Raw genomic sequence first — 144,179 nt, 5'->3', positions numbered from 1 at the left:
CCACTACTACTACTACAACAGTTACTACTTCCACTACCACTACTATTACTTCCAATACTTCCACTACTACTACTACTACTAATAATAATAATAATAATAATAATACTAATACTACTTCCAATACTACTTTTACTACTACTACTACTACTACTACCATTACTATTACTACTACTTCCAATACTACTACTACTACTACTTCCAATACTACTACTACTTCCAAAACTACTACTTTCAATACTACTAATACTAATACTACTACTACTACTACTACTACTACAACAGCGACTACTTTCAATACTACTAATACTACCACTATTACTACTTCCAATGCTACTACTACTACTACAACAACAGCTACTACTAATACTACCACAACAGCAACTACTTTCAATACTACTAATACTACCACTATTACTACTACTACTACTACAGCTACCACCAGTACTACCACTACTACTAATAATACTATTACTATTACTACTTCCAATACTACTACTACAACAACAACAGCTACTACTTTCAATAATACTACTACTACTAATACTACCACTACTACTACTACTACTACTACTTCCAATGCTACTACTACTACAACAACAGCTACTACTTCTACAGCTACTACTAATACTACCACTACTTCTACTACTACAACAGCAACTACTTTCAATACTACTAATACTACCACTATTACTACTACTACTACTACAGCTACCACTAATACTACCACTACTACTAATAATACTACTACTATTACTACTTCCAATACTACTACTACAACAACAACAGCTACTACTTTCAATAATACTACTACTACTAATACTACCACTACTACTACTACTACTACTACTTCCAATGCTACTACTACTACAACAACAGCTACTACTTCTACAGCTACTACTAATACTACCACTACTTCTACTACTACAACAGCAACTACTTTCAATACTACTAATACTACCACTATTACTACTACTACTACTACAGCTACCACTAATACTACCACTACTACTAATAATACTACTACTATTACTACTTCCAATACTACTACTACAACAACAACAGCTACTACTTTCAATAATACTACTACTACTAATACTACCACTACTACTACTACTACTACTACTACTTCTACTTCTACACAGGAAGTTCCATTCCTGGTATTGATAATCCCATCAGACCAGCCAACAGGCAACGGGCATGGTCCCTGCTCACAACACATTACCTTTTCAATTTCAATTGTTTTATTTATTTATTCATTAACTTTGTTAACACATCCAACAACATTATACACATAAATCATGAATAAACACAAAGGCGGCATTATTGTTCATTTACACACACAACCACACACACTACTCCATCAGGCGTTAGGTTGCAGGTATCCTGTCCACAGCTTCCCTTCTGAAATACGGCAGGCAGCTTCTGTATGTGGTACCACCTGCCCAGGTACTGCAGGAACAACACAGGCTACAACACCACATCAGATGGTGAGCTGGTCATGGGTGCACCTCAGCCACGCTCAAGGTCCTAAACGATATCTTAACCGCCATCGATAAGAAACATTACTGTGCAGCCGTATTCATTGATCTGGCCAAGGCTTTCGACTCTGTCAACCACCACATCCTCATCGGCAGACTCGACAGCCTTGGTTTCTCAAATGATTGCCTCGCCTGGTTCACCAACTACTTCTCTGATAGAGTTCAGTGTGTCAAATCGGAGGGTCTGCTGTCCGGACCTCTGGCAGTCTCTATGGGGGTGCCACAGGGTTCAATTCTTGGACCGACTCTCTTCTCTGTATACATCAATGAGGTCGCTCTTGCTGCTGGTGAGTCTCTGATCCACCTCTACGCAGACGACACCATTCTGTATACTTCCGGCCCTTCTTTGGACACTGTGTTAACAACCCTCCAGGCAAGCTTCAATGCCATACAACTCTCCTTCCGTGGCCTCCAATTGCTCTTAAATACAAGTAAAACTAAATGCATGCCCTTCAACCGATCGCTACCTGCACCTACCCGCCTGTCCAACATCACTACTCTGGACGGCTCTGACTTAGAATACGTGGACAACTACAAATACTTAGGTGTCTGGTTAGACTGTAAACTCTCCTTCCAGACCCATATCAAACATCTCCAATCCAAAGTTAAATCTAGAATTGGCTTCCTATTTCGCAACAAAGCATCCTTCACTCATGCTGCCAAACATACCCTTGTAAAATTGACCATCCTACCAATCCTCGACTTTGGCGATGTCATTTACAAAATAGCCTCCAATACCCTACTCAACAAATTGGATGCAGTCTATGACAGTGCAATCCGTTTTGTCACCAAAGCCCCATATACTACCCACCATTGCGACCTGTACGCTCTCGTTGGCTGGCCCTCGCTTCATACTCGTCGCCAAACCCACTGGCTCCATGTCATCTACTAGACCCTGCTAGGTAAAGTCCCCCCTTATCTCAGCTCGCTGGTCACCATAGCATCTCCCACCTGTAGCACACGCTCCAGCAGGTATATCTCTCTAGTCACCCCCAAAACCAATTCTTTCTTTGGCCGCCTCTCCTTCCAGTTCTCTGCTGCCAATGACTGGAACGAACTACAAAAATCTCTTAAATTGGAAACACTTATCTCCCTCACTAGCTTTAAGCACCAACTGTCAGAGCATCTTACAGATTACTGCACCTGTACATAGCCCACCTATAATTTAGCCCAAACAACTACCTCTTTCCCAGCTGTATTTAATTTATTTATTTATTTTGCTCCTTTGCACCCCATTATTTTTATTTCTACTTTGCACATTCTTCCATTGCAAAACTACCATTCCAGTGTTTTACTTGCTATATTGTATTTACTTTGCCACCATGGCCTTTTTTGCCTTTACCTCCCTTCTCACCTAATTTGCTCACATTGTATATAGACTTGTTTTTTTTTTACTGTATTATTGACTGTATGTTTGTTTTACTCCATGTGTAACTCTGTGTCGTTGTATGTGTCGAACTGCTTTGCTTTATCTTGGCCAGGTCGCAATTGTAAATGAGAACTTGTTCTCAACTTGCTTACCTGGTTAAATAAAGGTGAAATAAAAAAAATAAATAAAGATCAGCCTCGGTCTCAGCAGAAATCTTTTTTCAACATTCACTAACACTTTACTTGAAGGGGGTATAGACGGTAGTATAAAGGTATTGATGACACTTATGTAATCTTGACGTAAAAAAGGGCTATAAATGTATACATCAATATACAAACATAGATATGTATAATACATTATAATGCAGTTGTGAAGATGTTTAAAACTTGTCATAATCATTACATTTTCAGTTATGTAGCTATGTTACAATCCAAATAAAATGTTATTAGTCACATGCGCCGAATACGACTGGTGTACCTTACAGTGAAATGCTTACTTATTAGACCCAAATCAACAATTCAGTTTAAAAAAAATCCAGATAAGAATAAGAAATAAAAGTAACAATGAATTAAAGAGCAGCAGTAAAATAACAATAGCGAGACTATATACAGGGGGGCACCGGTACAGAGTCAATGTGCAGGGGCACCGGTTAGTTGAGGTAATATGTACATGTAAGTAGAGTTATTAAAGTGACTATGCCTAGATGATAACAACAGAAAGTAGCAGAGGGGGAGGGGGCAATGCAAATAGTCTGGGGAGCCATTTGACAAGATGTTCAAGAGTCTTATGGCTTGAGGGTAGAAGCCTCTTGGACCTAGACTTGGCGCTCTGGTACCACTTGCCGTGCGGTAGCAGAGAGAACCGTCTATGATTAGGGTGGCTGGAGTCTTGACAATTTTTAGGGCCTTCCTCTGACACCAGCTGGTAAAGAGGTCCTGGATGGCAGGAAGCTTGGCCCCAGTGATGTACTGGGCCGGTCGCACTACCCTCTGTAGTGCCTTGCGGTCGGAGGCCAAGCAGTTGCCATACCAGGCAGTGATGCAACCAGCCAGCTCTCGATGTTGCAGCTGTAGAACCTTTTGAGGATCTGAGGACCCATGCCAAATCTTTTCAGTCTCCTGAGGGGGAATAGGTTTTATCGTGCCCTCTTCACGACTGTCTTGGTGTGCTTGGACCATGTTAGTTTGTTGGTGATGTGGACACCAAGGAACTTGAAGCTCTCAACCTGCTCCACTGCAGCCCCGTCGATGAGAATGGGGGTGTGCTCTGTCCTTTTTTTCCTGTAGTCCACAATCATCTCATTTGTCTTTATCCCATTGAGGGAAAGGTTGTTGTCCTGGCACCACTCGGCCAGGTCTCTGACCTCCTCCCTATAGTCTGTCTCATCGTTGTCGGTGATCAGGCTTACAACTGTTGTGTCATCGGCAAACTTAATGATGGTGTTGGAATCGTGCCTGGCCGTGCAGTCATGAGTGAACAGGGAGTAATTGGATACCTCACCATATGGTGAACTGAGGAATATCTGGTCTTAACTAACATAACTAATTACTGTCAAATGTATGTTGATTCATATCAGTAGTATTGGCAAGTACTGGGAAATCATAATTTGTCATATTTGTTATACTTTATTTTATTGTCTCTTATTTGCATAGTTTATGTGATTTTCTAAAAAAAAAATACAAAGTATTCGTTTTTTATAAATACACCCCATGTATTTTGACAATTTTACTGACAATAATTGACTAATAATTTAACTTAAACCCAACCAACATTTAGTATGAAGCTCCTATACGGTACCTGTAATCACACAGCTCCACCGTGTAATGTGAAACAGTTGTCAGTTACATGGATGTAGAACTTGCATAATTATGATTGATAGCCTTATACAACCACTAGACTGTTACGTGCTGTCACGTGCTCACGTGGCAGAACCCAGTGTGTAACACAGCTGTGTACACACGGGGGGGGTCATTGTAAATAAGAATTTGTTCTTAACTGACTTGCCTAGTTAAATAAAGGTTAAATACATTAAAAAATACATTAAAAATAGAAACATTTAAGGCCAATACCTAAGAAATAAAGTCCTTCATGGTTTATAGCTGTGTTTTACCATATTATCATGGAATTTCTAACATAAGATACTATTTACTGCTATTAGTTTTGTATTCACACCTGTCATGACATAAAAACAATGTGATATTGCATGATAAAATAGTAATTACACAATAACCTATGGAATTCCTTGGTATTCATTCGAACAATGACCACTTGGAACCATTTTGTACCATGCAAGAAGGAACCAATTGTGTTGAGTTATGATAAATACGATTTGTAGGTTTGTAAAGGTGGTAACAACCAAAAAAATATGAATATCCTAAGCCACAAACCTCCATGTCATGATAAGCAAAACCTTCTCTGTGGATTCGTTATAAACGGACAGATCAAAATCTAATTAAATTGTATTTGTCACATACACATGGTTAGCAGATGTTAATGCGAGTGTAGCGAAATGCTTGTGCTTCTAGTTCCGACTATGCAGTAATATCTAACAAGTCATCTAACCTAACAATTTCACAACAACGTCCTTATACACACAAGTGTAAAGGGATGAAGAATATGTACATAAAGATATATGAATTAGTGATGGTACAGAACGGCATAGGCAAGATGCAGCAGATGGTATAGAGTACAGTATATACATATGCGATGAGTAATGTAGGGTATGAAAACATTATATAAAGTGGCATTGTTTAAAGTGGCTAGTGATACATTTAATTACATCAAGATGGCAAGATGCATTAGATGGTATAGAGTACAGTATATACATATGAGATGAGTAATGTAGGGTATGTAAAAAATATTTGGCATTGTGGCATTGTTTAAAGTGACTAGTGATACATTTATTACATACATTTTTCCATTATTAAAGTGGCTAGAGTTGAGTCAGTATGTTGGCAGCAGCCACTCAATGTTAACAGTCTGATGGCCTTGAGATAGAAGCTATTTTTCAGTCTCTCTGTCTCCACTTTGATTCACCTGTACTGACCTCGCCTTCTGGATGATAGCGGGGTGAACAGGCAGTGGCTCGGGTGGTTGTTGTCCTTGATGATCATTTTGGCCTTCGTGTGACATCGGGTGCTGTAGTTGTCCTGGAGGGCAGGTAGTTTGCCCCCGGTGATGCGTTGTGCAGACCTCACTACCCTCTGATGGAGAGCCTTATGGTTGTGGGCGAAGCAGTTGCCGTACCAGGCGGTGATACAGCCCGACAGGATGCTCTCGATTGTGCATCTACAGTATAAACGTTTGTGAGTGTTTTTGGTGACAAGCTGAACTTCTTCAGCCTCCTGAGGTTGAAGAATCTTTAACCTTTATTTAACTAGGCAAGTCAGTTAAAAAACAAATTCTTATTTACAATGACGGCCTACTCCAGCCAACCCTGGACGATGCTGGGCCAATTGTGCACCGCCCTATGGGACTCCCAATCACAGCCGGATGTGATACAGCCTGGATTCGAACCATGGACTATAGTGACGCCTCCTGCACTGAGAATGCAGTGCCTTAGACCGCTGGTTCACCAAAAATAAAAAGTGTCAAGGGGAAGCCCGATTGGATTTGGTTTCACTCCTATCACATCTCTTCAAGAGAAATACATAATTGACAGAAACAACTTTGTCGCATCTCTTGTGTGGTTGTCCTCTGGTGGCTAGGTAGCTAAAATTGGCCTTTTCCTAAAAAAAGAGATAGGATTTATGGAGATAGGGATTTGGGCTTGTGGTTTTACTGAATTCTCCGTACTGGCCAATGATTATAAAGGTCGATTCTGATCCAACCATAAATTCATACACATTGTGGCCCTGGACTGAGAGGATGGATGTTCAGTATGAAGCTTGATGTAGTAGGCTACTGTTAACTAGCTGGCTAATCGCTAACTTTGCCCATGAATCGAAGTTAGGCTAGCGAGCAAGCATTTTAGCCAGGTAGCCTAGGACAACAAAAACTAAAAGCGTGTACAGTATGACAGAGTCATAGAATGTTTCACCAACATGAAAGAGAGGAGGATGGCATTGGCATTTCTCTACATGTAGGGTGAGTCAGCCTGGTGAGTCCTGTGCCTGCTCCCAGAGCCAGGCCTCCTGTGTGTCTCTCCACTCCAGAGACGGCCTCCAGTCCGGGGCCCGCAACGAGCGTGCCCAGTCCGGGGTCGGCGGCGAGGGTCCCCACACCAGAGGTGCCACCAAAGTGGGGGGAGCCAGAGGCGGAAGGGGGTCTACGTCCTGCACCAGAGCCGTCGCCGTAAAGGAAGCCCACCCGGACCCTCCCCTTTAGAGTCAGGTTTTGCGGCCGGAGTCCGCACCTTTCGGGGGGTACTGTCACACCTTGACCATAGAGAGGCTTTTATTCTCTATTTTGGTTTGGCCAGGGTGTGACTAGGGTGGGCATTCTAGTTTCTTTATTTCTATGTTTTCTATTTCTTTGTGTTTGGCCGGTTGTGGTTCTCAATCAGAGGCAGCTGTCTATCGTTGTCTCTGATTGGGAACCATACTCAGGCAGCCTTTTTCCCACCTGTGTTTTGTGGGTAGTTCTTTTCTGTTTTGTGTTTCTGCACCAGACAGAACTGTTTCGTTTTGTTCCACTTTGTTATTTTGTTTCAGTGTTCAGTTTGAATAAATGATCATGAACACGTACCACGCTGCGCTTTGGTCCTCTTCTTCAGACGAGCGTAACATTAGTAAATTTACAAAATAAAAAAAATATGGAAATATCACATTTACATAAGTATTCAGACCCTTTACTCAGTATCTAATTTATTTATAAAGCCCTTCGTACATCAGCTGTTATCTCAAAGTGCTGTTAAGAAACCCAGCCTAAAACTACAAACAGCAAGCAATGCAGGTGTAGAAGCACGGTGGCTAGGAAAAACTCCCTAGAAAGGCCAAAACCTAGGAAGAAACCTAGAGAGGAACCAGGCTATGAGGGGTGGCCAGTCCTCTTCTGGCTGTGCCGGGTGGAGATTATAACAGAACATGGCCAAGATGTTCAAATGTTCATAGATGACCAGCATGGTCAAATAATAATAATCACAGTGGTTGTCGAGGGTGCAACAGGTCAGCACCTCAGGAGTAAATGTCAGTTGGCTTTTCATAGCTGATCATTGAGAGTATCTCTACCGCTCCTGCTGTCTCTAGAGAGTTGAAAACAGCAGGTCTAGGACAGGTAGCACGTCCGGTGAACAGGTCAGGATTCCATAGCAGCAGGCAGAACAGTTGAAACCTTAGCAGCAGCACGGCCAGGTGGACTAGGGACAGCAAGGAGTCATCATGCCAGGTAGTCTTGAGGCATGGTCCTAGGGCTCAAGTCCTCCGAGAGAGAGAAAGAAAGAAAGAGAGAATTAGAGAGAGCATACAGGAAAAATACTCTAGATATAACAGACTGACCCTAGCCCCCCGACATAAACTACTGCAGCATAAATACTGGAGGCTGAGACAGGAGGGGTCAGGAGACACTGTGGCCCCATCCGATGACACCCCCGGACAGGGCCAAATATGTAGGATATAACCCCACCCACTTTGCCAAAGCATAGCCCCACACCACTAGAGGGATATCTTCAACCACCAACTTACCATCATGAGACAAGGCCGGCTATAGCCCACAAAGATCTCCGCCACGGCACAACCCAAGGGGGGGGGGGGGAGACTCAACCCACTCAAGTGACACACCCCTCCTAGGGACGGCATGGAAGAGCACCAGTAAGCCAGTGACTCAGCCCCTTCAACTTTGTCGAAGCACCTTTGGCAGCGATTAGTCTTCTTGAGTCTTCTTGGGTATGACGCTACAAGCTTGGCACACCTGTATGTGGGTAGTTTCTCCCATTCTTCTCTGCAGATCCTCTCAAGCTCTGTCAGGTTGGATGAGTGCACAGCTATTTTCAGGTCTCTCCAGAGATGTTCGATCGGGTTCAAGTCCGGGCTCTGGCTGTGCCACTCAAGGACATTCAGAGATTTGTCCAGAAGCCTTCGCCCCAGTCTGAGGTCCTGAGCACTCTGGAGCAGGTTTTCATCAAGGATCTCTCTGTATTTTGCTCCGTTCATATTTCCCTCAATCCTGACTAGTCTCCCAGTCCCTGCATCTGAAAAGCATCCCCACAGCATGATGCTGCCACCACCATGCTTCACTGTAGTGATGGTGGCAGGTTTCCTCCAGACGTAACGCTTGGCATAAGAAGTCAAGTTACACTTCTACCTGTGTAGAAACACACTGTGTATTAACATGTTATTACTTAGTACTTTGGTAGAGCATGGCGCTTGCAATGGCAGGATTGTGTGGGTTTGATTCCCGCCAGGGTCACCAACACGGAAAATGGATGCAACTGTAAGTCGGTTTGAATGCATCTTGCATCTGCAAAATGGTGTGTTATTTCACTTGTGTAACAACCGAAACCACTAACATGTCAGTCACTAGCAGAGTCAGACAGGAGTTTGTTTCCTCAAGGTCCATTTGAACAGGTGCCATACTCCCAACGCTAAGACAAACACTAGCACACACACTCTCAATTCTGGAATTCTGAGAACAACCCGTCATGAAAGCGATGTGTCAGCCGCATAACTAATGAGTTTGACATATAAATAGGCATCTATAACCCACTGAACATCACTGAAACAGGTTGATCTTCTGAACAAGTGCAGGTAAATGGGACCCATTCCCCCTGTTTGTCTCTCTCTCTCTCTCTGATGCTTTAAGCTCTGCGATTTCACATTGCCTGAAGAATGACGCTGTGCACACTGTAGGTCTGTAGTTGTTAGGCACAATGCATTGCATTCGTAACGTACTTCTAAGATAAAATGTACGTATCTTGACCACCAGTGTCTAGGATAATTGTTTACACAGTATGTTGTTCTGTTTCCTAAAGGGTTTGATATTAATTCATCACTGTATACTTGAAGTCAATTTGCATTGTCCTCCAACGGAGTTGGTGAAAATGTCTCTACTTTTCTGCCTGTGTGTCTGTTCCTACCCAGGACCCAAGATGCAGACTCTACAGGTTCTCTCTCTGACTCTGCTGTCTATTCTGGCCGCTAACGCCCAAACTTTACGCCCTGGAAAATGCCCCCAACCTCCTGTCCAAGCTAACTTCGACGCCGCCAGGGTGACTATACCTAACTTGTATTACTGTATTTGAAGTTGCTCTTATGCTTGTGCAGTAGCATTGTAATTAATTGAGTGATAACATGGAATTGCATGTATTCATGTGTAGTAACAGTGTCATTACTTGCGTGACAATGTATTCCACAGCAGGTTGCTGAGGGGAGAAAAGCTCATAATAATGTCCGGAACGGAGCAAATGGAATGGCATCAAACACATAGAAACCATGGAAACCATAGAAACCATGGAAACCATAGAAACCATGTGTTTGATACCATTCCACCAGTTCTGCTCCAGCCATTATCACGCGCCCGTCCTCCCCAATTAAGGTGCTACCAACCTCCTATGTTGCATTCATAAATTGTTACCTATTCATTTAGGCGGCAGGGTAGCCTAGTGGTTAGAGCGTTGGACTAGTAACTGGAAGGTTGCAAGTTCAAACCCCCGAGCTGACAAGGTACAAATCTGTTGTTCTGCCCCTGAACAGGCAGTTAACCTACTGTTCCTAGGCTGTCGTTGAAAATAAGAATTTGTTCTTAACTGACTTGCCTAGTAAAAAAAATGGTTTTGTCATTACATAGTAATGCGTTTGAGCATTTGTGTTATTACACAAGTGGAAGAGAGATTGTTCCTATTTCCACTTTAATAAAAAAGAAACACTGAATACAATGTTATTACATCATTACTACACAGGTATACAGCAACCTGTATCTACTTTAAGTGTGACCAAAGTCGCCTTCGATCAAACCACTGGCATGTTGTGAGCTGCAGGTATGGATAACGCCATGGCATGTCAAAGTCAGGAGGAGTAGGGTAAAGTTGCCCCAAGATGCTGATCTTGGGTCAGTTTTGCAACCATTCCCAACAAATGGTTAAGTTTAGGATTGGGTCAGGGGAAGCTGATCCTAGATCTGTAACATAGAGGAAACTTAACCCCTGAGCTCTAAGCCATACCGTAGCATCACATTGTCATATAACCTTTGACCTTTGTCTTTGACAACAGTATCTGGGCAAGTGGTACGAGATCAAGAAGCTCCCTGCCGTCTTCCAGAAGGGCGAGTGTACCACAGCTACCTACTCTCTGGAGAGCCCCGGAGTCGTTGGTGTGCTCAACAGGGAGCTGCTGTATGTACATTAAAGAGATCAAGTTAAAAAGTACATTTATTTGTAATTTTTTTTTTACATTCAACTGAGACTCAGCGATATGACATTCCTACGAGCAGCAATGCAGATGTAGATGAGTGCAATGCAAGATGATGCACTCGTAGAGTATCACAGAGTACCTGTGCATGTGCACGGGTGCGTTTCCATAGCTACGACGTGATAGCTGCCTGATCTGAAGCCACAGAGAACTTTTGCCTCGTGCTATTAGTTATTGTTGGAAATCATGCATCGCTGACTTCACCGTTAAAGATTGAGATACAAAATTCAATGTTTGTATCTCAATCCAGGAGAGCAGACTACCTTTTATTAACCCAAGTCTAAGCCTCCTATTCGATCAAGTACATGTGATGGAAAACCGCGCTGTAAGTTTAGTCAGAATGTTAAGGACAGGTGGGATGTGATGTCATTATCCAATGAAAATGTTGCAGCTTACGTGGTGCTGAGTTGGTTAACAAGGTTAACACCTCAGCTATAGCATAAACATTCCCAGTGAATGTGCAAGTGCTGTTTTCCTTTATCTGCCATTGATTGAGTTGGGACCCATGAGTTAGCAGGCCTCATAAAACGCCATTGTTGAATGTGTTTAACCTCTAACCTCTCTCTCCCTTTTTTTTTCTCTCAGTGCTGATAACACTGTCAGTGCTATTACTGGCTATGCTAAGGCCAAGGACCCCTCTGAGCCCGCCAAGCTGGAAGTCACCTTCTTCGAGGGTAAACACACGTCAAGTCTAATATACTTGTCTCAACATTCTCGTGAGGTAGACCTAAATAAGTCTATTTGACTTCTTAAGTGGTCTGTTTCTGACCCATGTCTAATCTGACCCTGTATGTGGTATGTATAGCGTTATGTAGTGGGCAGTGTAGTGTTAGCGCACAGTTAGGCAAACATATTGACAGGATACACTTCCACACTCCATCCCCCAGGGGGCAGCAGCAACCTTGTCCAAATGCTGAGCCTTGTTGATAAGCACATCAGGTGCTGCCAATGAAGGTGATGGTCAGTCAGAGTAGCAGCTGGTAAGCTGTAAGGCTGCTTGGTTTGTTTTGGTGGCCATGAGGCCTTTCGTTTGTTTTTGTCTTTAGTTTGGGGCATGCCTTTTTGTATTTTTCCTTTTTGTACATATTCCTGTTTCGTCATCATCTAAACAAATGATAGTGTACTTGGATGACCAAGAGGAAAGACTGGGCTGTACCTGGACCAAGGTAAGGTTGCTGTCTCCCTGAGCACATGTACATTTAACGCCAAGGCACATACACAGATCTGTCACAGAAATGTACACATTCAGGTTACAGACCATGTAACTAGGCCTAGGACTCCTAGACAGAGCGACTGCAACAATATCCTTAGGCTAGTTATGGGTTTCGTAACAATATTTATATTCATATGGACCTCTGTAGAAAAATGTAAAATTATAATCCATGTATTTATTTGAATTATTCTCATAAATAAACTACTAAATGTATTTGAATATGTTTTCCTCTCCTGCAGACTCTCCCCCCGGCAACTATTGGGTTCTGTCCACTGACTACGAGGGCCACTCTGTGGTCTACGGCTGCACCGACATCCTGGGCACCTTCCATGCTGACTTTGCCTGGATCCTGAGCAGAGAGTCCACCCTGTCTGAGGAGAAACTGGAGGAGCTGTACCACGTGTTCACCTCCAATGGCATCGACATCGACGTGATGACCGTCACCAACCAGAGCCCAGAGCTGTGCGCCGACATGCCTCTGTGGGCCTAAGAGACCTGCTTCAGTCTACAACATACGTATGATTTGCATTCATAGCATGGCTTGCACATAGACTGCTGTACAATGTCCAATGGTTGATACCTGCATGGTTGTTCTGTGTTTGGTCTGTATATGTTAACCTATGAGGAAATGCAATAAAATTATACTAGAAACATTTATCTGGTGTGAATGTCTACTTTTTCTGACTAGTATTTATAATGATTCCAATCACCTCGCAATTCAGTGAGGTGACTGTATAAAATGGAAGCTTTTGTCACATTCAGCAAGCAAATGTATGATTTCAAAAAGAGAGGAACCAGTCCAATGATGCAACAAAGGCATAAAAAAAACATTCTCTGTCACCTTATATGACAATATTGCTACCATGTGCATTCCATATTGTCACACAAGTAAATAGGTATTTAGAGTGGAGTTTCCTACTGTGAATTCACATGCTCAGTACAGTATATATATATTTTTCTAAACTGATTTTCTGTGAAGCACTAGATGGCACTATGACCGTGGCGGAATTCAGACTCTGTGCCCTCCTCCCTGACGCCTGCACATGCTCCCACCATTATCTCTTGTCCTGTCATACTTGGTTACACGACTAACACGTGTGGGGGCCCTTGTTTGTACTGTTATCATATTACAAGTTAAGTAAATATGTTACTTATATGTATTTATATGCAATATGTTATGTACAGTAATAGTACTAGTTAAGTACTGTGATGTGTCCAAACGATGCCTGTTACTTCAGGATTCGGCTCCTAAATATAAAAGTGATTGCTTGTGCTGTATTTATTCTGTTGAAAAATTGTTTAAAAAAAATATATCTAATAATTACAGTGAAATTTGAATGCATTATTGTTTACCTCTTGAAGCATTATAGAGGCTTAGCTCTGTTATTGGACAGCCCTGTCGTGAGCCTTTATCTCATGCTGTCCAGTCTCTGGGAACAAACCATGGAATTTATAGCTAGAGCTCTTTATAAGGCTAAACCCACTTCACAGTGACTACATAATACAGGGTGCAACCAAGCCGAACAGAAATCCCAGCTTACACCAGGGAGATTCTTAAATTAGCGGGTTTAGCTAAGTATCTTAATACTTTGTTTACTTAATTCCTAAGTCTTTTATTAGTGAGTTCCTCTTCTTTTTTGGGGATGAAGTGAGCATTCCCCTCACAATATGGTTGTCTGGTTTGACAGCCCCTCCCCCCAGGCAGACAGAAAGAAACCGTTCACAAACGGTTATCTTTCTGGTTCAACAGCCTCATGTGGAGTCTTCTCAGGGTCCAGGCCACTCTTTTTATATTTTCAAAGTATTGCCACAAAAGGCAAAGACCTGCACTCCTATAGATGTCGTAAAGAGAGATATATCAAATTCTACCAAAACAATGGAAATGCCACTCACGTGTCCCCTCCCCCTTTCAGGAAAGATTCAGAATCTTCTCATTGCCCCCATGAAAATTAGTCTGCATTTAGGCCAGAGTTTCCCAAAGTCAGGGGGGCACGTTTTGTTTTTGCCCCTAGCACAACACAGCTGATTCAAATAATTAACTAATCATCCAGCTTTGATTATTTGAATCAGCTGTGTAGTGTTAGGGGTAATAAACCAAAATGTACACCTCTTGGGGTCCCCAGGACCGAGTTTGGGAAACACTGATTTAGGCTATTGTTTGTATGTGTTTCACAGCAGGCTGCTGATTGGAGGCTCACAATAACATCCTGGAACAGAGCGAATGGAATCGGATCAAACACATGGCAACCATGTTTTTGATGTATTTGATACCATTCCACTAATTACGCTCCAGCCATTACCACGAGTCGGTCCTCCCTAATTTAGGTTCCACCAACATCCGGTGATATGTATTTCACATTTTTGGGGGGTAAAAGCCAGAGTGTAATTCTATACTATCTTATTATATATATATATATATTTTTTTTATCCCAGCCACCGTCCCCACAGGAGGGCTTTTGCTTTTTGGTAGGCCGTCATTGTAAATAAGAATTTGTTCTTAACTGACTTGCCTAGTTAAATAAAGGTTAAAAAAAACATATATATTTTTTAAATGTTTGTATGGATGTCAACCCAATACATGTTCACGTCATTGTTACTAACCAACTGCATTACAGTTAAAAAACGGATTTAACTACCACCACCGATTTCTAGCTTCAACGAATGGGAGTTAGTATTTAGCAGACAATTGTTCTAACCCTGAAAATGACAATATCTAAATATTATTCTGCGAAAACAGCCAAATATATCCAAATTGTCACGCCTTGGTCATAATGTTTTGGGTTTTCGTTATATATTTTGGTCAGGCCAGGGTGTGACATGGGTTATGTGTTGTGTTCGTATTGGGGTTTTATAGGATTTGGGATTGTGAATGATTAGGGGTGTGTCTAGTTAGGCTTGGCTGCCTGAGGCGGTTCTCAATCAGAGTCAGGTGATACTCGTTGTCTCGGATTGGGAACCATATTTAGGTAGCCTGAGTTTCACTTTGTATTTTGTGGGTGATTGTTCCTGTCTCTGTGTAGTGTTCACCAGATAGGCTGTATTAGGTTTCACGGTCCGTTTGTTGTTTTGTTTATTCAGTTATTTCATGTATCGTCATTTCATTCATTAAAGACATGAGTAACCACCACGCTGCATTTCGGTCCTCTCTTTCGATAAAACGAAGAACGCCGTTACACAAATAGGATTTTAATAACCACATTGTGGGCCTGTTAGAACACCAAAATCATGACAGATTTGACGAATATCCACTCTGTGAGATCAGATTTTTTGAGTTTGCACCAATGCCAGCGTCCTTGTTCTTTCCCCACGTTCTGCATTCCAGTGATCTCATTGGTCCCCCAACGATGAAATCAGAGCGGAATATGGATCTGTATCCATCCGTTCGCTAGTCACACACGATATCTCATACACCACTGGCCCGATTTTGACGAAACTCGGGTGAATGATGCATCTTGTCATATAGATCTGCTATTTACGAAATTGTACTGATTGGCCCAGGGGAGGGGGGCTATAGTAATCAACTGAAATTCCAAACTTTGAACAAGCATCTCTCCTGTCCCTTTTGAGCTATATATGGCTCTCTTCACAAGTAACACGGGTGGCAGGTAGCCTAATGGTTAGAGCAGGTAGCCTAGTGGTTAGAGCAGAGAGCAGGTAGCCTAGTGGTTAGAGCAGGTAGCCTAGTGGTTAGAGCAGGTAGCCTAATGGTTAGAGCAGGTAGCCTAGTGGTTAGAGCAGGTAGCCTAATGGTTAGAGCAGGTAGCCTAGTGGTTAGAGCAGGTAGCCTAGTGGTTAGAGCAGGTAGCCTAGTAGTTAGAGCAGGTAGCCTAATGGTTAGAGCAGGTAGCCTAGTGGTTAGAGCAGGTAGCCTAGTGGTTAGAGCAGGTAGCCTAGTGGTTAGAGCAGGTAGCCTAATGGTTAGAGCAGGTAGCCTAGTGGTTAGAGCAGGTAGCCTAATGGTTAGAGCAAGTAGCCTAGTGGTTAGAGCAGGTAGCCTAGTGGTTAGAGCAGGTAGCCTAGTGGTTAGAGCAGGTAGCCTAATGGTTAGAGCAGGTAGCCTAGTGGTTAGAGCAGGTAGCCTAATGGTTAGAGCAGGTAGCCTAGTGGTTAGAGCAGGTAGCCTAGTGGTTAGAGCAGGTAGCCTAATGGTTAGAGCAGGTAGCCTAGTGGTTAGAGCAGGTAGCCTAATGGTTAGAGCAGGTAGCCTAGTGGTTAGAGCAGGTAGCCTAGTGGTTAGAGCAGGTAGCCTAGTGGTTAGAGCAGGTAGCCTAGTGGTTAGCGCAGGTAGCCTAATGGTTAGAGCAGGTAGCCTAGTGGTTAGAGCAGGTAGCCTAGTGGTTAGAGCAGGTAGCCTAGTGGTTAGAGCAGGTAGCCTAGTGGTTAGCGCAGGTAGCCTAGTGGTTAGAGCAGGTAGCCTAGTGGTTAGAGCAGGTAGCCTAGTGGTTAGAGCAGGTAGCCTAGTGGTTAGAGCAGGTATCCTAGTGGTTAGAGCAGGTAGCCTAATGGTTAGAGCAGGTAGCCTAGTGGTTAGAGCAGGTAGCCTAGTGGTTAGAGCAGGTAGCCTAGTGGTTAGAGCAGGTAGCCTAGTGGTTAGAGCAGGTAGCCTAGTGGTTAGCGCAGGCAGCCTAATGGTTAGAGCAGGTAGCCTAGTGGTTAGAGCAGGTAGCCTAGTGGTTAGAGCAGGTAGCCTAGTGGTTAGAGCAGGTAGCCTAGTGGTTAGAGCAGGTAGCCTAATGGTTAGAGCAGGTAGCCTAGTGGTTAGAGCAGGTAACCTAGTGGTTAGAGCAGGTAGCCTAGTGGTTAGAGCAGGTAGCCTAGTGGTTAGCGCAGGTAGCCTAATGGTTAGAGCAGGTAGCCTAGTGGTTAGAGCAGGTAGCCTAGTGGTTAGAGCAGGTAGCCTAGTGTTTAGCGCAGGTAGCCTAGTGGTTAGAGCAGGTAGCAGAGCAGGTAGCCTAGTGGTTAGAGCAGGTAGCCTAGTGGTTAGAGCAGGTAGCCTAATGGTTAGAGCAGGTAGCCTAGTGGTTAGAGCAGGTAGCCTAATGGTTAGAGCAGGTAGCCTAGTGGTTAGAGCAGGTAGCCTAGTGGTTAGAGCAGGTAGCCTAGTGGTTAGAGCAGGTAGCCTAGTGGTTAGCGCAGGTAGCCTAATGGTTAGAGCAGGTAGCCTAATGGTTAGAGGAGGTAGCCTAGTGGTTAGAGCAGGTAGCCTAATGGTTAGAGCAGGTAGCCTAGTGGTTAGAGCAGGTAGCCTAGTGGTTAGAGCAGGTAGCCTAGTGGTTAGAGCAGGTAGCCTAGTGGTTAGAGCAGGTAGCCTAATGGTTAGAGCAGGTAGCCTAGTGGTTAGAGCAGGTAGCCTAGTGGTTAGAGCAGGTAGCCTAGTGGTTAGAGCAGGTAGCCTAGTGGTTAGCGCAGGTAGCCTAATGGTTAGAGCAGGTAGCCTAGTGGTTAGAGCAGGTAGCCTAATGGTTAGAGCAAGTAGCCTAGTGGTTAGAGCAGGTAGCCTAGTGGTTAGAGCAGGTAGCCTAGTGGTTAGAGCAGGTAGCCTAATGGTTAGAGCAGGTAGCCTAGTGGTTAGAGCAGGTAGCCTAATGGTTAGAGCAGGTAGCCTAGTGGTTAGAGCAGAGAGCAGGTAGCCTAGTGGTTAGAGCAGGTAGCCTAGTGGTTAGAGCAGGTAGCCTAATGGTTAGAGCAGGTAGCCTAGTGGTTAGAGCAGGTAGCCTAATGGTTAGAGCAGGTAGCCTAGTGGTTAGAGCAGGTAGCCTAGTGGTTAGAGCAGGTAGCCTAGTAGTTAGAGCAGGTAGCCTAATGGTTAGAGCAGGTAGCCTAGTGGTTAGAGCAGGTAGCCTAGTGGTTAGAGCAGGTAGCCTAGTGGTTAGAGCAGGTAGCCTAATGGTTAGAGCAGGTAGCCTAGTGGTTAGAGCAGGTAGCCTAATGGTTAGAGCAAGTAGCCTAGTGGTTAGAGCAGGTAGCCTAGTGGTTAGAGCAGGTAGCCTAGTGGTTAGAGCAGGTAGCCTAATGGTTAGAGCAGGTAGCCTAGTGGTTAGAGCAGGTAGCCTAATGGTTAGAGCAGGTAGCCTAGTGGTTAGAGCAGGTAGCCTAGTGGTTAGAGCAGGTAGCCTAGTGGTTAGAGCAGGTAGCCTAGTGGTTAGCGCAGGTAGCCTAATGGTTAGAGCAGGTAGCCTAGTGGTTAGAGCAGGTAGCCTAGTGGTTAGAGCAGGTAGCCTAGTGGTTAGAGCAGGTAGCCTAGTGGTTAGCGCAGGTAGCCTAGTGGTTAGAGCAGGTAGCCTAGTGGTTAGAGCAGGTAGCCTAGTGGTTAGAGCAGGTAGCCTAGTGGTTAGAGCAGGTATCCTAGTGGTTAGAGCAGGTAGCCTAATGGTTAGAGCAGGTAGCCTAGTGGTTAGAGCAGGTAGCCTAGTGGTTAGAGCAGGTAGCCTAGTGGTTAGAGCAGGTAGCCTAGTGGTTAGAGCAGGTAGCCTAGTGGTTAGCGCAGGCAGCCTAATGGTTAGAGCAGGTAGCCTAGTGGTTAGAGCAGGTAGCCTAGTGGTTAGAGCAGGTAGCCTAGTGGTTAGAGCAGGTAGCCTAGTGGTTAGAGCAGGTAGCCTAGTGGTTAGAGCAGGTAGCCTAGTGTTTAGCGCAGGTAGCCTAGTGGTTAGAGCAGGTAGCAGAGCAGGTAGCCTAGTGGTTAGAGCAGGTAGCCTAGTGGTTAGAGCAGGTAGCCTAATGGTTAGAGCAGGTAGCCTAGTGGTTAGAGCAGGTAGCCTAATGGTTAGAGCAGGTAGCCTAGTGGTTAGAGCAGGTAGCCTAGTGGTTAGAGCAGGTAGCCTAGTGGTTAGAGCAGGTAGCCTAGTGGTTAGCGCAGATAGCCTAATGGTTAGAGCAGGTAGCCTAATGGTTAGAGGAGGTAGCCTAGTGGTTAGAGCAGGTAGCCTAATGGTTAGAGCAGGTAGCCTAGTGGTTAGAGCAGGTAGCCTAGTGGTTAGAGCAGGTAGCCTAGTGGTTAGAGCAGGTAGCCTAGTGGTTAGAGCAGGTAGCCTAATGGTTAGAGCAGGTAGCCTAGTGGTTAGAGCAGGTAGCCTAGTGGTTAGAGCAGGTAGCCTAGTGGTTAGAGCAGGTAGCCTAGTGGTTAGCGCAGGTAGCCTAATGGTTAGAGCAGGTAGCCTAGTGGTTAGAGCAGGTAGCCTAATGGTTAGAGCAAGTAGCCTAGTGGTTAGAGCAGGTAGCCTAGTGGTTAGAGCAGGTAGCCTAGTGGTTAGAGCAGGTAGCCTAATGGTTAGAGCAGGTAGCCTAGTGGTTAGAGCAGGTAGCCTAATGGTTAGAGCAGGTAGCCTAGTGGTTAGAGCAGGTAGCCTAGTGGTTAGAGCAGGTAGCCTAATGGTTAGAGCAGGTAGCCTAGTGGTTAGAGCAGGTAGCCTAATGGTTAGAGCAGGTAGCCTAGTGGTTAGAGCAGGTAGCCTAGTGGTTAGAGCAGGTAGCCTAGTGGTTAGAGCAGGTAGCCTAGTGGTTAGCGCAGGTAGCCTAATGGTTAGAGCAGGTAGCCTAGTGGTTAGAGCAGGTAGCCTAGTGGTTAGAGCAGGTAGCCTAGTGGTTAGAGCAGGTAGCCTAGTGGTTAGCGCAGGTAGCCTAGTGGTTAGAGCAGGTAGCCTAGTGGTTAGAGCAGGTAGCCTAGTGGTTAGAGCAGGTAGCCTAGTGGTTAGAGCAGGTATCCTAGTGGTTAGAGCAGGTAGCCTAATGGTTAGAGCAGGTAGCCTAGTGGTTAGAGCAGGTAGCCTAATGGTTAGAGCAGGTAGCCTAGTGGTTAGAGCAGGTAATGGCCCTAGTGGTTAGAGCAGGTAGCCTAGTGGTTAGAGCAGGTAGCCTAGTGGTTAGACAGAGCAGGTAGCCTAGTGGTTAGAGCAGGTAGCCTAATGGTTAGAGCAGGTAGCCTAGTGGTTAGAGCAGGTAGCCTAGTGGTTAGAGCAGGTAGCCTAGTGGTTAGAGCAGGTAGCCTAGTGGTTAGCGCAGGTAGCCTAATGGTTAGAGCAGGTAGCCTAGTGGTTAGAGCAGGTAGCCTAGTGGTTAGAGCAGGTAGCCTAGTGTTTAGCGCAGGTAGCCTAGTGGTTAGAGCAGGTAGCAGAGCAGGTAGCCTAGTGGTTAGAGCAGGTAGCCTAGTGGTTAGAGCAGGTAGCCTAATGGTTAGAGCAGGTAGCCTAGTGGTTAGAGCAGGTAGCCTAATGGTTAGAGCAGGTAGCCTAGTGGTTAGAGCAGGTAGCCTAGTGGTTAGAGCAGGTAGCCTAGTGGTTAGAGCAGGTAGCCTAGTGGTTAGCGCAGGTAGCCTAATGGTTAGAGCAGGTAGCCTAATGGTTAGAGGAGGTAGCCTAGTGGTTAGAGCAGGTAGCCTAATGGTTAGAGCAGGTAGCCTAGTGGTTAGAGCAGGTAGCCTAGTGGTTAGAGCAGGTAGCCTAGTGGTTAGACTAGAGCAGGTAGCCTAGTGGTTAGAGCAGGTAGCCTAATGGTTAGAGCAGGTAGCCTAGTGGTTAGAGCAGGTAGCCTAGTGGTTAGAGCAGGTAGCCTAGTGGTTAGAGCAGGTAGCCTAGTGGTTAGCGCAGGTAGCCTAATGGTTAGAGCAGGTAGCCTAGTGGTTAGAGCAGGTAGCCTAGTGGTTAGAGCAGGTAGCCTAGTGGTTAGAGCAGGTAGCCTAATGGTTAGAGCAGGTAGCCTAGTGGTTAGAGCAGGTAGCCTAATGGTTAGAGCAGGTAGCCTAGTGGTTAGAGCAGGTAGCCTAGTGGTTAGAGCAGGTAGCCTAGTGGTTAGCGCAGGTAGCCTAATGGTTAGAGCAGGTAGCCTAATGGTTAGAGCAGGTAGCCTAGTGGTTAGAGCAGGTAGCCTAGTGGTTAGAGCAGGTAGCCTAGTGGTTAGCGCAGGTAGCCTAGTGGTTAGAGCAGGTAGCCTAGTGGTTAGACCAGGTAGCCTAGTGGTTAGAGCAGGTAGCCTAGTGGTTAGAGCAGGTATCCTAATGGTTAGAGCAGGTAGCCTAGTGGTTAGAGCAGGTAGCCTAGTGGTTAGAGCAGGTAGCCTAGTGGTTAGAGCAGGTAGCCTAGTGGTTAGAGCAGGTAGCCTAGTGGTTAGCGCAGGTAGCCTAATGGTTAGAGCAGGTAGCCTAATGGTTAGAGCAGGTAGCCTAGTGGTTAGAGCAGGTAGCCTAGTGGTTAGAGCAGGTAGCCTAGTGGTTAGAGCAGGTAGCCTAATGGTTAGAGCAGGTAGCCTAGTGGTTAGAGCAGGTAGCCTAGTGGTTAGAGCAGGTAGCCTAATGGTTAGAGCAGGTAGCCTAGTGGTTAGAGCAGGTAGCCTAGTGGTTGTGGTTAGAGCAGGTAGCCTAATGGTTAGAGCAGGTAGCCTAGTGGTTAGAGCAGGTAGCCTAGTGGTTAGAGCAGGTAGCCTAATGGTTAGAGCAGGTAGCCTAGTGGTTAGAGCAGGTAGCCTAGTGGTTAGAGCAGGTAGCCTAGATGTTAGAGCAGGTAGCCTAGTGGTTAGAGCAGGTAGCCTAGTGGTTAGAGCAGGTAGCCTAGTGGTTAGCGCGTTGGACTAGTAATTGAGAGGTTGTAAGTTCAAATCCCCGAGCTGACAAGGTAAAAATCTGTTGTTTGGCCCCTGAACAAGGCACTTAACCCACTGTGATGTCACTGAAAATATGAATTAGTTCTTAATTAACTGACTAGTAAAATAAAACACATTTCCCATAAGCTCTGTCCATTCAAACAGTGAACAACAAACAGTGAACAACATCTATGGGCCCTGTTATTCCATGCAGTTGACATAAAATGTGATTGTTGTCTCATTAAGAAGGCCTCCTAATTGTCCCTGTAATTTCTAAGCAAACAGCTGGAGGCAGGGCTTTCTCCTATAGAGCTCCATTTTTATGGAATAGTCTGCCTACCCATGTGAGAGACGCAAACTCAGTCTCAACCATTAAGTCTTTACTGAAGACTCATCTCTTCAGTGGGTCATATGATTGAGTGTAGTCTGGCCCAGGAGTGTGAAGGTGAACGGAAAGGCTCTGGAGCAACGAACCGCCCTTGCTGTCTCTGCCTGGCCGGTTCCCCTCTTTCCACTGGGATTCTCTGCCTCTAACCCTATTACAGGGGCTGAGTCACTGGCTTACTAGGGCTCTTTCATACCGTCCCTAGGATGGGTGCATCACTTGAGTGGGTTGAGTCACTGATGTGATCTTCCTGTCTGGGTTGCCCCCCCCCCCCCCCCCCCTTGGGTTGTGCTGTGGCGGAGATCTTTGTGGGCTATACTCGGCCTTGTCTCAGGATGGTAAGTTGGTGGTTGAAGATATCCCTCTAGTGGTGTGGGGGCTGTGCTTTGGCAAAGTGGGTGGGGTTATATCCTTCCTGTTTGGCCCTGTCCGGGGGTATCATCGGATGGGGCCACAGTGTCTCCTGACCCCTCCTGTCTCAGCCTCCAGTATTTATGCTGCAGTAGTTTATGTGTCGGGGGGCTAGGGTCAGTTTGTTATATCTGGAGTACTTCTCCTGTCCTATCCGGTGTCCTGTGTGAATTTAAGTATGCTCTCTCTAATTCTCTCTTTCTTTCTCTCTTTCTTTCTCTCTCTCGGGGGACCTGAGCCCTAGGACCATGCCTCAGGACTACCGGGCATGATGACTCCTTGCTGTCCACAGTCCACCTGGCCGTGCTGCTGCTCCAGTTTCAACTGTTCTACCTGTGATTATTATTATTTGACCATGCTGGTCATTTATGAACATTTGAACATCTTGGCCATGTTCTGTTATAATCTCTACCCGGCACAGCCAGAAGAGGACTGGCCACCCCACATAGCCTGGTTCCTCTCTAGGTTTCTTCCTAGGTTTTGGCCTTTCTAGGGAGTTTTTCCTAGCCACCGTGCTTCTACACCTGCATTGCTTGCTGTTTGGGGTTTTAGGCTGGGTTTCTGTACAGCACTTTGAGATATCAGCTGATGTACGAAGGGCTATATAAATAAATGTGATTTGATTTGATTAATCCATAATAATTGTCACTGATTGGCCCAAGTTGGGGCACTGCATAATTTGTGGGGGATGACATGTTTGCTGTTGACTTAGTACTCCCCTCTTTAGATACATTGGGGCAAAAAAGTATTTAGTCAGCCACCAATTGTGCAAGTTCTCTCACTTAAAAAGATGAGAGAGGCCTGTAATTTTCATCATAGGTACACTTCAACTATGACAGACAAAATTAGAAAAAAATACCAGAAAACCACATTGTAGGATTTTTTATTAATTTATTTGCAAATTATGGTGGAAAATAAGTATTTGGTCACCTACAAACAAGCAAGATTTCTGGCTCTGACAGACCTGTAACTTCTTCTTTAAGAGGCTCCTCTGTCCTCCACTCGTTACCTTTATTAATGGCACCTTTTTGAACTTGTTATCAGTATAAACGACACCTGTCCACAACCTCAAACAGTCACACTCCAAACTCCACTATGGCCAAGACCAAAGAGCTGTCAAAGGACACCAGAAACAATTAATTAACAGGTGACATCAATAAGGGATCATAGCTTTCAGCTGGATTCACCTGGTCAGTGTATGTCATGGAATTTCCAGGTGTTCCTAATGTTTAGTACACTCAGTGTAAGCACTCTGCCCATTAGAATCTCTGCAAATTAGACTTTTTGGGGGAACAGATTTTTGTTGATAAAATGCTGCTACTCTTCCTTCCTATATGATTTGATGACACTACATAAAGGCCTGGTCTTTTGTCAAGAAAATTTGCACAATGATAGGTCACTCCAAGGTCACTCCGATTGACCAAATGTGGTTATGGCGTGCTTGGCCCCCGCAATTGCTGCTTGCAGCTATATATTTTTTTATAACCTATATTCCAAGAGGGGGCTCTGCATCGTTCGTGGGGAACGACATGTTTACTGTTTCCTTGTTATCGTTGTATTCCTGTTTAAGAAAGTTTGGAATTTTGGAATGTTCAACATTTCAAATCCATGGAAAATTCTTCAGTCAACTGACAGTTGATACAAGTCTCAAAATGACAGTCTGTAAAACCTGGAGGATTTACAACAGCGTAACGATTTACAACAGCGTAACGATCCTGAGTACACTTAACCCTGCGGGAGCCTCATGCTCACACCTAAACTGGATAGAGAGAGCGAGAGAGACTGTCCACCACTGTCCCCCATGCAATAACACCCTTAGTTAGCAGAAACACCCTACCCCCCACAATACTGCACACCTAGCTGTAGACTAATCCTACTTTATCCCTCCAGGATAAAAAAAAAAACATAATTTGAGGAACTGCACCAAGGGCCTCTGCTGTAAGCGGCTGGTGAGCACAAACTGTCAGATTAAGACGTCTGAGAGGATGATCCTGGTCACACATTTAGCAGGATTTTATTTCCTACCAAATGACCAGCTTGGATATTTGGCCAGTGTCCCTGTATGGAACTACAGAGAGTCTTAATAAACAAACCCAGACACCTCGTCAAAACAAAAACAAACAAAAAAAACATGGTTGTTCTTCCCACATAACACAGTTCACAAGGCCAACCTTCCCTGTACTGTAGTGGTAGTGGTTACCTTATAAGGCCTCCCCTTTTTCTGCCATCGGAAAAAGGGAGCTAAAGCATTTAGGTGTCTTAACCGCGGCCTAAAGTGCTAACAAGGGCTTAGTGAGGTAAATGTTGAAAGAGGTTTAGCCTCCCAACGCTTAATGCAGGACTCTCCTGGGAGTAATTACTGTGAAGCGCCTGGTCCGGCCGGTGCGTAGTTGGATGAGGAGATCACCCCAATGTCAGGAAATAGGGGAGGGGGGGTGCTTAACTCGGGAGATAAAGCCAGGCTAATAGAGTTGAGGCAAAGCGGTATTTAACGTTTTTTTTGGGGTTAAGGCCGTTAGTTAGCCGTTAGCTGCTGACACAGAACAGGGGTGTGGCTGATTGGCTGGTCACCACTTATCAGAGGTGTCAAGCTAGGCTGCTATACCAAGGCCCTGAGGAATCCATCAGCATCATATTCTGTGAACTCCTGACCTGAAGATACAGTGTAGCTTTAAGGTTTTTTATTTCGTTTAACTTCTCGTTCTGTCTACTCCGTTGGGACAAGTCAGTCACAAGCTGTTCTCATTGGCAGGAACTTGAAGGTGAGTCAAATTAACTTACCTCTGTCCTCTCCCCCTCACTCTCTCTCTCTGTTACTCTTCAACCTTCTTCTCCCTATTCCCACTCTCTCATTCATTCTTCATTCCGTGCGTTTCAAAAGCTGAACACTAAAATAAGATGTTATTAAATTGAATAATGCAAAGAGCACAGATCTGTAAAAAAATATATATATATACAGTGGAACTCCTTAGAATTTGCTGAAGGTTCATTTAAAAAAGTTATTTGACGATTTCCGTTTAGTAAACTTCACAATTTATGTGAAGCACATGATGGAAATGTGAGCTGCAGTATTTGGAACATATGTTGGATGATGTGATTTCCTATCTAATTTAAATATTATGTTTATTTTGCTCACACCCATTGGTTCATCCACACTGAACAAATAGTGTATGTTAATTATATATATATATAACAGTTATATTGCAGTTATATATATATATATATAATTACCGTTATATATATATATTATATCTACGTATACTCTACATATTTTAAATTGTATGTATTCACCAAATACACACTGTGAAATGCATTTTACAGTAGTTGCAATCAATCAATTTGTATTCACAAAAGTTGTTCCTTAAAGAGATAGTTCAGTGATTTATTCAAATTCGGGGTCAAAAAATGTTTTGCTAATTTGAGCATTTGTTGACTATGTTTAGTCTAACTGTGGATAACTCCCTCCCCAAAAAGTGTGGATTGCAGTCACTCCTTGTCTATAGACAGGGTTGGGAAGGTTACTCATATCATCTTTTTCATTAAAGGCTAAACTGATCCTAGTTCAGCACCAGGGTTGGGTAGGTTTCTCATCTTATTCATTAGGATCTTAAAGGCTAAACTGATCCTAGTTCAGCACCAGGGTTGGGTAGGTTTTTCATCTTATTCATTAGGATCTTAAAGGCTAAACTGATCCTAGTTCAGCACCAGGGTTGGATAGGTTACTTTCTAAATGTTATCCGTTTCAGTTACCCGTCTAAAATTATAATCAGTAATATAACTTTTGGATTACCCAAACTCAGCAACCTAATCTTTTTACTTTCATTTACTTTTTGGATTACTTTCCTCGTTAGAACAAGACAAAAAAGGATCTATCAAACGCATTTGGTGTGTCATCATAGTGGTCTATGATTGGTGGTCATCATTTGGTGTGTCATCATAGTGGTCTCTGATTGGTGGTCATCATTTGGTGTGTCATCATAGTGGTCTCTGACTTGTGATCAGACTCGCTTAGGTAGGAACAAACTTAAACTTGCGTCTTTTTTTCAATGCTGATTGTCATTGAGAAAATGGAAAGGTGTCATAATGTTTTTTTTTCTCTCTCTCAAACATCATTTCTGAATTTAAAAGTAATCAGACAACTAATCCATTTGTTTTTCAAAAGTATTTGTAATCTGATTACAATATTTTTGTTTGTAGCGTAACTGATTAGTAACGAGGTTTTTGTATCCAGATAACATGTCATTCTTTACTCCCCAACCCGGTCTATAGTCTACTTTCAGGGTAAGGAAATAAATATAAAAATATGTAAAATACTCTAGATGAACTATCCCTTTAACTTTTTGTCTGTTGAGTTATTTTACTTTATTTATGTAAAATATTTAGGTAATGATGCCGTGAACTATGCAGTTGTAGGTAACACGGACAGTTAAAAACAAATATATATATATTTACATTTTTTTTTAAACTTTACCTCTCAAACCTGGTCTGTACTCACATGTGCTCATCTAATTAAATCAAAATCGAATTAAAATATCAACCTCATCGATATCTAAACCTCGGGTTCATTCAAACATGCTAACAACGTGTTGATGGTCTCAGCAAAAGTATGTCTAGCATTTGTTTGTCACTTAAGGGGATTATAACGTTCCAGACGATGCTTCTGTCTTGTCTGATATGACCTCCCCAAATGCAAGGCTTCATGTAAGTCGTCAGCAATTTTCCTTTAATTCATTCTTGTAATGAGATTAGCCCGGGCAGCCGCAAATCCAGGCACCCGGAGCTCTAGTCTTAGATACAGGCTTCCACTTGTCACATGCAGGCCAAAACTCCAGTTCCTGTGTGCAAACATGTCAGATCAAATCTCACTGTTCGAAAACCTCAAGTTTTTAAGGTTTTTAAAAATGTACATGTTTATCCAAATGAATGGCATTACTTTAGTGGCTTGATTTCAAATGTACCATAGAATCAGCTACAGTAGGAGCTTAGTTAGTAAGTCAGTTAGTGAGGATTGATTAACTGGGTGTCATTTAGTCTAATGTTTAGGACTCCATCTAAAGGTCATCTATTACATTTTGGAGGTGACGATAATAGTTCAATATTTGAGTTAACTATCCCTTCAAAATACGCAATGTGGTCATTTGATTGACTTTAGTATATTCCGTAACACTTTACTTGACACCCAGCATCATAACATGTTATGACCCATATATTTACACCTGTTGTGACATATATTGTGTTATTTTATGGCTGGTTATGACACCTACATAAGACTGTCAAAACCCCCACAAAACCTACCACACAAGGCAAAACATTCCATTACACCATAGCCTACGTGTCAACAGTATGTTTATGTTTTATCATTTTTGGGAGAAACAACCCATATTAAATGATTGTTGTAATTGCGCACACATTGATATCAGGCATACATCCACCGTAATGCTCTGTTGCTGATGACTGGGATGAATGCAGGAGCAGATTTCAGGAGCAGGACAAGACACCCTCTTTTTGACTCATGACTGATATATATATATATATTTTACCTTTATTTAACTAAGCAAGTCAGTTAAGAACAAATTCTTATAAGGCCCTTACTTGATAGGCCTATCTGGCTTATACAGTGGGGCAAAAAAGGATTTAGTCAGCCACCAATTGTGCAAGTTCTCCCACTTAAAAAGATGAGAGAGGCCTGTAATTTTCATCATAGGTACACTTCAACTGTTCAAACAGGTGCCATTAATACAGGTAACGAGTGGAGGACAGAGGAGCCTCTTAAAGAAGAAGTTACAGGTCTGTCAGAGCCAGAAATCTTGCTTGTTTGTAGGTGACCAAATACTTATTTTCCACCATAATTTGCAAATAAATTCATAAAAAATCCCACAATGTGATTTTCTGGATTTCTTTTTCTCATTTTGTCTGTCATAGTTGAAGTGTACCTATGATGAAAATTACAGGCCTCTCTCATCTTTTTAAGTGGGAGAACTTGCACAATTGGTGGCTGACTAAATACTTTTTAGCCCCTTGGTATGATTATGATGGTCATAAAGGGTATTTTCTTAGTCTAAGTAAAGTGACACAGGATGGTCATAATGCTTCAAGACAATGTCATAAGGTGAATTTCTACAAGTTATTTAAAATATGATTAATTACAACATACAATAAAGGATTTATGAAACAAACTTTCAAATGAAAGAAAACTTCTAGGCAAGAAAAAATTATTGACAAAATATGAGTTTAGACACTCTTGTCAGTGTCATAACCAGCCATAAAATAACACAATATATGTCACAACAGGTGTAAATATATGGGTCATGACAGGTTATGACCATATTATGACAAGTTAAGTCAGTTGTTATGACATGGTTATGACACGTTAAGTCAGTTGTTATGACATATTATGACATGGTTATGACACGTTAAGTCAGTTGTTATGACATATTATGACATGGTTATGACACGTTAAGTCAGTTGTTATGACATATTATGACATGGTTATGACACGTTAAGTCAGTTGTTATGACATATTATGACATGGTTATGACACGTTAAGTCAGTTGTTATGACATATTATGACATGGTTATGACACGTTAAGTCAGTTGTTATGACATATTATGACATGGTTATGACACGTTAAGTCAGTTGTTATGACATAGTATGACATGGTTATGGTCGTGTCCTAACGTGTTTTGACACTGGGTGTCAAGTGAAGTGTTACCATTTACATTGTGTGGAGAAGAGCCTATTCAACCCATCGAAAAAATATGACAAATAAATATTAGTGAATGGAATGACACGCTCATTTAACAGACCGTTTCATACAAGGCGACTTACAGCACCCTCAACAGACAGTAATAACGACACATATACTCACTATGTGACCCATGTTGGAATCAAACCCACAACCCTGGTGTCTCTGCTGCCACCAAACTCTAACAAACTGAGCCATTTGTATTGGTATTGGTATTGTATAAGGACCCCCATTAGCCACTGCAAAAGCATCAGCTACTCTTCCTGGGGTCCACATGAACATGACATCATACATAGTACGGAACATTATTAGTCAAGCACTGAAATGCATCATTTCAAAACGTTACATATCAGTACATACACACAATATCTAGGTCTAATACATAGTGCAGTGCAATTTCAAAACAAGAAATATAAAATGGCTGTGTCTCTTCACAGCCCACTTTGTGCAGTTAGTTGTTCTTTTATCTGATTTTTGAAACTGGTTTTATCACTAGCTTGAGTTACCTGTGGTGACAGAGAGTTCCATGTAGTCATGAGTTTCCCAGGCTCTGTTCTGGACCTGGGGACTGTGAAGAGACCTCTGGTTGCATGTCTATTGTTGTACAGATGCGTGTCTGAACTGTGTGCCAGCTGCTTGAACAAACAGTTCGTTACCTTCAACACATTAATACCTCGCATAAAGACCAATAGTGATACAGTCAATGTCTCCTCAACTTTGAGCCAGGAGAGACTGACATGCATGGTACTGACACTTTCCCTCCGTGTACATCTAAGTGCAATACGTGCTGCTTTGTTCTGGACCAACTGATTGGCTGATTCTGGACCAACTAACAGGCTGATTGGTCGGCTGTTTGAACCATTTCAAGGGTGCTCTGCTATTCTTGGGTAGCGGAATGACCTTTGCCCCCCTCCACATCTGAGAGCACACATCGTCTTCTAGGCTTAAATTGTATTCCGCTACCAACCTCAGCAATGTACCATCCAGGTTGTCGGTACCAGGTCCTTATTTATAGATAGCAACAATTGTTTCACCTCTTCCACACCCACTTTGTAGAACTCAAAACTACAGTGCTTGTCTTTCATTGTTTGGTCCATTGTGCATGAAATATGAAGGCTCAGAATTTGTTGTTTGACCAACAAATATTTTTCACATCTTTAACATTGGAGTCATTGTAAAAAAAACTTGTATATAATATTAATTATAATCGTTTAAACACAATTTTAGGTCCAGTCTTTGGAACATTGTTTTTTCTAGTTAAGGCAGGGTAGCCTAGTGGTTAGAGCGTTGGACTAGCAACTGGAAAGTTGCAAGTTCAAACCCCTGAGCTGACAAGTTACAAATCTGTCGTTCTGCCCCTGAACAGGCAGTTAACCCACTGTTCCTAGGCCGTCATTGTAAATAAGAATTTGTTCTTAACTGACTAGCCTAGTTAAATAAAGGTAAAATTAAAATAAAATTAAAAATGATCGCTACATCTGATGGGTGTGGATACTGCTCTAGAGCAGATTTCTGTAACGTTAGTAAAGATGTGATCAATACACGTGGATGATTTAGTTCCTGTTCTGTTTGTAAATACCCTGGTGGGTTGACTGATAACCTGAACCAGATTACAACAGGCGTTTTACTGAATTTTACAGTAGTTGCTCAGCTGTATGGCAAGTCCTAGTGTGCTGCAATAGGGGCCAGGCCTCTCTGGCTTCCCTCGGACTCTTCTTGGTTCAAGTTCATACAAGCCTTACTCTTCCTGTAAAAGATTAATTACTGAGTACAAGCTGTTTTTCCAGCTGAACGCTATACCTCAAAGACTAGTGTCCCCTCTTCTGACTGGTAGTTCAGTGATAATAGTAGGGATAGGCTTGAATGTACAGTAGTCTGTTGTTTTCGTAGCGTTGGTTTGGTCACTAACCGGGTGAGTTTTCATTTATTTATACACGCATAGACATACTTATACTCATAGACATACTCACTTTACCGCTACCTACGTGTACAAATGACCTCGACTAACCGGTACCCCCGCACATTGACTCGGTACCGGTACCCCCTGTATATAGCCTCGTTATTGTTATTGGTACTTTTTTAAAACTTTAGTTTATTTCGTAAATATTTTCTTAACTCTATTTTCTTATAAATGCATTGTTGGGTTAAGTAAGCATTTCACGGTAAGGTCTACTACACCTGTTGTATTCGGCTCATGTGACAAATAAAATGTGATTTAATTTATACTGACATTCACACAGGCAAAATGACACTATGATGCAATAGATTTTTCCTTACACTCACATTATGGAGACATTTTACACGCAAACTCTTAGTACACAATATACTGTACTCAACACAGACCCCCCCCTCCCACCCCCAAAAAAACACTTATGTAAATTTACATTCAGGCTACCTGAGGAGGACAGATAAAACCTTGAGCCGTCCATGTATTAATCCACTATGGTGTGTATGTCATATTTTTAAATGTTCTCTCTTCTTACCTCTATCCGTCCCTTTTGTATATTTGCTGAATTTAATAGATGAAAGATAAAAGGTTGTGTGGAGAGTGACATTGGTAGCAGGGACCAGGGTGACCATGCTTGCGTGTGGCGCCACATATTTCCCCATAAACCAATTTCCCTCCACCAGATTTATCCCCCAAGGTGTTTTCAGGACATCTCAAGGGGCTGATGGAGGCTAATAAGATTATCACTCAAGGTGTATTGTCTGGTGTGCTTACAGGCAAGGTTTGCTGAGGTAAAACTCCTAAACGCCCGGATTACCTCCAACACATCCCTTTAAAGTGCTGTATAGTCAGGATTTAGCTAATCGGATAGTGGGGGGAGGGAGGGCCAGGTTGGAAGACACACGGGTCAGCAGATGTTCTCGGGGCCTGGCAGACTGGATGGGACTAACAGGAGGATTAGATGGGTCTGTGAGGGAACTTTAGGGGACTGTGGGGTAGTATGGTACACCACTGACTGGGGATAAAGGCTGCTAACGGTTAGGGTTGGCTGGATCTTATGGGGGGGATTATTTAGGCAAGTATATTTTGTCAGGGGTGTGTTGTCATAGGTTACCCCATAGGTGTATCTAGACACACACACACACATGCATGCACACACACACACCATAAAGGAGAGATACCCAGTCATTTCAGTAACGCCATGACCACAGTTATTTCAGAGCCACCTCTGACATAATATTTTCCTGTAGTATGGGTTAAAAAAGTCCATTTTTTTATGGATATAAATCTACAGCCCATACTGGTCCTGGATTAAAGCACTTGTCTGTTCAGTGTTATATTTATTCATTAGATGCTAATCAGAGGTGTCTAAGTCAATCAGGTGTAATGACAAGCTGCAATGATATGCGCTATGTGTGTGTGTGTGTGTGTGTGTGTGTGTGTGTGTGTGTGTGTGTGTGTGTGTGTGTGTGTGTGTGTGTGTGTGTGTGTGTGTGTGTGTGTGTGTGTGTGTGTGTTTGTGTGTGTGTGTGTGTAAAATTGTGATAATTAAAAGGATTGTTGTTGTAGCAGAGAGAAAGAGGTATATGGAGGCAGAAAATGTTCCAATGTTCCTTTCTGCTCTGAGGTGAATCTAGAGTCTAGACAGTATTCCTCAATCCTCAATATAGCTTTGGTTGCTCCACCGAAACTTCATTGTCAACTTTTGACAACAGTTTCTTTTTTTATATCTCAATGTCATCAGTCTTGTCTCTCTCTCTCTCTCTCTCCCTTAACAGACCATTGATGAAAACATGCTTAGCAACGATTAGCAATCCTCACATGCCTATTAAGTGTACTAGTTATGGTAGTATTGTAACGTAAGGGTTGATTGATGGACAGTACACACGTGATCACTGACGAGTAGTAGCCTAATCTTTTCTGAGTCCTGAGGACTTATGTTGCATCCCTCTTGGGCTATAACTTAGTTAATTGGGCTAACACGGTCTTGAGTCACACCAACCACCCATGTTTGATATCTATCTGTTCAGTTACATCAGCACACAGTAACTGTGTGCCATCATTTTAATCATAGAGGGCCTTTCAATGTATAGGTCATGGTTCCCTCCTAGTGGTGAAATATGAAAATGACAAGCAATTTAAAGAAGGTTGCTAAAAGGGGACTTAACTAAGACTAATTAACACTAATCTGCTCAACACCACTTTACCTTTTTTTATACTGGGCAAGTGCAGTCTTTCCTGGACCAGGTATATGTAAGCAAGGTTCCTTCCTTCTTAAAGGACCAATTAGATTAAAACAAGTACTTGAAAACAGACTAAATCACTGTTAGCTAACCATCTGAGGGACCAATCAGCAATATCCCAGGGACCAATGCTGATCCACGGGCCACAGGTTGACAAACACTGGTCTTAAATACTAATCTCCTCATCTCGGTTCCACAGAGAGGCAGTTTCCTAGAGATCAGAGGTCAGGCCATGACCCCGAGAGAGCAGCTGAGAAAGATGTCAGCGATGGGGGAGCAGGGGGCTCTGGATGAGAAACACTGGTACCGCCTGGTCAATGGCATGTCTGCTGGAGGTAAGGCTGATCCACCTGGCTTGAATCTGCATGTCTCTCCGTTAGCCTGCTGAGTTAAAGTCCTAGGTATTAGCTCATTCATCCTTGCCTAGAAAATTCCCTCAACCTAACCAAGAGCATTCATACTCCTCCATACCTTAGAACCAGGAGCTTTTCACTGACCTACGTAATTGCTGGGGCCCAGAACTTTACCTGATCAGGTCACATAGTCAGTGGAAACTTTGGGCCCTAGTTTTGTATCGACTTCTAAGTGGCGTGACACATCCACCATCGAAGGCTAGGTATTTCAGAAGGCTAGGTATTTCAGAAGGTTAGGTATTTCAGAAGGCTAGGTATTTCAGAAGGTTAGGTATTTCAGAAGGCTAGGTATTTCAGAAGGTTAGGTATTTCAGAAGGTTAGGTATTTCAGAAGGTTAGGTATTTCAGAAGGCTAGGTATTTCAAAGGTTAGGTATTTCAGAAGGTTAGGTATTTCAGAAGGCTAGGTATTTCAGAAGGCTAGGTATTTCAGAAGGCTAGGTATTTCAGAAGGCTAGGTATTTCAGAAGGTTAGGTATTTCAGAAGGTTAGGTATTTCAGAAGGCTAGGTATTTCAGAAGGCTAGGTATTTCAGAAGGTTAGGTATTTCAGAAGGTTAGGTATTTCAGAAGGCTAGGTATTTCAGAAGGTTAGGTATTTCAGAAGGTTAGGTATTTCAGAAGGTTAGGTATTTCAGAAGGCTAGGTATTTCAGAAGGTTAGGTATTTCAGAAGGTTAGGTATTTCAGAAGGTTAGGTATTTCAGAAGGTTAGTTATTTCAGAAGGCTAGGTATTTCAGAAGGTTAGGTATTTCAGAAGGTTAGGTATTTCAGAAGGTTAGGTATTTCAGAAGGTTAGGTATTTCAGAAGGCTAGGTATTTCAGAAGGTTAGGTATTTCAGAAGGTTAGGTATTTCAGAAGGTTAGGTATTTCAGAAGGTTAGGTATTTCAGAAGGTTAGGTATTTCAGAAGGCTAGGTATTTCAGAAGGCTAGGTATTTCAGAAGGCTAGGTATTTCACTAGTCCTGCATGTTGGAGCTCGAAGCCTAAGATTTTCACTGTACCCTGCAATCACACCTGCAACCCTGTACATGTGACTATTAAACACTCTGAATCTGAATCGTGTTGCGCTGTGTTTCGTCGCAGAGCTACGTCAGCGGCAGGAGATGATGATGAGAAACCAGATGACCATGACTCCTCAGATCCTGGCCCAGGGACAGCAGAGGTTACAGGGGGTGCCCACCCAGTTTGAGCCCCGCTTCATGGAAAGAGAGCTAGCTCCTCCCTCTGAGATGGTATCTTCTGAGGTCAGGCAGATGCACATGGGGGGTCACCTCGGTCCGCCCATGCCCCCACACCCTGGTATACCTGGCAGGGGCTTCCCTGGAGCTGGCTATAGCTTCATGCCCTCAGAGCCCATGGAGACAGTTGCCCGGCGACAGGAGCTCATCCACAAGCAGAACATCGCCAGGTACGGTCTGACATTGATCTGCAACTGCATGTTACAGGACATGTCAAAGTACACGTCATGGACTCTAGGGCTTTCATAGCCCTCCCTTCTACGGGCCCCTTCAACTTAATACCGAGAGCCTGTTTCATGCACTACATTACAGAACAGTTGGCAGATATGATTTGATTAAATACAGAGCCCATACACAGAGCCCATGTGACCTACAAATGTGTATTGTTATATATATATATATATATATGTAGTGTTCGGTTATGTCTGATTGGTGTGTTGTTACATCTGATTGGTGTGTTGTTACGTCTGATTGGTGTGTTGTTACGTCTGATTGGTGTGTTGTTACGTCTGATTGGTGTGTTGTTACATCTGATTGGTGTGTTGTTATGTCTGATTGGTGTATTGTTACGTCTGATTGGTGCTGGTTATGTCTAACTGGTGTGTGTTGTTATGTCTGATTGGTGTGTTGTTATGTCTAACTGGTGTGTGTTGTTATGTCTGATTGGTGTGTTGTTACGTCTGATTGGTGTGTTGTTACGTCTGATTGGTGTGTTGTTACGTCTGATTGGTGCTGGTTATGTCTAACTGGTGTGTGTTGTTATGTCTGATTGGTGTGTTGTTACGTCTGATTGGTGTGTTGTTACGTCTGATTGGTGCTGGTTATGTCTAACTGGTGTGTGTTGTTATGTCTGATTGGTGTGTTGTTATGTCTGATTGGTGTATTGTTACGTCTGATTGGTGCTGGTTATGTCTAACTGGTGTGTGTTGTTATGTCTGATTGGTGTGTTGTTATGTCTGATTGGTGTGTTGTTACATCTGATTGGTGTGTTGTTATGTCTGATTGGTGTATTGTTATGTCTGATTGGTGTGTTGTTATGTCTGATTGGTGTGTTGTTATGTCTGATTGGTGTATTGTTACATCTGATTGGTGTGTTGTTATGTCTGATTGGTGTGTTGTTATGTCTGATTGGTGTGTTGTTATGTCTGATTGGTGCTGGTTATGTCTAACTGGTGTGTGTTGTTATGTCTGATTGGTGTGTTGTTATGTCTGATTGGTGTATTGTTACATCTGATTGGTGTGTTGTTATGTCTGATTGGTGTGTTGTTACGTCTGATTGGTGTGTTGTGATGTCTAACTGGTGTGTGTTGTTATGTCTGATTGGTGTGTTACGTCTGATTGGTGCTGGTTATGTCTAACTAGTGTGTGTTGTTACGTCTGATTGGTGCTGGTTATGTCTAACTGGTGTGTGTTGTTATGTCTGATTGGTGTGTTGTTACATCTGATTGGTGTGTTGTGATGTCTAACTGGTGTGTGTTGTTATGTCTGATTGGTGTGTTGTTACATCTGATTGGTGTGTTGTGATGTCTGATTGGTGTGTTGTTATGTCTGATTGGTGTGTTGTTATGTCTGATTGGTGTGTTGTTACGTCTGATTGGTGTATTGTTATATCTGATTGGTGTGTTGTTATGTCTGATTGGTGTGTTGTTACGTCTGATTGGTGTATTGTTATATCTGATTGGTGTGTTGTTATGTCTGATTGGTGTGTTGTTACGTCTGATTGGTGTGTTGTGATGTCTGATTGGTGTGTTGTTATGTCTGATTGGTGTGTTGTGATGTCTGATTGGTGTGTTGTTATGTCTGATTGGTGTGTTGTTATGTCTGATTGGTGTGTTGTTACCTCTGATTGGTGTGTTGTTATGTCTGATTGGTTTGTATTGGTTGTTTTTTCAGGATGGAGATGAATGCCATCCTCCATCAGAAGGAGATGGAGAACGCACATCAGAAGGGTCTGATGGGTATGGAGGCACCCATGATGTACCAGTCCAATGCCATGGCGTTCCGAGGGCGCCAACGCCTCCCAGACGGCCACGACGTCTTCGTCCACCGCACCACCCTGGAGGAAATGCAGGCCAACAGCCTCCTGATGTCCTCCAGCCCCTATCCACCAATCAGCACGCTGCAGAGGGAGAGGAGCCGCAGGGTCGGTCGCAGGGCAACTAATCACAAGAGCACAGAGAGCCACGCGTCGGGCCCGAAGGGCCAATCGGAAGACAAGAGCGTGGAGCAGAGTCCCGGCGGTGCCTCGGGAGAGGAGAAAGAGGCGGAGGGGAAAATGGACATGGGAGGGGAGGCGGCCAGCAAACAACATCAAACCAAAATGGACGCACAGCTCTCGGCGGGCAGCAGGAAGAGCTACAAGGAGGAGGAGCAGGGCCTGCGCAAGGCCTGCATAAACAGTCAAGATGGCTGCCCTGACGTTACCAACTGCAACAGTGGCACCAGCGACAAAGACATGCCTGGCCAATGCTCTGCGTTCCAGTATCCCTCCGCCAGTGGGCCTATCCCAGGCATGCCGTACATGTTCCCTCATGGTGGGTCTACTTTCTACAGTCTTATTTTGATCAAAACTCTCAGGGGTTTGTGCTGCTGTCTTTGATTTGATTTGTATCATTTATTTGACCAAGGGATAGATGTGAGCCGTGTGTGTGTTGTTTTGATCAGGGCACCCCAATCTCTTTCTCAACGGAGAAGATATGTCCTCTATCCAAGACCTCAGGAAGTGGACAGTGGACGACGTGTACAACTTCATCAACAACATACCCAGCTGCTCTGAATATGCTCAGGTTGGTGTCTTTTCCTGGTCATCATCAAAACAGTAGAGTGAATTCCTGCTTACAAAAATCAATAACAACAGAATTCAAATCTGCCAGGACTGTCACCGTTGTTTCTTAACAGTTTGCACCCTCCCCCGAGACAGTCCCACTTTGCAGGTTTGAATTCTGTTGTTGGTGATTTTTGTAAACAGAAAGTTGCCTCGCTGTATATAGTGTCATACTGCTGCACCTGCCTTAAAGGATGTTCTTCTAACCGGTTAAACGTTCCTGTATCCCTCCTCCTCATATTACCTGATTATTCCCTGCAGACGTTCAAGGACCACGTGATAGATGGGGAAACGTTGCCGCTCCTGACAGAAGAACATCTACTGGACACCATGGGACTGAAGCTGGGCCCTGCACTCAAGATACGATCACAGGTAGACAAACCATCAAACAAATTCGGACAGCAGACCAAAAGATTTTCAAGTGCTGTCTATTTAATTTTCAATGGGATTAAATATTTTGCAAACCATTTTCGGGGGAAAAAAAGTATTGATGCACATAGTTTCAGCACATTGTTTATTATAATACCTTTTGGTATCTCTATCTCTGTCCCACCCAGGTGTCTCGACGGCTAGGCAGCATGTTTTATATGATGAACCTCCCGCTCGCCGCTGCCGCCGCTCTGCAGGCTGCCCCTGAGAAGGCAGGAGGAGGCCGATCGTCAGAGATCAGCTCCCCTGTTAACTGTAACAGTGTGGAGATGATGGGCAGCCCATGCACCAGAGACCCAGAGGGCCTGAAACCAACCGACTCCCTCCCAGAGATTGACAACCCCTCTCCCCCGTTGGCCAGCAGTGGAACTGCCTGAGGCATCAGTGTGTGGGAGAAGAGTCGTCAGCCAGTGGCTCAGATCCAAGTCGACCACTAGCCCCTACCACATACATATAGACACATACCCTCTAAGGACTTCATGTAGATTTTTAAGCATTGGATGGGTATAAGTGATATAGTAACAGCTGCATCTTGCCCTCTGATTGGCTAGATGGAATTGTTGCTGTGTTGGATACACCTGTCCAACTTTCAGAAGTGCACAGGGAGTAGGAAATAGGGTTCGATTAGGAATTCAGCAAGCGTTTCAGCCCAAAGAGCTGCTTTTAAGCTGCTAACCATTTCCGTCAGGCAATGGTGTTCAGTTTTCTAGTGTGTGCCCTGCAGTGTTTAAACTGCTAGGTGTATGATGGCATTTTTGTATGTATTTAGTTACAGTTGAAATGTTTGGTACTGTTTTTCCACCATGTTTCAGATTCAAGATGGAGGCATTAAACCCCAAGCCGTTAGAAATATAGATGGCTTGATGAAGAATGGGAAGAACACTGAATATACACATGACCTCTGTGTTTGGGGAGAAAATAAACTGTATTATGTAAATATTAATGCATTTATTGTGTTTTTGTAGCATAATGCTTTCCAATGAATATGTGTGATATTATCAGTTTTAATGAATATAAATGATTGATTTTAACGTCACAATGTAGCCTATCAAATCACAGTTTTTTAAAATAAGTTTTCTATGTTTTCTGGTTCAGTTTTGAAACATTTGTAATGTAGTAATGTACACTGAACATCAATCATATAAATAATTTATATGTCGATAGCTACACTTTATCTGAATTTGTACAGTTGGCACTCATTCAGTTTATCTGCATTCAGGGGCGGACTGGGACCAGAAATCGGCCCTGGCATTTCTAAAACACAGGCCTATTTTTTACCTTGAGGCCCCCCGATTATTAGCCAGATAATGATCAAGTTAGACAGGCCCACTGGGCACTTTTTTTTATCAGCCCATCTGCCCGAAATGCCAGAGGGCCAGTCCACCTGTGTACATTAGAATGAACACCCTTGACCCATTAGAGCACATTAGAATGAACACACTTTGCCCATTAGAGCACATTAGAATGAACACCCGTGACCCATTAGAGCACATTAGAATGAACACACTTTGCCCATTAGAGCACATTAGAATGAACACCCTTGACCCATTAGAGCACATTAGAATGAACACCCTTGACCCATTAGAGCACATTAGAATGAACACACTTTGCCCATTAGAGCACATTAGAATGAACACCCTTGACCCATTAGAGCACATTAGAATGAACACCCTTTACCCATTAGAGCACATTAGAATGAACACCCTTGACCCATTAGAGCACATTAGAATGAACACCCTTTGCCCATTAGAGCACATTAGAATGAACACCCTTGGCCCATTAGAGCACATTAGAATGAACACCCTTGGCCCATTAGAGCACATTAGAATGAACACCCTTGGCCCATTAGAGCACATTAGAATGAACACCCTTGGCCCATTAGAGCACATTAGAATGAACACCCTTGGCCCATTAGAGCACATTAGAATGAACACCCTTGGCCCATTAGAGCACATTAGAATGAACACACTTTGACCCCGTCGTTTGAGATACCGTGGTGGTAAAGGCTATTTCAAATTCAAATCACAGTTTTTTAAAATAAGTTTTCTATGTTTTCTGGTTCAGTTTTGAAACATTTGTAATGTAGTAATGTACACTGAACATCAATCATATAAATAATTTATATGTCGATAGCTACACTTTATCTGAATTTGTACAGTTGGCACTCATTCAGTTTATCTGCATTCAGGGGCGGACTGGGACCAGAAATCGGCCCTGGCATTTCTAAAACACAGGCCTATTTTTTACCTTGAGGCCCCCCGATTATTAGCCAGATAATGATCAAGTTAGACAGGCCCACTGGGCACTTTTTTTTATCAGCCCATCTGCCCGAAATGCCAGAGGGCCAGTCTATTTCAAATTCAAATCACATGCTTTGATACTAACAGAAGCCAAATATAATTACCATAAGATAACATTATTATTACAAGGTGATTCATTCGATATGATATCTCGAAGAAGGGTCTCTTGTTGAAGAAACTCACCTTTCAAGATAGAAAAGGGGTATTTGGAATGGTCCATGCTACCCGGGATCCTAGGGACGTCCCTACCCCATTGAAGTTTACATTTTAAAATGGTTAATGGTTAAATGGTTAAAAAGGTTTACAGTTAAGGTTAGGCTACGGTTAGGATTTAAGGTTTTACAACCCTTGCCTTTTGGCTGATCCATTTGTGGTTTCAGGTGTGGGGGAAACCGAGTTGGGTGCTGTGGAATCAGTGAGGGTAACCAGAAGTTGTCTTGTGATAATTGTTTGTGTTTCTGCTGGTCAGAAGGAGCAGGTGCTCCATGTTAAATGAATGGAGGCACCGAGATGTGATTTTGCTCTCAAGAAAAGGGCGCCATTGAAAGGAGTGATTACTGGGGCAGCGGTAAAGGTGAAAGATGACCAACTGAAGGGAAGATTCCCGGTGTTTGTGATGCTCGTCGTTTGGTGCGACACAGACAGGGTGGCGTGAGTGGTGGAACAGAAGAGTCATTGTCTGTTCTTTTGAGTTTTGATGTTGAGTTTTAGCCTGACAAATTGATGTTAGGATATATAAGTTATCCTGTACGAGCTTTTGTGCCGAATACATTACGTTGTTACAGGTGTCAGGCTTATGGACATGTGGCAGCAGTGTGTAGGAGGGAGGTTCCTAGGTGTGATACATGTGCAGAAGGGCATGAGACAAATGAATGTGTAGCATTGGGGAAAGTAGTGGTATGTGTTAATTGTAGATGTGCCCATGGGGCTGGGGATCAGAAATGTCCGATGCGAGAGAGGCAGGTTGAGGTTTCCAGGGTCAGAGTAGTGCAAAAGTTGTCATATGCTGAAGCAGTGAAGAAAGTAGAGTAAGATGAGTCATGGGGGAGGGATCCTGAGGGGAGTGGTGTGACTAGTAGAGCTGTCCCAGTACCGAGGGATAAACCAGCAAGTGATATCTACACTACCGTTCAAAAGGTTGGGGTCATTTAGATCTGTCCCAGTACCGAGGGATAAACCAGCAAGTGATATCTACACTACCGTTCAAAAGGTTGGGGTCATTTAGATCTGTCCCAGTACCGAGGGATAAACCAGCAAGTGATATCTACACTACCGTTCAAAAGGTTGGGGTCATTTAGATCTGTCCCAGTACCGAGGGATAAACCAGCAAGTGATATCTACACTACCGTTCAAAAGGTTGGGGTCATTTAGATCTGTCCCAGTACCGAGGGATAAACCAGCAAGTGATATCTACACTACCGTTCAAAAGGTTGGGGTCATTTAGATCTGTCCCAGTACCGAGGGATAAACCAGCAAGTGATATCTACACTACCGTTCAAAAGGTTGGGGTCATTTAGATCTGTCCCAGTACCGAGGGATAAACCAGCAAGTGATATCTACACTACCGTTCAAAAGGTTGGGGTCATTTAGATCTGTCCCAGTACCGAGGGATAAACCAGCAAGTGATATCTACACTACCGTTCAAAAGGTTGGGGTCATTTAGATCTGTCCCAGTACCGAGGATAAACCAGCAAGTGATATCTACACTACCGTTCAAAAGGTTGGGGTCATTTAGATCTGTCCCAGTACCGAGGGATAAACCAGCAAGTGATATCTACACTACCGTTCAAAAGGTTGGGGTCATTTAGATCTGTCCCAGTACCGAGGGATAAACCAGCAAGTGATATCTACACTACCGTTCAAAAGGTTGGGGTCATTTAGAAATGTCCCTGTTTTTGAAAGAAAAGCACACGTTTTGTCCGTTTAAAATAACATCAAATTGATCAGAAATACATTGTAGACATGTTTAATGTCGTAAATGACTATTGTAGCTGGAAGCGGTAGATCTTTAATGAAAAATCTACATAGGCGTACAGAGGCCTGCTGTGCTGATTAATGAAGCAATTAAAACTGGCCTTCTTTAGACTATCTGGAGCATCAGCATTTGTGGGTTCGATTACAGGCTCAAAATGGACAGAAACAAACCACTTTCTTCTGAAACTCGTCAGTCTATTCTTGTTCTGAGAAATGAAAGCTATTCCATGCGGGAACTTGCCAAGAAACTGAAGATCTCATACAATGCTGTGTACTACTCCCTTCACAGAACAGCTCAAACTGGCTCTAACTGGAATAGAAAGAGGAGTGGGAGGCCCCGGTGCACAACTGAGCAAGAGGACAAGTATATTAGAGTGTCTAGTTTGAGGAAAACACGCCTCACAAGTCCTCAACTGGCAGCTTCATTAAACAGTACCCGCAAAACACCAGTCTCCACGTCAACACTGAAGAGGCGACTCCGGGATGCTGGCCTTCTAGGCAGAGTTGCAAAGAAAAAGACAGATCTCAGACTGACTAATAAAAAGAAAGACTAAGATGGGCAATAGAACACAGACACTGGACAGAGAAACTTTTTTACAGCATCCCAGAGTCGCCTCTTCACTGTTGACGTTGAGACTGGTGTTTTGCGAGTACTATTTAATGAAGCTGCAAGTTGAGGACTTGTGAGGCATCTGTGGGGTGGAGGTGTGGATGAGAGGAGGGATGATAGTGGTAGTGAACTATTATAATCTGTGTCAAGTATTGGACATAGAAGAGTTGGAGAGAGTGGTGGGCCAGGATAGAAGTAAGGTCAGGTGGTGTGGGGATTTTAATGCCCACAACACGCTCTGGGGGGACGGATGGGGGGATGGATGGATCAAAATGGCCAAGTGATGGAACATCTGATAGAAGTTAAAGATCTGGTGTACCTGAATGATGGCCAAGGGACCAGGATTGATGTAGACACAGGGAAAGAGTCTGCCTTGCACCTCACTCTGGTATCTAGTGTGATGACAGGAATCTGTTAGTGGGAGTTATGGGAGGAGTTGACAGTAGGGAGTGATCATTACTCATAGTATGCACAGATGGCCAGAGGGAGGAGGAGGTGTCAGTGGATGGAGTAGGCAGGTGGGTGTTTGAAAGGGCAAAGTGGGATCAGTTTCAGGAGCTGAGTGAGCAGGTGATGGCTCGGGTGGATATGAGAGGGGAAGTGGATAGTATGAATAACTGGCTGAGAACAGCTTTAGTGGGGGCAGCTACTGAGGTGATACTTAGGAGTTCAGGGAAGAGGAGGAGGAGGAAAGCAGTCCCGTGGTGGACAGAGGAGTGTGGGGAAATGGTGAGGAGTAGGAACAGGGAATTTAGAGTACTGAAAAGGACACATAACTTCAAACATCTGAGCAGGCCCAGGCTCTGGTGAGGAGAACTATACGTCAGGTAAAGAGGTCATGTTGGCGTCGGTTCTGTGACACCAGTGGGAGAAGCCCGAGGGATGATTCATAGAATGAGTGGGGTCAGAAGGGAGTGGGATTATCCAGTGTTGACAAGTGGGAAGGATGTGGCAGTAACAGATGAGGAGAAGGCAGAGATAATGGCCAAAGCGTTAGTCCAAGTGCGTTGCTCAGCAAATAGGTCAGAGGAGGGGCAGAGGGAATGAGAGAGGAGCATCTTGGAGTGCTGGATAGGGGGGAGGACGTAAAGGATGTGTTGAATACACCATTTACCATGGCAGAGGTGAAAATGGCAATAGGTAAGGCTGGGTTAACTTCACCTGGGAAAGATGAGGTGTGCTATATTATGTTGGCCCATTTTAGTAATGAGGCACTGGATAAGCTATTGGTGTTGTACAACAGAGTGTGGGAGGAGTGGAAACTACCAGGCAGCTGGAAGGAAGCAGGGGGCATTTTGCTCTCGCGATATTCCCCGTACGTACTACGTGATTACACGTCAAAGGAGCTGTGTTGGAGAATCATGGCGGAGCGCAGGAGGCATAAGAAACGGATCCAGGTAAAATCATTTTAACGCTAACTGGAAGAAGATCGTTTTTGCTTGGATGTATTACAGAGAGTTTATTTTCAAGATTGAAATATTTCCCGCAACAGACTAGTTTTCTAGTATGGTAATGTTGCTAGCGATTCGAAGCTGTTGATAATAGGCGAAAAGCTGTGCTAGCAGCTAACGACTGAAATATTTAATTTTGCAGGAAGTAATTTTGCATAACATTTATCTGTAACACGAATATTTCAAATAGCAATACCTAGCTATTTCAGAACATTACCTAGCTAGTTAGCGAACGTTACCGGATAATACAACATTTTGCTGAAGAGGAGGTGGATATTAGGTAGGTCACGTTACAGTAACATTAGGTATGTACAATTTGCTAGTTAGCCAGGATATCTCAGAAACCAGGTAGAGAAAGCTAGCGCAAACCCGTAGCCAACTAGCTTTGCTACCAGCTACTAACAAAACTCGCCAGCTAACGTTACCATCACAATGATAGGAAAGCAAGTTGCGGTTTCATGGCGGGCAACCAGATGTGAAGCCAATACTTGTTTTGGAATATATAAATAGCTAACTAATGTTACTGTTTGTAAGTCGCTCTGGATAAGAGCGTCTGCTAAATGACTTAAATGTAAATGTTTTGGCAAGCCACATGTCACTGATGCGCAAGCACATCCTCATTAATTGATGTTTGATGGCCACACGAGAATAGTCTTAATTTAAAACTACGTTGACGTGGTGCATTTGATCATTGTACAAATTGCAATAGTTTTGCAAGTAATGCTGGACTAGTTTTCTTTGGGGTAAGTCCCTCTCAGTTGTTTGAGACAAACTCCGGGTGGGTATAATTTGTGTTACGTTCCAACAGGAATCTGTTCCAAAAAACTTCGTAAATAACAAGTTTGCCAATAAACAACTCATACAAAGTTGTATAGCGGTAGAATAAGATACCGGGTAGGGAGTGGGCTACTTTGTTTTCACTCACCACGTTTATTCCGAAAAATGTCTCCGGTAGCCTATGGACAAACATTAAGAATAAGCTACGTGGTGAGTTGATGCCTATTCGGCATCTAGTTAGTTGAATTGATCATGCAAATTTGTATGCGTTGTATGTTGACAACCTTGTACTTTACCAAGTTTTTGGAACCGATTCCTTTTGGAAAATTCCGCAAATTATACCCACCCTCAAAGTTATGCCAACACACGAAATGCAACTCGACAACCTGATGACAATAACATACCTTACTGTAGTGTAATGGAAGTTAATCGAATCGATTACACACAATTCAGGCCTTCTGGTCATTGTCAAATTACGCAACAGGTTCACATCACCTTGACATGCATCAACAACAGCTGATAGGCTGTCAGTGGTAAACAATGGCCTAATATTCCATATGTCCTTCTCCTGGCTGCAGGAACAGGGTATGTTATTATGCAATAGTTGAAATTACATCTATTCCTTTATATCCAGTTTGCTCTCTTTTTATTCTCTCGAGCTCTGTCTCATGAGATGGTAAGGGAAAAACACATGTTTTGAATAACTGATTACTATGTTGCTTTATTACTATGATGAGTGATGTGAACTTTCGGTGAGCATAAACATTGAACAAAACACTACCCAGGTTTGATTGCTGGCAGTGGCTATGCTATCCTCATCAACTATTTGACTGTAACCAGATTTGGACTTTAATTTTATTTGGCCACGACGTGGGCAGCTGAGAGAGGGGGCAGCTGTGCCTGAAAGCGTAGGGACTATCAAGACAACGTTGTGAAACGAGGAGATAATCGACTGCCTGATATTTCCAAGAAGAACACAGGTTTTAGTTTGCCTATTGCGTAATGCTTTTGCTATGGTGGGCCCTACTTAACAGAACTGTCTTTCATAGGGGAAACGAGGGTGGCTTAAGTCCCTCTCCTCATATTCATAGGATAGGCTCAGGTAAAGACGGGAGTTTTTCCATTTAGTGGGGCCTCGTGTGTCTGTATTTTGTGACTGTTGATGCCCATACCTGAACCAAACCCCTGTTTCTAAGCCCTCCTTGCTTCATCATGTACTGTATAGCGCGAAGCCAGCAAGCTGGGCCAGAGGCAGCAGCAGGCAGGACTGAATCTCATTGTGCTGATGCTCTCTCATTCCCCTCCATGTTAGCAGGCAGTACTGGCTTCAGTGTCGGACCAGGGCCATATTCAGTCAGTAGGCATGGAGCAGGAGATTATGAAACTGAGCAAAATGGAGGGGGGTGCGAGGGAATTGACCAATGATAGTGTGTTCGTTGTCTGTAATGTCCAAAACAAGAACTACAGTCCCATATATCACGATAATACGACTATTTCTGGATTTCCCAGTGAAATAGCCTGTTACATCATTCCATTTTGTTGACTTTATAAATGCTTCTTTAGAAATCATATGAAATGCTTCAATTCATGAATGTCATTCAACACCACGTGGTCATATGCTGGATGGCAGCCCCCCTCCCCCCAATTCTAACCTTAACCATTAGTAGGGAAAATGCTAAACTGGCCCAAGATAAGAGTCTAGTTGCAACTTCACCCTAATCCATTTGTCATTTGTAGCTCAGTTTGTAGAGTATGGTGCCCCTGTAACCCAGTTAGTGGTAGAGCATGGTGCCCCTGTAACCCAGTTAGTGGTAGAGCATGGTGCCCCTGTAGCTCAGTTGGTGGTAGAGCATGGTGCTCCTGTAGCTCAGTTGGTAGAGCATGGTTCCCCGGTAGCTCAGTTGGTAGAGCATGGTGCCCCGGTAGCTCAGTTGGTAGAGCATGGTGCCCCGGTAGCTCAGTTGGTAGAGCATGGTGCCCCTGTAGCTCAGTTGGTAGAGCATGGTGCCCCTGTAGCTCAGTTGGTAGAGCATGGTGCCCCTGTAGCTCAGTTGGTAGAGCATGGTTCCCACGTAGCTCAGTTGGTAGAGCATGGTGCCCCTGTAGCTCAGATGGTGGTAGAGCATGGTGCCCCTGTAGCTCAGATGGTGGTAGAGCATGGTGCCCCTGTAGCTCAGATGGTGGTAGAGCATGGTGCCCCTGTAGCTCAGATGGTGGTAGAGCATGGTGCCCCTGTAGCTCAGATGGTGGTAGAGCATGGTGCCCCTGTAGCTCAGTTGGTGGTAGAGGATGGTGCCCCTGTAGCTCAGTTGGTGGTAGAGGATGGTGCCCCTGTAGCTCAGTTGGTGGTAGAGGATGGTGCCCCGGTAGCTCAGTTGGTGGTAGAGGATGGTGCCCCGGTAGCTCAGTTGGTAGAGCATGGTGCCCCTGTAGCTCAGTTGGTAGAGCATGGTGCCCCTGTAGCTCAGTTGGTAGAGCATGGTGCCCCTGTAGCTCAGTTGGTAGAGCATGGTGCCCCTGTAGCTCAGTTGGTAGAGCATGGTGCCCCTGTAGCTCAGATGGTGGTAGAGCATGGTGCCCCTGTAGCTCAGATGGTGGTAGAGCATGGTGCCCCTGTAGCTCAGTTGGTGGTAGAGCATGGTGCCCCTGTAGCTCAGTTGGTGGTAGAGCATGGTGCCCCTGTAGCTCAGATGGCGGTAGAGCATGGTGCCCCTGTAGCTCAGTTGGCGGTAGAGCATGGTGCCCCTGTAGCTCAGTTGGCGGTAGAGCATGGTGCCCCTGTAGCTCAGTTGGTGGTAGAGCATGGTACCCCTGTAGCTCAGTTGGTGGTAGAGCATGGTGCCCCTGTAGCTCAGATGGTGGTAGAGCATGGTGCCCCTGTAGCTCAGTTGGTGGTAGAGCATGGTGCCCCTGTAGCTCAGATGGTGGTAGAGCATGGTGCCCCTGTAGCTCAGGTGGTGGTAGAGCATGGTGCCCCTGTAGCTCAGGTGGTGGTAGAGCATGGTGCTTGAAACGCCAGGGTATTTGGTTTGATTCCTGGGACTACCCATGCGTATAATATATGCACGCAAGTCTCTTTGGATAAAAGCATCTGCTAAATGACATAAAGGGGCAGGAGCAGCAGAAAACGTGTCGCAGCAGAAGAGTAAGTATTGACAGTATTCAACTCAACATGGCATTGTAGCACACAGACTTTAATTTCCCTTTTTCCTCACTGTGTAGGAGGTGAGTGAGCCCACCAAGGAGGAGAAGGCGGTGGCCAAGTACCTCCGCTTCAACTGCCCCACCAAGTCCACCAACATGATGGGCCACCGGGTGGACTACTTCATCGGTCAGTGCTCCGTTCATACGCTCTCGTTCGTTCACTCATTTAGGACATTGATTCTCCAACCAGTCAGCGGCAGTTGGTGCCTGTCCCCACAGCATTTGATCTTTCAGTACTAGCACACAAAGTGCTTAAATTAGTCAACTATCATCAAGCTGTGACTAGGCCTAGTTGAATCAGGTTTGTACTGTTGGGATTAGAGGTCGACCGAATATGATTTTTCGATACTGATTATTGGAGGACCAAAAAAAGCTGATACCAATTAATCGGCCCATTTAAAAACATTTATATATATATCAGCAATAATCAGTATCGAAAAATCATATTCGGTCGACCCCCTAATATATATTTTTTTTAGGTCGACCAATTCATCGGAATGGCCGATTTTAATTAGGGCTGATTTCAAGTTTTCATAACAAATCGGAAATCTGTATTTCTAGGAACGGTGGGTTAACTGCCTTGTTCAGGGGCAGAACGACAGGTTTTCACCTTGTCAGCTCGGGGATTCAGTCTTGCAGCCTTACAGTTAACTAGTCCAACGCTCTAACCACCTGATTCCATTGCACTCCACGAGGAGCCTGCCTGTTACGCGAATGCAGTAAGCCAAGTTAAGTTGTAGCTAGCATTAAACTTATCTAAAAAATCAATCAATCATTATCACTAGTTAACTACACATGGTTGATGATATTACTAGTTTATCTGGCCTGCCCTGCATTGCAGATAATCGATGCGGTGCGTATTCGCGAAAAAGCTCCAACGTGTACCTAACCCTAAACATCAATGCCTTTCTTTAAATCCATAAACAGAAGTATATATTTTTAAATCTGCATATTTAGCTAAAAGTTATACAGGTTAGCAGGCAATATTAACCAGGTGAAATTGTTACTTCTCTTGCGTTCATTGCCCGCAGAGTTAGGGTATATGCACCAGTTTGGGCGCCTAATTTTCCAGAATTTTACGTAATTATGACATAACATTGAAGGTTGTGCAATGTAACAGGAATATCTAGACTGATGGATGCCACCCATTAGATACAATACGGAACGGTTCCATATTTCACTGAAAGAATAAACGTCTTGTTTTCGAGATGATAGTTTCCGGACTCGAACATATTTCTGTGTGTTATGTTATAATTAAGTCTATGATTTGATATTTGATCGAGCAGTCTGACTGAGCGATGGTAGGTATCAGCAGGCTCGTAAGCATTCATTCAATCAGCACTTTTGTGTGTTTTGCCAGCAGCTCTTTGCTGTGCTTCAAGCATTGTGCTGTTTATGACTTCAAGCCCATCAACTCCCGAGATTAGGCTGGTGTAACCGATGTGAAATGGCTAGCTAGTTAGCGGGGTGCGCGCTAAAGGCATTTCAAACGTCACTCGCTCTGAGACTTGGAGTAGTTATTCCCCTTGCTCTGCATGGGTAACGCTGCTTCGAGGGTGGCTGTTGTCGATGTGTTCCTGGTTCGAGCCCAGGTAGGGGCGAGGAGAGGGACGGAAGCTATACTATTACACTGGCAATACTAAAGTGCCTATAAGAACATCCAATAGTCAAAGGTATATGAAATAGTCCTATAATAAGGAGCCACCAGCTTTCAAATGTTCTCATGTTCTGAGCAAGGAACTTAAACTTTAGCTTTCTTACATGGCACATATTGCACTTTTACTTTCTTCTCCAACACCTTTTTTGCATTATTTAAACCAAATTGAACATGTTTCATTATTTATTTGAGGCTAAATTGATTTGATTGATGTATTATATTAAGTTAAAATAAGTTTTCATTCCGTATTGTTGTAATTGTCATTATTACAAATACATTTTTAAAAATCTGCCGATTAATCGGTATCGGCTTTTTTGGGTCCTCCAATAATCGGTATCGGCGTTGAAAAATCATAATCGGTCGACCTCTAATATATATATATATTTGTAATAATGACAATTACAACAATACTGAATGAACAATGAATACTATTATTTTAACTTAATATAATACATCAATATAATCAATTTAGTCTCAAATATTAATGAAACATGTTCAATTTTGTTTAAATAATGCAAAAACAGAGGCCTCCCGGGTGGCGCAGTGGTTAAGGGCGTTCGCGCCCAGGCTCTGGGTTCGCACCCAGGCTCTGTTGTAACCGGCCGCGACCGGAGGTCCGTGGGGCGACGCACAATTGGCCCAGCGTCGTCCGGGTTAGGGATGGGTTGGCCGGTAGGGATATCCTTGTCTCATCGCGCACCAATGACTCCTGTGGCGGGTCGGGCGCAGTGCGCGCTAACCAAGGTTGCCAGGTGCACAGTGTTTCCTCCGGCACATTAGTGCGGCTGGCTTCCGGGTTGGATGCTCGCTGTGTTAAGAAGCAGTGCGGTTTGGTTGGATTGTGTATCGGAGGACGCATGACTTTCAACCTTCGTCTCTCCCGAGCCCGTACGGGAGTTGCAGCGATGAGACAAGATAGCGACTAAACAATTGGATGCCACAAAATTGGGGAGAAAACGGGGTAAAATTCCAAACTAAACATAAAAAATAATGCAAAAACAAAGTGTGGGAGAAGAAAGTAAAAGTGCAATATGTGCCATGTAAGAAAGCTAATGTTTAAGTTCCTTGCTCAGAACATATGAAAGCTGGTGGTTCCTTTTAACATGAGTCTTCAATATTCCCAGGTAAGAAGTTTTAGGTTGTAGTTATTATAGGACTATTTCTCTCTCTACCATTTATATTTCATATACCTTTGACTATTGGATGTTCTAATAGGTACTTTAATATTGCCAGCCTAATCTCGGGAGTAGGCTTTAAGTCATAAACAGCTCAATGCTTAAAGCATTGCGAAGAGCTGCTGGCAAACGCAATAAAGTGCTGTTTGAACGAATGCTTACGAGCCTGCTGCTGCCGACCATCGCTCAGTCAGACTGCTCTCTCAAATCATAGACTTAATTCTAATATAATAACACACAGAAATACGAGCCAAAGGTCATTAATATGTTCAAATTCGGTAACTGTAAGTTCGAAAACAAAACGTTTATTCTTCCAGTGAAATATGGAACCGTTCCGTATTGTATTTAATGGGTGGCATCCTTAAGTCTATATATTCCTGTTACATTGCACAACCTTCAATGTTATGTCATAATTCTGTCAAATTAGTTTGCAACGAGCCAGGCGGCCCAAACTGTTGCATATACCCTGACTCTGCGTGCAATGAACGCAAGAGAAGTGACACAATTTCCCTAGTTTAATATTGCCTGCTAACATGAATTTCTTTTAACTAAATATGCAGGCTTAACATTTTTTACTTCTGTGTATTGATTTTAAGAAAGGCATTGATGTTTATGGTTAGATATATTCATGCAACGATTGTGCTTTTTTCGCAAATGCGCTTTTGTTAAATCATCCCCCGCTTGGCGAAGTTGGCTGTCTTTGTTAGGAAGAAATGGTCTTCACACAGTTTGCAACGAGCCAGGTGACCCAAACTGCTGCATATACCCTGACTCTGTTGCACAGAACGCAAGAGAAGTGACACAATTTCCCTAGTTAAAAGAAATTCATGTTAGCCGGCAATATTAAATAAATATGCAGGTTTAAAAATATATACTTGTGTATTGATTTTAAGAAAGGTGTTGATGTTTATGGTTCGGTACACATTGGTGCAACGACAGTGCTTTTTTCGCGAATGCGATTGTCAAATCACCTGTTTGGCGAAGTAGGCTGTGATTCAATGAGAAATTATAACAGCTAGTCAGCCTGCCACGCAGTCTCCTCGTGGAGTGCAATGTAATCGGTCATGATCGGTGTTCAAACATGCCGATTACCGATTGTTATGAAAACTTGAAATCAGCCGGCCATTCCGATTAATCGGTCAACCTCTAGTTGGAATATCTCTACTTCAAATAGGCTATCATTGTGGGGACTGGTTTGAGAAACACTTTTTGGGGATTTGACCACTTGACAAGGAAAACCCCCAATTTTAGACTTTAAAGCTGCAATATATCATTTTTGGACCAACCCAATTCACATAGAAATATGTGTTTATTGAATGACAGATCTCATTGAATGCAAGTCTAAGAAGCTGTATATCTGTTCTATGTGCACAATTTCTATGAATCCTGTAATTTTCTGCACTATACTTGCTTGTTTTGTCACATAAACTTGGGCGAACTATTAGAATTTAAGCAACCAGGAAATGGCAGAGCGTTTTCTTCGTAGTGCATCTTTACCTGAGGCCTGAAGTTCTTCCTGGTCAGGATACATCTGGGCCTTAGTAGTAGGCCTAATGACGACGGTGTCTTGGTAGTAGGCCTAATGACGACGGTGTCTTGATGTGAGAGACGACAATTGGCGTTTATTTGTTATTTATTCCGGTCCTGCTGAGTTGCGGGTTGGAATAGAGTTAACCTTTGACCCAGAATCTCTCACTATATCTCATAGTAGTACTGTTGACCTGCCAATGTTTACATTTGCCCAATGACTTTAGCCCCATAGCAGACCTATTCTGTCAACAGTGTCAGTAAATGCTGCACAGTCGTTGTTTTAAATATCTGTGACGTGCTGTCTGTTGGAGAGGAGTTTTTGTACACATCCCCAGGGACCAGGATTACAGAATGTTTTCATAGCATGCAAGTCATTGAGTTTCAACGTACTGTATCACTCTACCACCTTTGATGTCATTTTGAACATGGTTGTCTGTTTCCCTTTGTCAGCCTCCAAGGCGGTGGACTGTCTGCTGGACTCCAAGTGGGCCAAAGCCAAGAAGGGAGAGGAGGCAGTGTTCACCACCCGAGACTCTGTGGTGGACTACTGCAACAAGTTAGTCTAATGTGGGAGTGCTGGAAGTTGTCTAACTACCACCCTACACTAGAACAGAAGTTACTTTCACACTACACATTGTTCACTACAACTTTCATGTGTGTATGTTGTCCCTATGTAATTAGGAAGTTCGAGGCATAAGAATATTGGGGGAAAATGTGTGTAGTGTGAAAGGTTCTACAATGACTTTATACAGGCTCCCAATGGTTTCAGGGGCTCCCAACAACATCTGAAACAATATGATGAAACACTGAACAATATTTGACCATGGTTGATCTTAATTATGTGTTCCGGTGTTTCTGCTCTCCTCCTCCAGGCTGCTGAAGAAGCAATTCTTCCACCGTGCTCTGAAAGTCATGAAGAAGAAGCCAGAGAAGGACATCAAGAAAGACAAGGAGAAAGAAAAAGAGAAGAAGAAGGATTCCAAGGATGTAGAGGCTTCAGATGTAAAGAAGGAGAAAGAGAAGAAGAAGGATGTAGAGGCTTCAGATGTAAAGAAGGAGAAAGAGAAGAAGAAGGATGCAGAGGCTTCAGATGTAAAGAAGGAAAAAGAGAAGAAGAAGGATGCAGAGGCTTCAGATGTAAAGAAGGAAAAGAGTGTATGTAAATTGAATGAACTGAATATATAGGCTATGAACATGTTGTATAGTTTGTAACAGGTTAGACCACTGAAGTGGTTTGGTCATAGAATCTAGATCAATTGTATTTTTTAAATTTTTATAAAGGCCATATGTCCATACTGTTTCTTTGTGCTCAGGACGATAGCCCCGGAACGCCAAAGAAGAAAAAAGACGTGAAGAAGAAATTCAAACTGGAGCCTCATGAGGATCAGCTCTTCTTGGATGGCAATGAGGTGAGTTGGAACACAAGGAATCCTGGGAAAAGGGCTCCGCCTCTCCAAAGATTAGGATGGGTAAAAATATGAAAGCAGGACTTTCTGGAAAAGTGAGCATGTTTCAGTTGGCGTGTAGCCAAATCAAATTTATTTCAAATTTTAGCCAGAGGTCATTGTTGTAATATTCACTTTGAAAGACAGTGAAGATTCTGATCTTTGTGGCATGAATTCAGCACGTTGGTGTTTGTGTTTCCCTGTGGCATTTTGAGAGAATTCCAGAGAAAATGAGTTTACTTTCACAAGATACCTGTTTGAGGGGGTGCATGTAATGAGGCACATTCTCCATGAGACATTCTTTGTGGCGTCAGTTTGCCATGCAAGCATGACATGATGATATGATGGCAAAAGGTTCAATGTGAGTTGCACGGAGTTCACCTTGTGATGTGTAAAAAACGGTGAATCGCTGTGATTGATAAATTAAAAACTATTTCTAAGGTGAAATTTAAAAATTATCATATTTACTCCACTTTCCAGGTATTTGTTTGGATCTACGACCCAGTCCATTTTAAAACCTTTGCCATGGGACTGATTCTGGGTGAGTGGAATTGTAGCGTTAATTACCTTGAATATTCCATTTTGATAACTGATTAAACTGTCTTTCGCAAATAGCTGCTAATTGCGGCTGAATTGGTAGGGATGGTCATGAGTAGTCGGAATGGACGGCAAAACTCCATCTCTAACCAGAGGTCGAAACGTTGTCTTAAAGATTCTAGTGTTTGATTCTAGTGTTCCATTTGTACATGTGCATTTGCGAGGCACAATAAAAAAAGAAACCAAGCATCACTCCGTCCCTAAATTCCCTTTCCCCTCCCTGTCCCACTAACGCAATTGCGTTCTGATCACGCCCTCTACACATGCGGGCTAAATGAGCACACAAGCTCCCGTTAGGCCTACAGAAATAAATGCCTATTAAAAACATATCTAACTGATGGGATACACAAACTACATTCCTTGCCAAATGACAACAGTGTTATTGCGTTCAAAATGGACTTGTTGACCGAAGTAGGGGGAATAGGTGGTTCCGGCAACGAGCAGTTTTGGAATAATTGCGTCACGTAATTGTTCCTGCTTAGGCTACTTTGCGAACTGCTTGTGCCATTTAGAATAGATTCACCTAGGCTATAACACTTTTAAACATAGACAGTGAAAAAAATTCAAAAAGGTGAGTTTGAGAAAGACGGCGTGTATTTTCAATAATTAAGCCTATGTCTACTCACCTAACAGATGTAGTGGCTGCAGTTCATCACCATGCATCGTTCAATGTGGAATTGTTAATAAAAAATAAAAAATTCCAAAGAATAGCAGAATAAACTAAATCGAACGTCTCAATCGAAAATTCTGTTTTGTATACCCAGAAAAGTTTTCGCCTCGACATATTGAGCCCAGTTTCAAGCGAGCACTCGGAGAATAACTATTCCAGGCGCGCATCAATTAGCACTGGCAACTTTTTTTTCAATTTGGAAAAATATTCTGTTCTATTTTATTCTGTTATGTTACATCATGATTTATACTATAAAATAGGAGCCTCTTGACTGTGGTATGGGCTCGGGAAATTGGCCGTTGCACAGCCATAAACTTTTACAAGCAAGCGTCACGTTGATGTTAGTGCCTTTTTTTGTGATTATTTTCTTTGGAGATTATATAAAATATAATTAGTTGATTTTACGGTTTCAATAAATTAATCTTAAAATGGCACTTGTTTTTTTTATTGACGTGTGTGCGTATATATGGGGCAATTAGGATTTGTTATCTGTCGTGGTTATGATAAATCGGGCATTGTTGCGCACTGTTAGCATACAGATAAATGCTCAATTTTTTTTCCAGTGCAGGCCACTTTTTTTTATTTGACTACGGGGAAAAAATGCTATTACTCGAACAGTCAACATTTCAGATGCCCATCCCTATGAATTGGTAAAGGGAATAACAATGCTTATTTTCCACTGTACTAAGGCCTGCGTCTCTGTTTCCAGTAATTGCAGTGATCGCGGCCACTCTCTTCCCGCTGTGGCCGGCTGAGATGCGTGTGGGTGTGTACTACCTGAGCGTGGCAGCAGGCTGTTTCGTGGCCAGTATACTGCTGTTGGCTGTTGGTAAGAAAGAAAACACCCAACCTCTTGACACTTGTGTACAACTAAAAAAATAGTGTAACTAATAGCCTTCTCTCGTCCTCCTTTCGGCAAATCAGACTGCGACTCCATTTTGCTCCTCCCCGCCTACAAACAAACACTCAAAAGGGATGTTCCGGTGGTCAGGTCTGTACAACGCTGTTCTGACCAATCAGAATCCATGCTCCAAGATTGTTTTGATCACGTGGACTGGAATATGTTCCAGGTCGCATCTGGGGATAACATCATTGAATACACCAACAAAAATAAAGAGATGACGTGATACCGACGGTATCTTTCAAAACTTACCGGAATCCAAAAACGTAGATTGATGGCAGCCTTGTTGTGAAACTGAAGGAGAGACATGCTGCTTATAAGCAGGGCAAAGTGGCCTGGGGTAACTGTATGGTTAAACAGCACAAATACCACCCACGCAGATCGACAAAAATGCGAGACACAAGTGTAGGGACAAAATGGAGGAGTAATTCAGCGGGTCGGATACGAGGCATATGTGGCAGGGGCTTCTAACGATCACGGATTACAAAAAGAAAGCCAATCGCATCACTGACACTAACACCGGAAGAGCTAAACCCCTTTTTCTCACGCTTGGAGCATAAGGGTGAGACAGCGAGGGCTACGTGCTGATGGTCTCCACGGGGGATGTACGTACCACTCACTTCTGTCATCATGAAGTGCTTCAAGAGGCTAGTCAAACACCACATCACCTCAACTTCTTGACAAACGCAGCCTACATTACCACCTCCACACTGATCTTCAACATGGGGGGCCTCAAAATGGTGTGTCCTCAGTCCCTTCCTGTATTCCCTGTATATCCATGACTGCGTGGCCTCACACAGTTACAACTCCTTCATCAGGTTCGCTGACAACACGACAGTAGTAGGCCTGTTTACCAACAACGAGACGGCCTACAGAGAGGAGGTAGGACCCTGCTGGCATGGTGCCAGGTAAACAATCTCAACGTCAGCATAACAAAGGAGCTGATTGTGGACTTCAGGAGGAACGAGGCTGGGCACGCACCTTCCCCGTCAATGGGGCCGCCGTGGAGACAGTCAAAAACGTCAAGTTCCTCGGGGTACACGTCTCCGAGGAGCTGAAATGGTCAAACCACACAGACGCAGTGGTGAAGGCACGACAGCAACTCTTCAACCTCAGGAGGCTGAGGAAATGTATCCCGTCTCTGAGGACTCAGTGTTCTACAGGAGCACCATCGAGAGCATACTGTCGGGCTGCATCACAGCCTGGTACGGCAACTCCACTGCCGCTGACCGCAACGCCTCCTGCCTTCCAGGACACCTATAACACCAGGTGTCGCAGGAAGGACAAGAAGACCATCAGGGAACTCGGCCACCTGAGCTACGGCCTGTTCTCCACACAGCTGAATAGTCCCGCCCACATTCCCTGTGCCTGTGATCACCATATTGCTAATACCCTTAAAGGGATACTGCCAGATTCTGACATTAAGCCGATGTTCTACTTACAGAGTCGGAAGAACTCGTGGATACCATTTCTATGTCTCTGTGTGCAGTATGCAAGAACTTAAGTGTTAGTTTTGCGAGCCAATTAAATGCCGGGATCTTGCAGTAACCATTTAACAGGGAATTCCAATAAAGTTAAAATTCAGTTTTGTTCTTTACCTTTTTATAATTTATCTTGTGTGTTTACCTAGAGACTTGAGTCAAACTGGGTGACACGGCACCGAAGCTGATGTCACAGGGTTGCGTTCCTTCCCCTCAGCACCGTTGACGTTAGTTGCTGGCCTTTGCTTTGACATTACAATGCCATTTGACAAATGTTTATCTCCCCTCAGCTCGCTGCATCCTGTTTGTGATCATCTGGCTGGTGACGGGCGGACGCCACCACTTCTGGTTCCTGCCCAACCTCACGGCTGACGTGGGCTTCATCGACTCTTTCCGCCCGCTCTACACGCACGAGTACAAGGGCCCGCGGGACTCCAGCAAGAAGAGCCAGGACAAGACTGAGGGCAAGACCAGCGATGAGAAGGAGGGTGACGGTGAGGAGGAGGAAGAGGAGGAAGGAGAAGAGGGCCCCTTGCCACAGGGGATGGAAGAAGGCGAGGTGGCGAAGGGGACGGGGACGTCAGCGAGTACCGCTGAGCGCTCTGACACAGACAGCGACCGGCGTGAGGACGAGGGCTCGCAGCACAGCAATGGAAATGACTTTGAGATGATCACCCGCGAGGAGCTGGAGCAGCACACGGAGGAGGAGGAGGAAGAAGAAGGAGGAGGAGGAGAGGGGGATGAAGGAGAGCAGGAAGGAGACGGTGAGAGAGAGCCCGTACCTGTTCAAACATAAACATTCTATCACTGCCACCTCCTCCTCCTCCTCCACTCTCGTGCTCCTCCAAGGACAACCTCCCACCTCCTCCAGGTCTTGTCAACCTCGCTGAGGAGACAACTCCATCTTGCCTGCTCCGATCTTCCACCAACTATACAGATGCCATGCCTGAGTATCGACACTGGTGTCAAATGGCTATAACATTGGAAAAGAGAAGCCTTATTGTGGTTCTAAAATCCCCAGCTTATTTAAACTGAGAAATGCAAACTAACTTAACAGATGTTTGTCTGAGGAAGTTGTCACGTTAGTACTCCCGACTTTCCCCCTATTTTTCGGTACTCACGTTATGCCTGTTATCCCATATCATTCTAGTTAACTCATCCACTCTGTGTTGTTTACCATTGCTACAATGCTTCCCTTGTATGTCTCTTGTCAATTTCCACAGGCGAGGGAATTGGAGCTATGGAATCGTTTTTACTTGGGGAAGTACTGCCATCTTGTCTACCTACCCCTCAAATCCAGACTGTTGTTTTATGAACAACGTGCGATTTGTACAATCATGGTTAGGCTAAGCCCAGTGTTGTGTCCAGTATCTGCAAAACACAGTAACTAAATTGAAATGGGAACCAAAATATACACATTTTCACCATTTCCCTTTGGTCTATTGTCACCCAACTGGGCCAAGGTCCTGTACTAGCAGTGGCATCTGGCCCTCTGTACACAGTTCAACTTGTTTTTTTATGAGTCTGATCTCTCCCTCGGCAGCCATCGGACGTTACGATTGACCAATCGTTGGCTACGCCACTATAACTAATGTGGATGGACCAAAATCCATAGTTTACCCCACCACAAAGACCTCACTTATTGGGGGTTTTGCTGAAATATGTCTGGCGAGAGAACAAAAGAATGAAAAAAAAATGGCGGCGGCAGATGAAAATCATTAACAATAAACAGCCTTGTGGTTCTTTGCGGTACTTATTTTCAATGAGAAATGTTTGGTTGATAATGATCGGTTCTGTACACAAACACACACACACACACGTAAAACCAGAGCTTATAAGAGTCATGTCCATTACAAGCAGTCGGACAACAAAAATAAAAACAGGTCATTTGAGATGCCACTTTCTAGAAGAAATGTATTCTGAGGCCACGCACATACAGACAGCAAAGATGGAATGGAAAACCTGTTCTTAAAGTTTTGTATTCACCATTTAGAATCGGACATCAAAATTAAAGTGCCAAACACGTTAATTGTTGTTACAATGCATGCTGTTTTCATACGGGAACACATGTCAAAAGTGTCAGCAAGGGATTTTGGTACATTTATTCATTTTTGTAACGATTGTGTCAAATTCCAAACCTTTTTGCACCTTAGAAACGCAGCACAGTATAGGAGCCAAGACATTAGTGTGTAGACATCAATCCCCTTCTCCCTTCAGTTCTATCTAAGCCATGCAAAGCAGGCAATATGTCCTGAAGCTTACTATACTCATTCTACGATCGCTTGTAATAGTATTGTCAGTTCAACTCGGATGCCCATACTTTCATGATAGCTTTTGTTGTGTTGCCTTCATTGGTATTCTAGTCATGCTAGCTGACAACGATGGAGACCCATGTGAATGCATGGGGACTTCATTGGAAACCAATGTGTTCGAGGTCCAATTCTCTGTAGTGTTGCATTATGGGGGCTGTGGTCCAATACTGTCTGTTCGTAAGGTTGCATTCTTTTTGGCTGGAGTTGTTTTAGAAGCTAGTGAGGACGATATTTAAAAACATAAAGATGTCATTTATATAAGGAATTCTATATCAAATATATTTTGAATTGATAAATTATGAGCCCGCTTGGTTCAACTTGAACAGAATCCTTTTTTGGGGGGGTATCAACTTATTTTCAGTAATGTTTATTTAGTCTTTTTTCTTTTTTTTTTTTACTATAATTTTGACCACCAATAGGCATATTGTCAAGAGTTTATTGTACTCTCATTATTGGGGACTCTCACCAGAAATGTTTAATATTTAATGTGTGGATCAGATGGACTACCTATTTTTGATCTAGTTGATATTGATTGATTATGTCATTTATTTTGTGGTAGAGGAATGTATATAGAAAGCCTAGCTATGTGGCTACTTACAGCAAGTCCCACAAACATGTTTGCTTCTTGCCATAAGTGAATGATTAACTTGTGGTTGAGAAACCCGTTAGCAGTGGATTGCGTAATATTTTATATTGCTGTTCCACACACAATGTTCTGGGAAGAAAGTTCACCCCGCTGTGGAATGGTAGAGCGGAGCTTGTGAGAGCAAGGGAAAGAAGTCACTTGATGATTTGGATATCCCACACTCTACACAGATGGACTTAATGTCTAGACTGAGGAGTATCTTCCAGACTCATACCCTTTTCACACAATCTTGTCAACCCAAACGGTAGTGCTGGCCGGTTCCTGGAACTATGCTTGGATGCGTAACCAGGCGAGCGCAGTGCAGCTCGGTGGTCAGTAGTGTGCATGTCTTGCTTTCCCCGTTCTCAGAGCTTGTTGACCTCAGTAGATCTCCAGCTTGTTTCTTCATTGTCGTGTTTCCCTGAACTTTATTCAACTGTGCGTGGCTCTTGTACAATTACAAGTGTACTACTTACAACTGCACACTGTGTAGTTGGTCTCTTTTTAGTATTATTTTTTTGTGTGTGTTCATTTTCAATACTTTTCTGTTTCCTGATGTCTTTTGGAGAGCAAGAGTGCATTAGTACATTCAGTCTGGAATTCCAGAGTGGCCTCTGGGCGTTGGTAAATTCAGAGCGTTTTTCATTCATCTCGGAGTATTCAGGATGCACACTAGACACTCTGACCGAGGAGGGTTGATCCGAGCGTTCTGACCTCACAACAGTAGTCAAGCACCCAAGCTAACGTTGGCTAGCTTGCTAGCTACTTCCAGACACAAACCCCACTGAAAATCTCTCGTCCTAGCAGAACTGATTTAGGCTGTTTTCATGTTATCCAGAGCGTTGGTGACTAACTGCTGCTGGAAACAATTGTATTACGCTTTTTTTCCTGCCGACGTTTACTGACACCGGCCATATTCAACAGGTGTTGAGCGTTCGTAAATTCATCAGTTCTGCGCTCTGGCACAGTCAAACGAGAGTGCTCTGAAATAGGAGGAGATCGCTAGAGTGAATTTACGAACGTGCCCCAAGTTGCCAGTAGCTGTATTATGAACTATTTAATGAAAATCTCATTGTTCTTGAGTCTTCTTCTTGCACAGTTACCAGTCGGTTGTATATTGTAGTATTAATCTATACTGCTTTATTCCATTACATTTCTGGAAGAAAAAAACGTCGTTTTATCTGTTAAATGTCATTAGTCACTTAGTTGTTCATATTTGAATCAATATCATTGAGGACTGTCTCTTGCAATATTTCAATATAATGTCATTAATTGAATGTCTGGAAGTATATCTGTATCTTATTGCAATAAAAATATAGAAAGCAGTTGAGTTTCCGGTCTTATTTGCATAAATTGTTGGTGCTTGAATGAAATGATGCATTTCAAATGACCTGTTTTTCATCTACCCCAAGCTTAGTGTGTCAATTACATAAATAGGTCCTCTTCCAAAAAAAGATAATCTTACATCGATAATCCAGGGGCTGGTTACTGACAGCAACACACAATTGACTCTTGCCACCTGGCTCTACATAGCCTTTTATACACTGAGTGGACAGAACATGTTTTTTCCATGACAAAGACCACGTGTCAAACTCTCCACTGAGGTCCCAGAATCTGCATGTTTTTCTCTCCTCCCTTGTACTAGGCCACTAGTTAGTAAGGAACACCCCTCACCTGGTCACTTGTTAAATCCACTTCAATCAGTGTGGATGAGGTTAAAGAGGGATTTGTAAGCCTTGAGACAATTGAGACATGTATTGTGTACATTCATGGCCAAAAGTTTGCTGCTTCAGTGTCTTCAGATGTTACTATGGAATACTGAAGTATAATTACAACCATTTCATAAGTGTCAAAGGCTTTTATTGATAATTACATGAAGTTGATGCAAATAGTCAATATTTGCAGTGTTGACCCTTCTTTTTCAAGACCTCTGCAATCTGCCCTGGTATGCTGTCAATTAACTTCTGGGCCACATCCTGAATGATGGCAGCCCATTCTTGCATAATCTATGCTTGGAGTTTGTCAGAATTTGTGGGGTTTTGTTTGTCAACCCGCCTCTTGAGGATTGACCACAAATTCTCAATGGGATTAAGGTCTGGTGAGTTTCCTGGCCATGGACTCAAAACATCGATGTTTTGTTCCCCGAGCCACTGAGTTATCACTTTTGCCTTATGGCAAGGTGCTCCATCATGCTGGAGAAGGCATTGTTCGTCACCAAACCGTTCCTGGATGGTTGGGAGAAGTTGCTCTCGGAGGATGTGTTGGTAACATTCTTTATTCATGGCTGTGTTCTTAGGCAAAATTATGAGTGAGCCCACTCCCTTTGCTGAGAAGCAACCTCACACATGAATGGTCTCAGGATGCTTTACTGTTGGCATGACACAGGACTGATGGTAGCGCTCACCTTGTCTTCTCCAGACAAGCTTTTTTTTTTCCTGAGCAAGCGCTGTACTGGTGGTGCACCAATCCCGCAGCTGAATTAACTTTAGGACACGGTCCTGGCGCTTGCTGGACTTTCTTGGGCGCCCTGAAGCCTTCTTCACAACAATTGAACTGCTCTCCTTGAAGTTCTTGATGATCTGATAAATGTTTGATTTAGGTGCAATCTTACTGGCAGCAATATCCTTGCCTGTGAAGCCCTTTTTGTGCAAAGAAATGATGGCATGTGTTTCCTTGCAGGTAACCATGGTTGACAGAGGAAGAACAATGATTCCAAGCAATACCCTCCTTTTGAAGCTTCCAGTCTGTTATTCGATCTCAATCAGCAAGACAGAGTGATCTCCAGCCTTGTCCTCGTCAACACTCACACCTGTGTTAACGAGAGAATCACTGACATGATGTCAGCTGATCCTTTTGTGGCAGGGCTGAAATACAGTGGAAATGTTTTTGGGGGATTCAGTTCATTTGCATGGCAAAGAGGGACTTTGCAATTCATCTGATCACTCTTCATAACATTCTGGAGTATTTGCAAATTGCCATCATACAAACTGAGGCAGCAGACTTTGTGAAAATTAATATTTATGTAATTCTCAACTTTTGGCCTCGACTGTATGTTTGCCATTCAGAGGGTGAATGGGCAAGACAAAAAATGTAAGTGCCTTTGAATGGGTTATGGTAGTAGTTGCCAGACGCACCGATTTGTGTCAAGAACTGCAATACTTCTGGGTTTTTTAAGCTTAACATTTCCCTATATGTATCAAGAATGGTCCACCACCCAAAGGATATCCAGCCAACTTGACACAACTGTGGGAAGTATTGGAGTCAACATGGGCCAGCATCCCTGTTGAACGCTTTCGACATCTTGTGGATTCCCCAACGAATTGAGGCTGTTCTCAGGGCAAAAACGGGGGTGCAACACCATATTAGGAAGGTGTTCCTAATATTTTGTACACTCAGTCAATAACAAAGCTGGACAAGGTGTGTGGAGGCAATTAGGTGAAGACACTAAAGGTGTTTTGGGAAGCCAGGCTGCTGTTTCCCTATTTGGCCACTAGATGAAGCCAACGTCACATATTGGCCTTCTAGCACCAGTCCACTTGCCACAGCCTTTGGTGTGAGTGTTTGTGGTGTGTAAATACTTGTCTGTTTTATTATGGAATTATGACTACCAGCATATTGAGAGAAATAGTGCTGCTTTGTTCAGTAATGTCTCTCTCCACTGCTGCCAGGTGGGTTGTGGAGCCCTGTCTGTGACATGCACACAGAGATCAGCTTGTTGATATTGTACACATTGGATGGAGGGAGAAGCTCAGGGGGAATATTACAGGGGGAATATTACAGGGACAATCCGTAGCCTCAATTGCTTGTCAACAGTGAAAAATCAAAGAGAAGGGAAAATTGTATGGGTTTTGCCTTTGCTTCAGCCACGATTGTATGAACTCGTACTGGTATTTACTGTTACTGTACAAGTACTGGTATTTACTGTTACTGTACCGATACTGGTATTTACTGTACTGTTACTGTACCAGTACTGGTATTTACGGTACAGGTACTGGTATTTACTGTACCGATACTGGTATTTACTGTACCGATACTGGTATTTACTGTACCAGTACTGGTATTTACTGTTACTGTACCGGTACTGGTATGTACTGTACCAGTACTGGTATTTACTGTTACTGTACTGGTATGTACTGTACCAGTACTGGTTTTTACTGTACCAGTACTGGTATTTACTGTTACTGTACCGGTATTTACTGTTACTGTACCGGTACTGGTTTGTACTGTACCGGTACTGGTATTTACTGTTACTGTACTGGTATGTACTGTACCAGTACTGGTATTTACTGTTACTGTACCGGTATTTACTGTTACTGTACCGGTACTGGTTTGTACTGTACCGGTACTGGTATTTACTGTTACTGTACTGGTATGTACTGTACCAGTACTGGTATTTACTGTTACTGTACCGGTATTTACTGTTACTGTACCGGTACTGGTTTTTACTGTACCAGTACTGGTATTTGTTCGGGAAACAGAAGGCTGCACTATATAACTACTCTTAGGCTACTGATGAAGATGTTTACTGACCTTCAGGACAACATCTTTTTTTTTCTCCGCAGCTACACAATAAGCATAACTCCCCCACCCACATCACTGATTGTAAATATATATGGTTCATATTAAGGACAATGACATCGTCATTCTATCATTTAACTAAACAAGCAGAATATATTTTATAATTGATGCCATTTAAATGTTGTTTTTTTAATAAGAGAAATGACACCGCGAAAGTGAAAATGATTAGGCATTCTCTCAGGGTTTAATATATGATCACGGGCTCTAGACGTGTTGCTGTACACTTATTGGATCAAAGGATACATGTTTTCCTAAACAATGTTACCATGGTTACCAGTCTGAAAGAAGTCTCTGTAAAAAAAAAAAATTAAGACGCAAAAATGTCTACAAGCTAAAATGTTGTACATGTTGTTGGTCCTTTTTTGACGGTAGGTGGTGGAGATAAATCCACAGGAAAGTATTGTTTACCTGACTTTCACCGCCGGTATATTCTGCCGCTTCTATTTTCAATCTCTTAAATCATTGCATGTGTTGCACAATATGTAAACAATAGCCAAATGTAACCGATTGTAGTGAGTGACCGAGGCACGTTTCATGCAATCAGCTGGGAGTGTTTGCTGTTTGGTCAGGCTCTGCCATATTGTGCAAGTGTTTGTCATGTGCAAATTGCATCAGTATTGAAATTGAAAACGGAAGTATAAACTGATATACAGACCAGCATACTGACATTCTGGTTAATAATTCTCCTCTGTTGATATTTTGTCTACATTTTTGAGCAGCAGAAGGACAAACCACACAGACCACCAGTAGAGCAAGTTTAAATGAAATTTTAATCCGAATTCTGCCTTGGAAGGAACATTTATTTTTGCACAAGTCTCAGGCTCTATATACAGTGCATTTGGAAAGTATTCAGACCCCTTGACTTTTTCCACATTTTGTTACGTTACAGCCTTATTATAAAATGTATTTAATGATTTTTTTCTCTCATCAATCTACACACAATACCCCATAATGACAAAGCAAAATCAGATTTAGACATTTTTGCTAATTTATTAAAAACAAAAAACAGAAATCACATTAATATAAGTATTCAGACCCTTTAACCTTTGTTGAAGCACCTTTGACAGCGATTACAGCCTTGAGTCTTCTTGGGTATGACGCTACAAGCTTGGCACACCTGTATTTGGGGAGATTCTCCCATTCTTCTCTGCATATCCTCTGAAGCTCTGTCAGGTTGGATGGAGAGCAATGCTTCACAGCTATTTTCTAGTCTCTCCAGAGATGTTAGATCGGGTTCAAGTACGTGCTCTGGCTGGGCCACTCAAGGACATTCAGAGACTTGTCCTGAAACCACTCCTGTGTTGTCTCGGCTGTGTGCTTAGGGTTGTTGTGCTGTTGGAAGGTGAACCTTCGCCCCAGTATGAGGTCCTGAGCTCTCTGGAGCAGGTTTTCATTAAGGATCTCTCGGGAACTTTGCTCCGTTCATCTTTCCCTCAACCTCCCCCCTCAGCCTTTCCAAATCATGTCCAGTCAATTGAATTTACCACACGTGGACTCCAATCAAGTTGGAGAAACATCAAGGTTGATCAATGGAAACAGGTTGCACCTGATCTCAATTTCGATTCTCATAACAAAGGGTCTGAATACTTATGTAAATATGGTATTTCTGTTATTTATTTTTAATGAATTAGCAAAAATGTCTAAGCTGTTTTTGCTTTGTCATTATGGGGTATTGTGTGTAGATTACAGAAGATTTATATTTATTTAATCCATTTTAGAATAAAGCTGTAACGTAACAAAATATAGAAAAGGGGAAGGGGTCTGAATACTTTCCGAATGCGCTATGCACACTTACTGTTGTAGTCGGCGCATGTGACTAATAACATTTGATTTGAGTATTATTAAAACAGGTTAATATGCCCCACCAACATTAGACAACAACTGAGAAGCCCTTACATTGTTCAAATAAGTCAATCAAATCAATGACGAGTGGCGCAGCAGTCTAAGGCACTGCATCTCAGTGTGGCGTCACTACAGACCTGGTTCGATTCCAGGCTGTATCACAACAGGCCGTGATTGGGAGCCGCATAGGGTGGCGCACAAATGCCCCAGCGTCGTCCGGGTTAGGGCTTGGCCGGGGTAGGCCGTCATTGTAAATAAGAATTTGTTCTTAACTGACTTGCCAAGTTAAATAAAAGTTTTAAAAATATATATAATAAAAAAGTAAATAGTCAAATGTACTGATTACTGACACATACATGGTGGCCTAGCAGGAAGATCTGAATGCTGTGAACCAAGAGGTTGTGAGTTCAAATCCCAGGTGAAGATAACTGTAATATAAATGAACATGTACAATGTAATCATGTACAGTTGAAGTTGGATGTTTACATACACCTTAGCAGCATTGCCTTTAAATTGTTGAACTTGGGTCAAACGTTTCGGGTAGCATTCCATAACCTTTCCACTTTAAGTTGGGTGAATTTTGGCCCATTCCTCCTGACAGAGCTGATGTAACTGAGTCAGGTTTGTAGGCCTCCTTGCTCGCACACACTTTTTCAGTTCTGCCCACAAATTATCTATAGAATTGAGGTCAGGGCTTTGGGATGGCCACTCCAATACCTTGACTTTGTTGTCCATTTTGCCACAACTTTGGAAGTATGCTTGGGGTCATTGTCCATTTGGAAGACCCATTTGCGACCAAGCTTTAACTTTCTGACTGATGTCTTGAGATGTTGCTTCAAGATATCCACATACTTTTCCTGTCTCATGAAGCCATCTATTTTGTGAAGTGCACCAGTCCCTCCTGCAACAATGCACCCACACTCCCATGCTTCACGGTTGGGATGGTGTTCTGCAGCTTGCAAGCCTCCCTCTTTTTCCTCCAAACATAACAATGGTCATTATGGCCAAACAGTTCTATTTTTGTTTCATCAGACCAGAGGACATTTCTCCAAAAAGTACGTTCTTTGTCCCCATGTGCAGTTGCAAACCGTAGTCTGGCTTTTTTTATGGCGGTTTTGGAGCATTGGCTTCTTCCTTGCTGAGCGGCCTTTCAGGTTATGTTGATATAGGACTCGTTTTACTGTGGATATAGATACTTTTGTACCTGTTACCTGTTTGTACCTGTTACCTGTTTCCTCCAGCATCTTCACAAGGTCCTTGTGTTGTTCTGGGATTGTTTTGCACTTTTCGCACCAAAGTACGTTCCTCTCTAGGAGACAGAACTCGTCTCCTTCCTGAGCGGTATGACGGCTCCGTGGTCCCATGGTGTTTATACTTGCATACTATTGTTTGTACAGATGAATGTGGTACTTTCAGGCGTTTGGAAGTTGCTCCCAAGGATGACCCAGACTTGTGGAGGTCTTGGCTGATTTCTTTTGATTTTCCCATGATGTCAAGCAAATAGGCACTGAGTTTGAAGGTAGGCCTTGAAATACATCCACAGGTATACCTCTAATTGACTCAAATGGTGTCAGTTAGCCTATCAGAAAAAAAACATTCTAAAGCTATGACGTCATTTTCTGGAATTTTCCAAGCTGCACAGTCAATTTAGTGTATGTGAACTTCTGACCCACTTGAATTGTGATACAGTGAATTATAAGTGAAATAATCTGTCTATAAACAATTGTTGGGGAAATGATTTGTGTCGTGCTCAAAGTAGATGTCCTAACCGACTTGCCAAAACTATAGTTTGTTAACAACTAATTTGTGGAGTGGTTGAGAAACAAGATTCAATGTCTCCAACCTAAGTGTTTGTAAACTTCCGACTTCAAATGTATGTTAAATATATTAAAAGCATTGTGTGTGTGTCCTAACCTGGCCAGACAAAAAGGTATGTGAATGGATCAGTGTTTCAACAATCAGGGCCTTGAGGGGTTTGGCAACAGTAACAAGGGGTGATATGCAATGCATTTTTGGGAGGGGGACCATCAGGAACCCCCTGAACGTCTGTTTCAGAGAACCCCCCTCAACGTCTGTTTCAGAGGGACCCCTCAATGTCTGTTTCAGAGAACCCGCCTCAACGTCTGTTTCAGAGGGACCCCTTACTGCACAGCAACATGGAGGATGAGCTAGACGGGGAGTCTGGGTCAAAAGTGAGAGGCTAGTGAAAGCAGGAGTTATAGTGTGATTGAAATGTATGTCATAACATTTTTCTAAACATGTACTCATGTAATTCAACACCATATTAGCCCTTGTAAATCGTGTGTGTGTGTGTGCGCGTGCGTGCGTGCGTGCGTGCGTGCGCGTACGCACACAGGTATTCCTGTGCCGTTTAAGAAAGCTGCAGGAAAATAAGTCACTAACTCATTTTGTTCCTAATGATTTAACAAGCTGATTAATTCAATACATTTAGTTGCTTTCCTACAGATTTTTAAATTTTTTATTTGATCCATTTTAATCTCCACAATGCAGATTTTATAGGGCCCTGCTCAAGGTAACAAATTGAACATAGGTTTTAGGTAACATTTCAAATCATCATTATGGCACTGTAATGATGTGGAGGCAGGGTGGTCTAATTTGATGAGGTTGGGAAAGTGTAACCACCAACACTGTGAGCAGTGAAAACTGTGGATAAGATTATCAAATAAGAGGTTTATCAAATTTCATGATGCTCATCCTTCAGTTGAAGGTATGGATTAAAAGAGGGGTGGGGTAAAGTGATGTATTCACTATTTTTAAGTGGGGATAGTTCTTGAAGATTTGATATTTTCTGAATAATCGATTTCCCAATTTTATTTTCTCCACAGTGCCCAAAGCATGACACTGTTGAAACCAAAATTGGAATAGAGAAGTGTGTCTTTGCCGAGGACCATTCTCACCTCTTAAGGTGGCAGGGACTGAAGTGCAAACGTGAGTATCAATACCTTTGCTTCAGTAATGATTACAATAGGTGGCTATCAACACAAAATCGGCATCATTTGCTAAAGTTGCAATATACCTAAACACTCAACCTTAATCCATCCTTCATGTGTTCATTTCGTAAACGACCTGTTTTCCTGACGAAAATAATGATGATTACGAGAGGGGGGGATGATAACTATTACAAATGTACTTTTCATTTTAGTCTACGAAAATGACTAGAGAGTTCCACCTTGAGGCTAATGACATGCGGCGCGGTAATGGCACACTTGGGAAGATGGGGCTTCTGATGTGATCAACGCAAAAACAGCCTACGTGAAAGTAAGAGAGGGAATAAATAGTATTGTTTCTACACTGGAAAAAACATAAACTCAACATGTAAAGTGTTGGTTTCATGTTTCATGTGCTGAAATAATAGACCCCAGAAATGTTCCATACTCACAAAAAAGAGTATTTCTCTCGTTTTGTCCACATTTGTTTGCATCCCCGTTAGTGAGCATTTGTCCTTTGCCAAGATAAGATGTAAATTCTCCAATAAGAGGATTTTATGAAATATACTGCATGCTTAGGATTGGAGAAAAGTGGGACATTTGTTTGCAGAATTGATATCTTTCAGTTGCACGGTCTGATTGAGCTGATCTGCCTGGCTATCCTCCCACACAGCTCCCACTTCACTCCTAACTCTTTTCAACTGACTGCAAAGCAAGGCACCAGGACACATGACTTGTAACTAATCTCAACGAGAAACAATGTTTACTCCCTCTCTTACTTTCATGTAGGCTGTTTTTGCTTTGTACACCTTTATTCATTCATCTGTGTTGCTGCTCTCAATATTCATTATTTTTTAATAGGGGGAAAAAAATGCTTTGACTTGTGACTAAAATTAGACAAGTTGTCCAGGGTTTTAGTCGACTGATAATAACAACAAAAAAATGGCACATTGTCCACGGTTTCCGTGGACTGATAACTAAAACTAACGAAGGATGAAATGACCAATGAGACGAAGACTAAAAGGTATTTTAAAACTAAAGATAAAATACCTGTCAAAATATTAAAACTGATCCATCCCTCAACCTATCCAACATTTATTTCCATCTGTTCATTTACCAATCCACCATGGTTCTCATCTAATATGAACTGTGTTCAGTATAACTTCTAATTATAGAGGTTGTACAGCGAGGGATCTCACAATAAAAGGGGGGGTGATTGTACACCCCTCAAACTCAACTCTTGACCCCAACGCCAGTTCCACTCCGTTGTTTAATAGTTTCCCTTCAATCAGGGACTGCTTTAGACGTGACCAGTGCAATTTAATTATCAGCTAGAACAGAAATCCAGCTGGCTCTGGATGTCGTGGGCTAAGAGTTGAATACTGCTCTACACACTGTTGTGTGTGTATATTTTTAATGTGTTGTATACCTTGTGCTGGGGACAAAAGGCCACTTTAAAATGCTATGGTGGCATATGAAAAGATGCGTCACCATATCAGAAGGTCCAGCAGGAGGTCAGGGGTCATTGTTCTTATTGAACGGTACAGCCTTGCCTATAGAGCAGGGGTGTCAAACTCATTCCATAGAGGGCCTAGTGTCTGCTGGGTTTTCCTTCCAATTTAAGACCTAGACAACCAGGTTAGTGGACTTTCTTACTAATTTAGTGCCCTTCATTCATCAATCAAGTACAAAGGAGGAGTGTGAACCCTGCAAACACTCAGACCTCCATGGAACAAGTTTGACGACACCTATCGAGTATGCTCCCATGAAATGGGATGTCAGCCTACAACCCTACACGGTGACGCCCACATATGTCAATTCCAAAAGTTTACACAAATATTAGCGTCCATAGCTATTATGGCCTGACTTCACAGTCCAAAACGAATGCTCAATGCGCACAATGGGATGAATAGTGAAGTGATTTCCCACAGTTAAAGATCCGCAATAAGAGCTACGCCGCTAATATTGATCAACTCATCAGAATTGTAATCTGTTGGTGTCACTGAGTAGGTGGATACCCCCATATCATGGGTGCACACTTCATAGGTAAGGCTGTACATTGCAATATGAATGTCCAAATACCCTCAATAAACTGCCTGGGAAGGTGATTCTTCTCAAAAGTCCTGCAATAAGAGAGAGCCACACTGCTCATCCCTGCGACACACTGCATCCTTCTCCCACGAACTGCTGCATCCGCACTCTGCTTGTTGCTGTCAACAGATTTCCATGTATGTCCTCATAAACCCATGTTTTAAACATGCCATTCATATATGATGTGTCCTCATAAACCATGTTTTAAACATGCCATTCATGTATGATGTGATGTGTCCTCATAAACCCATGTTTTAAACATGCCATTCATGTATGATGTGATGAGTCCTCATAACCCATGTTTTAGACATGTTTGTGTGTATAACCTCATCTGTCTCCACCAACCTTATTTCTTGATATTCAATATTGGATTTTTGTCACATTTTGGAACACACACTGAGCAAAAATATAATGCAAACATGTAACAATTTAAAAGATTTTGCTGAGTTGCAGCACATATAAGGAAATTAGTACATTTAAATAAATCAATTAGTCCCTAATCTATGGATTTCACATGACTGGGAATACACAAATGCACCTGTTGGTCACAGATATCTTAAAAATCAAGTAGGGTCGTGGATCGGAACCAGTCAGTATCTGGTGTGACCACCATTTGCCTCATGCAGCGCGACACATCTCCTTCGCATAGAGTTGATCAGGCTGTTTATTGTAGCCTTTGGAATGTTGTGCCACTGCTCTTCAATGGCTGTGAGAAGTCACTGGATCACGCTGTCGTATGCGTCCATCTGTGGCATTGTGTTGTGTGACAAAACTGCACATTTTAGGGTGGCCCTTTATTGTCCCCAGCACAAGGTGCACCTGTGTAATGAGCATGCTGTTTAATCAGCTTGCTGATATGCCACACCTGTCAGCTGGATGGATTATCTTGGAAAAGGAGAAGTAAACAAATGTGTACAAAACATTTGAGAGAAGTTTTTGTTTTATGTAACATTTCTGGGATACATTTTTTTGTATGGGTGGGGAGGGGGGGGGGGTGTAGCAACTCAATATTAGGAAGGTGTCAATGTTTTGTGCACTCAGTATGTATGTATTGATTTTTTTTCTACCCAGACGACCTGTTTTCCTTTCTGCTCAAACAAGGGCATTCAGTTTCTGGGAAAATATACAAAAAGGACATGGCTGTAATTAATAACGGACTAACTTTTTAATTGTGACATTTTAGCAGCTGTGCCCATATTGCAGGTGGGGAATAAGTAAATCGTCCATTAGTGTTCTTGAGCCTGTTGAGGGTTGGAGACTACTGATCTCTCTTTAATCAAAACCTGATGTCGCTCTAAGTTTTGCCCCATGAAAGGCAGGGTGTATATGTATGGCTGATCATTGACATTTGGGTGCGCTAAGAAACATGAAGTAACTTGGAACATTAGGCTTTCTTCCTGTCGATCCGTTAAACAGGAAGTTCACTTTATATCAATTTCAATTTTCGATTCAAATGGCATGTTTTAGAAATCACCAGACACTTTGTTTGCAATCTCCCTTTATCCGCAACTTCCAAACTTTCTCTGCAAGGTTATATTCCATTATATATGACCCATGCGGTTTCCCCCATCCAGTTGTTCTGCTACTCCATGTTGCTAACCACATAAGTGGTTGAAGAGTTTGTCATCCTCCCCTCCTCAATATCCTCCTTTTGGTAAGGAAACAAGTGTATCCTACCACAGAAGAGTTTTAACATCTGCCAAACCCCCTGTGAATCAACTTTTGTTTTGTCAGGAGAAAAACCAGCACATGTTTTCTAAACAATATGCTACTTATTTTTGTATCTATGAAATGTCTTGCAAAAATAACTTAATTTGTTTTGTGTCCTTTACACTTATTTTGGGATCCATCCGTGTAAACGCCATTTGCCTAATGACACGCTAGTGGAGGAGGGCCGTCACGTTTCAAGCAAACGCGTTTCCATCCACGGTCATTCTACTCTCTCTATTCTCCTCTATGAACTTTGACCTTTTGAAAAAATTCTATATGGAAGAGAGGTGAGAATGGATTTTTTTAAAAAGCCCAAGTGTTTGACACAGGGGAGTTGACCCAGTAACTTTATGAACAGTACCTGAGCCTCTTCTGTCATCTCTAGACACAGTATGCAGTACTTGCTGTAATTCTTTCCGATAGATGAAACCATAAATCAGGGGCTGCATTATTGGAATCCAAACAGCCAGCCAGCTAGCTTGCCAATTCTGCAACTCGGAGTCAAGACCACGAGATGTAACTGATTATCCCCCAGAGCAGTCAAACCACTTTTATATTTAAATGCAACAAAAAAAAAAGACACAAAAGAATAACAAAATGTTGTACAATATTTACAGAGCTCTCTGCCTATTCAACCTTCGTGGGAAAATAAGTAGGGTCTTACAAGTCCCTTTCTGTACCAACCTGTCCAACCAGTATACTGAGAACCATAATAACTAGTTCCTTTCTGTACCAACCTGTCCAACCAGTATACTGAGAACCATAATAACTAGTTCCTTTCTGTACCAACCTGTCCAACCAGTATACTGAGAACCATAATAACTAGTTCCTTTCTGTACCAACCTGTCCAACCAGTATACTGAGAACCATAATAACTAGTTCCTTTCTGTACCAACCTGTCCAACCAGTATACTGAGAACCATAATAACTAGTTCCTTTCTGTACCAACCTGTCCAACCAGTATACTGAGAACCATAATAACTAGTTCCTTTCTGTACCAACCTGTCCAACCAGTATACTGAGAACCATAATAACTAGTTCCTTTCTGTACCAACCTGTCCAACCAGTATACTGAGAACCATAATAACTAGTTCCTTTCTGTACCAACCTGTCCAACCAGTATACTGAGAACCATAATAACTAGTTCCCAACCTTTCTGTACCAACCTGTCCAACCAGTATACTGAGAACCATAATAACTAGTTCCTTTCTATACCAACCTGTCCAACCAGTATACTGAGAACCATAATAACTAGTTCCTTTCTGTACCAACCTGTCCAACCAGTATACTGAGAACCATAATAACTAGTTCCTTTCTGTACCAACCTGTCCAACCAGTATACTGAGAACCATAATAACTAGTTCCTTTCTGTACCAACCTGTCCAACCAGTATACTGAGAACCATAATAACTAGTTCCTTTCTGTACCAACCTGTCCAACCAGTATACTGAGAACCATAATAACTAGTTCCTTTCTGTACCAACCTGTCCAACCAGTATACTGAGAACCATAATAACTAGTTCCTTTCTGTACCAACCTGTCCAACCAGTATACTGAGAACCATAATAACTAGTTCCTTTCTGTACCAACCTGTCCAACCAGTATACTGAGAACCATAATAACTAGTTCCTTTCTGTACCAACCTGTCCAACCAGTATACTGAGAACCATAATAACTAGTTCCTTTCTGTACCAACCTGTCCAACCAGTATACTGAGAACCATAATAACTAGTTCCTTTCTGTACCAACCTGTCCAACCAGTATACTGAGAACCATAATAACTAGTTCCTTTCTGTACCAACCTGTCCAACCAGTATACTGAGAACCATAATAACTAGTTCCTTTCTGTACCAACCTGTCCAACCAGTATACTGAGAACCATAATAACTAGTTCCTTTCTGTACCAACCTGTCCAACCAGTATACTGAGAACCATAATAACTAGTTCCTTTCTGTACCAACCTGTCCAACCAGTATACTGAGAACCATAAACTAGTTCCTTTCTGTACCAACCTGTCCAACCAGTATACTGAGAACCATAATAACTAGTTCCTTTCTGTACCAACCTGTCCAACCAGTATACTGAGAACCATAATAACTAGTTCCTTTCTGTACCAACCTGTCCAACCAGTATACTGAGAACCATAATAACTAGTTCCTTTCTATACCAACCTGTCCAACCAGTATACTGAGAACCATAATAACTAGTTCCTTTCTGTACCAACCTGTCCAACCAGTATACTGAGAACCATAATAACTAGTTCCTTTCTGTACCAACCTGTCCAACCAGTATACTGAGAACCATAATAACTAGTTCCTTTCTATACCAACCTGTCCAACCAGTATACTGAGAACCATAATAACTAGTTCCTTTCTGTACCAACCTGTCCAACCAGTATACTGAGAACCATAATAACTAGTTCCTTTCTATACCAACCTGTCCAACCAGTATACTGAGAACCATAATAACTAGTTCCTTTCTATACCAACCTGTCCAACCAGTATACTGAGAACCATAATAACTAGTTCCTTTCTGTACCAACCTGTCCAACCAGTATACTGAGAACCATAATAACTAGTTCCTTTCTGTACCAACCTGTCCAACCAGTATACTGAGAACCATAATAACTAGTTCCTTTCTGTACCAACCTGTCCAACCAGTATACTGAGAACCATAATAACTAGTTCCTTTCTGTACCAACCTGTCCAACCAGTATACTGAGAACCATAATAACTAGTTCCTTTCTGTACCAACCTGTCCAACCAGTATACTGAGAACCATAATAAACTGTCCAACCAGTTCCTTTCTGTACCAACCTGTCCAACCAGTATACTGAGAACCATAATAACTAGTTCCTTTCTGTACCAACCTGTCCAACCAGTATACTGAGAACCATAATAACTAGTTCCTTTCTGTACCAACCTGTCCAACCAGTATACTGAGAACCATAATAACTAGTTCCTTTCCTGTAATTCTTTCTTAAAATGTTTTTATAGAAAATGTAAATATGTAATACAAAACAAATAGTTGCAGTAGATTATATACATACTGATTTCAGTAAACATCGTAACATTATTTAACATGTCAGGTAATGATCACAATAACTAACATTATTACCATTTGTGGTACTTAGCAGGTCTGTACCAAAGGGCAGGATCGTACAGCATGGTACTGAACATATTGTTGGATGGATGGAATATTTAGAGGCAGAAACATGGCGTCCAGCTCTGAAGAAAGGTGCCCAGAGATTGAAGGTAGAAGTTAGAGGTCAGAGGTGACTGGAGGGTGGGCGGGGTCAGAAACCGTACACCTTCTGTGAGGCGGAGTTGAGGAAGACGACAGAGGTGTTCTGCCAGTCGTCACCTGGGGGGTCCTGGGGAGGGGGAGGGGGGGGGGGGTTCAGTCAGTCAACTCACAGGTGTTTAAAACAAGGGGACCAAGGGTGTATTCATTATGGAAACTGTTTACTGTTTAGGAAACAAACGGAAGCAAACGAAACGAGGAGGGACCTTGTACAATAGAAACTCATTTGCATTTTCTGTTTGGAGTAAATGGTTTATGTTGCAAAACGTTTCGCAACAGACTAAACATTTTGCAACAGAATTGGTGCAATGAATACACCCCTTGTGTGTTGGATCAGCTGACAGTTGTAGTGGATTTACACTGACTCTGGATCAGCTGATAGTTGTAGTGGACTTACACTGACTCTGGATCAGCTGATAGTTGTAGTGGACTTACACTGAGTCTGGATCAGCTGACAGTTGTAGTGGACTTACACTGAGTCTTGATCAGCTGATAGTTGTAGTGGACTTACACTGACTCTGGATCAGCTGATAGTTGTAGTGGACTTACACTGACTCTGGATCAGCTGATAGTTGTAGTGGACTTACACTGACTCTGACAGTTGTATCTTAGAGTCTGGATCAGTGATGTAGTGGACTTACACTGAGTCTGGATCAGCTGACTTAGTTGTAGTGGACTTACACTGACTCTGTCTGGATCAGCTGATAGTTGTAGTGGACTTCTGGATCACTTACACTGAGTCTGGATCAGCTGATAGTTGTAGTGGACTTACATTGACTCTGGATCTAGTCTGGATAGCTGATTGTTGGACTTACACTGACTCTGGATCAGCTGATAGTTGTCGTGGACTTACACTGACTCTGGATCAGCTGATAGTTGTAGTGGACTTACACTGACTCTGGATCAGCTGATAGTTGTAGTGGACTTACACTGACTCTGGATCAGCTGATAGTTGTCGTGGACTTACACTGACTCTGGATCAGCTGATAGTTGTCGTGGACTTACACTGAGTCTGGCTTCCAGCTCTGCCTGTCTTGTCCTGTGGGTTTTGTCTGGAAAGATATGGTGAGGTTTAACTTAGGAGCAATATAATATGCTCATTCCAGTGTATACCAGCAAATGGCGTCATTGTAACTTGTAACAGGACACATTTCCATGAACTAGTTATGAATAAGGCCTGCATTTTGTTCACTAGAAACCTCCAATGTGATATCCATGTCATGCCTTCTGTGTGTTTATAAACCTACTATACCCAGGAGAGGACTCACTGTATTGGTCCAGTATCTTCCATGGCAGCAGCACCAGAACCATCAAGATGAACAAAACTCCACACACCATCAGAGGAAACTCCCATAGTGGCCTGCAACACACACACACACACAGGGCTACCTATAGCTGTGGTAACTTCTACCCATGGTTACCTATCCCTCCCTGGTCTGCAGTGTTACCTGTGGTGGTCTGCTCCTTTAGCTATGTGTCTGGGAAGAGGAGACACAGACGGAGACACAGGAACAGACTGAGGGCTTTCTTCTGGTGGGGATGTAACTGTAGGAGCAGGCGCTGCGGAACAAACACACACACACACACAAACACAAACACACACACACACACAACAGGTTTCTTAATCCTGCTGGTTCTAACTCCTGATTCAGCCAATCATATCTAATCATATACCTGTTGTGGATGGAGGAGTGACCAGGATGTAGACAGCCACCTGTTGCTGTCCTGCAGCACACCAGTACCAGCCTGCACACACATGAGAATATTAATAACCAGTACCAGCCTGCACACACATGAGAATATTAATAACCAGTACCAGCCTGCACACACATGAGAATATTAATAACCAGTACCAGCCTGCACACACATGAGAATATTAATAACCAGTACCAACCTGCAGATACATTAGAATATTACCATGGTAACAATAACCAGTACCAGCCTGCACACACCAGTGCAGATACATAGAATATAATAACCAGTACCAACCTGCAGATACATTAGAATATTACCATGGTAACAATAACCAGTACCAGCCTGCACACACATGAGAATATTAATAACCAGTACCAACCTGCAGATACATTAGAATATTAATAACCAGTACCAGCCTGCACACACATGAGAATATTAATAACCAGTACCAACCTGCAGATACATTAGAATATTACCATGGTAACAATAACCAGTACCAGCCTGCACACACATGAGAATATTAATAACCAGTACCAACCTGCAGATACATTAGAATATTAATAACCAGTACCAGCCTGCAGACATATAGAATATTAATAACCAGTACCAGCCTGCAGATACATTAGAATATTAATAACCAGTACCAGCCTGCACACACATGAGAATATTAATAACCGGTACCAACCTGCAGATACATTAGAATATTACCATGGTAAAAATAACCATTACCAGCCTGCAGATACATTAGAATATTACCATGGTAACAATCACCATTACCAGCCTGCAGATACATTAGAATATTACCATGGTAATAATAACCACCACCATTACCAGCAGATACATTAGAATATTACCATGGTAATAATAACCATTACCATTACAAGCCTGCAGATACATTAGAATATCACCATGGTAATAGCCACCACCATTACCAGCCTGCAGATACATTAGAATATCACCATGGTAATAGCCACCACCATTACCAGCCTGCAGATACAGTATAATATATAGATAATTGTCTTCATCATCAAAATCCACATAACTGCACCATGGTATATGATTTATTATGAGTTCTATTCTCCAGACCTGTATCTCTCCGGGCCAGTCCCTTCAGGGTGACAGTGAAAGCCTTGGTCAGGTCATCTCTGATCTCTACTGCCTGGTCTTCATACCGCCCTTCACCATCTGTCACCAGACAGGAGCTCCAGTCACCACTACGACACCAACGCTTCTCATGCTGCCTGACAACACACACACACACACACACAAGTCACTATGACACCAGCAGTTCTCACTCTGCCTGACAACACACACACAGACAGACAGACACAGACACACAATCCTACTGGTAACTGCACCAAAATCCCAGGCCTACTGTAGATGTACTCTCTCTGCCACAAGGCACATTGGGAGCAGGAGTTCTAATACTAGGGTATTCTATATACGGTATATCTACTACTGCTGTTCATATCATTCTTAGTATATCTACTACTGCTGTTCATATCATTCTTAGTATATCTACTACTGCTGTTCATATCATTCTTAGTATATCTACTGCTGTTCATATCATTCTTAGTATATCTACTACTGTTCATATCATTCTTAGTATATCTACTACTGCTGTTCATATCATTCTTAGTATATCTACTACTGCTGTTCATATCATTCTTAGTATATCTACTACTGTTCATATCATTCTTAGTATATCTACTACTGCTGTTCATATCATTCTTAGTATATCTACTACTACTGTTCATATCATTCTTAGTATATCTACTACTGCTGTTCATATCATTCTTAGTATATCTACTACTGTTCATATCATTCTTAGTATATCTACTACTGCTGTTCATATCATTCTTAGTATATCTACTACTGCTGTTCATATCATTCTTAGTATATCTACTACTGTTCATATCATTCTTAGTATATCTACTACTGTTCATATCATTCTTAGTATATCTACTACTGCTGTTCATATCATTCTTAGTATATCTACTACTACTGTTCATATCATTCTTAGTATATCTACTACTGCTGTTCATATCATTCTTAGTATATCTACTACTGTTCATATCATTCTTAGTATATCTACTACTGCTGTTCATATCATTCTTAGTATATCTACTGGACTGCTGACTCTATCAGCTGGGAGCTACTGTTCATATCATTCTTAGTATATCTACTACTGCTGTTCATATCATTCTTAGTATATCTACTACTGCTGTTCATATCATTCTTAGTATATCTACTACTGCTGTTCATATCATTCTTAGTATATCTACTACTGTTCATGTTTCATATCATTCTTGTTCAGTATATTCTAGTATATCTACTGCTGTTCATATCATTCTTAGTATATCTACTACTGCTGTTCATATCATTCTTAGTATATCTACTACTGCTGTTCATATCATTCTTAGTATATCTACTGCTGTTCATATCATTCTTAGTATATCTACTACTGCTGTTCATATCATTCTTAGTATATCTACTACTGCTGTTCATATCATTCTTAGTATATCTACTACTGCTGTTCATATCATTCTTAGTATATCTACTACTGCTGTTCATATCATTCTTAGTATATCTACTACTGCTTTCATATCATTCTTAGTATATCTACTGCTGTTCATATCATTCTTAGTATATCTACTACTGCTGTCATATATCATTCTTAGTATATCTACTGCTGTACATATCATTCTTAGTATATCTACTACTGCTGTTCATATCATTCTTAGTATATCTACTACTGTTCATATCATTCTTAGTATATCTACTACTGTTCATATCATTCTTAGTATATCTACTACTGTTCATATCATTCTTAGTATATCTACTACTGTTCATATCATTCTTAGTATATCTACTACTGTTCATATCATTCTTAGTATATCTACTACTGCTGTTCATATCATTCTTAGTATATCTACTACTGTTCATATCATTCTTAGTATATCTACTACTGTTCATATCATTCTTAGTATATCTACTACTGTTTCATATCATTCTTAGTATATCTACTACTGTTTCATATCATTCTTAGTATATCTACTACTGCTGTTCATATCATTCTTAGTATATCTACTACTGTTCATATCATTCTTAGTATATCTACTGCTGTTCATATCATTCTTAGTATATCTACTACTGCTGTTCATATCATTCTTAGTATATCTACTACTGCTGTTCATATCATTCTTAGTATATCTACTACTGCTGTTCATATCATTCTTAGTATATCTACTACTATCATTCTTAGTATATCTACTACTGTTCATATCATTCTTAGTATATCTACTACTGCTGTTCATATCATTCTTAGTATATCTACTACTGCTGTTCATATCATTCTTAGTATATCTACTACTGCTGTTCATATCATTCTTAGTATATCTACTACTGCTGTTCATATCATTCTTAGTATATCTACTACTGTTCATATCATTCTTAGTATATCTACTGCTGTTCATATCATTCTTAGTATATCTACTACTGCTGTTCATATCATTCTTAGTATATCTACTACTGCTGTTCATATCATTCTTAGTATATCTACTACTGCTGTTCATATCATTCTTAGTATATCTACTACTGCTGTTCATATCATTCTTAGTATATCTATACTGCTGTTCATATCATTCTTAGTATATCTACTACTGTTCATATCATTCTTAGTATATCTACTACTGCTGTTCATATCATTCTTAGTATATCTACTACTGCTTTCATATCATTCTTAGTATATCTACTACTGTTTCATATCATTCTTAGTATATCTACTACTGCTGTTCATATCATTCTTAGTATATCTACTACTGTTCATATCATTCTTAGTATATCTACTGCTGTTCATATCATTCTTAGTATATCTACTACTGCTGTTCATATCATTCTTAGTATATCTACTACTGCTGTTCATATCATTCTTAGTATATCTACTACTGCTGTTCATATCATTCTTAGTATATCTACTACTGTTCATATCATTCTTAGTATATCTACTACTGCTGTTCATATCATTCTTAGTATATCTACTACTGTTCATATCATTCTTAGTATATCTACTGCTGTTCATATCATTCTTAGTATATCTACTACTGCTGTTCATATCATTCTTAGTATATCTACTACTGCTGTTCATATCATTCTTAGTATATCTACTACTGTTCATATCATTCTTAGTATATCTACTACTGCTGTTCATATCATTCTTAGTATATCTACTACTGCTGTTCATATCATTCTTAGTATATCTACTACTGTTCATATCATTCTTAGTATATCTACTGCTGTTCATATCATTCTTAGTATATCTACTGCTGTTCATATCATTCTTAGTATATCTACTACTGCTGTTCATATCATTCTTAGTATATCTACTACTGCTGTTCATATCATTCTTAGTATATCTACTACTGTTCATATCATTCTTAGTATATCTACTACTGTTCATATCATTCTTAGTATATCTACTACTGCTGTTCATATCATTCTTAGTATATCTACTACTGCTGTTATCATTCTTAGTATTCTACTAGTTCATATCATTCTTAGTATATCTACTGCTGTTCATATCATTCTTAGTATATCTACTACTGCTGTTCATATCATTCTTAGTATATCTACTACTGCTGTTCATATCATTCTTAGTATATCTACTACTGCTGTTCATATCATTCTTAGTATATCTACTACTGCTGTTCATATCATTCTTAGTATATCTACTACTGCTGTTCATATCATTCTTAGTATATCTACTACTGTGTTCATATCATTCTTAGTATATCTACTACTGCTGTTCATATCATTCTTAGTATATCTACTGCTGTTCATATCATTCTTAGTATATCTACTACTGCTGTTCATATCATTCTTAGTATATCTACTACTGTTCATATCATTCTTAGTATATCTACTACTGCTGTTCATATCATTCTTAGTATATCTACTACTGTTCATATCATTCTTAGTATATCTACTACTGCTGTTCATATCATTCTTAGTATATCTACTACTGCTGTTCATATCATTCTTAGTATATCTACTACTGTTCATATCATTCTTAGTATATCTACTACTGCTGTTCATATCATTCTTAGTATATCTACTACTGTTCATATCATTCTTAGTATATCTACTACTGTTCATATCATTCTTAGTATATCTACTACTGTGTTCATATCATTCTTAGTATATCTACTACTGTTTCATATCATTCTTAGTATATCTACTACTGCTGTTCATATCATTCTTAGTATATCTACTACTGTTTCATATCATTCTTAGTATATCTACTACTGTTCATATCATTCTTAGTATATCTACTACTGCTGTTCATATCATTCTTAGTATATCTACTACTGCTGTTCATATCATTCTTAGTATATCTACTACTGCTGTTCATATCATTCTTAGTATATCTACTACTGCTGTTCATATCATTCTTAGTATATCTACTACTGTTCATATCATTCTTAGTATATCTACTACTGCTGTTCATATCATTCTTAGTATATCTACTACTGCTGTTCATATCATTCTTAGTATATCTACTACTACTGTTCATATCATTCTTAGTATATCTACTACTGCTGTTCATATCATTCTTAGTATATCTACTACTGCTGTTCATATCATTCTTAGTATATCTACTACTGTTCATATCATTCTTAGTATATCTACTACTGCTGTTCATATCATTCTTAGTATATCTACTACTGTTTCATATCATTCTTAGTATATCTACTACTGTTCATATCATTCTTAGTATATCTACTACTGCTGTTCATATCATTCTTAGTATATCTACTACTGCTGTTCATATCATTCTTAGTATATCTACTACTGCTGTTCATATCATTCTTAGTATATCTACTACTGCTGTTCATATCATTCTTAGTATATCTACTACTGCTGTTCATATCATTCTTAGTATATCTACTACTGCTGTTCATATCATTCTTAGTATATCTACTACTGCTGTTCATATCATTCTTAGTATATCTACTACTGCTGTTCATATCATTCTTAGTATATCTACTACTGTTTCATATCATTCTTAGTATATCTACTACTGCTGTTCATATCATTCTTAGTATATCTACTACTGCTGTTCATATCATTCTTAGTATATCTACTACTGCTGTTCATATCATTCTTAGTATATCTACTACTGCTGTTCATATCATTCTTAGTATATCTACTACTGCTGTTCATATCATTCTTAGTATATCTACTACTGTTCATATCATTCTTAGTATATCTACTACTGCTGTTCATATCATTCTTAGTATATCTACTACTGCTGTTCATATCATTCTTAGTATATCTACTGCTGTTCATATCATTCTTAGTATATCTACTACTGTTCATATCATTCTTAGTATATCTACTGCTGTTCATATCATTCTTAGTATATCTACTACTGTTCATATCATTCTTAGTATATCTACTACTGCTGTTCATATCATTCTTAGTATATCTACTACTGCTGTTCATATCATTCTTAGTATATCTACTACTGCTGTTCATATCATTCTTAGTATATCTACTACTGCTGTTCATATCATTCTTAGTATATCTACTACTGCTGTTCATATCATTCTTAGTATATCTACTACTGCTGTTCATATCATTCTTAGTATATCTACTACTGTGTTCATATCATTCTTAGTATATCTACTACTGCTGTTCATATCATTCTTAGTATATCTACTACTGTTTCATATCATTCTTAGTATATCTACTATGTTCATATCATTCTTAGTATATCTACTACTGCTGTTCATATCATTCTTAGTATATCTACTACTGCTGTTCATATCATTCTTAGTATATCTACTACTGTGTTCATATCATTCTTAGTATATCTACTACTGCTGTTCATATCATTCTTAGTATATCTACTACTGCTGTTCATATCATTCTTAGTATATCTACTACTGCTGTTCATATCATTCTTAGTATATCTACTACTGTGTTCATATCATTCTTAGTATATCTACTACTGCTGTTCATATCATTCTTAGTATATCTACTACTGTTCATATCATTCTTAGTATATCTACTACTGCTGTTCATATCATTCTTAGTATATCTACTACTGTGTTCATATCATTCTTAGTATATCTACTACTGCTGTTCATATCATTCTTAGTATATCTACTACTGCTGTTCATATCATTCTTAGTATATCTACTACTGTTCATATCATTCTTAGTATATCTACTACTGCTGTTCATATCATTCTTAGTATATCTACTACTGCTGTTCATATCATTCTTAGTATATCTACTACTGCTGTTCATATCATTCTTAGTATATCTACTACTGTTCATATCATTCTTAGTATATCTACTACTGTTCATATCATTCTTAGTATATCTACTACTGCTGTTCATATCATTCTTAGTATATCTACTACTGCTGTTCATATCATTCTTAGTATATCTACTACTGCTGTTCATATCATTCTTAGTATATCTACTACTGCTGTTCATATCATTCTTAGTATATCTACTGCTGTTCATATCATTCTTAGTATATCTACTACTGCTGTTCATATCATTCTTAGTATATCTACTACTGCTGTTCATATCATTCTTAGTATATCTACTACTGTTCATATCATTCTTAGTATATCTACTACTGTTCATATCATTCTTAGTATATCTACTACTGTTCATATCATTCTTAGTATATCTACTACTGTTCATATCATTCTTAGTATATCTACTACTGCTGTTCATATCATTCTTAGTATATCTACTACTGTTCATATCATTCTTAGTATATCTACTACTGTTCATATCATTCTTAGTATATCTACTACTGCTGTTCATATCATTCTTAGTATATCTACTACTGTTCATATCATTCTTAGTATATCTACTACTGCTGTTCATATCATTCTTAGTATATCTACTACTGTTCATATCATTCTTAGTATATCTACTACTGTTCATATCATTCTTAGTATATCTACTACTGCTGTTCATATCATTCTTAGTATATCTACTACTGCTGTTCATATCATTCTTAGTATATCTACTACTGCTGTTCATATCATTCTTAGTATATCTACTACTGCTGTTCATATCATTCTTAGTATATCTACTGCTGTTCATATCATTCTTAGTATATCTACTGCTGTTCATATCATTCTTAGTATATCTACTACTGCTGTTCATATCATTCTTAGTATATCTACTACTGCTGTTCATATCATTCTTAGTATATCTACTACTGTTCATATCATTCTTAGTATATCTACTACTGCTGTTCATATCATTCTTAGTATATCTACTACTGCTGTTCATATCATTCTTAGTATATCTACTACTGCTGTTCATATCATTCTTAGTATATCTACTACTGCTGTTCATATCATTCTTAGTATATCTACTACTGCTGTTCATATCATTCTTAGTATATCTACTACTGTTCATATCATTCTTAGTATATCTACTACTACTGTTCATATCATTCTTAGTATATCTACTACTGCTGTTCATATCATTCTTAGTATATCTACTACTGTGTTCATATCATTCTTAGTATATCTACTACTGTTCATATCATTCTTAGTATATCTACTACTGCTGTTCATATCATTCTTAGTATATCTACTACTACTGTTCATATCATTCTTAGTATATCTACTGCTGTTCATATCATTCTTAGTATATCTACTACTGCTGTTCATATCATTCTTAGTATATCTACTACTGCTGTTCATATCATTCTTAGTATATCTACTACTGTGTTCATATCATTCTTAGTATATCTACTACTGCTGTTCATATCATTCTTAGTATATCTACTACTGCTGTTCATATCATTCTTAGTATATCTACTACTGTGTTCATATCATTCTTAGTATATCTACTACTGCTGTTCATATCATTCTTAGTATATCTACTACTGCTGTTCATATCATTCTTAGTATATCTACTACTGTTCATATCATTCTTAGTATATCTACTACTGCTGTTCATATCATTCTTAGTATATCTACTACTGTTTCATATCATTCTTAGTATATCTACTACTGTTTCATATCATTCTTAGTATATCTACTACTGTTCATATCATTCTTAGTATATCTACTACTGCTGTTCATATCATTCTTAGTATATCTACTACTGCTGTTCATATCATTCTTAGTATATCTACTACTGCTGTTCATATCATTCTTAGTATATCTACTACTGCTGTTCATATCATTCTTAGTATATCTACTACTGCTGTTCATATCATTCTTAGTATATCTACTGCTGTTCATATCATTCTTAGTATATCTACTACTGTATATCATTCTTAGTATATCTACTGCTGTTCATATCATTCTTAGTATATCTACTACTGCTGTTCATATCATTCTTAGTATATCTACTACTGTGTTCATATCATTCTTAGTATATCTACTACTGTTCATATCATTCTTAGTATATCTACTACTGTTCATATCATTCTTAGTATATCTACTACTGTTCATATCATTCTTAGTATATCTACTACTGCTGTTCATATCATTCTTAGTATATCTACTACTGTTCATATCATTCTTAGTATATCTACTACTGCTGTTCATATCATTCTTAGTATATCTACTGCTGTTCATATCATTCTTAGTATATCTACTACTGTTCATATCATTCTTAGTATATCTACTACTGCTGTTCATATCATTCTTAGTATATCTACTACTGCTGTTCATATCATTCTTAGTATATCTACTACTGCTGTTCATATCATTCTTAGTATATCTACTACTGCTGTTCATATCATTCTTAGTATATCTACTGCTGTTCATATCATTCTTAGTATATCTACTACTGTTCATATCATTCTTAGTATATCTACTACTGCTGTTCATATCATTCTTAGTATATCTACTACTGCTGTTCATATCATTCTTAGTATATCTACTACTGCTGTTCATATCATTCTTAGTATATCTACTACTGCTGTTCATATCATTCTTAGTATATCTACTACTGCTGTTCATATCATTCTTCTTAGTATATCTACTACTGCTGTTCATATCATTCTTAGTATATCTACTACTGCTGTTCATATCATTCTTAGTATATCTACTACTGCTGTTCATATCATTCTTAGTATATCTACTACTGTTTCATATCATTCTTAGTATATCTACTACTGTGTTCATATCATTCTTAGTATATCTACTACTGCTGTTCATATCATTCTTAGTATATCTACTACTGCTGTTCATATCATTCTTAGTATATCTACTACTGTTCATATCATTCTTAGTATATCTACTACTGCTGTTCATATCATTCTTAGTATATCTACTACTGCTGTTCATATCATTCTTAGTATATCTACTACTGTGTTCATATCATTCTTAGTATATCTACTACTGCTGTTCATATCATTCTTAGTATATCTACTACTGCTGTTCATATCATTCTTAGTATATCTACTACTGCTGTTCATATCATTCTTAGTATATCTACTACTGCTGTTCATATCATTCTTAGTATATCTACTACTGTTCATATCATTCTTAGTATATCTACTACTGCTGTTCATATCATTCTTAGTATATCTACTACTGTTCATATCATTCTTAGTATATCTACTACTGTTCATATCATTCTTAGTATATCTACTACTGCTGTTCATATCATTCTTAGTATATCTACTACTGTTCATATCATTCTTAGTATATCTACTACTGTTCATATCATTCTTAGTATATCTACTACTGCTGTTCATATCATTCTTAGTATATCTACTACTGTTCATATCATTCTTAGTATATCTACTACTGTTTCATATCATTCTTAGTATATCTACTACTGTTCATATCATTCTTAGTATATCTACTACTGTTCATATCATTCTTAGTATATCTACTACTGCTGTTCATATCATTCTTAGTATATCTACTACTGCTGTTCATATCATTCTTAGTATATCTACTACTGCTGTTCATATCATTCTTAGTATATCTACTACTGCTGTTCATATCATTCTTAGTATATCTACTACTGCTGTTCATATCATTCTTAGTATATCTACTACTGTTCATATCATTCTTAGTATATCTACTACTGCTGTTCATATCATTCTTAGTATATCTACTACTGCTGTTCATATCATTCTTAGTATATCTACTACTGCTGTTCATATCATTCTTAGTATATCTACTACTGCTGTTCATATCATTCTTAGTATATCTACTACTGCTGTTCATATCATTCTTAGTATATCTACTACTGCTGTTCATATCATTCTTAGTATATCTACTACTGCTGTTCATATCATTCTTAGTATATCTACTACTGCTGTTCATATCATTCTTAGTATATCTACTACTGCTGTTCATATCATTCTTAGTATATCTACTACTGCTGTTCATATCATTCTTAGTATATCTACTACTGTTCATATCATTCTTAGTATATCTACTACTGTTCATATCATTCTTAGTATATCTACTACTGCTGTTCATATCATTCTTAGTATATCTACTACTGTTCATATCATTCTTAGTATATCTACTACTGTTCATATCATTCTTAGTATATCTACTGCTGTTCATATCATTCTTAGTATATCTACTACTGCTGTTCATATCATTCTTAGTATATCTACTACTGCTGTTCATATCATTCTTAGTATATCTACTACTGCTGTTCATATCATTCTTAGTATATCTACTACTGCTGTTCATATCATTCTTAGTATATCTACTACTGCTGTTCATATCATTCTTAGTATATCTACTGCTGTACATATCATTCTTAGTATATCTACTACTGCTGTTCATATCATTCTTAGTATATCTACTACTGTTCATATCATTCTTAGTATATCTACTACTGCTGTTCATATCATTCTTAGTATATCTACTACTGTTCATATCATTCTTAGTATATCTACTACTGCTGTTCATATCATTCTTAGTATATCTACTACTGTTCATATCATTCTTAGTATATCTACTACTGTTCATATCATTCTTAGTATATCTACTACTGCTGTTCATATCATTCTTAGTATATCTACTACTGTTCATATCATTCTTAGTATATCTACTACTACTGTTCATATCATTCTTAGTATATCTACTACTGTTCATATCATTCTTAGTATATCTACTACTGTTCATATCATTCTTAGTATATCTACTACTGCTGTTCATATCATTCTTAGTATATCTACTACTGCTGTTCATATCATTCTTAGTATATCTACTACTGCTGTTCATATCATTCTTAGTATATCTACTACTGCTGTTCATATCATTCTTAGTATATCTACTGCTGTTCATATCATTCTTAGTATATCTACTGCTGTTCATATCATTCTTAGTATATCTACTACTGCTGTTCATATCATTCTTAGTATATCTACTACTGCTGTTCATATCATTCTTAGTATATCTACTACTGCTGTTCATATCATTCTTAGTATATCTACTACTGCTGTTCATATCATTCTTAGTATATCTACTACTGCTGTTCATATCATTCTTAGTATATCTACTACTGTTCATATCATTCTTAGTATATCTACTACTGCTGTTCATATCATTCTTAGTATATCTACTACTGCTGTTCATATCATTCTTAGTATATCTACATATCATTCTTAGTATATCTACTACTGCTGTTCATATCATTCTTAGTATATCTACTACTGTTCATATCATTCTTAGTATATCTACTACTGTTCATATCATTCTTAGTATATCTACTACTGTTCATATCATTCTTAGTATATCTACTACTGTTCATATCATTCTTAGTATATCTACTACTGCTGTTCATATCATTCTTAGTATATCTACTACTGCTGTTCATATCATTCTTAGTATATCTACTACTGCTGTTCATATCATTCTTAGTATATCTACTGCTGTTCATATCATTCTTAGTATATCTACTGCTGTTCATATCATTCTTAGTATATCTACTACTGCTGTTCATATCATTCTTAGTATATCTACTACTGTTCATATCATTCTTAGTATATCTACATGTTCATATCATTCTTAGTATATCTACTACTGTTCATATCATTCTTAGTATATCTACTACTGCTGTTCATATCATTCTTAGTATATCTACTACTGCTGTTCATATCATTCTTAGTATATCTACTACTGTTTCATATCATTCTTAGTATATCTACTACTGCTGTTCATATCATTCTTAGTATATCTACTACTGCTGTTCTATATCATTCTTAGTATATCTACTACTGTTCATATCATTCTTAGTATATCTACTACTGCTGTTCATATCATTCTTAGTATATCTACTACTGTGTTCATATCATTCTTAGTATATCTACTACTGCTGTTCATATCATTCTTAGTATATCTACTACTGCTGTTCATATCATTCTTAGTATATCTACTACTGCTGTTCATATCATTCTTAGTATATCTACTACTGCTGTTCATATCATTCTTAGTATATCTACTACTGCTGTTCATATCATTCTTAGTATATCTACTACTGCTGTTCATATCATTCTTAGTATATCTACTACTGCTGTTCATATCATTCTTAGTATATCTACTACTGCTGTTCATATCATTCTTAGTATATCTACTACTGCTGTTCATATCATTCTTAGTATATCTACTACTGCTGTTCATATCATTCTTAGTATATCTACTACTGCTGTTCATATCATTCTTAGTATATCTACTACTGCTGTTCATATCATTCTTAGTATATCTACTACTGCTGTTCATATCATTCTTAGTATATCTACTACTGCTGTTCATATCATTCTTAGTATATCTACTACTGCTGTTCATATCATTCTTAGTATATCTACTACTGCTGTTCATATCATTCTTAGTATATCTACTACTTGTTCATATCATTCTTAGTTCATATCATTCTTAGTATATCTACTACTGCTGTTCATATCATTCTTAGTATATCTACTACTGCTATCATTCTTAGTATATCATATCATTCTTAGTATATCTACTACTGCTGTTCATATCATTCTTAGTATATCTACTACTGCTGTTCATATCATTCTTAGTATATCTACTACTGCTGTTCATATCATTCTTAGTATATCTACTACTGTTCATATCATTCTTAGTATATCTACTACTGCTGTTCATATCATTCTTAGTATATCTACTACTGCTGTTCATATCATTCTTAGTATATCTACTGCTGTTCATATCATTCTTAGTATATCTACTACTGCTGTTCATATCATTCTTAGTATATCTACTACTGCTGTTCATATCATTCTTAGTATATCTACTACTGTTCATATCATTCTTAGTATATCTACTGCTGTTCATATCATTCTTAGTATATCTACTACTGCTGTTCATATCATTCTTAGTATATCTACTACTGCTGTTCATATCATTCTTAGTATATCTACTACTGCTGTTCATATCATTCTTAGTATATCTACTACTGCTGTTCATATCATTCTTAGTATATCTACTACTGTTCATATCATTCTTAGTATATCTACTACTGCTGTTCATATCATTCTTAGTATATCTACTACTGTGTTCATATCATTCTTAGTATATCTACTACTGTTCATATCATTCTTAGTATATCTACTACTGCTGTTCATATCATTCTTAGTATATCTACTACTGCTGTTCATATCATTCTTAGTATATCTACTACTGCTGTTCATATCATTCTTAGTATATCTACTACTGCTGTTCATATCATTCTTAGTATATCTACTACTGCTGTTCATATCATTCTTAGTATATCTACTACTGCTGTTCATATCATTCTTAGTATATCTACTACTGCTGTTCATATCATTCTTAGTATATCTACTTGTTCATATCATTCTTAGTATATCTACTACTGCTGTTCATATCATTCTTAGTATATCTACTACTGTTCATATCATTCTTAGTATATCTACTACTGCTGTTCATATCATTCTTAGTATATCTACTACTGTTCATATCATTCTTAGTATATCTACTACTGTTCATATCATTCTTAGTATATCTACTACTTCTTAGTATATCTACTACTGTTCATATCATTCTTAGTATATCTACTACTGTGTCATATCATTCTTAGTATATCTACTACTGTGTTCATATCATTCTTAGTATATCTACTACTGCTGTTCATATCATTCTTAGTATATCTACTACTGTTCATATCATTCTTAGTATATCTACTACTGTTCATATCATTCTTAGTATATCTACTACTGCTGTTCATATCATTCTTAGTATATCTACTACTGTATATCATTCTTAGTATATATCTACTACTGTTCATATCATTCTTAGTATATCTACTACTGTTCATATCATTCTTAGTATATCTACTACTGCTGTTCATATCATTCTTAGTATATCTACTACTGCTGTTCATATCATTCTTAGTATATCTACTACTGCTGTTCATATCATTCTTAGTATATCTACTACTGCTGTTCATATCATTCTTAGTATATCTACTATATCATTCTTAGTATATCTACTGCTGTTCATATCATTCTTAGTATATCTACTACTGCTGTTCATATCATTCTTAGTATATCTACTACTGCTGTTCATATCATTCTTAGTATATCTACTACTGCTGTTCATATCATTCTTAGTATATCTACTACTGCTGTTCATATCATTCTTAGTATATCTACTACTGCTGTTCATATCATTCTTAGTATATCTACTACTGCTGTTCATATCATTCTTAGTATATCTACTACTGCTGTTCATATCATTCTTAGTATATCTACTACTGCTGTTCATATCATTCTTAGTATATCTACTACTGCTGTTCATATCATTCTTAGTATATCTACTACTGTGTTCATATCATTCTTAGTATATCTACTACTGTTCATATCATTCTTAGTATATCTACTACTGCTGTTCATATCATTCTTAGTATATCTACTACTGTTCATATCATTCTTAGTATATCTACTACTGTTTCATATCATTCTTAGTATATCTACTACTGTTTCATATCATTCTTAGTATATCTACTACTGCTGTTCATATCATTCTTAGTATATCTACTACTGTTCATATCATTCTTAGTATATCTACTACTGCTGTTCATATCATTCTTAGTATATCTACTACTGTTCATATCATTCTTAGTATATCTACTACTGTTCATATCATTCTTAGTATATCTACTACTGCTGTTCATATCATTCTTAGTATATCTACTACTGCTGTTCATATCATTCTTAGTATATCTACTACTGCTGTTCATATCATTCTTAGTATATCTACTACTGCTGTTCATATCATTCTTAGTATATCTACTACTGCTGTTCATATCATTCTTAGTATATCTACTACTGTTCATATCATTCTTAGTATATCTACTACTGCTGTTCATATCATTCTTAGTATATCTACTACTGCTGTTCATATCATTCTTAGTATATCTACTACTGTTCATATCATTCTTAGTATATCTACTACTGCTGTTCATATCATTCTTAGTATATCTACTACTGCTGTTCATATCATTCTTAGTATATCTACTACTGCTGTTCATATCATTCTTAGTATATCTACTACTGCTGTTCATATCATTCTTAGTATATCTACTGCTGTTCATATCATTCTTAGTATATCTACTGTTCATATCATTCTTAGTATATCTACTACTGTTTCATATCATTCTTAGTATATCTACTACTGCTGTTCATATCATTCTTAGTATATCTACTACTGTTCATATCATTCTTAGTATATCTACTACTGCTGTTCATATCATTCTTAGTATATCTACTACTGCTGTTCATATCATTCTTAGTATATCTACTACTGCTGTTCATATCATTCTTAGTATATCTACTACTGCTGTTCATATCATTCTTAGTATATCTACTACTGTTCATATCATTCTTAGTATATCTACTGTGTTCATATCATTCTTAGTATATCTACTACTGCTGTTCATATCATTCTTAGTATATCTACTACTGCTGTTCATATCATTCTTAGTATATCTACTACTGTTCATATCATTCTTAGTATATCTACTACTGCTGTTCATATCATTCTTAGTATATCTACTACTGCTGTTCATATCATTCTTAGTATATCTACTACTGCTGTTCATATCATTCTTAGTATATCTACTACTGCTGTTCATATCATTCTTAGTATATCTACTACTGCTGTTCATATCATTCTTATATATCTACTACTGCTGTTCATATCTTCTTAGTATATCTACTACTGTTCATATCATTCTTAGTATATCTACTACTGCTGTTCATATCATTCTTAGTATATCTACTACTGCTGTTCATATCATTCTTAGTATATCTACTACTGCTGTTCATATCATTCTTAGTATATCTACTACTGCTGTTCATATCATTCTTAGTATATCTACTACTGTTCATATCATTCTTAGTATATCTACTACTGCTGTTCATATCATTCTTAGTATATCTACTACTGTACATATCATTCTTAGTATATCTACTACTGTTCATATCATTCTTAGTATATCTACTGCTGTTCATATCATTCTTAGTATATCTACTACTGCTGTTCATATCATTCTTAGTATATTTACTACTGCTGTTCATATCATTCTTAGTATATCTACTACTGCTGTTCATATCATTCTTAGTATATCTACTACTGCTGTTCATATCATTCTTAGTATATCTACTGCTGTTCATATCATTCTTAGTATATCTACTGCTGTACATATCATTCTTAGTATATCTACTACTGCTGTTCATATCATTCTTAGTATATCTACTACTGTTCATATCATTCTTAGTATATCTACTACTGTTCATATCATTCTTAGTATATCTACTACTGTTCATATCATTCTTAGTATATCTACTACTGTTCATATCATTCTTAGTATATCTACTACTGCTGTTCATATCATTCTTAGTATATCTACTACTGTTCATATCATTCTTAGTATATCTACTACTGTTCATATCATTCTTAGTATATCTACTACTGCTGTTCATATCATTCTTAGTATATCTACTACTGCTGTTCATATCATTCTTAGTATATCTACTACTGCTGTTCATATCATTCTTAGTATATCTACTACTGTTCATATCATTCTTAGTATATCTACTACTGTTCATATCATTCTTAGTATATCTACTACTGCTGTTCATATCATTCTTAGTATATCTACTACTGCTGTTCATATCATTCTTAGTATATCTACTACTGCTGTTCATATCATTCTTAGTATATCTACTACTGCTGTTCATATCATTCTTAGTATATCTACTACTGCTGTTCATATCATTCTTAGTATATCTACTGCTGTTCATATCATTCTTAGTATATCTACTACTGCTGTTCATATCATTCTTAGTATATCTACTACTGCTGTTCATATCATTCTTAGTATATCTACTACTGCTGTTCATATCATTCTTAGTATATCTACTACTGCTGTTCATATCATTCTTAGTATATCTACTACTGCTGTTCATATCATTCTTAGTATATCTACTACTGCTGTTCATATCATTCTTAGTATATCTACTACTGCTGTTCATATCATTCTTAGTATATCTACTACTGCTGTTCATATCATTCTTAGTATATCTACTACTGCTGTTCATATCATTCTTAGTATATCTACTACTGTGTTCATATCATTCTTAGTATATCTACTACTGTTTCATATCATTCTTAGTATATCTACTACTGCTGTTCATATCATTCTTAGTATATCTACTACTGTTCATATCATTCTTAGTATATCTACTACTGCTGTTCATATCATTCTTAGTATATCTACTACTGCTGTTCATATCATTCTTAGTATATCTACTACTGTTCATATCATTCTTAGTATATCTACTACTGCTGTTCATATCATTCTTAGTATATCTACTACTGCTGTTCATATCATTCTTAGTATATCTACTACTGTGTTCATATCATTCTTAGTATATCTACTACTGCTGTTCATATCATTCTTAGTATATCTACTACTGCTGTTCATATCATTCTTAGTATATCAACTACTGCTGTTCATATCATTCTTAGTATATCTACTACTGTTCATATCATTCTTAGTATATCTACTACTGTTCATATCATTCTTAGTATATCTACTACTGTTCATATCATTCTTAGTATATCTACTACTGCTGTTCATATCATTCTTAGTATATCTACTACTGCTGTTCATATCATTCTTAGTATATCTACTACTGCTGTTCATATCATTCTTAGTATATCTACTACTGTTTCATATCATTCTTAGTATATCTACTGCTGTTCATATCATTCTTAGTATATCTACTACTGCTGTTCATATCATTCTTAGTATATCTACTACTGTTCATATCATTCTTAGTATATCTACTACTGTACATATCATTCTTAGTATATCTACTACTGTTCATATCATTCTTAGTATATCTACTGCTGTTCATATCATTCTTAGTATATCTACTACTGCTGTTCATATCATTCTTAGTATATCTACTACTGCTGTTCATATCATTCTTAGTATATCTACTACTGTGTTCATATCATTCTTAGTATATCTACTACTGCTGTTCATATCATTCTTAGTATATCTACTGCTGTTCATATCATTCTTAGTATATCTACTACTGCTGTTCATATCATTCTTAGTATATCTACTACTGTTCTATCATTCTTAGTTATCTACTATCATTCATTCTTAGTATATCTACTACTGTTCATATCATTCTTAGTATATCTACTACTGTATCATTCTTAGTATATCTACTGCTGTTCATATCATTCTTAGTATATCTACTACTGTTCATATCATTCTTAGTATATCTACTACTGCTGTTCATATCATTCTTAGTATATCTACTACTGCTGTTCATATCATTCTTAGTATATCTACTACTGCTGTTCATATCATTCTTAGTATATCTACTACTGTTCATATCATTCTTAGTATATCTACTACTGTTTCATATCATTCTTAGTATATCTACTACTGCTGTTCATATCATTCTTAGTATATCTACTACTGCTGTTCATATCATTCTTAGTATATCTACTACTGCTGTTCATATCATTCTTAGTATATCTACTACTGCTGTTCATATCATTCTTAGTATATCTACTACTGCTGTTCATATCATTCTTAGTATATCTACTACTGCTGTTCATATCATTCTTAGTATATCTACTACTGCTGTTCATATCATTCTTAGTATATCTACTACTGCTGTTCATATCATTCTTAGTATATCTACTACTGCTGTTCATATCATTCTTAGTATATCTACTACTGCTGTTCATATCATTCTTAGTATATCTACTACTGCTGTTCATATCATTCTTAGTATATCTACTACTGCTGTTCATATCATTCTTAGTATATCTACTACTGCTGTTCATATCATTCTTAGTATATCTACTACTGTTCATATCATTCTTAGTATATCTACTACTGCTGTTCATATCATTCTTAGTATATCTACTGCTGTTCATATCATTCTTAGTATATCTACTGCTGTTCATATCATTCTTAGTATATCTACTACTGCTGTTCATATCATTCTTAGTATATCTACTACTGCTGTTCATATCATTCTTAGTATATCTACTACTGCTGTTCATATCATTCTTAGTATATCTACTACTGCTGTTCATATCATTCTTAGTATATCTACTACTGCTGTTCATATCATTCTTAGTATATCTACTATGTTCATATCATTCTTAGTATATCTACTACTGTGTTCATATCATTCTTAGTATATCTACTACTGCTGTTCATATCATTCTTAGTATATCTACTACTGCTGTTCATATCATTCTTAGTATATCTACTACTGCTGTTCATATCATTCTTAGTATATCTACTACTGTTCATATCATTCTTAGTATATCTACTGCTGTTCATATCATTCTTAGTATATCTACTACTGCTGTTCATATCATTCTTAGTATATCTACTACTGCTGTTCATATCATTCTTAGTATATCTACTACTGTTCATATCATTCTTAGTATATCTACTACTGTTCATATCATTCTTAGTATATCTACTACTGTTCATATCATTCTTAGTATATCTACTACTGCTGTTCATATCATTCTTAGTATATCTACTACTGCTGTTCATATCATTCTTAGTATATCTACTACTGCTGTTCATATCATTCTTAGTATATCTACTACTGCTGTTCATATCATTCTTAGTATATCTACTACTGTTCATATCATTCTTAGTATATCTACTACTGCTGTTCATATCATTCTTACTGTATATCTACTACTGCTGTTCATATCATTCTTAGTATATCTACTACTGCTGTTCATATCATTCTTAGTATATCTACTACTGTTCATATCATTCTTAGTATATCTACTACTGCTGTTCATATCATTCTTAGTATATCTACTACTGCTGTTCATATCATTCTTAGTATATCTACTACTGTTCATATCTGTTCATATCATTCTTAGTATATCTACTACTGTTTCATATCATTCTTAGTATATCTACTACTGCTGTTCATATCATTCTTAGTATATCTACTACTGTTTCATATCATTCTTAGTATATCTACTACTGCTGTTCATATCATTCTTAGTATATCTACTACTGCTGTTCATATCATTCTTAGTATATCTACTACTGCTGTTCATATCATTCTTAGTATATCTACTACTGCTGTTCATATCATTCTTAGTATATCTACTACTGTTCATATCATTCTTAGTATATCTACTACTGCTGTTCATATCATTCTTAGTATATCTACTACTGCTGTTCATATCATTCTTAGTATATCTACTACTGCTGTTCATATCATTCTTAGTATATCTACTACTGCTGTTCATATCATTCTTAGTATATCTACTACTGCTTTCATATCATTCTTAGTATATCTACTACTGCTGTTCATATCATTCTTAGTATATCTACTACTGCTGTTCATATCATTCTTAGTATATCTACTACTGTTCATATCATTCTTAGTATATCTACTACTGCTGTTCATATCATTCTTAGTATATCTACTACTGTGTTCATATCATTCTTAGTATATCTACTACTGCTGTTCATATCATTCTTAGTATATCTACTACTGTTCATATCATTCTTAGTATATCTACTACTGTTCATATCATTCTTAGTATATCTACTACTGTGTTCATATCATTCTTAGTATATCTACTACTGTTCATATCATTCTTAGTATATCTACTACTGTTCATATCATTCTTAGTATATCTACTACTGCTGTTCATATCATTCTTAGTATATCTACTACTGCTGTTCATATCATTCTTAGTATATCTACTACTGTTCATATCATTCTTAGTATATCTACTACTGTTCATATCATTCTTAGTATATCTACTACTGCTGTTCATATCATTCTTAGTATATCTACTACTGCTGTTCATATCATTCTTAGTATATCTACTACTGCTGTTCATATCATTCTTAGTATATCTACTACTGCTGTTCATATCATTCTTAGTATATCTACTGCTGTTCATATCATTCTTAGTATATCTACTGCTGTTCATATCATTCTTAGTATATCTACTACTGCTGTTCATATCATTCTTAGTATATCTACTACTGCTGTTCATATCATTCTTAGTATATCTACTACTGTGTTCATATCATTCTTAGTATATCTACTACTGCTGTTCATATCATTCTTAGTATATCTACTACTGCTGTTCATATCATTCTTAGTATATCTACTACTGCTGTTCATATCATTCTTAGTATATCTACTACTACTTCTTAGTATATCTGTTCATATCATTCTTAGTATATCTACTACTGCTGTTCATATCATTCTTAGTATATCTACTACTGTTCATATCATTCTTAGTATATCTACTACTGTTCATATCATTCTTAGTATATCTACTACTGTTCATATCATTCTTAGTATATCTACTACTGTTCATATCATTCTTAGTATATCTACTACTGTTCATATCATTCTTAGTATATCTACTACTGCTGTTCATATCATTCTTAGTATATCTACTACTGCTGTTCATATCATTCTTAGTATATCTACTACTACTGTTCATATCATTCTTAGTATATCTACTACTGCTGTTCATATCATTCTTAGTATATCTACTACTGTTCATATCATTCTTAGTATATCTACTACTGCTGTTCATATCATTCTTAGTATATCTACTACTGCTGTTCATATCATTCTTAGTATATCTACTACTGCTGTTCATATCATTCTTAGTATATCTACTACTGTTCATATCATTCTTAGTATATCTACTACTGTTTCATATCATTCTTAGTATATCTACTACTGCTGTTCATATCATTCTTAGTATATCTACTACTGCTGTTCATATCATTCTTAGTATATCTACTACTGCTGTTCATATCATTCTTAGTATATCTACTACTGTTTCATATCATTCTTAGTATATCTACTACTGCTGTTCATATCATTCTTAGTATATCTACTACTGCTGTTCATATCATTCTTAGTATATCTACTACTGTTTCATATCATTCTTAGTATATCTACTACTGCTGTTCATATCATTCTTAGTATATCTACTATATCATTCTTAGTATATCTACTACTGCTTTCATATCATTCTTAGTATATCTACTACTGCTGTTCATATCATTCTTAGTATATCTACTACTGCTGTTCATATCATTCTTAGTATATCTACTACTGCTGTTCATATCATTCTTAGTATATCTACTGCTGTTCATATCATTCTTAGTATATCTAGTATATCTACTGCTGTTCATATCATTCTTAGTATATCTACTACTGCTGTTCATATCATTCTTAGTATATCTACTACTGTTCATATCATTCTTAGTATATCTACTACTGCTGTTCATATCATTCTTAGTATATCTACTACTGCTGTTCATATCATTCTTAGTATATCTACTACTGTGTTCATATCATTCTTAGTATATCTACTACTGTTCTATCATTCTTAGTTCATATCATTCTTAGTATATCTACTACTGTTCATATCATTCTTAGTATATCTACTACTGCTGTTCATATCATTCTTAGTATATCTACTACTGTTCATATCATTCTTAGTATATCTACTACTGTTCATATCATTCTTAGTATATCTACTACTGTGTTCATATCATTCTTAGTATATCTACTACTGCTGTTCATATCATTCTTAGTATATCTACTACTGCTGTTCATATCATTCTTAGTATATCTACTACTGCTGTTCATATCATTCTTAGTATATCTACTACTGCTGTTCATATCATTCTTAGTATATCTACTACTGTTCATATCATTCTTAGTATATCTACTACTGCTGTTCATATCATTCTTAGTATATCTACTACTGCTGTTCATATCATTCTTAGTATATCTACTACTGTTCATATCATTCTTAGTATATCTACTACTGCTGTTCATATCATTCTTAGTATATCTACTACTGCTGTTCATATCATTCTTAGTATATCTACTACTGCTGTTCATATCATTCTTAGTATATCTACTACTGCTGTTCATATCATTCTTAGTATATCTACTACTGCTGTTCATATCATTCTTAGTATATCTACTACTGCTGTTCATATCATTCTTAGTATATCTACTACTGCTGTTCATATCATTCTTAGTATATCTACTACTGCTGTTCATATCATTCTTAGTATATCTACTACTGCTGTTCATATCATTCTTAGTATATCTACTACTGCTGTTCATATCATTCTTAGTATATCTACTACTGCTGTTCATATCATTCTTAGTATATCTACTACTGTTCATATCATTCTTAGTATATCTACTTGTTCATATCATTCTTAGTATATCTACTACTGCTGTTCATATCATTCTTAGTATATCTACTACTGCTGTTCATATCATTCTTAGTATATCTACTACTGCTGTTCATATCATTCTTAGTATATCTACTACTGCTGTTCATATCATTCTTAGTATATCTACTACTGCTGTTCATATCATTCTTAGTATATCTACTACTGCTGTTCATATCATTCTTAGTATATCTACTACTGTTCATATCATTCTTAGTATATCTACTACTGCTGTTCATATCATTCTTAGTATATCTACTACTGTTCATATCATTCTTAGTATATCTACTACTGCTGTTCATATCATTCTTAGTATATCTACTACTGCTGTTCATATCATTCTTAGTATATCTACTACTGCTGTTCATATCATTCTTAGTATATCTACTACTGCTGTTCATATCATTCTTAGTATATCTACTACTGCTGTTCATATCATTCTTAGTATATCTACTACTGCTGTTCATATCATTCTTAGTATATCTACTACTGCTGTTCATATCATTCTTAGTATATCTACTACTGCTGTTCATATCATTCTTAGTATATCAACTACTGCTGTTCATATCATTCTTAGTATATCTACTACTGTTCATATCATTCTTAGTATATCTACTACTGCTGTTCATATCATTCTTAGTATATCTACTACTGTACATATCATTCTTAGTATATCTACTGCTGTTCATATCATTCTTAGTATATCTACTACTGCTGTTCATATCATTCTTAGTATATCTACTACTGCTGTTCATATCATTCTTAGTATATCTACTACTGCTGTTCATATCATTCTTAGTATATCTACTACTGCTGTTCATATCATTCTTAGTATATCTACTACTGCTGTTCATATCATTCTTAGTATATCTACTACTGCTGTTCATATCATTCTTAGTATATCTACTACTGTGTCATATCATTCTTAGTATATCTACTACTGCTGTTCATATCATTCTTAGTATATCTACTACTGTTCATATCATTCTTAGTATATCTACTACTGTTCATATCATTCTTAGTATATCTATTCTGTTCATATCATTCTTAGTATATCTACTACTGTTCATATCATTCTTAGTATATCTACTACTGCTGTTCATATCATTCTTAGTATATCTACTACTGTTCATATCATTCTTAGTATATCTACTACTGTTCATATCATTCTTAGTATATCTACTACTGTTCATATCATTCTTAGTATATCTACTACTGTTCATATCATTCTTAGTATATCTACTACTGCTGTTCATATCATTCTTAGTATATCTACTACTGTTCATATCATTCTTAGTATATCTACTACTGTTCATATCATTCTTAGTATATCTACTACTGCTGTTCATATCATTCTTAGTATATCTACTACTGCTGTTCATATCATTCTTAGTATATCTACTACTGCTGTTCATATCATTCTTAGTATATCTACTACTGCTGTTCATATCATTCTTAGTATATCTACTACTGCTGTTCATATCATTCTTAGTATATCTACTACTGCTGTTCATATCATTCTTAGTATATCTACTACTGTGTTCATATCATTCTTAGTATATCTACTACTGCTGTTCATATCATTCTTAGTATATCTACTACTGCTGTTCATATCATTCTTAGTATATCTACTACTGTGTTCATATCATTCTTAGTATATCTACTACTGCTGTTCATATCATTCTTAGTATATCTACTACTGCTGTTCATATCATTCTTAGTATATCTACTACTGCTGTTCATATCATTCTTAGTATATCTACTACTGCTGTTCATATCATTCTTAGTATATCTACTACTGCTGTTCATATCATTCTTAGTATATCTACTACTGCTGTTCATATCATTCTTAGTATATCTACTACTGCTGTTCATATCATTCTTAGTATATCTACTACTGCTGTTCATATCATTCTTAGTATATCTACTACTGCTGTTCATATCATTCTTAGTATATCTACTACTGTTCATATCATTCTTAGTATATCTACTACTGCTGTTCATATCATTCTTAGTATATCTACTACTGTTCATATCATTCTTAGTATATCTACTACTGCTGTTCATATCATTCTTAGTATATCTACTACTGTTCATATCATTCTTAGTATATCTACTACTGCTGTTCATATCATTCTTAGTATATCTACTACTGCTGTTCATATCATTCTTAGTATATCTACTACTGCTGTTCATATCATTCTTAGTATATCTACTACTGCTGTTCATATCATTCTTAGTATATCTACTACTGTTTCATATCATTCTTAGTATATCTACTGCTGTTCATATCATTCTTAGTATATCTACTGCTGTTCATATCATTCTTAGTATATCTACTACTGCTGTTCATATCATTCTTAGTATATCTACTACTGCTGTTCATATCATTCTTAGTATATCTACTACTGCTGTTCATATCATTCTTAGTATATCTACTACTGCTGTTCATATCATTCTTAGTATATCTACTACTGCTGTTCATATCATTCTTAGTATATCTACTACTGCTGTTCATATCATTCTTAGTATATCTACTGCTGTTCATATCATTCTTAGTATATCTACTGCTGTACATATCATTCTTAGTATATCTACTACTGCTGTTCATATCATTCTTAGTATATCTACTACTGTTCATATCATTCTTAGTATATCTACTACTGTTCATATCATTCTTAGTATATCTACTACTGTTCATATCATTCTTAGTATATCTACTACTGCTGTTCATATCATTCTTAGTATATCTACTACTGCTGTTCATATCATTCTTAGTATATCTACTACTGCTGTTCATATCATTCTTAGTATATCTACTACTGTGTTCATATCATTCTTAGTATATCTACTACTGCTGTTCATATCATTCTTAGTATATCTACTACTGTTCATATCATTCTTAGTATATCTACTACTGTTCATATCATTCTTAGTATATCTACTACTGCTGTTCATATCATTCTTAGTATATCTACTACTGTTCATATCATTCTTAGTATATCTACTACTGCTGTTCATATCATTCTTAGTATATCTACTACTGTTCATATCATTCTTAGTATATCTACTACTGTTCATATCATTCTTAGTATATCTACTACTGCTGTTCATATCATTCTTAGTATATCTACTACTGCTGTTCATATCATTCTTAGTATATCTACTACTGCTGTTCATATCATTCTTAGTATATCTACTACTGCTGTTCATATCATTCTTAGTATATCTACTGCTGTTCATATCATTCTTAGTATATCTACTACTGCTTTCATATCATTCTTAGTATATCTACTACTGCTGTTCATATCATTCTTAGTATATCTACTACTGCTGTTCATATCATTCTTAGTATATCTACTACTGTTTCATATCATTCTTAGTATATCTACTACTGCTGTTCATATCATTCTTAGTATATCTACTACTGCTGTTCATATCATTCTTAGTATATCTACTACTGCTGTTCATATCATTCTTAGTATATCTACTGCTGTTCATATCATTCTTAGTATATCTACTGCTGTTCATATCATTCTTAGTATATCTACTACTGCTGTTCATATCATTCTTAGTATATCTACTACTGTTCATATCATTCTTAGTATATCTACTACTGTTCATATCATTCTTAGTATATCTACTACTGTTCATATCATTCTTAGTATATCTACTACTGTTCATATCATTCTTAGTATATCTACTGCTGTTCATATCATTCTTAGTATATCTACTACTGCTGTTCATATCATTCTTAGTATATCTACTACTGCTGTTCATATCATTCTTAGTATATCTACTACTGCTGTTCATATCATTCTTAGTATATCTACTACTGCTGTTCATATCATTCTTAGTATATCTACTACTGCTGTTCATATCATTCTTAGTATATCTACTACTGTTCATATCATTCTTAGTATATCTACTACTGCTGTTCATATCATTCTTAGTATATCTACTACTGTGTTCATATCATTCTTAGTATATCTACTACTGCTGTTCATATCATTCTTAGTATATCTACTACTGCTGTTCATATCATTCTTAGTATATCTACTACTGCTGTTCATATCATTCTTAGTATATCTACTACTGCTGTTCATATCATTCTTAGTATATCTACTACTGCTGTTCATATCATTCTTAGTATATCTACTACTGCTGTTCATATCATTCTTAGTATATCTACTACTGCTGTTCATATCATTCTTAGTATATCTACTACTGTTCATATCATTCTTAGTATATCTACTACTGTTCATATCATTCTTAGTATATCTACTACTGCTGTTCATATCATTCTTAGTATATCTACTACTGCTGTTCATATCATTCTTAGTATATCTACTACTGCTGTTCATATCATTCTTAGTATATCTACTACTGCTGTTCATATCATTCTTAGTATATCTACTACTGCTGTTCATATCATTCTTAGTATATCTACTACTGTTCATATCATTCTTAGTATATCTACTACTGCTGTTCATATCATTCTTAGTATATCTACTACTGCTGTTCATATCATTCTTAGTATATCTACTACTGCTGTTCATATCATTCTTAGTATATCTACTACTGCTGTTCATATCATTCTTAGTATATCTACTACTGTTCATATCATTCTTAGTATATCTACTACTGTTCATATCATTCTTAGTATATCTACTACTGCTGTTCATATCATTCTTAGTATATCTACTACTGCTGTTCATATCATTCTTAGTATATCTACTACTGTTTCATATCATTCTTAGTATATCTACTACTGCTGTTCATATCATTCTTAGTATATCTACTGCTGTTCATATCATTCTTAGTATATCTACTACTGCTGTTCATATCATTCTTAGTATATCTACTACTGCTGTTCATATCATTCTTAGTATATCTACTACTGCTGTTCATATCATTCTTAGTATATCTACTACTGTGTTCATATCATTCTTAGTATATCTACTGCTGTTCATATCATTCTTAGTATATCTACTACTGCTGTTCATATCATTCTTAGTATATCTACTACTGCTGTTCATATCATTCTTAGTATATCTACTACTGCTGTTCATATCATTCTTAGTATATCTACTACTGCTGTTCATATCATTCTTAGTATATCTACTACTGCTGTTCATATCATTCTTAGTATATCTACTACTGCTGTTCATATCATTCTTAGTATATCTACTACTGCTGTTCATATCATTCTTAGTATATCTACTACTGCTGTTCATATCATTCTTAGTATATCTACTACTGCTGTTCATATCATTCTTAGTATATCTACTACTGTTCATATCATTCTTAGTATATCTACTACTGCTGTTCATATCATTCTTAGTATATCTACTACTGTTCATATCATTCTTAGTATATCTACTACTGTTCATATCATTCTTAGTATATCTACTACTGCTGTTCATATCATTCTTAGTATATCTACTACTGCTGTTCATATCATTCTTAGTATATCTACTACTGCTGTTCATATCATTCTTAGTATATCTACTACTGTTCATATCATTCTTAGTATATCTACTACTGCTGTTCATATCATTCTTAGTATATCTACTACTGCTGTTCATATCATTCTTAGTATATCTACTACTGCTGTTCATATCATTCTTAGTATATCTACTACTGCTGTTCATATCATTCTTAGTATATCTACTACTGTTCATATCATTCTTAGTATATCTACTACTGTTCATATCATTCTTAGTATATCTACTACTGTTCATATCATTCTTAGTATATCTACTACTGCTGTTCATATCATTCTTAGTATATCTACTACTGTTCATATCATTCTTAGTATATCTACTACTGTTCATATCATTCTTAGTATATCTACTACTGCTGTTCATATCATTCTTAGTATATCTACTACTGCTGTTCATATCATTCTTAGTATATCTACTACTGCTGTTCATATCATTCTTAGTATATCTACTACTGCTGTTCATATCATTCTTAGTATATCTACTGCTGTTCATATCATTCTTAGTATATCTACTGCTGTTCATATCATTCTTAGTATATCTACTACTGTTTCATATCATTCTTAGTATATCTACTACTGTTCATATCATTCTTAGTATATCTACTACTGTTCATATCATTCTTAGTATATCTACTACTGTTCATATCATTCTTAGTATATCTACTACTGCTGTTCATATCATTCTTAGTATATCTACTACTGTTCATATCATTCTTAGTATATCTACTACTGTTCATATCATTCTTAGTATATCTACTACTGCTGTTCATATCATTCTTAGTATATCTACTACTGTTCATATCATTCTTAGTATATCTACTACTGTTCATATCATTCTTAGTATATCTACTACTGTTCATATCATTCTTAGTATATCTACTACTGCTGTTCATATCATTCTTAGTATATCTACTACTGCTGTTCATATCATTCTTAGTATATCTACTACTGTTCATATCATTCTTAGTATATCTACTACTGCTGTTCATATCATTCTTAGTATATCTACTACTGTTCATATCATTCTTAGTATATCTACTGCTGTTCATATCATTCTTAGTATATCTACTACTGCTGTTCATATCATTCTTAGTATATCTACTACTGCTGTTCATATCATTCTTAGTATATCTACTACTGCTGTTCATATCATTCTTAGTATATCTACTACTGTTCATATCATTCTTAGTATATCTACTACTGCTGTTCATATCATTCTTAGTATATCTACTACTGCTGTTCATATCATTCTTAGTATATCTACTACTGCTGTTCATATCATTCTTAGTATATCTACTACTGCTGTTCATATCATTCTTAGTATATCTACTACTGTTCATATCATTCTTAGTATATCTACTACTGTTCATATCATTCTTAGTATATCTACTACTGCTGTTCATATCATTCTTAGTATATCTACTACTGTTCATATCATTCTTAGTATATCTACTACTGTTCATATCATTCTTAGTATATCTACTACTGCTGTTCATATCATTCTTAGTATATCTACTACTGCTGTTCATATCATTCTTAGTATATTTACTACTGCTGTTCATATCATTCTTAGTATATCTACTACTGCTGTTCATATCATTCTTAGTATATCTACTACTGCTGTTCATATCATTCTTAGTATATCTACTGCTGTTCATATCATTCTTAGTATATCTACTGCTGTTCATATCATTCTTAGTATATCTACTACTGCTGTTCATATCATTCTTAGTATATCTACTACTGTTCATATCATTCTTAGTATATCTACTACTGCTGTTCATATCATTCTTAGTATATCTACTACTGTTCATATCATTCTTAGTATATCTACTACTGTTCATATCATTCTTAGTATATCTACTACTGCTGTTCATATCATTCTTAGTATATCTACTACTGTTCATATCATTCTTAGTATATCTACTACTGCTGTTCATATCATTCTTAGTATATCTACTACTGCTGTTCATATCATTCTTAGTATATCTACTACTGCTGTTCATATCATTCTTAGTATATCTACTACTGCTGTTCATATCATTCTTAGTATATCTACTACTGTTCATATCATTCTTAGTATATCTACTACTGCTGTTCATATCATTCTTAGTATATCTACTACTGTTCATATCATTCTTAGTATATCTACTACTGCTGTTCATATCATTCTTAGTATATCTACTACTGCTGTTCATATCATTCTTAGTATATCTACTACTGCTGTTCATATCATTCTTAGTATATCTACTACTGTTCATATCATTCTTAGTATATCTACTACTGCTGTTCATATCATTCTTAGTATATCTACTGCTGTTCATATCATTCTTAGTATATCTACTACTGCTGTTCATATCATTCTTAGTATATCTACTACTGCTGTTCATATCATTCTTAGTATATCTACTACTGTGTTCATATCATTCTTAGTATATCTACTACTGCTGTTCATATCATTCTTAGTATATCTACTACTGCTGTTCATATCATTCTTAGTATATCTACTACTGCTGTTCATATCATTCTTAGTATATCTACTACTGCTGTTCATATCATTCTTAGTATATCTACTACTGTTCATATCATTCTTAGTATATCTACTACTGTTTCATATCATTCTTAGTATATCTACTACTGCTGTTCATATCATTCTTAGTATATCTACTACTGCTGTTCATATCATTCTTAGTATATCTACTACTGCTGTTCATATCATTCTTAGTATATCTACTACTGTTCATATCATTCTTAGTATATCTACTACTGTTCATATCATTCTTAGTATATCTACTACTGCTGTTCATATCATTCTTAGTATATCTACTACTGCTGTTCATATCATTCTTAGTATATCTACTACTGCTGTTCATATCATTCTTAGTATATCTACTACTGCTGTTCATATCATTCTTAGTATATCTACTACTGCTGTTCATATCATTCTTAGTATATCTACTACTGTTCATATCATTCTTAGTATATCTACTACTGCTGTTCATATCATTCTTAGTATATCTACTACTGTTCATATCATTCTTAGTATATCTACTGCTGTTCTATCATTCTTAGTATATCTACTACTGCTGTTCATATCATTCTTAGTATATCTACTACTGCTGTTCATATCATTCTTAGTATATCTACTACTGCTGTTCATATCATTCTTAGTATATCTACTACTGCTGTTCATATCATTCTTAGTATATCTACTGCTGCTGTTCATATCATTCTTAGTATATCTACTGCTGTTCATATCATTCTTAGTATATCTACTACTGCTGTTCATATCATTCTTAGTATATCTACTACTGTTCATATCATTCTTAGTATATCTACTACTGTTTCATATCATTCTTAGTATATCTACTACTGTTCATATCATTCTTAGTATATCTACTACTGTTCATATCATTCTTAGTATATCTACTACTGCTGTTCATATCATTCTTAGTATATCTACTACTGTTCATATCATTCTTAGTATATCTACTACTGTGTCATATCATTCTTAGTATATCTACTACTGCTGTTCATATCATTCTTAGTATATCTACTACTGCTGTTCATATCATTCTTAGTATATCTACTACTGCTGTTCATATCATTCTTAGTATATCTACTACTGTTCATATCATTCTTAGTATATCTACTACTGTTCATATCATTCTTAGTATATCTACTACTGCTGTTCATATCATTCTTAGTATATCTACTACTGCTGTTCATATCATTCTTAGTATATCTACTACTGCTGTTCATATCATTCTTAGTATATCTACTACTGCTGTTCATATCATTCTTAGTATATCTACTACTGCTGTTCATATCATTCTTAGTATATCTACTGCTGTACATATCATTCTTAGTATATCTACTACTGCTGTTCATATCATTCTTAGTATATCTACTACTGTTCATATCATTCTTAGTATATCTACTACTGCTGTTCATATCATTCTTAGTATATCTACTACTGTTCATATCATTCTTAGTATATCTACTACTGTTCATATCATTCTTAGTATATCTACTACTGCTGTTCATATCATTCTTAGTATATCTACTACTGTTTCATATCATTCTTAGTATATCTACTACTGCTGTTCATATCATTCTTAGTATATCTACTACTGCTGTTCATATCATTCTTAGTATATCTACTACTGCTGTTCATATCATTCTTAGTATATCTACTACTGCTGTTCATATCATTCTTAGTATATCTACTACTGTTCATATCATTCTTAGTATATCTACTACTGTTCATATCATTCTTAGTATATCTACTACTGCTGTTCATATCATTCTTAGTATATCTACTACTGCTGTTCATATCATTCTTAGTATATCTACTACTGCTGTTCATATCATTCTTAGTATATCTACTACTGCTGTTCATATCATTCTTAGTATATCTACTACTGTTCATATCATTCTTAGTATATCTACTACTGTTCATATCATTCTTAGTATATCTACTACTGCTGTTCATATCATTCTTAGTATATCTACTACTGCTGTTCATATCATTCTTAGTATATCTACTACTGCTGTTCATATCATTCTTAGTATATCTACTACTGCTGTTCATATCATTCTTAGTATATCTACTACTGCTGTTCATATCATTCTTAGTATATCTACTACTGCTGTTCATATCATTCTTAGTATATCTACTACTGCTGTTCATATCATTCTTAGTATATCTACTACTGCTGTTCATATCATTCTTAGTATATCTACTACTGTTCATATCATTCTTAGTATATCTACTACTGCTGTTCATATCATTCTTAGTATATCTACTACTGCTGTTCATATCATTCTTAGTATATCTACTACTGCTGTTCATATCATTCTTAGTATATCTACTACTGCTGTTCATATCATTCTTAGTATATCTACTACTGTTTCATATCATTCTTAGTATATCTACTACTGTTCATATCATTCTTAGTATATCTACTACTGTTCTGTTCATATCTTAGTATATCTACTACTGCTGTTCATATCATTCTTAGTATATCTACTACTGCTGTTCATATCATTCTTAGTATATCTACTACTGCTGTTCATATCATTCTTAGTATATCTACTACTGCTTTCATATCATTCTTAGTATATCTACTACTGTTTCATATCATTCTTAGTATATCTACTACTGCTGTTCATATCATTCTTAGTATATCTACTACTGTTCATATCATTCTTAGTATATCTACTACTGTTCATATCATTCTTAGTATATCTACTACTGCTGTTCATATCATTCTTAGTATATCTACTACTGCTGTTCATATCATTCTTAGTATATCTACTACTGTGTTCATATCATTCTTAGTATATCTACTACTGCTGTTCATATCATTCTTAGTATATCTACTACTGCTGTTCATATCATTCTTAGTATATCTACTGCTGTACATATCATTCTTAGTATATCTACTACTGCTGTTCATATCATTCTTAGTATATCTACTACTGTTCATATCATTCTTAGTATATCTACTACTGTTCATATCATTCTTAGTATATCTACTACTGTTCATATCATTCTTAGTATATCTACTACTGTTCATATCATTCTTAGTATATCTACTACTGCTGTTCATATCATTCTTAGTATATCTACTACTGCTGTTCATATCATTCTTAGTATATCTACTACTGTTCATATCATTCTTAGTATATCTACTACTGCTGTTCATATCATTCTTAGTATATCTACTACTGTTTTTCATATCATTCTTAGTATATCTACTACTGCTGTTCATATCATTCTTAGTATATCTACTACTGTTCATATCATTCTTAGTATATCTACTACTGTTCATATCATTCTTAGTATATCTACTACTGCTGTTCATATCATTCTTAGTATATCTACTACTGCTGTTCATATCATTCTTAGTATATCTACTACTGCTGTTCATATCATTCTTAGTATATCTACTACTGCTGTTCATATCATTCTTAGTATATCTACTGCTGTTCATATCATTCTTAGTATATCTACTGCTGTTCATATCATTCTTAGTATATCTACTACTGCTGTTCATATCATTCTTAGTATATCTACTACTGCTGTTCATATCATTCTTAGTATATCTACTACTGCTGTTCATATCATTCTTAGTATATCTACTACTGTTCATATCATTCTTAGTATATCTACTACTGCTGTCATATCATTCTTAGTATATCTACTACTGTTCATATCATTCTTAGTATATCTACTACTGCTGTTCATATCATTCTTAGTATATCTACTACTGCTGTTCATATCATTCTTAGTATATCTACTACTGCTGTTCATATCATTCTTAGTATATCTACTACTGTGTTCATATCATTCTTAGTATATCTACTACTGTTCATATCATTCTTAGTATATCTACTACTGCTGTTCATATCATTCTTAGTATATCTACTACTGTTCATATCATTCTTAGTATATCTACTACTGTTTCATATCATTCTTAGTATATCTACTACTGCTGTTCATATCATTCTTAGTATATCTACTACTGCTGTTCATATCATTCTTAGTATATCTACTACTGCTGTTCATATCATTCTTAGTATATCTACTACTGCTGTTCATATCATTCTTAGTATATCTACTACTGTTCATATCATTCTTAGTATATCTACTGCTGTACATATCTTCTTAGTATATCTACTACTGCTGTTCATATCATTCTTAGTATATCTACTACTGCTGTTCATATCATTCTTAGTATATCTACTACTGTATATCTACTATGTTCATATCATTCTTAGTATATCTACTACTGCTGTTCATATCATTCTTAGTATATCTACTACTGCTGTTCATATCATTCTTAGTATATCTACTACTGTTCATATCATTCTTAGTATATCTACTACTGCTGTTCATATCATTCTTAGTATATCTACTACTGTGTTCATATCATTCTTAGTATATCTACTACTGTTCATATCATTCTTAGTATATCTACTATATCATTCTTAGTATATCTACTACTGCTGTTCATATCATTCTTAGTATATCTACTACTGCTGTTCATATCATTCTTAGTATATCTACTACTGTTCATATCATTCTTAGTATATCTACTACTGCTGTTCATATCATTCTTAGTATATCTACTACTGTTCATATCATTCTTAGTATATCTACTGCTGTTCATATCATTCTTAGTATATCTACTACTGCTGTTCATATCATTCTTAGTATATCTACTACTGCTGTTCATATCATTCTTAGTATATCTACTACTGCTGTTCATATCATTCTTAGTATATCTACTACTGTTCATATCATTCTTAGTATATCTACTACTGCTGTTCATATCATTCTTAGTATATCTACTACTGCTGTTCATATCATTCTTAGTATATCTACTACTGCTGTTCATATCATTCTTAGTATATCAACTACTGCTGTTCATATCATTCTTAGTATATCTACTACTGTTCATATCATTCTTAGTATATCTACTACTGTTCATATCATTCTTAGTATATCTACTACTGCTGTTCATATCATTCTTAGTATATCTACTACTGTACATATCATTCTTAGTATATCTACTACTGTTCATATCATTCTTAGTATATCTACTGCTGTTCATATCATTCTTAGTATATCTACTACTGCTGTTCATATCATTCTTAGTATATTTACTACTGCTGTTCATATCATTCTTAGTATATCTACTACTGCTGTTCATATCATTCTTAGTATATCTACTACTGCTGTTCATATCATTCTTAGTATATCTACTGCTGTTCATATCATTCTTAGTATATCTATATATCATTCTTAGTATATCTACTACTGCTGTTCATATCATTCTTAGTATATCTACTACTGTTCATATCATTCTTAGTATATCTACTACTGCTGTTCATATCATTCTTAGTATATCTACTACTGTTCATATCATTCTTAGTATATCTACTACTGTTCATATCATTCTTAGTATATCTACTACTGCTGTTCATATCATTCTTAGTATATCTACTACTGTTCATATCATTCTTAGTATATCTACTACTGCTGTTCATATCATTCTTAGTATATCTACTACTGCTGTTCATATCATTCTTAGTATATCTACTACTGTTCATATCATTCTTAGTATATCTACTACTGCTGTTCATATCATTCTTAGTATATCTACTACTGTTCATATCATTCTTAGTATATCTACTACTGTTCATATCATTCTTAGTATATCTACTACTGCTGTTCATATCATTCTTAGTATATCTACTACTGCTGTTCATATCATTCTTAGTATATCTACTACTGCTGTTCATATCATTCTTAGTATATCTACTACTGCTGTTCATATCATTCTTAGTATATCTACTACTGTTCATATCATTCTTAGTATATCTACTGCTGTTCATATCATTCTTAGTATATCTACTACTGCTGTTCATATCATTCTTAGTATATCTACTACTGCTGTTCATATCATTCTTAGTATATCTACTACTGCTGTTCATATCATTCTTAGTATATCTACTACTGCTGTTCATATCATTCTTAGTATATCTACTACTGCTGTTCATATCATTCTTAGTATATCTACTACTGCTGTTCATATCATTCTTAGTATATCTACTACTGCTGTTCATATCATTCTTAGTATATCTACTACTGTGTTCATATCATTCTTAGTATATCTACTACTGTTCATATCATTCTTAGTATATCTACTACTGCTGTTCATATCATTCTTAGTATATCTACTACTGCTGTTCATATCATTCTTAGTATATCTACTACTGCTGTTCATATCATTCTTAGTATATCTACTACTGCTGTTCATATCATTCTTAGTATATCTACTACTGCTGTTCATATCATTCTTAGTATATCTACTACTGCTGTTCATATCATTCTTAGTATATCTACTACTGTTCATATCATTCTTAGTATATCTACTACTGCTGTTCATATCATTCTTAGTATATCTACTACTGCTGTTCATATCATTCTTAGTATATCTACTACTGCTGTTCATATCATTCTTAGTATATCTACTACTGTTCATATCATTCTTAGTATATCTACTACTGTTCATATCATTCTTAGTATATCTACTACTGTTCATATCATTCTTAGTATATCTACTACTGTTCATATCATTCTTAGTATATCTACTGCTGTTCATATCATTCTTAGTATATCTACTACTGCTGTTCATATCATTCTTAGTATATCTACTACTGCTGTTCATATCATTCTTAGTATATCTACTACTGCTGTTCATATCATTCTTAGTATATCTACTACTGCTGTTCATATCATTCTTAGTATATCTACTACTGTTCATATCATTCTTAGTATATCTACTACTGTTGTTCATATCATTCTTAGTATATCTACTACTGCTGTTCATATCATTCTTAGTATATCTACTACTGTTCATATCATTCTTAGTATATCTACTACTGCTGTTCATATCATTCTTAGTATATCTACTACTGTTCATATCATTCTTAGTATATCTACTACTGTTCATATCATTCTTAGTATATCTACTACTGCTGTTCATATCATTCTTAGTATATCTACTACTGCTGTTCATATCATTCTTAGTATATCTACTACTGTGTTCATATCATTCTTAGTATATCTACTACTGCTGTTCATATCATTCTTAGTATATCTACTACTGTTCATATCATTCTTAGTATATCTACTACTGCTGTTCATATCATTCTTAGTATATCTACTACTGTTCATATCATTCTTAGTATATCTACTACTGTTCATATCATTCTTAGTATATCTACTACTGCTGTTCATATCATTCTTAGTATATCTACTACTGTTCATATCATTCTTAGTATATCTATATCATATCATTAGTATATCTACTACTGCTGTTCATATCATTCTTAGTATATCTACTACTGCTGTTCATATCATTCTTAGTATATCTACTGCTGTTCATATCATTCTTAGTATATCTACTACTGCTGTTCATATCATTCTTAGTATATCTACTACTGCTGTTCATATCATTCTTAGTATATCTACTACTGTGTTCATATCATTCTTAGTATATCTACTACTGCTGTTCATATCATTCTTAGTATATCTACTACTGCTGTTCATATCATTCTTAGTATATCTACTACTGCTGTTCATATCATTCTTAGTATATCTACTACTGCTGTTCATATCATTCTTAGTATATCTACTACTGCTGTTCATATCATTCTTAGTATATCTACTACTGCTGTTCATATCATTCTTAGTATATCTACTACTGCTGTTCATATCATTCTTAGTATATCTACTACTGTTCATATCATTCTTAGTATATCTACTACTGCTGTTCATATCATTCTTAGTATATCTACTACTGTTCATATCATTCTTAGTATATCTACTGCTGTTCATATCATTCTTAGTATATCTACTACTGCTGTTCATATCATTCTTAGTATATCTACTACTGTGTTCATATCATTCTTAGTATATCTACTACTGCTGTTCATATCATTCTTAGTATATCTACTACTGCTGTTCATATCATTCTTAGTATATCTACTACTGCTGTTCATATCATTCTTAGTATATCTACTACTGCTGTCATATCATTCTTAGTATATCTACTACATTCTTATATCATTCTTAGTATATCTACTACTGTTCATATCATTCTTAGTATATCTACTACTGTTCATATCATTCTTAGTATATCTACTACTGCTGTTCATATCATTCTTAGTATATCTACTACTGTTTCATATCATTCTTAGTATATCTACTACTGCTGTTCATATCATTCTTAGTATATCTACTACTGCTGTTCATATCATTCTTAGTATATCTACTACTGCTGTTCATATCATTCTTAGTATATCTACTACTGCTGTTCATATCATTCTTAGTATATCTACTACTGCTGTTCATATCATTCTTAGTATATCTACTGCTGTTCATATCATTCTTAGTATATCTACTACTGCTGTTCATATCATTCTTAGTATATCTACTACTGCTGTTCATATCATTCTTAGTATATCTACTACTGCTGTTCATATCATTCTTAGTATATCTACTACTGCTGTTCATATCATTCTTAGTATATCTACTACTGTTCATATCATTCTTAGTATATCTACTACTGCTGTTCATATCATTCTTAGTATATCTACTACTACTGTTCATATCATTCTTAGTATATCTACTACTGCTGTTCATATCATTCTTAGTATATCTACTACTGCTGTTCATATCATTCTTAGTATATCTACTACTGCTGTTCATATCATTCTTAGTATATCTACTACTGCTGTTCATATCATTCTTAGTATATCTACTACTGCTGTTCATATCATTCTTAGTATATCTACTACTGCTGTTCATATCATTCTTAGTATATCTACTACTGTTGTTCATATCATTCTTCTTAGTATATCTACTACTGTTCATATCATTCTTAGTATATCTACTACTGCTGTTCATATCATTCTTAGTATATCTACTACTGTTTCATATCATTCTTAGTATATCTACTACTGCTGTTCATATCATTCTTAGTATATCTACTACTGCTGTTCATATCATTCTTAGTATATCTACTACTGTTCATATCATTCTTAGTATATCTACTACTGTTCATATCATTCTTAGTATATCTACTACTGTTCATATCATTCTTAGTATATCTACTACTGCTGTTCATATCATTCTTAGTATATCTACTACTGTGTTCATATCATTCTTAGTATATCTACTACTGCTGTTCATATCATTCTTAGTATATCTACTACTGCTGTTCATATCATTCTTAGTATATCTACTACTGCTGTTCATATCATTCTTAGTATATCTACTACTGCTGTTCATATCATTCTTAGTATATCTACTACTGCTGTTCATATCATTCTTAGTATATCTACTGCTGTTCATATCATTCTTAGTATATCTACTACTGTTCATATCATTCTTAGTATATCTACTACTGCTGTTCATATCATTCTTAGTATATCTACTACTGTGTCATATCATTCTTAGTATATCTACTACTGTTCATATCATTCTTAGTATATCTACTACTGTTCATATCATTCTTAGTATATCTACTACTGCTGTTCATATCAGTTATCTACTTGTTCATATCATTCTTAGTATATCTACTACTGTTCATATCATTCTTAGTATATCTACTACTGCTGTTCATATCATTCTTAGTATATCTACTACTGTTGTTCATATCATTCTTAGTATATCTACTACTGTTCATATCATTCTTAGTATATCTACTACTGCTGTTCATATCATTCTTAGTATATCTACTACTGTTCATATCATTCTTAGTATATCTACTACTGCTGTTCATATCATTCTTAGTATATCTACTACTGTTCATATCATTCTTAGTATATCTACTACTGCTGTTCATATCATTCTTAGTATATCTACTACTGTTCATATCATTCTTAGTATATCTACTACTGCTGTTCATATCATTCTTAGTATATCTACTACTGCTGTTCATATCATTCTTAGTATATCTACTACTGCTGTTCATATCATTCTTAGTATATCTACTACTGCTGTTCATATCATTCTTAGTATATCTACTACTGTTCATATCATTCTTAGTATATCTACTACTGCTGTTCATATCATTCTTAGTATATCTACTACTGCTGTTCATATCATTCTTAGTATATCTACTACTGCTGTTCATATCATTCTTAGTATATCTACTACTGCTGTTCATATCATTCTTAGTATATCTACTACTGTTCATATCATTCTTAGTATATCTACTGCTGTTCATATCATTCTTAGTATATCTACTACTGCTGTTCATATCATTCTTAGTATATCTACTACTGTTCATATCATTCTTAGTATATCTACTACTGTTCATATCATTCTTAGTATATCTACTGCTGTTCATATCATTCTTAGTATATCTACTACTGCTGTTCATATCATTCTTAGTATATTTACTACTGCTGTTCATATCATTCTTAGTATATCTACTACTGCTGTTCATATCATTCTTAGTATATCTACTACTGCTGTTCATATCATTCTTAGTATATCTACTGCTGTTCATATCATTCTTAGTATATCTACTGCTGTACATATCATTCTTAGTATATCTACTACTGCTGTTCATATCATTCTTAGTATATCTACTACTGTTCATATCATTCTTAGTATATCTACTACTGCTGTTCATATCATTCTTAGTATATCTACTACTGTTCATATCATTCTTAGTATATCTACTACTGTTCATATCATTCTTAGTATATCTACTACTGCTGTTCATATCATTCTTAGTATATCTACTACTGTTCATATCATTCTTAGTATATCTACTGCTGTTCATATCATTCTTAGTATATCTAGTATATCTTCTTAGTATATCTACTACTGCTGTTCATATCATTCTTAGTATATCTACTACTGCTGTTCATATCATTCTTAGTATATCTACTACTGCTGTTCATATCATTCTTAGTATATCTACTACTGTTCATATCATTCTTAGTATATCTACTGCTGTTCATATCATTCTTAGTATATCTACTGCTGTTCATATCATTCTTAGTATATCTACTACTGCTGTTCATATCATTCTTAGTATATCTACTGCTGTACATAACATTCTTAGTATATCTTGTGAAAATTCATCTGCATCTTGATTACTGTTACAGTGCTATTTGGGTTAATTGGATTTGTTCTGACATTTCAGGATTTAAATGCTTTACTGTATTATTTGTGTACTTGTTTTACTTTTTACGGCGTTGTTAGAAGCTAGTAACATAAACGTTTCACTGCACCCGCTAGAACATCTGCTAAACTGTGTGCACAATGAATTAACTTTGATTTGATTTGGTTATGTACTGTATAGAGCAGAACTCTCCAACCTTGTTCCTGGAGAGCTACCTTCCTGTCCGTTTTCACTCCAATCCTGTTCCTGGAGAGCTACCCTCCTGTAGGTTTTTACTCCAACCTTGTTCCTGGAGAGCTACCATCCTGTCCGTTTTCACTCCAACCTTGTTCCTGGAGAGCTACCTTCCTGTCCGTTTTCACTCCAACCTTGTTCCTGGAGAGCTACCCTCCTGTAGGTTTTCACACCAACCTGTTCCTGGAGAGCTACCTTCCTGTCCGTTTTCACTCCAATCCTGTTCCTGGAGAGCTACCCTCCTGTAGGTTTTCACGCCAACCTTGTTCCTGGAGAGCTACCCTCCTGTAGGTTTTCACTCCAAACTTGTTCATGGAGAGCTACCCTCCTGTAGGTTTTCACTCCAACCTTGTTCCTGGAGAGCTACCATCCTGTCCGTTTTCACTCAAACCTTGTTCCTGGAGAGCTACCCTCCTGTAGGTTTTCACTCTAACCTTGTTCCTGGAGAGCTACCCTTCTGTAGGTTTTCACTCTAACCTTGTTCCTGGAGAGCTACCCTCCTGTCCGTTTTCACTTCAACCTTGTTCCTGGAGAGCTACCCTCCTGTAGGTTTTCACTTCAACCCTGTTCCTGGAGAGCTACTCTCCTGTAGGTTTTCACTCCAACCTTGTTCCTGGAGAACTACCCTCCTGTCCGTTTTCACTTCAACCTTGTTCCTGGAGAGCTACCCTCCTGTAGGTTTTCACTCTAACCTTGTTCCTGGAGAGCTACCCTCCTGTAGGTTTTCACTCCAACCTTGTTCCTGGAGAGCTACCATCCTGTCCGTTTTCACTCCACCCCCAGTTGTAACTAACCTGATTCAGCTTATAAATATTTGAATCAAGTGCGTTAGATGAGGGTTGGAGTGAAACCTACAGGACAGTAGCTCTCCAGGGACAGCAGTTCTCCAGCCCTGCTACAGAGGTGATGTCAAGTCGTACCTGTATCCCTGGCTGTAGAGACACTGGACAGTGACGCTGGTCCCTTCCTCTCCACTCACCATGCTGTTCACCACAGACATACCTGTACAGCACCACCAGAACAACACTCTACGATTAACATGTAGTTTAGCCATACCAACTAACTACCACAGCATACTATAACAACCACCAGACCAGCACACCACTCCAATGCTTCAGATACCGGAGGAGGAGCAAACGAGTGCACACATTATGTGAATGGCTACCTTCCAATTCTCTACCCTTCTGACAAAGTGTGCATTCGTTCACTCCCCCTCGTAGATTTATAAGGAATGGTGTAGTGTGATGGTGGAATATGGTGGACACTCCCTCCAGCCGTGCCTGCACCAATCTAATGCTTTTAAATGCATAAAGGGGGAGTGAATAAGATCAGAACACAGCCAATCAGAACACAGCCAATGAGTGCACACTTAAGGGAGAAGGGGTTAGAATGGGGAGTGGGACTGTGACTCGGTGCATGAACGAGTGCACAAATGAGTACACACTTCAGGGAGAAGGGGTTAGAATGGGAGTGGGACTGTGACTGTGCATGAACGAGTGCACAAATGAGTACACACTTCAGGGAGAAGGGGTTAGAATGGGAGTGGGACTGTGACTCGGTGCGTGAACGAGTGCACAAATGAGTACACACTTCAGGGAGAAGGGGTTAGAATGGGAGTGGGACTGTGACTCGGTGCGTGAACGAGTGCACAAATGAGTACACACTTCAGGGAGAAGGGGTTAGAATGGGAGTGGGACTGTGACTCGGTGCGTGAACGAGTGCACACTTCAGGGAGAAGGGGTTAGAATGGGAGTGGGACTGTGACTCGGTGCATGAACGAGTGCACAAATGAGTACACACTTCAGGGAGAAGGGGGGACTTGTGTCCTCTCACCTTGGATAACATTGATGTAAAGGGAGGCTGTGACATCAGCACTCCAGACTCCTCCCACCTCCACACCACACCAGTACCATCCAGAGTCCTCCTTCTGCAGCTCTGTCATTGTTACTGTGAACACCTGGGTATAAAATATAAGACATTATCATCATCATCACCACCATCATGCTCACTGTGACAACATGAAAAATACATTAACCCTTTTATTACACTGCTGACTGGAGAATTCCAGTGTCAACATATAACATCATACTGACCAGCCAATTCTACTAAACATCATACTGACCAGCCAATTCTACTACACATCATACTGACCAGTCAATTTTACTAAACATCGTACTGACCAGGGAATTCTACTAAACATCGTACTGACCAGGCAATTCTACTAAACATCGTACTGACCAGCCAATTCTACTAGACATCATACTGACCAGCCAATTCTACTACACATCGTACTGACCAGTCAATTTTACTAAACATCATACTGACCAGCCAATTCTACTACACATCATACTGACCAGTCAATTTTACTAAACATCGTACTGACCAGCCAATTCTACTAAACATCGTACTGACCAGGCAATTCTACTAAACATCGTACTGACCAGCCAATTCTACTAGACATCGTACTGACCAGCCAATTCTACTAAACATTGTACTGACCAGCCAATTCTACTAAACATCATACTGACCAGCCAATTCTACTACACATCATACTGACCAGCCAATTCTACTACACATCATACTGACCAGCCAATTCTACTAAACATCATACTGACCAGCCAATTCTACTAAACATCATACTGACCAGCCAATTCTACTAAACATCATACTGACCAGCCAATTCTACTAGACATCATACTGACCAGCCAATTCTACTAGACATCATACTGACCAGCCAATTCTACTAAACATCGTACTGACCAGTCAATTCTACTAAACATCATACTGACCAGCTAATTCTACTAAACATCGTACTGACCAGCCAATTCTACTAAACATCATACTAACCAGCTAATTCTACTAGACTTCGTACTGACCAGCCAATTCTACTAAACATCATACTGACCAGCTAATTCTACTAAACATCATATTGACCAGCTAATTCTACTAAACATCATACTAACCAGCCAATTCTACTAAACATCGTACTGACCAGCCAATTCTACTACACATCATACTGACCAGCCAATTCTACTAAATGTACAATAACGTATCTATCCTAATAGATATTAATAATAGAGACTATCTGATCCTCCCACCTGCTGTACCGGGTCATCAAACATGGCCACCTTGTCTTCTCCAGCTGCAGCTGGTCCCCGTGGGGCATCGCTGCGAACCAGACTGGTACAGAGGTCCTTTACACTGCCATGGCACCAGTACTTCACATAACTGGCGTATTGCGGCCCGTAATGGCATGGGATCATCACCGATCGACCTTCCAGAACCCTTAGATCACCCACGGTGGTCACCCTACAGAGAGAGCCTACAGGCAGCGAGCAGAGATGTCATTCACCCTAAGGGTAGCCTAGTGGTTAGAGCATTGGACTAGTAACCGAAAGGTTGCAAGTTCGAATCCCTGAGCTGACAAGGTACAAATCTGTCGTTCTGCCCCTGAACAGGCAGTTAACCCACTGTTCCTAGGCCGTCATTGAAAATAAGAATTTGTTCTTAACTGACTTGCCTAGTAAAATAAAGGTAAAATAAATAAATAAAAATAAAATATTAACCCCTGACCCCCTCCAGAACCCTTAGATCACCCACGGTGGTCACCCTACAGAGAGAGCCTACAGGCAGGAAGAGAAGTTCATTAACCCCTGACCACTAACCCCTCTACAACTGCCAGGTCACCCTACATAAAAACACTACAGGCAGGGAGCAGAGAAGTCATTAACCCTGACATTAAGTCCTAACACATGTCTGTGTATGTTATTAAAAGTCATGTTTCCTCTCTGGTACTGTTGATATTTAACCAGCAGCCCTAAACTATCCTATCCATAAAAAAGCAGGATACAGAATGTGACCCTGAATAGCACGCCTTCATAAGACACTTCGGGTTTCGTTTTTCTTGAAAATAGTTACTGTCACTTTCACATCCCTCAGTCCCCCCTCTCTCCTTCTCATCTTCCTATTCCCGTTCCTCCTCCTCCCTACTCCCTCTTCTGAGAGCGTGAAAAGAGGGTCAAATGCGTGTCTCATGGTCAATGAGTGAGATTTGGCAGCTCTGCTCTTTTCCCCCTCCCCACTTTCCTCCACCCTTATCCCCTCTCCCTCTGCCTTCTCTCTTCTCCTGCCCCTTCTCACTCTCCCTCCCCCTCTGCCTTCTCTCTTCTCCTGCCCCTTCTCACTCTCCCTTTCCCTTGCCTGAAACCTGAATATTCCGTTAGTTCCCTGAGATTATTTCCTAGAGTTTAGCTCTGCGGTCTAACACAGTCTTGCGGTGTGCAGACGAGCCAGGTTCAAACCCAGAAGGACACGCTTGCTTGAGGGCGTAATACAGACTTAGGACGGAGACAGGAGACTGTTGCTTTCTACTTCCACTGGCTGTCAGAGAATGCCATGAATTTGGACACTTTTGTGCCAGTGAAATGTTTGAAAGCTGAAAAATATATATATATATTGTGCAAGAAAACACAGAAAATCTAAACAATATGGCTTCCCTTCAGCACTTTACTGATCATAACATCAAAATGCTCTAACAATGTGTTTTTATACAAGTGGAAATGAAAGAATGGTTTTTGGATGGTTTTCATATTCAACAATACAAAACATGAGCTTCTCAGCCATTTAAATTAGTTTGATCAATAACTAGCTACCCTTTACTTCACTATATACTATATACATTATATCCTGAGGAGCAAATGTGTCTTTTACAGAGTTTAAAACGTTAGAGCATGTTTCCCCAGGCCCAGATTAAGCCTTCTCCGGGACTCCATAACACTGTCATTAGAGATTCTCCATCTGGAATGTTGTTGATCCAGGAGGAGGTGGAGCACGAGTTAATCTGAGTCTCAGGAGAAACCAGACCCGAGTTCAGTTCTTACCTGGCAGACAAGAGAGGAGGAGGAAGGCGAAGAAGAGTAGAGGAGTCATCATGTTCCAGACTGTGACTATGTGAGTCTATGGCGCTGTGACAAGTGGTTCATCAACAAAACCCGTTTCCTAAAACAACCCGTTCCCTAGCTTTCACTTCCTGCTGGTCACATGACCTACAGATGTTACAGATGTTTTGTTTAACCGTTTCAGTTCTCTGTTGTTTTAGTTCCTATCACCAATGATGATTACTAATAAGCTATTTTATGTAGTGTTTCTTTATCACAACATGAAAAATGTTGTTTTTCCTTTTTTGTTTTGCAACATGAAGCCCAAAATTGTACAATTGTATAATTTAATCTCTTGTTGAAGTCTCATACTTAGCATTTAAAATGCATCAAACGTTTTGCTGCACATAAAGAATTGGTGTGTGTTAGAGTTGTAGTGAGGCTCTTTATGTCAACCCTGTTTTCACATGTCTGTCTGTCTGTCTGTCTGTCTGTCTGTCTGTCTGTCTGTCTGTCTGTCTGTCTGTCTGTCTGTCTGTCTGTCTGTCGTCCGTCCGTCCGTCCGTCCGTCCGTCCGTCCGTCCGTCCGTCCGTCCGTCCGTCCGTCCGTCCGTCCGTCCGTCCGTCCCACAGCTGCCCAGCTCACACCTACAGTGTCATTGCGCAAAACTGTACGCATTATCATCTGGATATATGTGCAAATAAAGTTAAACATTCACCTTCTGCTACCATTTCTGTCAAACCGTCTACACATACAGTTTGACGCATACTTTCGACAAATCCAACATACAGTATGCACCACACAGAACACACTGCAACTGCCTCTGCAACGGAGATGGCCCCTCATCAATAACCTCTCAAGATATTTTAAATAAATTATGTAGCCTACTAACTTTGATTAAAAACATTATTACGTTTTTATGAGAAGGAAATAACTTATTAAACGTTCTTTATTTCTTTGCAGCCTTGCTGTCCGTGATGTAACCTGCAAGTAATGATGGGCCTTGCTGTCCGTGATGTAACCTGCAAGTAATGATGGGCCTTGCCGTCCGTGATGTAACCTGCAAGTAATGATGTGCCTTGCTGTCCGTGATGTAACCTGCAAGTAATGATGGGCCTTGCTGTCCGTAATGTAACCAGCAAGTAATGATGGGCCTTGCCGTCCGTGATGTATAATGTGACCTGCAAGTAATGATGGGCCTTGCTGTCCGTGATGTATAATGTAACCTGCAAGTAATGATGGGCCTTGCTGTCCGTGATGTATAATGTAACCTGCAAGTAATGATGGGCCTTGCTGTCCGTGATGTATAATGTAACCTGCAAGTAATGATGGGCCTTGCCGTCCGTGATGTATAATGTAACCTGCAAGTAATGATGGGCCTTGCTGTCCGTGATGTAACCTGCAAGTAATGATGGGCCTTGCTGTCCGTGATGTAACCTGCAAGTAATGATGTGCCTTGCTGTCCGTGATGTAACCTGCAAGTAATGATGGGCCTTGCTGTCCGTAATGTAACCTGCAAGTAATGATGGGCCTTGCTGTCCGTGATGTATAATGTAACCTGCAAGTAATGATGGGCCTTGCCGTCCGTGATGTATAATGTAACCTGCAAGTAATGATGGGCCTTGCCGTCCGTGATGTATAATGTAACCTGCAAGTAATGATGGGCCTTGCCGTCCGTGATGTAACCTGCAAGTAATGATGGGCCTTGCTGTCCGTGATGTAACCTGCAAGTAATGATGGGCCTTGCTGTCCGTGATGTAACCTGCAAGTAATGATGGGCCTTGCCGTCCGTGATGTATAATGTAACCTGCAAGTAATGATGGGCCTTGCCGTCCGTGATGTATAATGTAACCTGCAAGTAATGATGGGCCTTGCCGTCCGTGATGTATAATGTAACCTGCAAGTAATGATGGGCCTTGCCGTCCGTGATGTATAATGTAACCTGCAAGTAATGATGGGCCTTGCCGTCCGTGATGTAACCTGCAAGTAATGATGGGCCTTGCTGTCCGTGATGTAACCTGCAAGTAATGATGGGCCTTGCTGTCCGTGATGTAACCTGCAAGTAATGATGGGCCTTGCTGTCCGTGATGTAAATGTAACCTGCAAGTAATGATGGGCCTTGCCGTCCGTGATGTATAATGTAACCTGCAAGTAATGATGGGCCTTGCTGTCCGTGATGTATAATGTAACCTTCAAGTAATGATGGGCCTTGCCGTCCGTGATGTATAATGTAACCTGCAAGTAATGATGGGCCTTGCCGTCCGTGATGTATAATGTAACCTGCAAGTAATGATGGGCCTTGCCGTCCGTGATGTAACCTGCAAGTAATGATGGGCCTTGCCGTGATGTAACCTGCAAGTAATGATGGGCCTTGCTGTCCGTGATGTAACCTGCAAGTAATGATGGGCCTTGCTGTCCGTGATGTAACCTGCAAGTAATGATGGGCCTTGCCGTCCGTGATGTAACCTGCAAGTAATGATGGGCCTTGCCGTCCGTGATGTATAATGTAACCTGCAAGTAATGATGGGCCTTGCCGTCCGTGATGTATAATGTAACCTGCAAGTAATGATGGGCCTTGCTGTCCGTGATGTATAATGTAACCTGCAAGTAATGATGTGCCTTGCTGTCCGTGATGTATAATGTAACCTGCAAGTAATGATGGGCCTTGCTGTCCGTGATGTATAATGTAACCTGCAAGTAATGATGGGCCTTGCCGTCCGTGATGTATAATGTAACCTGCAAGTAATGATGGGCCTTGCTGTCCGTGATGTATAATGTAACCTGCAAGTAATGATGGTCCTTGCTGTCCGTGATGTAACCTGCAAGTAATGATGGGCCTTGCTGCCCGTGATGTAACCTGCAAGTAATGATGGGCCTTGCCCGTGATGTAACCTGCAAGTCCCTTGCATTCCGATGTAACCTGCAAGTAATGATGTGCCTTGCTGTCCGTGATGTAACCTGCAAGTAATGATGGGCCTTGCTCTCCGTAATGTAACCTGCAAGTAATGATGGGCCTTGCTGTCCGTGATGTATAATGTAACCTGCAAGTAATGATGGGCCTGGCTGTCCGTGATGTATAATGTAACCTGCAAGTAATGATGGGCCTTGCTGTCCATGATGTATAATGTAACCTGCAAGTAATGATGGGCCTTGCTGTCCGTGATGTATAATGTAACCTGCAAGTAATGATGGGCCTTGCTGTCCGTGATGTATAATGGAACCTGCAAGTAATGATGGGCCTTGCCGTCCGTGATGTATAATGTAACCTGCTAGTAATGATGGGCCTTGCTGTCCGTGATGTATAATGTAACCTGCAAGTAATGATGGGCCTTGCCGTCCGTGATGTATAATGTAACCTGCAAGTAATGATGGGCCTTGCCGTCCGTGATGTATAATGTAACCTGCAAGTAATGATGGGCCTTGCTGTCCGTGATGTAACCTGCAAGTAATGATGGGCCTTGCTGTCCGTGATGTAACCTGCAAGTAACGATGGGCCTTGCCATCCGTGATGTAACCTGCAAGTAATGATGTGCCTTGCTGTCCGTGATGTAACCTGCAAGTAATGATGGGCCTTGCTGTCCGTGATGTAACCTGCAAGTAATGATGGGCCTTGCCGTCCGTGATGTATAATGTAACCTGCAAGTAATGATGGGCCTTGCCGTCCGTGATGTATAATGTAACCTGCAAGTAATGATGGGCCTTGCTGTCCGTGATGTATAATGTAACCTGCAAGTAATGATGGGCCTTGCCGTCCGTGATGTATAATGTAACCTGCAAGTAATGATGGGCCTTGCCGTCCGTGATGTAACCTGCAAGTAATGATGGGCCTTGCTGTCCGTGATGTAACCTGCAAGTAATGATGGGCCTTGCTGTCCGTGATGTAACCTGCAAGTAATGATGGGCCTTGCTGTCCGTGATGTATAATGTAACCTGCAAGTAATGATGGGCCTTGCCGTCCGTGATGTATAATGTAACCTGCAAGTAATGATGGGCCTTGCTGTCCGTGATGTAACCTGCAAGTAATGATGGGCCTTGCTGTCCGTGATGTATAATGTAACCTGCAAGTAATGATGGGCCTTGCCGTCCGTGATGTATAATGTAACCTGCAAGTAATGATGGGCCTTGCCGTCCGTGATGTAACCTGCAAGTAATGATGGGCCTTGCCGTCCGTGATGTAACCTGCAAGTAATGATGGGCCTTGCTGTCCGTGATGTAACCTGCAAGTAATGATGGGCCTTGCTGTCCGTGATGTAACCTGCAAGTAATGATGGGCCTTGCCGTCCGTGATGTATAATGTAACCTGCAAGTAATGATGGGCCTTGCTGTCCGTGATGTATAATGTAACCTGCAAGTAATGATGGGCCTTGCCGTCCGTGATGTATAATGTAACCTGCAAGTAATTATGTGCCTTGCTGTCCGTGATGTATAATGTAACCTGCAAGTACTGATGTGCCTTGCTGTCCGTGATGTATAATGTAACCTGCAAGTAATGATGGGCCTTGCCGTCCGTGATGTATAATGTAACCTGCAAGTAATGATGGGCCTTGCCGTCCGTGATGTATAATGTAACCTGCAAGTAATGATGGGCCTTGCCGTCCGTGATGTATAATGTAACCTGCAAGTAATGATGGGCCTTGCTGTCCGTGATGTATAATGTAACCTGCAAGTAATGATGGTCCTTGCTGTCCGTGATGTAACCTGCAAGTAATGATGGGCCTTGCTGCCCGTGATGTAACCTGCAAGTAATGATGGGCCTTGCCGTCCGTGATGTAACCTGCAAGTAATGATGTGCCTTGCTGTCCGTGATGTAACCTGCAAGTAATGATGGGCCTTGCTCTCCGTAATGTAACCTGCAAGTAATGATGGGCCTTGCTGTCCGTGATGTATAATGTAACCTGCAAGTAATGATGGGCCTGGCTGTCCGTGATGTATAATGTAACCTGCAAGTAATGATGGGCCTTGCTGTCCGTGATGTATTATGTAACCTGCAAGTAATGATGGGCCTTGCTGTCCGTGATGTATAATGTAACCTGCAAGTAATGATGGGCCTTGCTGTCCGTGATGTATAATGGAACCTGCAAGTAATGATGGGCCTTGCCGTCCGTGATGTATAATGTAACCTGCAAGTAATGATGGGCCTTGCTGTCCGTGATGTATAATGGAACCTGCAAGTAATGATGGGCCTTGCCGTCCGTGATGTATAATGTAACCTGCTAGTAATGATGGGCCTTGCTGTCCGTGATGTATAATGTAACCTGCAAGTAATGATGGGCCTTGCCGTCCGTGATGTATAATGTAACCTGCAAGTAATGATGGGCCTTGCCGTCCGTGATGTATAATGTAACCTGCAAGTAATGATGGGCCTTGCTGTCCGTGATGTAACCTGCAAGTAATGATGGGCCTTGCTGTCCGTGATGTAACCTGCAAGTAACGATGGGCCTTGCCATCCGTGATGTAACCTGCAAGTAATGATGTGCCTTGCTGTCCGTGATGTAACCTGCAAGTAATGATGGGCCTTGCTGTCCGTAATGTAACCTGCAAGTAATGATGGGCCTTGCTGTCCGTGATGTATAATGTAACCTGCAAGTAATGATGGGCCTTGCAGTCCGTGATGTATAATGTAACCTGCAAGTAATGATGGGCCTTGCCGTCCGTGATGTATAATGTAACCTGCAAGTAATGATGGGCCTTGCCGTCCGTGATGTATAATGTAACCTGCAAGTAATGATGGGCCTTGCCGTCCGTGATGTATAATGTAACCTGCAAGTAATGATGGGCCTTGCCGTCCGTGATGTATAATGTAACCTGCAAGTAATGATGTGCCTTGCCGTCCGTGATGTAACCTGCAAGTAATGATGGGCCTTGCTGTCCGTGATGTAACCTGCAAGTAATGATGGGCCTTGCTGTCCGTGATGTAACCTGCAAGTAATGATGGGCCTTGCTGTCCGTGATGTATAATGTAACCTGCAAGTAATGATGGGCCTTGCCGTCCGTGATGTATAATGTAACGTGCAAGTAATGATGGGCCATGCTGTCCGTGATGTATAATGTAACCTGCAAGTAATGATGGGCCTTGCCGTCCGTGATGTATAATGTAACCTGCAAGTAATGATGGGCCTTGCCGTCCGTGATGTAACCTGCAAGTAATGATGGGCCTTGCTGTCCGTGATGTAACCTGCAAGTAATGATGGGCCTTGCTGTCCGTGATGTATAATGTAACCTGCAAGTAATGATGGGCCTTGCCGTCCGTGATGTATAATGTAACCTGCAAGTAATGATGGGCCTTGCCGTCCGTGATGTATAATGTAACCTGCAAGTAATGATGGGCATTGCTGTCCGTGATGTATAATGTAACCTGCAAGTAATGATGGGCATTGCCGTCCGTGATGTATAATGTAACCTGCAAGTAATTATGTGCCTTGCCGTCCGTGATGTATAATGTAACCTGCAAGTAATGATGGGCCTTGCCGTCCGTGATGTATTATGTAACCTGCAAGTAATGATGGGCCTTGCCGTCCGTGATGTATAATGTAACCTGCAAGTAATGATGGGCCTTGCCGTCCGTGATGTATAATGTAACCTGCAAGTAATGATGGGCCTTGCCGTCCGTGATGTATAATGTAACCTGCAAGTAATGATGGGCCTTGCCGTCCGTGATGTATAATGTAACCTGCAAGTAATGATGTGCCTTGCCGTCCGTGATGTAACCTGCAAGTAATGATGGGCCTTGCCGTCCGTGATGTATAATGTAACCTGCAAGTAATGATGGTCCTTGCTGTCCGTGATGTATAATGTAACCTGCAAGTAATGATGGGCCTTGCTGTCCGTGATGTATAATGTAACCTGCAAGTAATGATGTGCCTTGCCGTCCGTGATGTAACCTGCAAGTAATGATGGGCCTTGCTGTCCGTGATGTAACCTGCAAGTAATGATGGGCCTTGCTGTCCGTGATGTAACCTGCAAGTAATGATGGGCCTTGCTGTCCGTAATGTAACCTGCAAGTAATGATGGGCCTTGCTGTCCGTGATGTATAATGTAACCTGCAAGTAATGATGGGCCTTGCCGTCCGTGATGTATAATGTAACCTGCAAGTAATGATGGGCCTTGCTGTCCGTGATGTATAATGTAACCTGCAAGTAATGATGTGCCTTGCCGTCCGTGATGTATAATGTAACCTGCAAGTAATGATGGGCCTTGCTGTCCGTGATGTATAATGTAACCCGCAAGTAATGATGGGCCTTGCCGTCCGTGATGTATAATGTAACCCGCAAGTAATGATGGGCCTTGCCGTCCGTGATGTATAATGTAACCTGCAAGTAATGATGGGCCTTGCTGTCCGTGATGTATAATGTAACCTGCAAGTAATGATGTGCCTTGCCGTCCGTGATGTATAATGTAACCCGCAAGTAATGATGGGCCTTGCTGTCCGTGATGTATAATGTAACCCGCAAGTAATGATGGGCCTTGTTGTCCGTGATGTATAATGTAACCTGCAAGTAATGATGGGCCTTGCTGTCCGTGATGTATAATGTAACCTGCAAGTAATGATGGGCCTTGCCGTCCGTGATGTATAATGTAACCTGCAAGTAATGATGTGCCTTGCCGTCCGTGATGTAACCTGCAAGTAATGATGGGCCTTGCCGTCCGTGATGTATAATGTAACCTGAAAGTAATGATGGTCCTTGCTGTCCGTGATGTATAATGTAACCTGCAAGTAATGATGGGCCTTGCTGTCCGTGATGTATAATGTAACCTGCAAGTAATGATGGGACGTGCTGTCCGTGATGTATAATGTAACCTGCAAGTAATGATGTGCCTTGCCGTCCGTGATGTAACCTGCAAGTAATGATGGGCCTTGCTGTCCGTGATGTAACCTGCAAGTAATGATGGGCCTTGCTGTCCGTGATGTAACCTGCAAGTAATGATGGGCCTTGCTGTCCGTAATGTAACCTGCAAGTAATGATGGGCCTTGCTGTCCGGGATGTATATTGTAACCTGCAAGTAATGATGGGCCTTGCCGTCCGTGATGTATAATGTAACCTGCAAGTAATGATGGGCCTTGCTGTCCGTGATGTATAATGTAACCTGCAAGTAATGATGTGCCTTGCCGTCCGTGATGTATAATGTAACCTGCAAGTAATGATGGGCCTTGCTGTCCGTGATGTATAATGTAACCCGCAAGTAATGATGGGCCTTGCCGTCCGTGATGTATAATGTAACCTGCAAGTAATTATGGGCCTTGCCGTCCGTGATGTATAATGTAACCTGCAAGTAATGATGGGCCTTGCTGTCCGTGATGTATAATGTAACCTGCAAGTAATGATGTGCCTTGCTGTCCGTGATGTAACCTGCAAGTAATGATGGGCCTTGCTCTCCGTAATGTAACCTGCAAGTAATGATGGGCCTTGCTGTCCGTGATGTATAATGTAACCTGCAAGTAATGATGGGCCTGGCTGTCCGTGATGTATAATGTAACCTGCAAGTAATGATGGGCCTTGCTGTCCGTGATGTATAATGTAACCTGCAAGTAATGATGGGCCTTGCTGTCCGTGATGTATAATGTAACCTGCAAGTAATGATGGGCCTTGCTGTCCGTGATGTATAATGGAACCTGCAAGTAATGATGGGCCTTGCCGTCCGTGATGTATAATGTAACCTGCTAGTAATGATGGGCCTTGCTGTCCGTGATGTATAATGTAACCTGCAAGTAATGATGGGCCTTGCCGTCCGTGATGTATAATGTAACCTGCAAGTAATGATGGGCCTTGCCGTCCGTGATGTATAATGTAACCTGCAAGTAATGATGGGCCTTGCTGTCCGTGATGTAACCTGCAAGTAATGATGGGCCTTGCTGTCCGTGATGTAACCTGCAAGTCCCTTGCCATCCGTGATGTAACCTGCAAGTAATGATGTGCCTTGCTGTCCGTGATGTAACCTGCAAGTAATGATGGGCCTTGCTGTCCGTAATGTAACCTGCAAGTAATGATGGGCCTTGCTGTCCGTGATGTATAATGTAACCTGCAAGTAATGATGGGCCTTGCAGTCCGTGATGTATAATGTAACCTGCAAGTAATGATGGGCCTTGCCGTCCGTGATGTATAATGTAACCTGCAAGTAATGATGGGCCTTGCCGTCCGTGATGTATAATGTAACCTGCAAGTAATGATGGGCCTTGCCGTCCGTGATGTATAATGTAACCTGCAAGTAATGATGTGCCTTGCCGTCCGTGATGTAACCTGCAAGTAATGATGGGCCTTGCTGTCCGTGATGTAACCTGCAAGTAATGATGGGCCTTGCTAACCTGCAAGTAATGATGGGCCTTGCTGTCCGTGATGTATAATGTAACCTGCAAGTAATGATGGGCCTTGCTGTCCGTGATGTATAATGTAACCTGCAAGTAATGATGGGCCTTGCCGTCCGTGATGTATAATGTAACCTGCAAGTAATGATGGGCCTTGCCGTCCGTGATGTATAATGTAACCTGCAAGTAATGATGGGCCTTGCCGTCCGTGATGTATAATGTAACCTGCAAGTAATGATGGGCCTTGCCGTCCGTGATGTAACCTGCAAGTAATGATGGGCCTAAACCTGCAAGTAATGATGGGCCTTGCTGTCCGTGATGTATAATGTAACCTGCAAGTAATGATGGGCCTTGCCGTCCGTGATGTATAATGTAACCTGCAAGTAATGATGGGCCTTGCTGTCCGTGATGTATAATGTAACCTGCAAGTAATGATGGGCCTTGTTGTCCGTGATGTATAATGTAACCTGCAAGTAATGATGGGCCTTGCTGTCCGTGATGTATAATGTAACCTGCAAGTAATGATGGGCCTTGCCGTCCGTGATGTAAATGTAACCTGCAAGTAATGATGCCTTGCCGTCCGTGATGTATAATGTAACCGTAATGATGGGCCTTGCCGTCCGTGATGTATTATGTAACCTGCAAGTAATGATGGGCCTTGCCGTCCGTGATGTATAATGTAACCTGCAAGTAATGATGGGCCTTGCCGCCCGTGATGTATAATGTAACCTGCAAGTAATGATGGGCCTTGCCGTCCGTGATGTATAATGTAACCTGCAAGTAATGATGGGCCTTGCCGTCCGTGATGTATAATGTAACCTGCAAGTAATGATGGGCCTTTGCCGTCCGTGATGTATAATGTAACCTGCAAGTAATGATGGGCCTTGCCGTCCGTGATGTATAATGTAACCTGCAAGTAATGATGGGCCTTGCCGTCCGTGATGTATAATGTAACCTGCAAGTAATGATGTGCCTTGTCAGTCCGTGATGTAACCTGAAGTAATGATGGGCCTTGCCGTCCGTGATGTATAATGTAACCTGCAAGTAATGATGGTCCTTGCTGTCCGTGATGTATAATGTAACCTGCAAGTAATGATGGGCCTTGCTGTCCGTGATGTATAATGTAACCTGCAAGTAATGATGGGCCTTGCTGTCCGTGATGTATAATGTAACCTGCAAGTAATGATGTGCCTTGCCGTCCGTGATGTAACCTGCAAGTAATGATGTGCCTTGCTGTCCGTGATGTAACCTGCAAGTAATGATGGGCCTTGCTGTCCGTGATGTATAATGTAACCCGCAAGTAATGATGGGCCTTGCTGTCCGTGATGTATAATGTAACCTGCAAGTAATGATGGGCCTTGTTGTCCGTGATGTATAATGTAACCTGCAAGTAATGATGGGCCTTGCTGTCCGTGATGTATAATGTAACCTGCAAGTAATGATGGGCCTTGCCGTCCGTGATGTATAATGTAACCTGCAAGTAATGATGTGCCTTGCCGTCCGTGATGTAACCTGCAAGTAATGATGGGCCTTGCCGTCCGTGATGTATAATGTAACCTGCAAGTAATGATGGTCCTTGCTGTCCGTGATGTATAATGTAACCTGCAAGTAATGATGGGCCTTGCTGTCCGTGATGTATAATGTAACCTGCAAGTAATGATGGGCCTTGCTGTCCGTGATGTATAATGTAACCTGCAAGTAATGATGGGCCTTGCTGTCCGTGATGTAACCTGCAAGTAATGATGGGCCTTGCTGTCCGTGATGTAACCTGCAAGTAATGATGGGCCTTGCTGTCCGTGATGTAACCTGCAAGTAACAGATGGGCCTTGCTGTCCGTAATGTAACCTGCAAGTAATGATGGGCCTTGCTGTCCGTGATGTATAATGTAACCTGCAAGTAATGATGGGCCTTGCCGTCCGTGATGTATAATGTAACCTGCAAGTAATGATGGGCCTTGCTGTCCGTGATGTATAATGTAACCTGCAAGTAATGATGTGCCTTGCCGTCCGTGATGTATAATGTAACCTGCAAGTAATGATGGGCCTTGCTGTCCGTGATGTATAATGTAACCCGCAAGTAATGATGGGCCTTGCCGTCCGTGATGTATAATGTAACCTGCAAGTAATTATGGCCTTGCCCGTGATGTATAATGTAACCTGCAAGTAATGATGTGCCTTGCCGTCCGTGATGTATAATGTAACCTGCAAGTAATGATGGGCCTTGCTGTCCGTGATGTGAATGTAACCTGCAAGTAATGATGGGCCTTGCTGTCCGTGATGTATAATGTAACCTGCAAGTAATGATGGGCCTTGCTGTCCGTGATGTATAATGTAACCTGCAAGTAATTATGGGCCTTGTTGTCCGTGATGTATAATGTAACCTGCAAGTAATGATGGGCCTTGCTGTCCGTGATGTATAATGTAACCTGCAAGTAATGATGGGCCTTGCTGTCCGTGATGTATAATGTAACCTGCAAGTAATGATGGGCCTTGCTGTCCGTGATGTATAATGTAACCTGCAAGTAATGATGGGCCTTGCTGTCCGTGATGTATAATGTAACCTGCAAGTAATGATGGGCCTTGATGTCCGTGATGTATAATGTAACCTGCAAGTAATGATGGGCCTTGCCGTCCGTGATGTAACCTGCAATGTAATGATGGGCCTTGCCGTCCGTGATGTAACCTGTAATGATGGGCCTTGCTGTCCGTGATGTAACCTGCAAGTAATGATGGGCCTTGCTGTCCGTGATGTATAATGTAACCTGCAAGTAATGATGGGCCTTGCCGTCCGTGATGTATAATGTAACCTGCAAGTAATGATGGGCCTTGCTGTCCGTGATGTATAATGTAACCTGCAAGTAATGATGGCCTTGCCGTCCGTGATGTATAATGTAACCTGCAAGTAATGATGGGCCTTGCTGTCCGTGATGTATAATGTAACCCGCAAGTGATGGGCCTTGCCGTCCGTGATGTATAATGTAACCTGATAATTATGGCCTTGCTGTCCGTGATGTATATGTAACCTGCAAGCAATGATGTGCCTTGCCGTCCGTGATGTATACCTGCAAGTAATGATGGGCCTTGCTGTCCGTGATGTATAATGTAACCTGCAAGTAATGATGGGCCTTGCTGTCCGTGATGTATAATGTAACCTGCAAGTAATGATGGGCCTTGCTGTCCGTGATGTATAATGTAACCTGCAAGTAATTATGGGCCTTGTTGTCCGTGATGTATAATGTAACCTGCAAGTAATGATGGGCCTTGCTGTCCGTGATGTATAATGTAACCTGCAAGTAATGATGGGCCTTGCTGTCCGTGATGTATAATGTAACCTGCAAGTAATGATGGGCCTTGCTGTCCGTGATGTATAATGTAACCTGCAAGTAATGATGGGCCTTGCTGTCCGTGATGTATAATGTAACCTGCAAGTAATGATGGGCCTTGATGTCCGTGATGTATAATGTAACCTGCAAGTAATGATGGGCCTTGCCGTCCGTGATGTAACCTGCAAGTAATGATGGGCCTTGCCGTCCGTGATGTAACCTGCAAGTAATGATGGGCCTTGCTGTCCGTGATGTAACCTGCAAGTAATGATGGGCCTTGCTGTCCGTGATGTATAATGTAACCTGCAAGTAATGATGGGCCTTGCCGTCCGTGATGTATAATGTAACCTGCAAGTAATGATGGGCCTTGCCGTCCGTGATGTATAATGTAACCTGCAAGTAATGATGGGCATTGCTGTCCGTGATGTATAATGTAACCTGCAAGTAATGATGGGCATTGCCGTCCGTGATGTATAATGTAACCTGCAAGTAATTATGGGCCTTGCTGTCCGTGATGTATAATGTAACCTGCAAGTAATGATGGGCCTTGCTGTCCGTGATGTATTATGTAACCTGCAAGTAATGATGGGCCTTGTCATCCGTGATGTATAATGTAACCTGCAAGTAATGATGGGCCTTGCTAATGTAACCTGCAATGATGGGCCTTGCCGTCCGTGATGTATAATGTAACCTGCAAGTAATGATGGGCCTTGCTGTCCGTGATGTATAATGTAACCTGCAAGTAATGATGGGCCTTGCCGTCCGTGATGTATAATGTAACCTGCAAGTAATGATGGGCCTTGCTGTCCGTGATGTATAATGTAACCTGCAAGTAATGATGGGCCTTGCCGTCCGTGATGTATAATGTAACCTGCAAGTAATGATGTGCCTTGCCGTCCGTGATGTAACCTGTATAATGATGGGCCTTGCACCGTGATGTAACCTGCAAGTAATGATGGTCCTTGCTGTCCGTGATGTATAATGTAACCTGCAAGTAATGATGGGCCTTGCTGTCCGTGATGTATAATGTAACCTGCAAGTAATGATGGGCCTTGCTGTCCGTGATGTATAATGTAACCTGCAAGTAATGATGGGCCTTGCCGTCCGTGATGTAACCTGTAATATGGGCCTTGCTGTCCGTGATGTAACCTGCAAGTAATGATGGGCCTTGCTGTCCGTGATGTAACCTGCAAGTAATGATGGGCCTTGCTGTCCGTAATGTACCTGCAAGTAATGATGGTCCTTGCTGTCCGTGATGTATAATGTAACCTGCAAGTAATGATGGGCCTTGCTGTCCGTAATGTATAATGTAACCTGCAAGTAATGATGGGCCTTGCCGTCCGTGATGTATAATGTAACCTGCAAGTAATGATGGGCCTTGCTGTCCGTGATGTATAATGTAACCTGCAAGTAATGATGGGCCTTGCTGTCCGTGATGTAATGTAATGATGGGCCTTGCTGTCCGTGAAACCTGCAAGTAATGATGGGCCTTGCTGTCCGTGATGTAACCTGCAAGTAATGATGGGCCTTGCTGTCCGTATAATGTAACCTGCAAGTAATGATGGGCCTTGCTGTCCGTGATGTATAATGTAACCTGCAAGTAATGATGGGCCTTGCCGTCCGTGATGTATAATGTAACCTGCAAGTAATGATGGGCCTTGCTGTCCGTGATGTATAATGTAACCTGCAAGTAATGATGGGCCTTGCCGTCCGTGATGTATAATGTAACCTGCAAGTAATGATGGGCCTTGCTGTCCGTGATGTATAATGTAACCTGCAAGTAATGATGGGCCTTGCCGTCCGTGATGTATAATGTAACCTGCAAGTAATGATGGGCCTTGCTGTCCGTGATGTATAATGTAACCTGCAAGTAATGATGGGCCTTGCTGTCCGTGATGTATAATGTAACCTGCAAGTAATGATGGGCCTTGCTGTCCGTGATGTATAATGTAACCTGCAAGTAATGATGTGCCTTGCCGTCCGTGATGTAACCTGCAAGTAATGACGGGCCTTGCTGTCCGTGATGTAACCTGCAAGTAATGATGGGCCTTGCTGTCCGTGATGTAACCTGCAAGTAATGATGGGCCTTGCTGTCCGTAATGTATAATGTAACCTGCAAGTAATGATGGTCCTTGCTGTCCGTGATGTATAATGTAACCTGCAAGTAATGATGGGCCTTGCTGTCCGTAATGTATAATGTAACCTGCAAGTAATGATGGGCCTTGCTGTCCGTGATGTATAATGTAACCTGCAAGTAATGATGGGCCTTGCTGTCCGTGATGTATAATGTAACCTGCAAGTAATGATGTGCCTTGCCGTCCGTGATGTAACCTGCAAGTAATGATGGGCCTTGCTGTCCGTGATGTAACCTGCAAGTAATGATGGGCCTTGCTGTCCGTGATGTAACCTGCAAGTAATGATGGGCCTTGCTGTCCGTGATGTAACCTGCAAGTAATGATGGGCCTTGCTGTCCGTGATGTAACCTGCAAGTAATGATGGGCCTTGCTGTCCGTAATGTATAATGTAACCTGCAAGTAATGATGGTCCTTGCTGTCCGTGATGTATAATGTAACCTGCAAGTAATGATGGGCCTTGCTGTCCGTGATGTATAATGTAACCTGCAAGTAATGATGGGCCTTGCTGTCCGTGATGTATAATGTAACCTGCAAGTAATGATGGGCCTTGCTGTCCGTGATGTAACCCGCAAGTAATGATGGGCCTTGCCGTCCGTGATGTATAATGTAACCTGCAAGTAATGATGGGCCTTGCTGTCCGTGATGTATAATGTAACCTGCAAGTAATGATGGGCCTTGCCGTCCGTGATGTATAATGTAACCTGCAAGTAA

The 144,179-nt window shown here is 39.3% G+C and overlaps 4 protein-coding genes across 6 annotated transcripts; 3 read left to right on the top strand and 1 right to left on the bottom strand.

The window, feature by feature from the left end:
- Positions 1-9,481: 9,481 nt before the first annotated feature.
- LOC115103341 (apolipoprotein D-like) lies at positions 9,482-13,117 on the top strand. Its single transcript, XM_029624228.2, has 5 exons — positions 9,482-9,590; positions 9,924-10,051; positions 11,052-11,173; positions 11,835-11,923; positions 12,702-13,117. Exons 2-5 carry the CDS (start codon positions 9,932-9,934, stop codon positions 12,950-12,952), a joined length of 582 nt encoding a protein of 193 aa, XP_029480088.1. The 5' UTR covers positions 9,482-9,590; positions 9,924-9,931; the 3' UTR covers positions 12,953-13,117.
- Positions 13,118-25,194: 12,077 nt separating this feature from the next.
- On the top strand, positions 25,195-40,992 carry LOC115101838 (sterile alpha motif domain-containing protein 7-like). Of its 2 annotated transcripts, none has more exons than XM_029621314.2 (7): positions 25,195-25,590; positions 33,965-34,100; positions 35,264-35,588; positions 37,312-37,952; positions 38,083-38,204; positions 38,504-38,614; positions 38,800-40,992. In XM_029621314.2, the coding sequence occupies exons 2-7, from the start codon at positions 33,998-34,000 to the stop codon at positions 39,046-39,048; spliced, it is 1,551 nt and encodes a 516-aa protein (XP_029477174.1). In that variant the 5' UTR covers positions 25,195-25,590; positions 33,965-33,997; the 3' UTR covers positions 39,049-40,992. The 2 variants fall into 2 exon arrangements, with proteins under 2 accessions (XP_029477174.1, XP_029477175.1); XM_029621315.2 differs by lacking the exon at positions 25,195-25,590 and adding an exon at positions 31,400-31,486.
- Positions 40,993-44,635: 3,643 nt separating this feature from the next.
- On the top strand, positions 44,636-62,705 carry LOC115103339 (translocation protein SEC62-like). Its single transcript, XM_029624226.2, has 8 exons — positions 44,636-44,952; positions 49,006-49,114; positions 53,800-53,905; positions 54,222-54,504; positions 54,663-54,758; positions 55,275-55,335; positions 56,771-56,890; positions 58,734-62,705. The coding sequence occupies exons 1-8, from the start codon at positions 44,671-44,673 to the stop codon at positions 59,237-59,239; spliced, it is 1,563 nt and encodes a 520-aa protein (XP_029480086.2). The 5' UTR covers positions 44,636-44,670; the 3' UTR covers positions 59,240-62,705.
- Positions 62,706-77,521: 14,816 nt separating this feature from the next.
- LOC135563065 (CMRF35-like molecule 6) lies at positions 77,522-128,853 on the bottom strand. Of its 2 annotated transcripts, none has more exons than XM_065005928.1 (10): positions 128,713-128,853; positions 126,931-127,154; positions 125,666-125,789; positions 124,753-124,834; positions 80,634-80,788; positions 79,527-79,598; positions 79,301-79,412; positions 79,121-79,212; positions 78,820-78,904; positions 77,522-77,922 (listed from the first exon to the last, which is right to left on the bottom strand). In XM_065005928.1, exons 1-10 carry the CDS (start codon positions 128,762-128,764, stop codon positions 77,811-77,813), a joined length of 1,110 nt encoding a protein of 369 aa, XP_064862000.1. In that variant the 5' UTR covers positions 128,765-128,853; the 3' UTR covers positions 77,522-77,810. The 2 variants fall into 2 exon arrangements, with proteins under 2 accessions (XP_064862000.1, XP_064862001.1); XM_065005929.1 differs by having other exon boundaries at positions 78,858-78,904; positions 128,713-128,852.
- Positions 128,854-144,179: the final 15,326 nt, after the last annotated feature.

The sequence above is a fragment of the Oncorhynchus nerka genome, linkage group LG20, assembly GCF_034236695.1.
Source record: "Oncorhynchus nerka isolate Pitt River linkage group LG20, Oner_Uvic_2.0, whole genome shotgun sequence".
Lineage (NCBI taxonomy): Eukaryota > Metazoa > Chordata > Actinopteri > Salmoniformes > Salmonidae > Oncorhynchus > Oncorhynchus nerka.
The sequence above is the reverse complement of the archived record's forward strand: the minus strand, read 5'-3'. Positions and strand labels throughout refer to the sequence as shown.

Coding starts and splice junctions, on each gene's coding strand:
- LOC135563065 (XM_065005928.1), bottom strand. CDS start 128,764: ATGATGACTCCTCTACTCTTCTTCGCCTTCCTCCTCCTCTCTTGTCTG. Junction 125,790..126,930: donor TTGATGACCCGGTACAGCAG/GTGGGAGGATCA, acceptor TTTTATACCCAG/GTGTTCACAGTAACAATGAC. Junction 79,413..79,526: donor CACTCCTCCATCCACAACAG/GTATATGATTAG, acceptor TTTGTTCCGCAG/CGCCTGCTCCTACAGTTACA.
- LOC115101838 (XM_029621314.2), top strand. CDS start 33,998: ATGACCCCGAGAGAGCAGCTGAGAAAGATGTCAGCGATGGGGGAGCAG. Junction 35,589..37,311: donor CACAAGCAGAACATCGCCAG/GTACGGTCTGAC, acceptor TTGTTTTTTCAG/GATGGAGATGAATGCCATCC. Junction 37,953..38,082: donor GCCGTACATGTTCCCTCATG/GTGGGTCTACTT, acceptor TGTTTTGATCAG/GGCACCCCAATCTCTTTCTC.
- LOC115103341 (XM_029624228.2), top strand. CDS start 9,932: ATGCAGACTCTACAGGTTCTCTCTCTGACTCTGCTGTCTATTCTGGCC. Junction 10,052..11,051: donor CTAACTTCGACGCCGCCAGG/GTGACTATACCT, acceptor CTTTGACAACAG/TATCTGGGCAAGTGGTACGA. Junction 11,924..12,701: donor GGAAGTCACCTTCTTCGAGG/GTAAACACACGT, acceptor CCTCTCCTGCAG/ACTCTCCCCCCGGCAACTAT.
- LOC115103339 (XM_029624226.2), top strand. CDS start 44,671: ATGGCAGAGGTGAAAATGGCAATAGGTAAGGCTGGGTTAACTTCACCT. Junction 55,336..56,770: donor TGCCATGGGACTGATTCTGG/GTGAGTGGAATT, acceptor CTCTGTTTCCAG/TAATTGCAGTGATCGCGGCC. Junction 56,891..58,733: donor TATACTGCTGTTGGCTGTTG/GTAAGAAAGAAA, acceptor ATCTCCCCTCAG/CTCGCTGCATCCTGTTTGTG.